At 43.2% G+C, this 136919-nt stretch overlaps 1 protein-coding gene across 2 annotated transcripts; it reads right to left on the reverse strand.

Annotated features, from left to right (window-relative positions):
• Positions 1-15226: 15226 nt before the first annotated feature.
• ZNF830 (zinc finger protein 830) lies at positions 15227-117986 on the reverse strand. 2 transcript variants are annotated; one of them, XM_073630816.1, is made up of 10 exons: positions 117807-117986; positions 109184-109279; positions 102808-102931; positions 90090-90129; positions 71561-71778; positions 53902-53983; positions 31702-31765; positions 29419-29499; positions 21255-21331; positions 15227-16250 (listed from the first exon to the last, which is right to left on the reverse strand). In XM_073630816.1, the coding sequence occupies exons 1-10, from the start codon at positions 117924-117926 to the stop codon at positions 16073-16075; spliced, it is 1080 nt and encodes a 359-aa protein (XP_073486917.1). In that variant the 5' UTR covers positions 117927-117986; the 3' UTR covers positions 15227-16072. The 2 variants fall into 2 exon arrangements, with proteins under 2 accessions (XP_073486917.1, XP_073486918.1); XM_073630817.1 differs by having other exon boundaries at positions 109184-109274; positions 117802-117986.
• Positions 117987-136919: the final 18933 nt, after the last annotated feature.

The raw sequence follows: 136919 nt of genomic DNA on the forward strand, positions 1-136919 counted from the left end.
CTGGCTCACAGTCTCTGCTCTAATTCATCCCAAAAGTGTTCTATCGGGTTGAGGTCAGGATTCTCTGCAGGCCAGTCACGTTCATCCACCCCAAACTCCCTTATCCATGTCTTTTATGGACCTTCCTTTGTACACTGGTCCAAATCATTTGGTGGAGGGGGGATTATGTTGTGGGGTTGTTTTTCAGGGGTTGGGCTTGGTCCCTTAGTTCCAGTGAAGTGAACTCTTAAGGCGTCAGCATACCAAGAAATCTTGGACAATTTCATGATTCCAACTTTGTGGGAACAGTTTGGGGATGGTCCCTTCCTGTTCCGACATGACTACGCACCAGTGCACAAATCAAGGACCATAAAGACAAAAAGTGCTGGGATATATATTCAAAAGTTTAACAATATAATAAGTCCATATATAATTAGTTTGCAAATAAAGTGATATGTGCTCTTTGCAAACCAATTATTTGTGGACTTATACTGGTAAACTTTTGAATAGATATCCCAGCACTTTTTTTCACATTTGTGAATCTATCACACTTTTGCATTTATATTTACTGTAATTTTTATGTATTTATTTAACCACTTGCCGACCAGCCGCCATTGTTATATGGCGGCAGGTCGGCTCTCCTGTGCGAATCGCCGTAGCTGTACAGCGGCTCGCACAGGCGCACAAGCAGATCCCCGTTCTGCCAGATGACAAGACTACAAGATCAGTCTCGGGAACAGTGATCTCTGTCATGTCCCTGGCAGCCCATCCCCCCTACAGTTAGAACACACCTACGGAACACACTTGATCGCCCCCTAGTGTTAACTGCCAGTGTCATTTTTACATTGATCAGTGTATTTTTATAGCACTGTCAGTTGGGGTCAGATTTGTCTGCTGTAATGTCGCAGTCCCGATAAAAATCGCAGATCGCCGCCGTTACATAGTAGGCAAGGTTGAAAAAAGACACAAGTTCATCAAGTCCAACCTATGTGTGTGATCTTCTGTCAGTATTATATTGTTTATCCCTGTATGTTGTGGTTGCTCAGGTGCTTATCTAATCGTTTTTTAAAATTATCGATGCCCCCTGCTGAAACCACTGCCTGTGAAAGGGAATTCCACATCCTAACCGCTCTTACGCTCTTACAGTAAAGAATCCTCTATGCAGTTTAAGGTTAAACTGCTTTTCTTCTAATTTTAGTTCATGTTTTTTTAGTTTAATCTTACTAAATTCCCTTTATCCCTATTGTGGGGTCACCAGCACGGTATTTTTACATTGAAATCATATCCCCTCTCAATCGTTCTGTGCTCGTAACCTTTCCCCATAACTAATGTCCTCCAGTCCATTTATTCGTTTTGTTGCCCTTCTCTGGACTCTCTTTAGTTCCAGCACATCCTTCCTGAGGACTAGTGCCCAGAACTGGACGGCATACTCCAAGTGCAGCCAATTCAGAGTCTTGTAGAGTGGGAGAATTATTGTCTTATCTCTGGAGTTAATCCCCTTTTTAATGCATGCCAATATTGTTTGCTTTGCTTGCAGCAGCTTGACATTGCATGTCATTGCTGAGCCTATCATCTACTAGGACCCCCAGGTCCTTTTTCATACCTAGATTCCCCCAGAGGATCTCTCCCTACTAGTAAAAACAATAAAAAAAAAAAAAAATAAAAGTCCCTAAATCTATCCCATAGTTTGTAGCCGCAATAACTTTTTCACAAACCAATCAATATACACCTATTGCAATTTTTTTTACCAAAAATATGTAGAAGAATATATATGATGAATAAATAAATTTTTTATACATTTTTTTTGGATATGTATTATAGCAAAAAAAAAAAAATTTTTTTGTTTATAGCGCAAAAAATAAAAACCGCAGAGGTGATCAAATACCACCAAAAGAAAGCTCTATTTTTCGGGAAAAAAAGACATCAATTTTGTTTGGGTGCAGCGTCGCACGACCGCGCAATTGTCAGTTAAAGCAACGCAGTGCCAGTCTCAAAAAATGGCCCGGTCATTAAGGGGGCAAATCCTTCCGGGGCTGATGTTGTTGGTTTACAGCACTTGGTTGGTACCTAACTGGCATCTGGTATATGTTTTTACACACACATTTTGTAAGCGCAGTATCAATTAATTTGTTTATAATCTACTTTATAGAGCAGTGCCACACCCACTTTCTATTTTTTAGCGTTTTGAGACTCTACCTTGGTAATTGTTGCAGTGGAGGCAGCAATTCTTTATATTTGCAAATACTAACCTTTGCGTGAAGCCACTTTAGTTTATCTTCACTTATTTTTTACTTATCACATTTAAAGCATCAGGCTTTGTATTTCGGTATGTAACATAGATTTTTTTCACTACCCTAGTAGTAGTGGATTGCATAAGTTCACTTCTGCAAAATACTTTATTTTATCGCTTCATCAATACTTCTACTCTTGTTTTGACATTATTTCATTTTGGTCATCTACCATATAACATTTTTTAGCCTAACCAGTTTTTTAAGTCACTTAAATTTAGCCTTACAGCCTATTAGCCTAGTGTAGTGGTTCTCAACCTTTCTAGTGCCGTGACCCCTTGATAGAATTTCCCAGGTTGTGGGGACCCCTAACAGTAAAATTATTTTTGTTGGTCATTTCATTGCTGTAATTTTGCGACTGTTACGAATCGAAATATAAATATCTGATATGCAGGATGTATTTTCATTCCTACAAATTTAACATCTTAAAGCATAGTGATTAATCACAAAAACAATCTGTAATATACAGTGCAAAATATTTATTTAACATATAAGTCACAAATGAATAAAATGCCCCACCGAGAGACAGGGTAAGTGCCAGGCAGACGGGCGGTGGGGCACAGTGGGAGCATTGATATGGCACGGGGGCAGCATTTGATGGTACAGTGGGAGCATTTGATATGGCACAGTGGCTGCGTTTGATGGGCACAGTGGCTGCGTTTGATGGCATAGTAGCGACAATTGATGGGCACAGTGGCTGCATTTGATGGCACAGTGGCGACAATTGATGGGCGCGGTGGCTGCATTTGATGGCACAGTGGCGGCAATTGATGGGCGCGGTGGCTGCATTTGATGGCACAGTGGCGGCAATTGATGGGCACAGTGGCTGCAATTGATGGACACAGCGGCAGAGCTTGATGGCACAGTGGCAGCATTTAATGGCACAGTGGCGGTGTTTGGCACAGTGGCGGCGTTTGATGGCACAGTGGCGGCGTTTGATGGCACAGTGGCTGCATTTGATGTGTACAGTGGCTGCATTTGATGGGTACAGTGGCGGCGTTTGATGGCACAGTGGCCGCAATTGATGTACAAAAATGCTTTTATTAAATAGTATCTCTGACCTACCAAATCACTGGTGTTCTGTCAGAATCAGCAAGCCATCTGTGTTAACCGGAAAAGACGTTTCCTCGCCGCCATCTTGGTAGACTCGTCCTCAGCAAGTGGACTTCGGTGGGTGTAAAAAGATGTCCGCTTGCCGACTTCTAAGTGTAGCCTCACTGCAGACGAGAGTACCAAGATGGCGCTGACAGAATGTCACTTCTGTGCGGTCTCTCCTCTCCCGGAAGTGACATCTCGCTGGCCGAGACGGACAGACTCCGGCGTAACACAGTATCTTCGGGTCTGTCTCGGCCAGCATTCGAGTCCCCCTGGCAAATCGGCAATCGACCCCCAGGTTGAGAACCGCCGGCCTAGTGGTTTCCCTGTCTAAAGTTAAATATTAAACACAAGTCCATTAATTTCTAAAGCATGTTATATCACTTGTTTACCTTTTTATTTTTCATTTTTGAAATGGTGCATTATTCACATAAAACATTGGTATTTTATAGGGATCTAACACTGCAGGGTTTCAACACTATGGCACAATAGGGTCAATTTACTAAGAGCTCAATAACAGCCAATAAAATGTGGTAAAATAGCGCTTGCGGTTAACCAGTTTTGAAAGTGCAATCCATTAAGAATTTTGCGTTAAATAACGAGTGCGGTATTTGTTCAATTGAGCAGGAATTACCGCATTGAGCTGGTTGCTAAAGAGCAGGCTCGGAAGCCAGCTCACGTCCTTAACGGATGACTCATAACCTGTCAGGGCATCCCATTGACAGCTGAATGTTAAAAAAAAAAGTCAGCAATTAAAAATTATGAAAAAAAACTGTGTGCCCCCCCCCCCAATGCATAGCAGGCCCTTTGGGTCAGGTATGGATTTTAAGGGGACTCCTATGCCAAAATGAACCCTCCCCAAAATCCATACTAGACCCTTATCCGAGCATGCGGCCCGCAGGTCTGAACCATACCAGGCCACATGCCTTCAACATGAGGGGGGTGGTTTGGGACAAGGGCCTCTTCCCCACAATCCTGGGCTGTGGTTGTGGGGGTCTGCTGGCATAGGGTTTATGGTAATCTGGAAGCCCCCTTTAAAGTGGAGTTTCAACGTTCCAATTAATTTTTTTTCCCCCAAAATTTCATATAATGTTCATACAAGTTCATATAATGTTCGCACTCACTTGTTTTTTCAAAAGGACTCCCTGATGTCCGTTTTCGTATGTAAAAAGAGCTTATATTCTGTGCTACTGGCAGTTGTCATCTTGCCTGTGGACATGTTAAGCCCACAAGCAGCCAGTTCCGGGATACGGTGATGCTGAGCTACCAGCATGCACCAACCGTTCCCGTGCATTCGCATTATGTACACGTTGCAGTGCCGTAAGCTTCCAATGTTGCCATCACAACGGGCGTCGTCGTCGGAAGTGCCCGCCCCGTTGTGATGGCAGCGAATATAAAACATTGTGCGATATTTAGCGGCGGCTAGCCACACTGACTCCTGGGAAGATTGATTCATAGCTCCCAGGAGACAATGTGCCACCTGATATGATGGCGATACCCGCGGGTGGCTGACACAGAAAAAATGCCACATTAATACTGCATAAAAAGGTAACCCTTAGGAAAAGAAAAAAAAATCTTGCCATTTGACTATGTCTATTATGCCAGTTTGGTAATAAGCTTAATTTGGGAAATTGTGTAGAACTCTGCTTTAACAAGGGGAATTCAAATCCTGCCCCCCCACGTGAATGCATATGGGGGTACATACCCCTACCCATTCACCAAAAAAGTGTAAAATTGAATAAAGACAGTACAAAAGTTTTTGACAATTCCTTTATTAAAACATTTTAAAAAAACCTCCCCCAATATAGATCTATCGTCAATCACGCCGCTATCGCCACCACATAATTTTTGATTGCCGGCATGTTTTTTTTTTTACATTTAACGCATGATGAGTCATGCGCTGTTAAGGACTCAGCGGCCTGCTTCCCTGCCTGCTTCTTACCAACCAGCTATTGGGGGGGATCCCCAGGCTGTTTCTGACAAATACTGCATGTGATACCGCCAGCAAAACCCTGGTGATAAATATTGCATGTTTTTTTACTCTCTGTTCTGTTTGTGAATTGGACTTAAGAGTTTATCACACGATTTTAACTGGCACATCTTTTATTTTGCGGTAAATGCCGCATAGTCGTTATTTATTTTTGTGAATTGGACTTTGCTTACTGCATACGATAATTTATGCAAATTGGTCATGTGACCATGTTATCGCACGCGGTAAATGTTAGTGAATTGACCCCCAAACTCCTCCTTCAGCAAGACACAAGAACAGAAATAGAGAGTCAGAGAGAACTACCAAGAGCAGAACAGTTTTTTTAATGAAAATTTAAAAAGATGAAAAAATATATAATTTTTCTTCTTTGCCATCCTCTATGACAGCCTTTCTCAACCGGGTGCCGCGGGATCAAGGTAGAAAAAGGCTGTGCCCGATGAGCCAGAGCGCCAGCCGAACTGTACATTGGCACTGGAATGGAGCTTGGTCAGACTCAGCAAAGTGAAAGTAAAGGGACTGGGAGTGTGCTGTGCTCTCTGCTTCCCCCTACAGTGCACTACCCGGCTGTGTGACGGAAGGACTATACTAGAACTTTTTTTTGTGTTTGTGTGTATACATGTGTCTGTATGTGTGTACATGTGTCTGTATGTGTGTACATGTGTCTGTATGTTTGAAGTGTGTGTTTAGTATGTGTGTACATGTGTCTCTCTCTGTACATGTGTCTGTATGTGTGTGTGCCCCATTCACCCTGGGTATACCTCCAGCTGCAGCCACAGCATGTTTACACCCCCAGCTGCTGCAGGAGGAGCAGTTGGGGGTGGTCAAAAGCTCAACCACGGGGTTTTACTGCTCCTCCAACCTCACATGTGATAAAACCCTTGTTCACATCTGTGTGGATGCGAGCTGCATGTAGAGCAGCCCATTCATATATTATGCATATATGTGCAAATGTGTGCAAAACTAAACCCCTGGTTTTAACGTGAATATGTTAGACAGGACAATTCAGTTTGTTGCAGGCTGGTTGGTAGGTTAGCTGGAAAATTTGCGAAAAACATGTGTCGCCCTTCCATGTGCTCCTTAGTGCAAAGGCCAGTTATAGGTTGAGATGGTTGGCATTTGTTTGTACTGTTGGTGAATTGGTTAGGGCAGGGGTCCCCAACCACCCTGCCCGCCCTCACTCTGGGACCCAGCCAATACACATGTGCTGAAAATCTGGGGAGAGAAGCCTCTTTCTCTGTAACTGTTTCCTGCCACCAAATTGCCTTTACATTTAAAAAGTGACAGTCTGCAACAGTGGGAAGCTTCAGCTAGTGGCAGGATAGCGACAATCCGCATCTGGTGGCAGGTAGCGTGGCAAGTGACAATCTTCATCTGGTGGCAGGCAATGTGCAAGTGACAATCCACATCTGGTGACAGGTGACGTGACAAGCAGCATCTGCTGACATGGCAAGTGACAATCTGCATCTGGTGGCAGGTGACATGACAAGCTGCATCTAGTGGCAGGTGAAGTGGCAAGTGACAATCCGCAAGTAGTGGCAGGGGATGTGGCAAGTGACAAGCTGAATCTGAATGCAGGTGACATAGCAAAGGACAAGCTGCATCTGGTGGCAGTCCTAAATTATATTAGGACTGCAGTACACTAGGGTGCCGTGAAGAGGCCCTGCAGCTTACGCATATATTTGCAAATGTGTGCAAACTAAACCTCTGGTTTTAACGTGAACTTTTAGACAGGACGATTTGGTTTGTTGCAGGCGGGTTGGTAATTGAGCTGGGAATTTTTCTTTATCTCTTGAAAAAAAAATACTTTTTAACCTCCCTGGCGGTTTTCCCGAGTGTGGCTCGGGGTTACATTTCAGTACCATTCGCGGTAACCCCGAGCCACACTCGGGATTGCATTGCAGGATCCTGGTGCAGTGTACTTACCTTGTCCCCAGGATCTTGCGATGTCCCCCCCACTGTGTCCGTGGGCTCTATCCTCCCACTAAAGCCTCTGTATGCCAAGCTCCATTCTGTGCGAGCGTCGCGACGCACGGGGGCGGAGCCCGGTGGCAAATTCCAAAAATCATGATACATACAGTACACTGTAATCTTACAGATCACATTACTGTATAAAATTATTTCACATCCTTTTTGTCCCTAGTGCCTTGTCCAGTGCCCTACATGCAGTTTTATATTATACAGTATATACTGTTCTTTCTGCCTGGAAACTGGAGATTGTTCATAGCAACCAAAAAGTGTTCCTTTACGTCATATGTGGTTTTAGACCAGCTAGAAAACAGTGATGGTAAATTAGAAAACCTGCAGAATTGAGTAATAGTGAATCGTGGGGAAATTAATTTTATTATTGTTATATTATTATTTTTTTATAATTATATATATTTATTATAATTTATGATTTTGTGTTTCAAACTTTACCATACCCGGGATATCTACTAGACTCTTGTTTGGACAGATTTAAGTGTGTTATTGCTAAGAATTACAGGCCTACAATATAAAACACCAAATTTCTATGCAAAATAATTGTACCGCTTTGAGACGCAAAAATCTGACATAATCATACCACCAGGGAGGCTACTGCAAGCTAGGGCTCCAGGCACACTGGCTTAAAAATAGTTGCTTCTATGGGAGTTTGTGTTCTGCCTGTAGAAGAAGCTCAGCGTTATCCTGTGTGTCCATGCACATTAGGACATTTAAAGGCATATTTTAAGCTTAACGTTTAGAGGCAGAAAAAAAAACCTTCTGACTTGCGTTTCTGATTGGAGCTTTCTGGCAGAAAAAATGCAAAACTCACCTAAACAATGTTTTGTTCAATGCCCTGCTGAAGAAAAGGGCAACACCTGAGCCACCGAGAAGGGACATGGGTGGACACCCAGAGCCTCAAACCAGGCAAGTTAAAGGGGTTGTAAACCTTCATGTTTTTTCACCTTTATGCATTAAGGTGAAAAAAACACCTGGCAGTCACCAGCCCCCCATTTTACTTACCTGAGCCCCTTCATCTCTCAGCAGGGTCCCAGCTCTTGATTGGAGAGATAGCAGTACAGCAATTGGCTCCCACTGCTGTCAATCAATCAAATCCAATGACATGGGCGCCGGGGGGCAGGGCCGAGTCCAGCATTCTGTGAATGCAAATGCTGGACTCGGGAGCGCGCCTGCAAGGCAAACCCCTCAGGCGAGCGCTCCTCCTAGGGGGTTATCTGATGTGGGGAGGAGCCGCGAGAACCACCGGGGGACCCCAGAAGAGGATGGCCCGGGGCCACTCTGTGCAAAACTAGCTACACAGTGGAGGTAAGTATGGCATGTTTATTTAAAAAAACAAAATAAACGATCCTTTACAATCACTTTAAGTTGTCCAGGAGAGACAATCTATCCTCCGAAGAGGCAGACTCATTAACGTCCTCCAACATCCTGGGGAAAAACCAAACCCAACAACCGCTAGTCCTCAACATCTGGCTTTCTAGAGCCATGCCATTTAATCCAGAGACAGAAAAGGCTGGTTGGCAAACCACACCCTGGGACAGGCAGCCCTCCTTGAGAGGCAACCGCTAGGGGGCTGGCCCACTAAAACATCTGAGATGCCCAGGCCATGGCCACATGCCAGAATGCCGACCATGCAGCGGCCACTGATTTTGCCCTGTGGCCGCAGGACTCTGCTGTAGACAAACACATCAAAGTATGGGAGATCCACAAATGCCTGGAAAAACAATAAGGCTTTTTGGTCATTCCCTGCCTAGTCGGTGTATGTGCATTCAAGGGGATGGCTACAGGATTGGGAGCCCCAGAGGGATCTTCACCCGGTGACATTCCCCACAATGGGGGAAAGGAGTGCGGGCAATACAGAAGTCTCGGTCTCTCACAGAGAAATTTGCAAGCTGCATTACGATACTATAGTAACACAGTAAGCCCAACCCGGGTGCCATTTTAATGCTGAACTGTGAAGCAGTCAGCGCCAGGCAGGATGCAGCAGATGGTAGCCACCTACCACAAAGCAGCTATAACAAGCCAGGCAGCGGGGGGAAAGGGGGGGTGGCAGTCCTCCTGCAATTGGCCAGGCTCAAGCCCCCCACGTCCACGGGGTGATTGAGAACCCAATGCACCTGTTTACGTTTAAAGGCATCCCCAAATGAAGTCTGTAACTGTGTGGGGTTAGCGTATCCTTTCAGGAGGATTAGATCCCCATCAGGGTATAACGTATACCGGAACCACAAAGGTGGTAAATAGGATACAGCCATGGACTGTCACTTGTCTTGGGGAAGAGCCAGCATTCATACTGACAGCAGAACACATTCCCTGCCAGACAGGATGCCCTCAGACTGGATGGGAATCTGGGCCCTCTCCTCAAGTGCTGCCAACAGCTTACAACTGATCACAGGTAGAGCACTGCACACCCCCAGGAATTGCCACGGGAGGAGGGAGAGAGGAAAAAGGCGAATGCCCTAAAGTAAAATGGAGCAGCACAGCTTATAACAGCGACCGCGCAACAGCACTGCTCAGCCGGAGGAAGGCGCAAGCTCACCTGTGGGAACAGGCTGCAGACAGGGTGACTGCCCATAAGCAAATTGGTAGCTGCAGAGCCTGGTCCAGGAGGCCACAAAGCACTGGTCAGGCACTGATGTTGGACAAGAAGACCTGGCTCACAGCCTCCGCTCTAATTCATCCCAAAGGTGTTTTATCGGGTTGAGGTCAGGACTCTTTCAAGTTCCTCTACCCCAAACTCGCTCATCCATGTCTTTATGGACCTTGCTTTGTGCACTGGTGCTCAGTAATCTTGGAACAGGAAGGGGCCATCCCCGAACTGTTCACACAAAGCTGGGAGCATGAAATTGTCCAAAATGTCTTGGTATGCTGATGTCTTAGGAGTTCCCTTCACTGAAACTAAGCCTGAACCCCCGGAAACCAACCCCACACCATAATCCCCCCTCCACCAAATGATTTGGACCAGTGCACAAAGCCCCCTTCCTACCCCCTCCTTCAACATGATGTAGCAACTTTACTTCTAATTGGTGTTGGTACTTGTATGTCTATGATTATATCAACAGCATTCATATATATTTCTGTCACTCGTGAGATTATGTAATTCACATCTTCCTGGTTTCTGATGTCTATACCAATATGACGTACACTTTGTCATCTCATTGTATATTTTTTTCAACATCTTAAGAAATATTGGAACTAAGGCTGTCCAAGAAAATTTATAGACACAGAGAATTCTGCTTTAGTAAAATAGGCCACTTGTTGCACCCCTGAAATAAAGCTAGAATCAGATGCTGAGATTATTGTTAAAACAGGTTTTTGCTCAAGTGAAAGGGATGCATTTTCACTATGAAGTTGAATGTTGTGCGGGTCTTTGGGACAGAGAATGTTCACCTTCAATTTTGCATAGACTTCCATTTGCTTGGTTTTCACCAGAGCTACAAGTGAGGATAATCCCCTGTGGGGTACTCAAGGAATAGGGAACAGAGTATAGGATAAGCGTGTCCATATCAGGTAAGCAGTAACTCAGTTGCAGACTGTCTTGCAATGAATCCTTGTCACAAATGGAAGTGCCAGAGCACCCTATAAGGGCTCTAGGTGAAAGTGGCGGTAAAGTGTGCGACCGATGTTGTGATGTAACACCTGGGCATCCATGTGAGCTCTGAGAGGCTGAATTTTAGAATCAAGTTTCAAGAGTTTACACTGCTTGTGATATTTGGATTACATGACTCCCATGCGATAATGAAATATGAATGCTCTATCCCTATCTATTTACCGCTCCCTGCACAAATTTGGCAATGCCAAAGCTGAGGAAGCTCCTACGCATGCACGGGAAAGAAGTCATCTTGGCCCGGCCAATGACAGTAGCTGGCAATCGAGATCCAGAAGTGAGGGAGCTCTGGGGACAACACTTTGCCTGATTAAAGTGTAGTTCTGCTTTAAGCCGGCCACAGATGGATTGAATCTTGGCTGGTTCAGCGGGGACTGGCCAAGATTCAATCCATCTATGGGCAGGCGGGTTGTACCCAAGTTGATCCATAAATCAACTTGGGTACAACCAGCCTGTTGTATTTTTTTTTTTTTTACATGCAAAACTGACAACGGCAAGCTGCTAGCAGAAATCATTGTGTTCTCCTGGCTGGAAAGGCTCCCGCAAGCAGAACACAATTGTGCTGCAGAAGCAAAACCCCCATCGACTCCAACTGTGTTGATGGGGGGAATCAAGTAATTTTCTTTCCTTCAACCATTGTGGAAGGAAAGAAAATTGCATAATCTCTGGGCTGCTTTACTTGTCTACAACGCTGAATTGTAAATAAAGTCCAGGTCTCTCCCATCCTGGAGGGCAAACCCGAGGGTGCCTTCAGGGACTGGGTTCCATAGTGATAAACCATGGCCCTGGACATGTATAGTACCCTGTGGCTAACAATACATTGAACCAAGTGCAAAGGCGTGTGCCCATGCAGAATCTAGTGCCCAAAGCAACATTACAGACTGTCCCCACAAATACAGCTCACAAGGTTTTACTGGAGGTTGCACTGATCCAGATACACTGCTTCTATACTGGCATTAGAAAACAGTGAGGGCTTGTTTGAAGAATCAGAATATAAAATATTAAAGAAATAATACTAGTGAAGCGCTAAGGTTTTCTCAATGAACAAAAAAAAGATCCATCACCTTTAGACACTAGAACAGAACCAAGGTTTCACAGAGTGGGGTAGGGTTATAGGTGAGGCATCCAGGGGGCTTCCCTCTACAGCTTTGTCAGTATCCAATCACCTGATAGTGCACACCTATAACTATAGTGTATGAATACTCTACCTGTGTCTTGTACTGATTAAGATACAACTTTTGATGAATAACTCATCTTCTATCCAGGGCTGTCACAGCAGTACTACGTTTCCATCACCAGATAATTACAGTGCCTTGAAAAAATATTCATAGCCCTTGACATTTTCCACATTTTGTCATGTTACAAACAAAAAAGTACATTTATTTTATTGGGATTTTGTGTGATAGACCAACACAAAGTGAACGGAAAAAGATAAATGGTTTTCAAAACGTTTTACAAATAAATATGTGAAAAGTGTGGTGAGCATTTGTATTCAGCCCCCCCCCCGAGTCAATACTTTGTAGAACCATCTTTCTCTGCAATTACAGCTGCAAGTCTTTTTGGGTATGTCTTTACCAGCTTTGCACATCTAGAGAGACATTTTTGCCCATTCTTCTTTGCAAAATAGCTCAAGCTCTGTCAAATTGGATGGCGAGCATCTGTAATCAGAAAGTCTTGCCACAGATTCTCAATTGGATTTAGGTCTGGACTTTGATTGGGCCATTCTAACATGAATATGCTTTGATCTAAACTATTTCATTTTTAGCTCTGGCTGTATGTTTAGGGTCGTTGTCCTGCTGGAAGGTGAACCTCCGCCCCAGTCTCAAGTCTTTTGCAGACTCTAATAGGTTTTCTTCAAAGATTGTCCTGTAATTGGCTCCATTCATCGTCCCATCAACGCTGACTAGCTTCCCTGTCCCTGCTGAAGAAAAGCATCCCCACATTATGATGCTGCCACCACCATGTTTTACGGTGGGGATGGTGTGTTCAGGGTGATGTGCAGTGTTAGTTTTCTGCCATACATAGCGTTTTGATTTTAGGCCAAAAAATTCACTTTTGGTCTCATCTGACCAGAGCACCTTCTTCCACATGTTTGCTGTGTCCCCCACATGGCTTCTTGCAAGCGGGACTTCTTATGGCTTTCTTTCAACAATTGTTTACTTCTTGCCACTCTTCCATAAAGGCCAGATTTGTGGAGTGTACAACTAATAGTTGTCCTGTGGACAGATTCTCCCACCTGAGCTGCGGATCTCTGCAGCTCCTCCAGAGTTATCATGGGCCTCTCTTATTAATGCTTTGCTTGCCCAGATTTTCAGTTTAGGTCAGGGGTAGGCAACCTTAAAAAGGTGGAGATCCACCTGAACAACAAGGGAGAAGTAAAAGATCACTGGGCACATTGTCGCCTCCTCTCACCTGATTTAAACCTCTAATTGCCATACTACCATGCTGCAATCGCATGCATTGCACAGTAATCATGGGTTTATATCAGGTGGTGAGGAGGAAACCTATCACCTCCTCACCACCTGTCGAACACACTCCGATCGTTTTTTAGAGAAGCAGCAGTTCCTGCTGCACTGTGAATATGCCCTTAATTGGCAACAGCACCATTAGGGCTTGTGAACACATAAAAATTAGAGAGTAGTAAAACCCTGCGGTTGATTCACAGTTTTGCCACCCCCCAATCCCTGAGGCAGCAGCCAAAGGGTGTACACATGCTGCAGCAGGAAATAAGCTCCTTGTTGCTTTTGGTAGGTGCTACCGCCTGACAATCATGACCAATTCAAGTAAACAGGGCCATTCTGCAAGCGCCCTGCAACGACATGCTTCTGCGGGGTCCAAGGGGTTAAAAGCAGGTGGTGAGAAAGCAACACAATGCTGCTATTATGCCCATTGTATTGCTTTATACTGACCTGAAAATCTCTTCTCTCCTGCTACTGGCACAACTCTGGAGACCGCTAGCTGGGATAAGAGATGCCCCCTACAACAGCTCCAACTTTACAAATAGTCCCTCTGCATTACACTCTGATGCTCAGGGATGACGGGTCAGCAAGCCCAGACTGCGATCTACCAGTCACCTGGCTGCAATTTACTGGTAGATCACGATCTACAGGTTGCTGACCCCTGGTTTAGGTGGACAGCCATGTTTTGGTAGGTTTGCAGTTGTGCCATACTCTTTTCATTTTTGGATGATGGATTGAACAGTGCTCCGTGAGATGTTCAAAGCTTGAGATATTTTTTTTATAACCTAACCCTGCCTTAAACGTCTCCACAACTTTATCCCTGACCTGTCTGGTATTTTCATTGGCCTTCATGATGCCTTTTGTTCGCTAAGGTTCTCTAACAAACCTCTGAGGGTTTCACAGAACAGCTGTATTTATAATGAGATTAAATTACACACAGGTGGGTCTATTTACTAATTAGGTAACTTCTGAAGGCAACTGGTTCCGCTAGATTTTAGTTAGGGGTATCAGAGTAAAGGGGGCTGAATACAAATGTACACCACACTTTTCAGATATTTGTTTGTAATTTTGTAAACCATCATTTTCATTCCACTTCACAACTAGGTGCCACTTTGTGTTGGTCTATAACATAAAAAAGGGGTATGAACACTAAAGTTCTAGTTCAAAGTAGAACTAAGGGCAAAACTTTTTTTTTTTTACATTTTGGATAGAGTAAGGGAGGGTTATAACCAGTCAGTTATAGGGGTGATTTCCCTTAACTTTCTGTCCCACAGCCTAAACTGGAAGTGAGAGAAAATCCCTTAACAGGCACAGACAGCAATAAGACCTTACAGGTGTTCTAACCCCTCTCGACTCTATCCAAAATGCCTTTAGTTACACTTTAAAGAGGAAGTAAACTTCCTCTGCAGACATTTACCTATTGGTAAGCCTATAATAAGGCTTTCCTATTGGTAGTGTAAATCTCTCCTAAATGTGAAGGAACGACCACAGGTGCCGCTCTTTCTGAGCCCTGTGCCATGAATGGCGGCTCCAGCGCGCATGTGACGTCATCGCGGCTCCGGTCACTCACAGCGCCTACGAACCCAAGAGAAATGCCAGGGAAAATGTCAGCCGTCTCAGTGGTGTGCGGGCGCCACTGGAAGGCTTCATTCTAAGGTAAGTATTTTATAATGAGCTAATATGCCATGCATTCTAGCTCATTATGCCTTTGTCTTACAGGTTTTTTTTTTGTTTTTTTAAAGGAGTTTACAACCTTTTTAACACAAAACAGTATCTGTTTTCAGTTGCATACAAACTGTAAATCTATTCTTACAGTTATGGCAACTGAAAAAAATGAATTCAAAAGAAAGTGTTTATATACATCTTCAAAATTTTCACAAACTTTATAAACACCCAAACGGAATCTATCAAATGTTACAGCCCATAATACGTTTTATAGTTTCAAAATCTATAACTGTACAAAATGTTACAAAATACTAATAGCAAAAAACACAGCACAAATTATGACACTTAAAGTGACCCTGATGATATCCTAAAAAGACTCAACAAGACACACCCTGTAAAAAGTTTGGCTAAATACTTACCTGTCCAACAGGGAATGAGGGAAATCTTCTTCTGCTTCAAGAGTTCCTCTGCACACTACCAGGAATGTCAGATAGCGGGTCTCCTGTCTTGCTCTGTGGTTCCTCCTGCTGAACCCCTATGCCCCTACATGACACAGTAGTGATCGCAGGAGAAACCACAGCTCACAGTTGGAGACATGCAATCCAAAACCTATAACAGTAGGATTACAGCAGCATCCAGAGATAATAAAGTAAGCGAAACCTTCTGCTGGACAGATACATATGTAGCCTGTTCTTTTACAGTATGCATTGCATTCAGTTTGTTTGGAATAGCGACAGGATACCTTAAAAGATAACAATCTGAGAAAACTATTAGACAAAAAAAAAAAAAAAAAGATGCCACAGGGAATTTACTAAAAACTTCAATGTACAATAGCACTCAGTTCCATTTCATATACGTTGATGTCATTTATTTGTCCTCCTGATAAAAAGATGATATACTTCAGGGATATTAGATTCTTGCATAGGAATATCTGATCCGACCATGAGGGAAAACAGTAAATCAGTTTGTGAGGGTCTTTTGTCAGAAGAAAACCTTTTTTCAAAATATCTCTAAGCTACAGAAAAGCCCCTTTTTCTCGCCAATTCTGACCAATCATGACTGGTAACAACTCATCATCATCACTTTCAGCATCCTGTTCCCTTTTGCCTGCTTTTGACTTCATAACTTCATTCAATGACTCATTTAAGATATCTCTGCGGTCTCTTAAATGTTCAATTCGCCTGTAGCATTCACTGCAAGAGAGAGCAAAAGAATAAATACATACTAAGATACAATTCTATAAATCTTCCAAGTCGTGGAAACAATCTTACTGAACTACTTCAGCTCTCAAACCTGTATACCCGCCTAAGGATCAAAGCAATTTTACTCTTCTGCTATAGGCTTGTTGATCTGGCAAAAAAATTGTCACAAATATAACAAAATAATACATAGTGGGGGAGATTTACTAAAACTGATGCACAAAGAATCTAGTGCAGCTAAGTATATAGTAACCAATCAGCTTCTAACTTCAGCTTATTCATTTAAAGAGTAACTCCACTTTTGTTGACTAAAAAACATTTCACTCTGGAATGTTTAACAAACTTTGTTGCAGATTCCTACCTTTTGTTATTCTGAAGAAATCCCAGTGTGTTTGTGTGAGTCCATATGTGAAAGTGAGTCTTATGGGAGTGGTTTCATAATTATCAATCAGCTGCAGGGCACTAACGAGGAAAGCTGCTGGGCTTGCATCCCTCTAGATGTGATTTCCTATTGAAGTATCTCACCACAAAAGACATTTTTGTTGCAGGGAATTCCTGAAATGTGACTTGTATCTTAATGCAGACTTCTGGGGAAATCTGTGAGCCAATCACACAAGCAGGAAATTATGTTTCTGGGGCATTCTGTGTACAGAAAACCTCCAGGTTGCCATATTGAATTGAATTTTCAGAAAATTGCAGCGCTGCAGATTGAAATAGAAAGGTCATTTTTAATAACATTCAATTACAACATAACTTGTGTGCCAATTGTATACGCTATATTTTTTCTTTGCTATTTTTTTTATCCCCACAAAAGTGGAGTTACCCTTTAAACTTTGACAATAAAACCTGAAAGCTGATTGGGTACTATGAACAGCTGCACCAGATTCTGTGTTCACCAGTTTTAGTATACCCCCACCAATCATATTGCATAGCCTATGCAATCTATAAAAAGATCTATAAAATCTATAAAAAGAAGATGTAACAAAACATTTTTTTTTAGTTTGACAAGCGTTAATTTTATAACAAGTGTTTTGGGATAATAAGACTGCACATGTTATTCTATAATTTATTCTGTGTATAATGACATCAAAATAGTTCTTCTATTACAAAGCATACAAATTAAATAAAAACCTTTTTTCAATTTTGCACTTTTTTTTTTTTTTTAAAGCTTCACTAAAAAAAAAAAAAATAAAGGACCAAAATGTTCAAACACATTGACAAATAATTGTCAGTTGTGATTGAAACATAATAGCCAGGAAGAGGTGGCGGAGTAAGAAGTTGATTAGGGTTAACCAAAGGGGTTAAATAGAAACTTTTTCCTTCGGGAACATGTTACCTGTTCCACCCGTTTTTAGGGTGGAACAGGTAACATGTTCCCAATCCTGCAGCCACTCCCCAACCCCGCACTCCACGAGACAGTAGGCCAGGGATCTTCTCCCGGTAGCTACTGTCAATATTTGAAAATAATGCGGCCATACCGTTCAGTCAGAGCTCTGTGAATGAATAAGCTACAAGTACCGACAGCCTTTGCGGCTGTCGGCTTGTAGTTCTCAATGAATTACCAGGGCACTGTTGAGAGTTCTGGTAGTTCATGGATTCTTGTGAAACTGCCTGCCTGTACGATGTACGGGTAGACAGCTTACACCGGGTGTCTGTAGAAGTCCTGCATTGCACCAATGATGTGCTTTTTTTTTATTTAAAAGTGAACTTTGAATCCTTTAACCACTTCCTGCCAAAACATGTCACCCCGGTACCGTTTTTCTTTTAACGCAGACAGTCGACTCTCTTGTAATAGCAACTGGAGATGTCCCCTCACAGCTCTCTCGGGCTCCGCATTCGCTGGCTGGCCGGGGACCCATACAAAGCTGGAATTAGCTTTGATCGGGTCCCCACTATGGTAACCTGGAAGCGATGACATTACTTTCAGTTAACCTAGCTGTCATCTGTGTCATTTTTTGAAAATCGAAAGTCTTTAAAAACGCCGATCCTAGCGTTTTTAATGCTTTCAAGTGCAGAGGAGGGATTTGGGGTCTTATTGACCACCAATACCACAATAAAGAGTACCAGTCACATGACTATTGCTTTCACTAGGGTGTTTCCATTCCTTGTGACAGCAATAAAGTTATCAAAAAATAAATAAAATGTAAAGCAACAGTGTAAAAATAAAAAAATAAAATGAAAAAATTTAAAGTGCCCCCATGCTACTGCGCAAAGGCGAACATGTGTGTCGGTCCTGCATGCACGCAAACAGCGATCGTCCCACATACGTGAGGTATCGCTGCGAATGTCAGATCATGGGCAGTAATTCTAGCACTAGACCTCTGTAGATATAAAGTGGAACTCTGTAAAGGCTTTTAAAGTGTCGCCTTTGGATAGTAAAATTAATGTAGTTTGTTGCCGCTGGGCAGGCGTGCGCAATTTTAAAGCATGACAGGTTTGGTATCCATTTATGCGGCGTGACATCAACTTTTATATTTTACAAAAAAAATGGGTTATGTATTGTGTTTTTTTTGCAATAAAATTTAAAAAGGTTTATTTTTTTCCCCAAACATTGCGTTTGGAAAACCACTGCACAAACACTGTCACATAAAAAAATTGCAAAACTAACCAATTTATTCTCTAGGGCCTCTGCTTTAAAAAAAAAATATATGATGTTTGGGGGTTCTAAGTAATGTTCTAGCAAAAAAAAAAAAAAAAAAACCTGATTTTCACATGTATACAAAAAGCGCCAAAAAATGCCTGGTCTTCAAGTGGTTAAGGTATTTAAGGACTTAACATGCAGAAAGATTTGCTCCTGTGGAAACAAAACAGGTGCCTGCTAGATGGTGCTGGAGAGCTTTGGGGGCAAAAAGTTTAGTCTTGTACAGTGGATATAAAAAGTCTACACACCCCTGTTAAAATGTCAGGTTTCTGTGATGTAAAAAAATGAGACAAAGATAAATCATTTCAGAACTTTTTCTACCTTTAATGTGACCTATAAACTGTACAACTCGGTTGAACAACAAACTGAAATCTTTTAGGTTGAGAGAAGAAAAAATGTAAAACTAAAATAATATAGTTGCAGAAGTGTGCACACCCTTAAACTAATACTTTGTTGAAGCACCTTTTGATTTAACTACAGCACTCAGTCTTTTTGGGTATGAGTCTATCAGCATGGCACATCTTGACTTGGCAATATTTGCCCACTCTTCTTTGCAAAAACACTCCAAATCTGTCAGATTGCGAGGGCATCTCCTGTGCACAGCCCTCTTCAGAACACCCCACAGATTTTCAATCGGATTAAGGTCTGGGCCATTCCATAACTTGAATCTTCTTCTGGTGAAGCCATTCCTTTGTTGATTTGGATGTACAGTATGCTTTGGGTCACTGTCATGCTGAAAGATGAAGTTCCTCTTTATGTTCAGCTTTCAAGCAGAAGCCTGAATTTTTTGTGCCAATATTGACTAGTATTTGCCTCTACCTTGACTAAAGCCCCTGTTCTAGCTGAAGAAAAAAAGCCCCAAAGCATGATGCTGCCGCCACCATGCTTCACTGTGGGTATGGTGTTCTTTTGGTGATGTGCAGTGTTGTTTTTGCAGCAAATATATCTTTTGGAATTATGGCCAAAAAAGTTGAATTTCAGAAGACCATAACACATTTTCCCATATATGCTTTTGGGAGACTTCAGATTACTTTTTGCAAAATTTAGCCCAAAGCCCAGACATATGAAGAATACAGGAGAGGTCATGTGTTCCAAACAGCCAGTACTTGCCAGATATTCCTGCAGCTGCACATACGCTTGATCAGTGTCAGGACTCAGCAGCCCTGATATACTGTGGTCAGCCTACAGGGGGGAGGGTAGAAATTGGCAAGCTCAGCCAGGTATTTCAGGTGATACAGGTGGCCAAATTACACAGCACAAGCACTGTATAACATGCTTTAAGGGAACAAGGATCCCATTTTTTTTATGTTAACAAACACTTTAATCAGAGGCACTTGAAATGATGGCAGGTGTGTACTGAATCCTGTTTAACATGAGTTTGAATGTGATTGCTCAATTCTGAACACAGCTACATCTCCAGTTATAAGGGGGTGTGCACACTCATGCAAACCACATTATTTTAGTTTTTTTTTACTTTCCCCCTAAAAGATTTCAGTTTGTTTTTCAATTGACTTGTTCAGTTTATACTGTAGGTCGCATTAAACGTAGAAATAGTTCTGCAATTAATTATCTTTGTCTCATTTTTTTACATCACAGAAACCTAGGTTGTGTAGACTTTTTATATCGCTAAATGCCAAATGCCAGGCACACATTTACATACACGGATGAAACATATTAAAAGCAGCTGTGTTATCTGCCAAATTTGCATTTCTGTCCATCACGTTCTGCGATTTACAGAGGCCATGCTGGGAAAAATTGCACAGACTTGGTCCACCATTGTCAATATGAGGAAGTAGATCCAAAGCAATAATGTGAAGCACATGCCAAAACAATTCCATACTGGATTCTCTGCATCTTCTCTTATAAATCTTCCTCAAAGTATCATTATGTGCATATTAATACACACCATGACTGTAATGCTGCTTAGGATTATATAATCTTTCCACCTACGTATACTGTAAGGATATGTGGAAAGTTAACATTGTAGTTACTTGCAACAAAAAAGCTGCCTAGGACATCCTAAAAAGTTTGCATTTAAGACTGGAGCATCTGAGTATTTGGCTCTGCGAAATAAAAAAAAGTTTTGTGAAAATAAAGTCCATCCTATTGCATTAATTAGGTGATACTTGGCCAGAAGAGGCCTGTGAAAATAACTTGTCTGTATGGTTGTTTGAAAAAGCTCTAACAAGAAACCTGTCAAGTGAGACCTTAGTTAATTGCAACTTTCAATGAACCAAACTGCAGCATGGGTAATTTGAGGTCAAAGAAAAGTTCCACTTCTGCAAATAGCAAAATCACAAAGTTTAAAAATGAAGAAACAAAACTTTATCCCTAAAAAGCCAAACCAGTCTGCGTACATCTGTTCATCAATTTCCTCAATCTGCCGATCCAGTCGACCTTCCTCGTCTTCTTCTGCCACAATTGCTTCAGACACCTTTAACATAAAGTGTTACAATGGGAATGTAGTTCACATAAGCAGACATTACATTAGTTACATTAGAAATTCATTTTATGGCACACCTTTGCATAATTGGAAAAAACACCAAGAACCAACTACCCCATGCTAAACCACTCCCCAAATACACGGCTTACAAAGGTGTTGTCTAACACCCTGGGAAATCACCATCAGTACCTGTGGAGGGATTGTTGATCTTAGGGTAATTTAAGGTGTTGATTTATACAAAAGACACATGGCTGCTAGCAACCCCCAGCAGGTGCGGAGTACATGTTTTTCTGAACCATTAATGCACACTTCCTGCACGTAACGAAGTAGATATTCTTTAACCACTTGCTTACTGGGCACTTAAAGCCCCTTCCTGCCCCAGCCAATTTTCAACGCCGTCACTGAATGAATGACAGTTGCACGGTCATGCTACACTGTACCCATATGACATTTTTATCATTTTTTTCACACAAATAGAGCTTTCTTTTGGTGGTATTTAATCACCACTGGGGCTTTTCTTTTTTGCTAAACAAACATTAAAAGACAGAAAAAAAAAACAAGAAAAAAAAAAAAAAAAAAAACTTTTTCATAGTTTGTTACAAAATTTAGCAACCAGGTAATTTTTCTCCTTCATTGTTGTGCCCTGATGAGGCTGCATTAATGGGCACTAATTGGCGGCTCTGATAGGCAGCTCTGATAGACAGGCGGCACTGATCGTGGCATTTAGCTTTTTTTTTTTTTTTTCACAGTCAAAAATCTCATTTTATTGATAAAAAAATCATCATGGTACAGACAGAAAGAAGTAAGTGGTATGTCATACATGTCATATATGGATGGTAAAATCACGAGAATACAAGCAATAGTATCCCTCAACTCGCAGATCATGTAATTTAGCAGTTTAAACCTTCCATAGACTATAATTTATTTTAGTCAAATAGAAAACAAATAAATAAGGGAAGATTTCCCAGTTTCTAACATCATATACCCGGATGGGGTAAAACTAGGTAGGGGGGGGGGGGGGAAGGGGAGGGTGGGGTAGAGGAAAGGGGGAGGGGAGGAAAGGGGAAGGGGAAAAACGGGGAGGGGGGGAGGAAAGAGCATCTCAGACAGCAGTCATGTACACTATCCATCATATATTTTAGACTAAACCCTTAAGCTCTCCAGGGTGACCAAATACCCTCAAATTTTTTGGGACATTTTCTGTTCAAATATGTCATTTTGTACAGTGGGAGAGCCTTATTAATAGTTTCTTCCCAAAGCGTCATGGTGGGGGGGGTTGCAGATGTCCACCTAAGCAGAATCATTTTTTTGGCATAATAAAGCAGAAATGCAATTAGGAGTTTAGTATATCTTGGTGTTTGATCGTCTTCCTGTATCCCAAGTAGTGCCAACTCCGGCGATGGCGTCAGTGCTAACCCAACATGCTCATTAATGGCTTCAAAAACTGCAGCCCAGAACTTGGTCACTTCAGGACAAGTCCAAAACATATGAAAATATGTCCCCACATCCCTCCTACACCTACCACACAAGGGATCTCTCAAGGGGTACAGTCTGTGCAGTCGCTGCGGGGTGTAATACACCCTATGAAGAAACTTGGCCTGTATTACTTTATCCCGGGATGAGATAACCAACCCAAAGCCTTCCTCAAAACATTCGTTCCATTCCTCTCTTTCCAAGGTGGGAATGTCCGCCCTCCAAGTCTCCCACAGCCTCTCCAGTCTGGGAGAGTCCAAGCTGAGCAGAGACAGGTACAGGAAGGAGAGAGGCTTGGAAAGCGACTCCCGAGCCAAAAGCTCCTCTATGGGATCCATGGATAGGACAATAGGTTCTGGGAACTGCGCTCGCGCTGCATGGCGCAATTGCTGATAGCGGAAGTACATCCACCTGGGTAGCTTAAACTTGTCTGAGAGGTCTTTAAATGTCAATAATTTCCCAGCAGGCATAATGTCTCGAATAGTCTTCACCCCATACTTTGCCCAGAGTTGTGGGTCTGGGATTGTACGGAAGTATGGAAAACTAGTATTACCCCACAGAGGTTGAAAGGGTGACCAGCGGTTTGGTTTGAGAAACCTCCTTCTAGCTACCACCCACACTCTAAGTGTCGTCCTAGTTGGAAGCGGCAGACTAACATAAGCCCCAGGTCCTCTATACACTAGATTCCCAAGGTCTCCCAGGGAGCCCAGAAAAGCCGCCTCCAGGCAGACCGCCGCGTTGGCTCTAGAGCGGAGAAACCACCATCTGACCGATACCAAAATGGCCGCCCAGTAATAAACCCGGAAGTTGGGCAACGCCAGTCCCCCACACCGCACCGGAAGACATAAGGTGAATCGTGCCAATCTAGGGGTGGACCCTCCCCAAATAAAGGACCCAATACAACCATCCAGTTCTCTAAAGAATGTGTTTGGGATCAACGCTGGAGAATTTCTAAATAAGTAATTGAATTTGGGAAGAAAAACCATCTTTATCAAATTAATGCGTCCTAACAAATTAAGCGGGAGGTTTCCCCAGGAGGCACACTTAGCTCTAAATTGCGTCAGAACAGGGCGAAGATTTAGTTCGTAGAACTCCGAGGGGTCCCGACTTATTTGAATGCCTAGATATTTAAAACTCGAAACCCACTGCAACTGGGTGGGGGCCGCCGTGGCCCGCGCCAAGGGGTCGAGAGGAAACACCGACTTGGTCCAATTTATTCGCACTCCCGAGAATCGACCAAACCCAAAGCTCCAGAGCAGCCCGCAAGGAGGAGTCCGCGTCATGCAAGTATAGCAAAGCGTCATCGGCGTATAATGACACCTTCTCCTCCAAGGAGCCGATCCGCAGCCCCTCCACCCCCGGGGACGCCCTGAGCAATATGGCCAGGGGTTCCAGCGCCAGGGCAAACAGGGAAGGGGAAAGAGGGCATCCCTGACGCGTGCCACGTTGTAATAGAAACCCCTCGGAAACTCCCCCGTTAGCCCTAACACAAGCAGAAGGCCTGTCATAGAGCAACCGTAGCCAGCGCAAAAAATGAGGGCCAAACCCAAATCTACCCAGGACCTCCCAGAGGTAGCCCCACTCGACCGAGTCAAATGCCTTCTCGGCGTCGAGTGAGGCAATCACTCTGGATCCAGCATTATCATGGGGGATGGTCAGGTTGAGCTGTAGTCTCCTCAAGTTTATGTCAGTTCCCTTACCGGGCATGAATCCCGTCTGGTCCACATGTACCAGGTCATCCAGGACCCGCGCCAGGCGATTCGCCAGTATTTTGGCCAACAGCTTTGCATCGACATTGATTAAGGAAATCGGTCGATACGACGCACAGTCTTCAGGATCCCTACCCGGCTTGGGCACCAGCACAATTACCGCTTCGGACATAGACTCTGGTAATGACCCGAGTTCAGCAAACTGTGCAAACAACCCCGTGAGCCTAGGAGCCAGAAACACTTGATAAGTGGTATAAAATTTGATCGGAATGCCATCTGCACCAGGAGTTTTCCCAGGTTGCATCTGAGTCATAGCGATCTGAACTTCCTCCAATGTAATGTTCTTTTCTAAATTCTCACTGGCCTCCTGGGACAGGGATGGAAATTCCACCCTATCCAAGTAGGCCCCAAGTTCCGCTGAGTCATAATCCACCCTAGTAGAGTAAAGGGAACCATAATATCTCATGAACCTAGCAAGAATTTCATCCGTGTTCGTGAGAGGAGCACCTCCCTCATCTCTGACGCATCCAATATGGGTACTAGGGTTCTGGCCCCGGGACAACCATGACAGTAATTTGCCATTCTTGTCTCCGTATTCGAAGATCCTCTGGGCAGTGCTAAGCATTGATTTTTTTGTCATGTCTATTCTAAAGAGCTCAACCGACCGTAGAGCAGACTGCCATTCTCCATAATGAAGAGGGGTAGGGGTGGCAACATAGCAAGCTTCTTTTTCTCGAAGCTCATCCTCTAATACCTTCAGCGACTGCACAGACTGCTTCTGACTATGGGCAATGCGGGAAATATATTCACCCCTCAGCCATCCCTTAAATGCATCCCAGCCCATCAAGGCACCCACTGAATTAACATTTTCAAGCCAGTAATGGCACAATGCCTCTGATATTTCTTCCTGTACCTTAGGGTCTGCAATCCAGTGTCCCGACAGCCTCCACAGTCTCCGCCCAGCAGTGGACCCCGATCTCACTGTCAATAGCATAGGGGCATGATCGGAAATTCCTCTAGGTAAGATTTGCACCCTCGAAACCCTCTGCAGCACCGCCCGCGTAACAAACCCCAGGTCAATGCGGGAGAGGGTCCGAAAGGTAGACGAATGGCATGTAAACATTCTAGCAGAAGGGTTATAGTGCCGCCATGTGTCAATAAGTTCAAATGTATCGGCCCACTGCATAAGATCGGGAGTCCTACGATTCGACTGGTGGAGCCTGTCAGCATCCGGAGACAGAACCAAATTATAGTCCCCCAGCAACATAACAAATGGAGTATCATATTTTATGACTATACGCATAATGTCATATAGGAGGGACATATCTGCAGGGGGCGGGAGATAAAGTCCCACAATCACATATGATGTATTATCAATTACCACATGCATAATGACATATCTTCCGCCTGGGTCAGTCTTAATGTCCTGAAGTTGATATGAAAGGGAACGGTGTACCAAAATACTTACTCCCCGAGAATAGTTGGAGTACGTAGCGTGATAATGTGAGCCCACCCAGGCCCTTTTGAGGCCAAGGACTCGGGATCCCACCAGGTGGGTTTCCTGTAATATACAGATGTGTGGGGTATACTTTTTAAGATAATTGAAGACCAGAGAACGCTTAACAGCCGAATTCAGACCTCGGACATTCTAGGAAAGAATTGAAAAACTAGCCATACTGCGTATATAGAGGAGGAATAAAGGAGCATGGACTACCATCCTGCCCCAGATTCGGGGGGAGGGTAAACCACCCAGACGGAAGACATGATACCCCTGTCCCCAGCCACATGAGCTGCATATCTATCTTGTCAGATAACTCTGTACCACAACCAGAGATATGGGTTAATACTACAAAGGGAGCGTGTGAAAAATGCACCGTGAAAAACAAAAAAACTAAACCAAAACCAAAACCAACAAGGGTCAGCAACGGCTGCCCACCCCACCCCCCACCCCGCAGACCCCTGAAACTGGGATCATGCATATTTCCCCAAACCCCCCAAGTCTACTAGAGTATCTCACTCAAGGAGGCGTGTCCCGGTCCAGCTACCAGAAAGTCAGCCACCCCCCCTACCTCAATTACACAGAGGGGGGACCGCAATCCAAGTCAGCCAGGGGCCACCCTACCTCCCAATAGGAGATGCTAGAGAACCATATTTGTCCAAACGTATAGAGGTATATATAGTTCTCCTGGAATAACCAGGGGCACAAAACTTGAGATGTTTAGATCAATTACGTCCTGGAATTATTAAGGATGTCAATCCTATGATGGTCTGCCTTCAAACTGACAGTAGGACTGTTACCAACTTCCGCAACAAATGCAGGGACTCCATAGCCATCTGATCTATATATGCTGGTGTCTTGAAGTGTCTGCTTTTTGATAAAGGCCGCCCCTCAAACCAGGAGGGCATTGGGAGCATGATAACTTCGGGATCAAAACAAGTATGAGTTTCCCTCACCAGCTCTAAACAACTGAGTGTAATGATGTTTCAGGTACTTGAATGTAGTGATGTGCTCACTTCAGGGAAGGCAGTGACTCCAACCACGAGGAAGCTTCTCTGGGGTTGGTGAAAAAACGCACCGTCTCACCATCTACCACTCTCAACTTCGCTGGGAAAAGGATGCTGTACTTAATCCCCTTCGCCCTCATGGCAGCTTTAACCGCATCAAAAGATCTGCGTTGTTTCTGGGTTTCAATGGTGTAATCAGGGAACAATAGCAACTTATTATTCAGATATGTGATTTCTTTTGACGCTCTTGCAGCTCTCAACAGTTCATCCCTGTCTCTGAAATTTAACAGGCGCAGAATCAGTGTGCGGGGTGGGGAACCAGCCAGTCCCCGCTGCGGCGGGACTCTGTGCGCCCTCTCCACAGTAAATTAAGGGGAAAGCTGGGCGCCAGGAAACAGGGATCTCAGGAGGTCTTCCACAAACACAGTTGAATTCTGCCCCTGCGTTCCTTCTGCAAGTCCCACTATCCTCAAATTGTTGCGCCTACTTCTGTTCTCGGCATCTTCGGCGCGATATTCAAGGACCTTTACTTTATTTTGTAAGGTCCGGATCGCCACTGAGTGCTCCTCTGTAATATCCTCCACTTGCCCTACTCTCTGCTCAGCCACCCCCAGCCGGCCACGGAACTTCTCCAAGTCCTGCCTAATCAGCCCAATATCAGTCTGCACTGCCTCCATTTTCCCTGACAGGGTGGCTTGACAAGCTGATATAGCTGCCATAACCTCGGGTATACCAGGGAGGGACAGAGAGGGAGTCTCTTCAGCCGCCGTCTGAGTGGCCATATTGGAATGGCTGCGCGGGCTTTTTACTCCGGACACTGCGGGCTCGGCAGGCTCAGTTGTATTAGGGGGAAATCGGAGCTTCTTCCGCTCTTCTGTCTGGCGGATGATCTGGACGGCATAAGGGGGTCCAGTGCTCAATTCAGAGGCAGACAAACCAGGCAGGATAGGGTCACAGGATCAGTCTCTAGCAGAGCTCCGGGAAGCACGTCTGCTCAAGCCGACATCTTGGACACACCCCCCGGCATTTAGCTTTATGTGCGGGACCAGTGTCCCGTTTATTCCAAATGGAGCCGATTACCAGCTCTGTTTACATCACGTGATCAGCTGTCATTGGCTGACAGCTGATCACATGGTAAGGGTCCGGGATCGGCCCCTTACTTCGATCTGTGATCAGCCAAGTCTCATTTACTCACTGATCACAAAGCAAACAGCGCGTGCCCTGCAGGGGGTGCGCAGGCAGCTCATGTACAGGAGAACGTACATGGACAACCGCCCGGCAATTTAGGCCCACACTGTAGCCATCTTTCAGCTATATCGCAGGTGGGAAGAGGTTAACAGAGATTAGCCCATAAAATATTTTAATGGATAAACCAAGAAAATTTGGATGGGTTTTTTAAAAAGGCTATGAAAAGTTTCTTAAATTTACCCATTAAAATATATGTACCCAACATTTTAGCCGTTACAAACACTGTAAATACACAAAAATACCTACGGCTTCGCTAAACTAAAATCTCAAGCAACACTGTCAACCTACTGGACTTCAGAACTCTGCACCTGACACATCTTTGTTCCTCTTTACATGCTTATTTCTTTCCCAACAAATCAATGTTGCTACTTTGGATACTAATAGTCCGTCCACAAAATGTGTGTAGGGAAATGGCTCTCGGAGATATAGGTCAAGGGGTATGCCTACATCAAGAGGAACTGAACTCCCAGCAGCTGCCCCTGCAAGAATTTTACAAGCCTAGTGATGATGTCACAATTAATAAAAACGGTTTCTCACAACAGTAACATAAGGAAAGCTTTAAAAATAATACAGTACCATAATCTAGAGGAGGAAGAGGGAGTCTGGGGGAAAAATTTGGGTGATGCCTGATTATACACGTTAAGTTTTTTTTAGTAGTTTTAATCTGTGAAATAAAATTAAAATAACCATTCGCAAGAGAACTATATGCATTGAGCTGATCTAGTTACAAGTTGTTGGACTAGCGGAAGGTGTGGTTTCATGCAGCGGGTTTTTCATGCAGAAAATAGGAGCTGTTAAACTTCTTTTATGTAAATAAACCTGCAACAAATCAGGGCGATTCAAACAGTGCATACAATGAAACATTAGAGAAACAGAGGTATGTCACATCTTAGTGATCAGTAGATCCAGAGGGGCTTTTCCTGCAAAAAGCTGGGCCTGACCCTGCCCACTCAAAGCATCTAAGCCTGCTAATTTGTCAATGAGGTAATTGTTTAACCTTTTTTGCAAACATTTGTGACAGTTTTTATTAAGGTTTTATGAAAACAAACATTTTAGTAGCTATCCCTCTCTCACCAAACATACAGGTATGTCTGTGTATTTTCTAAATACAAAGTAGCAATAAAAAGGTAGTACAATACTCACAGTATTAACTTGACGCATTTCCTTCTGAAATTCTTCCCACTCTTTAGCCATGTGATCTTTGGGAGCATCTACTTTTCTCACCTTTACAAGAAACACAATCAGTCAGTAGAAAGCTGCCTTGAATAGACCACAGCTGTAATAAAATATTATATAAAGGCAATAAAAATACATATATAAAAATTCTGTATAAATAATGGCTTAAAAACTAGGCATTACCAATGTATTCGATCTGTGCACATTCAAGAAGCCATAGTTCCATATTTGCTCTCAAATAAACATTTTCCACTTACAATGAAAACTGGATTGTAGCTTTAAACCGCTTAAGACTTGTATATCGTGTATAGTCTTTAAGGAGTGTCACACATGAACAAACTACCCTGTCCACTTGAACTAGTGTACAGAACAATGGTGCCTAACTTAGCAGGACTCAAGGATCACATTTGTTGCCACATAAAGAGTAAAGAGCTGCATCTAAATAAGGGAGTAAAACATATAACATGTTTTGGGAATTTTCTTTGCAATCTATAGACACAAAGATGCAATAAAACAGAAAAAAAAAATATTCCACATTTTGAGCATTAAAATTTTGACACTGGTACAAAGCATGGCGAAGTTATTTGCAATTTAAATAAAGTTTTTATGTTAACATTTTACTGTGGTGCTAAAAAATAAAAAAGGTATTACAATTTAAAAGTTAATATTTTTACAGGTAGAGTTGCTTTAACACCTAATTTATATCTCATGTGACTGTTGTGATTGGCTCTCAGAACAGTCACATGACTGCGAGTCTGTCTCAATGGTTCCAAATCAGAAGCCATGGCCGACAGCTGTTGGTAACCTTGGCTCAGTTATTATTAAATAGTTAAAAAATTTGAAAAATTCTAAATATTCGGCCAATTAGGGTTAATAAAGGAGTTAAATAGGAGCAAATATTATTTATTTCATTTTATTTTTTTTACTGGTAGGGTTGCTTTAACCCCCAACTTACATCTCATGTGACTGTTGTGATTGGCTCTGAGAACATTTACATGATTTAAAGTCTGTTTCAATGGCTCCAGATTAGAAGTCATGGCCGATAGCTGTTGGTAACAGCACACAACCTTAGGCCATCATAGATGCACACGTGTGAAGGCTGGGTGTTAACGTTTTTAGGGGGGGTTCCCCTTTAAATCCATACTAGACTGAAGGGCCTAGTATGGATTTTGGGGGGGTCCTCTTGAAAATCCATACCAGGTGCCTGCTCCTAACAATCAGCATGAATCACACACAAAAACATATTAAAAAATGCATGTAGATGTGATTTAGATGTGCTTCCATTAAAGCCTTTGGACCACAAAATCACATTGCATGCACTAAAGTAGCACAGGACTCTTCCTCCCCAAAGTCCCATCACAGCTGCACTGCATTGATCTGAACAGGCACCATTGGAATGGTTATTTCCATTGTCATGTGATTCAGTGCGACCCAGGTCACATCTGAAATCGCATCAGCGTGAACCAGGCTTGAAGAAACTAAGTACAGTATGAAATATTAATGTTAAATGGTACCTCTCTATAAACAATGTTCCAAACTCCTCTTGCTTCTGCTGTGTAAACAGAGCAAGTCCCAGTTGTCATTTTGATAGTTGGGATTTGCTGGCAAAAACAGTGATCAGTGTGGTGCTCACAGGCCATAAGTGAATGTCCTGCAGGATTGAACAAGCTGTTTAAATAACAGTTTCCCTCTGGAAAGTGTGGCAAATTCCCTACAGATTTAATATAACAAAGGCAAGAGGTTCCTTTGCATGCGGACATTCAGTTTCATTCTATAAGCTCTAATGAAAGAGGTACTGTGAATAATGGTGGCTTGTAATGGAATGAGTACATGTTAATATTAATGAGTTATCTAGCAGCAAATTAGGTCAGTTTTATAGGCAAAATGGCAAAAGACTAAACACTGCATTTTAGTATTTCAATTCAACTTTACGAATTCTACTGATCCATCAGACAAATCATTAGCAGTTTACAGCTATTTGGTTGCAAGTATGTAGTGATTATACCTTGTTCAAAGTATACTTCACATTTACTATTCTAAAAGACATTGGGCTTAAAATATACTTTACTGCAGCCTCTTTCATCAGAAAAGATATGGCTCGTGATAGGCTCCATATGTTGTGTATGTGAGGAACACTGCCAGGGGAGCTACTAACGATTAAAATGAAATGGACCATTTTTGTTCTAAATGTGTTAATGATCCCATTATGGCATTTAAAGTAGCACTGCATAGAAAAGAAGAAACACTTGCCTTTGCATCAACTTCTGGGTCATCAAAGAATCCCTCAGGTAAGGCTTCTGCTGTATTCTCTTTCCTGAATTGAAAAAAAAAAACACATAGTAAAATAAACACTACATGTGAAAGTAGGACTGTGGACCTGTTATTGCATATAATGCAGTTATAAAACACACAGCTTAGTTTTCATTGCCCAAACAATAACACACACATTCTTATATAAACTATATATTAAGGCTCAATAGTATGATTAGCCACCCTAATTTCCAGGCAGAATCCTGGGTATGTTACCACATTCTACTGTCGGTAACAATTTTGAATGCAATGTGTCCTTGTCAAACATACCACGATAGGGAATACTGAAATCCTGAAGCCTTAGTCTTCCATCTTGGCTTCGTACACCACAAGCCAAATGCGTTCTAACAAAAATACTTTTTACAGATGGTACCTGGAAAGATTTCTAGTCTTAAAGTGGCCAAGGGCTACCTTACATCAGAGTTTTTGGACTACCCACATGACAGCACTGATCATCAGGGATCATGCCCAGGGTTTAGGCCTTCAGTAATAATGAGGTCATCTTTCTTCTTCTGGGGAGATCTGGAACAACACCAAGCATCCAAATCTCACAAGTAGATGCTCTTGCACTGCATTGGAGTGCTCTTTCTTGAGATTTTTGGGAAAGGTGGGTATATTTAATCATTTTTTTTCCCTAAAAGTTTTTCATGCTGCTATCTAGTATGAGGGAGCAGGTCCAGATATATTAACCACTTCAGCTCCAGAAGGTTTTACCCCCTTAATGACCAGAGCATTTTTTTGCGATTTGGCATTGCGTCATTTTAACTGACAATTGCTCGGTCATGCAACGCTGTAGAGCTTTCTTTTGGTGGTATTTGATCACTTCTGCAGTTTTTATTTTTTGCGCTATAAACAAAAGAAGAGCAACAATTTCGAAAAAAAACACAATATCTTTTACTTTTTCCTATAATAAATATCCAATTTTTTAAAAAAAAAACCAAAAACTAAATTTTTCCTCAGTTTAGGCCGATATGTATTCTTCTACATATTTTTTGAAAGAAAAAAAAAAAATCGCAATAAGCGTATCTTGATTGGTTTGCACAAAAGTTATAGCGTCTACAAAATAGGGGCTAGATGTATGGCATTTTTATTATTTTTTTATACTAGTAATGGAGGTGATCAGCGATTTTTTGCAGGACTGCGATATTGCGGCAGACAGATCGGACATTTTTGACACATATTTGGGACCAGTGACAATTATACAGCAATTAGTGCTATACAAATGCACCGATTACTGTATAAATGTCACTGGTAGGGAAGGGGTTAACACTAGGGGGCGATCAAGGGGTTAACTGTGTTCCCTAGGTGTGTTCTAACTGTGAGGGGGGTGGGATTGAGGTGGGGGTGGGTCACGAGCGATCGCGGGTGCCCGGCGGTCATCGTGCCTCCGGCTGCGCGCGCCCCCTAGTGGTCAAAAGCAGAACCAACATAAGGCAACGTTGATTCCCCCGTGCTATTCTGTCGCAGTAAAACCGCAGTGGCTGGTTGGAAACCGGTTAAGCAAACCTTGCCTCTACTTCAATAATGAAGGTTAGAGATAGCTACTGACTAGATCTACTATATGTCCCAAACACCGGACAATTTTTGTGCTGCTCCTAGGAGGTGTTTGGCTTTTTTCCTGCCTCTAAACAATCCTGCATGTTATCATAGGTGTTTATGTACACATAGGCATTTAGAAAAAAAATCCACAGCCAGTGTTCAGGAGTAGCAAAGTTTTGGCAGAAAAACATGTCGTAACTAAGTGCTAGGCTTGTTTAGTGCTTGAGCGTTATTCATTTTATTGCCGAGAATAATATATTATTTTGGCCAATTAAAATTAATTACACGAGTTTACAAGCGTTTTTTTCTGCCAAAATGCTGCTGCCAGGAGGAAATGAGTCTAGGAGAGTTAGTAAAATGTCCAATGTGCTTTAGGGCTTAAAGTGAACCTTCCCATACTCCAAAAATCATCCAACTGAAGCTTTGCGGGAGGTCCATCAACAACATTTAAAATTTTTGCCATTTTTGTAGGTTTTTTATTTTTACATTATCATTTTGATTCACATTTAAGACTATCATGCAAATGTAGAAAGAAAAGGCTGACACTCATGGCCAACATCTTTGGTGTATAAATTGAACAAAAAGAAAAAAAGAGGGGAGAATCGGACTATATAGGCAATATAAGGAGTACACACTCATATAAAATCAAAAAATGTTATTATACAAAAGAACTAAAATATCATACATGCATGCTTTTAGTTAAAAACAAAATTGCATCGTTTTTGCTAATAGGTTGAATCAACCGCATATAGTTTACACTACAATATATATGATCCCATAGTCTTTTCCATATAGGTACATTAGTCTCTGGGACCGCCTCTTTAGTCTCTCCCTATGCTCCAGTGCTCGCCCAGGGAGTCTTTTGCATGCTGGTGCTCTGGTGTTGAGGTACGTCTCACATAATATATGTACATGTATGCAAAATAATTACTTACACAGTTACCTTTAAGAGTGTTATTTTTCCCTTTCAGACAATTGTTATATTAATTTAATGCATCCTGAGGAAGCTATTGCTAGCAAAACACGTTGACACATGAAGATATCTATTCAGAATTGTAATCTGTTGTGCCTGTAAACATCTATTGCTGTATCACTATATGCTATTGATTCAACCTTGTCAGAGCTGAGCTCCTGCTAATTTATAAGCAGCTCTTTTCTTTCAATGCTCAGAAGCTGCTCAGCTTTTGGTTAATTACCAGCCACTTGTTGTTTTCACAGCGACTTATCTGGGTTACCATTAACCCGCCTCAATAACCCAGCCTACAGCCAGCCCCTTTTGGCTATTTAACCAGCTTAGCTCATATCCTCTTCGCCCTTGTGTGGTCAATGATCTCTCGTGTGTTCCTGTGTATGACCTGGCCTGGCTGACTTCTCTTACGATACCGGATCCTGTATTGGCTCCTTACTACGCTGATATCTGGCTTTCTGACCCCGGCTCGTCTGATTACCCGCTCTGTTTTGGAATACGTTTCTAAACTGTTATTTTTTGCGATTTCATTAAAAGTGTGATTTTTAACTACATTTTCTGTCTCCGCCTGGTTTATGGTTCCTGACAAACCTATAAACAAAAACAATACAATTGTGTTTTTTTAACTATAAATAAGCATACATGTTGTATGATATTTTAGATCTTTTGTATAATAAAATATAATCATTTTATATAATTGTGTACTCCTTATCTGACCTATATAGTTTGATTCTCCCACCCTTTTTTCTTTTTGCTCATATAATTGTAGTGCTCTGCTTATATGAGTGCATGTTATTGGTTTTTACTTCACTATTGTTAGTCCTTTTTCTCTATGCATATTGGATTTCTATCTTGATGTATCCATCTGTGATCCAAATTTATATATGTGAGGACGACAGTCCGGAGTGGATTTAAAAGCACTTCTAGTCCTTCCAATAACTTGAAGGTCTATTGTGACAGTGAGCTGCTCTGGGTGTGTGACCTTCGTTTTACCAGCGCAATTATAGTACTACCCCCGTAGGAGTTGCAATTATCAGGGTTCCCCTCTGCTGCACAGCAATTCACACAGCATTTCCTTCTGGCATCCGGACACAGAAAACAGTGTTTTTAGCTTGTTTTTTGTTGTTTTATTAGGGGATGATAACTTGGGTGGGGTAGGGATTATGGTATGCCCAACTTGACAAACAATAGATCCAGGGAACTCTCAGTCCCTTGGAAAAGTAGCACATGTGGAGTGAACTGCATCCTGCAATTCATTCTGCTTCCCAATAGACACTGATCCCAGCTCCACTTCTGCAGAAAATGCTAGCCCACCTGGCTGTCACTTCACCAGCTAACCTGGCTGCTTCTTCTTCCCAGTCTACCAGACTGACACACACTGGAGACCTCCCAGGGCAAGGTTAGATGAAGACTTAAGTACACTGCTGTCTTCAAGAGAGACCTGCTACAGCTATAACTCTCTCCCCTTGTCAGTCCCTGCAACATGATGATCTACTCACTGTCTTGCTTTGCTCCTGCTGCCTCTCCGGAAAGCTTTCCTGTGGAAGGATCCTTCCAGGCAAGCCACCTGAGCTCCAGCCTGAGGTAAAACCCCTCCCCAGCAGGGGATCCTAAAGGGCCACTGACAGACTCCCTCAGCTCTCCATCTTCCACCCGACTCCCTTGCTGGCATGGCTCATGTCTATTTAAGGGCTCCTTAGTTCCCTGCCACTTCCTGGGGATTAACTAAGGGTCCCTAAATATAGAAGACAACCCTCTTAGCTTCTGCCCACTAGTTTCTAGAACATTCTCCAACATTTTAGAACCAGGGGGAGGCACCAGAGAGCCATGGAGTCATCCAGCCTTGAACTCCAGTAACCCCTGGGTCAGAATAGAGTTTGCCTGCATTACCGCTAGTAGCACACTAGAGGGTGCTACACGATAATAGCAGGAAGACTTTAACTTGCATCTTAGGTGTTTTGTAGACTTTACCTTTATTTATGATTAATTTTTTGTATATTATTTGGCAGGTTATTCACATGATTATATTTGCACATGATTAGATAAGCGCTCCTTTGTTATTGGTTTAATATTGAATGTATATTATTTAATGAGGTAGTTGTCTATTTAATATTATTTTTTGTTATTTATGCTATACATTTATTAGTTGGATGTAGAACATTATTTCTGTATTTAATATCGCTTTATTGATATGTAAATGTATACTTTTTTCTTAAATGTCAGTATCCATCTCCCTAAACCAATATACAGTGATTAGCATAAATGAGTATACCCTAACAGATTTGTCAGAAAACCTTTACTTTGCTTTAAGAGTCAATATTTTCTATGGAATATACTACAAAATACTCCCACAAATGCAGGCCATTGATTGCAACCAAGATTTGTTAATTTGCACACACAAAAAAAGTATTTTTCCTAACAAATTCAGTCAAGACCATGTTGTAAAATTAATACACCCCAATGAAAGTCTTAGGAGCGAAGCTAAATTTTAGACAACAAAATCCTTATTAACAAGAATTCAACTACAGGTGAGAGTCCAATTATTCATCAAACAGGTGTCCAGCAGACAGTTGATTATAAAAGAGCGTTACTTAAAGAAAACCCCTTCCCATTTCAAGCTGTCAGCAATGGCACCACATGAAAGAGAAATGTCACAAGGCCTGAGAAATAACTTCTTTACACAAAAAAGGTAAAGGCTACAAGAAGATCAGCAAAGCTTTACTTATCAGTCAGAATACTGTAGCAAAAGTGATACAAAAATGTACCAAAAGTGTCTTCTGATGAAAAGGGTTGAAGAAAATCGCCATGCAAGTTCACTGCAGTTAGCCAAATTAGTAGAAAGCCAAACTGGGGGTGATTGTTTCTCGTGACACATTACGGCATAGTCTGCAGAGCAATGGAATGTGTGGGTGTGGTCCACAAAGGAAGCCTCTCCTAAAGCCCATGCACAAAAAAGCCCGCCTAGAATTTGCCAGGGCCCATGCTGAAAAAGAAGACTATTGGGACTCTGTACTCTGAAGTGATCAGACCAAGATAAATATTTTTGGAACTGATGGCTTCAAAACTGTATGGCGTCGCAAAGGTGAGGAGTACAAGGAAAAATGCATGGTGCCTACAGTAAAACATGGTGGTGGCAGTGTCCTTCTGTGGGGCTCCATGAGCGCTGCTGGTGTCGGTGAGCTGCATTTCATTGATGGTATCATAAATGCACGAATGTTTTGCTTTAGATTGAAAAAGAAGATGCTACCATCACTCTGTGCCCTTAGTCGTCATGCACTTTTCCAAAATGACAATGATCCAAAACACACATCTAAGTCCACTGCTGCATTTCTAAAGAAGAATATTCCCCCAATCAGCTTTACCTATAAATATTAGTATCCAGTTATATTATGTACATTTAGTAGAGAATCCAGGCCTTTTTTAAAGCAATCTGCTGAGCTGTCCAGAACCAGTGTGCTCTACATAAAGTTATATAGCACCTGTGACCAATTAACCACTCCCCTTAATTAGCAGACTGAATGAAGGAAAGAGATAAAATGCTACTATGGAAGCTCCTAAAAAGTAGTTAGGACTGCAGATAATACTGGGGTGTAGTTGCATATGTGTACAAACAAAACCCTTGTATTAACGCAAACTGTAAGACAGGATAATTTGGTTGGTTGCAGGCTGACTGGTAAGTTGAGTTGGGAATTCTCTTTGGTTTTGTTTGACACTTTAGGCAGGAGTTCTAAATGCTCCATGACCAAAAGATCAACTGGTATAGTGATTGGACTTCTTCTAAAAGCCAGAAGCAGTGGGCAAATCATGATAGCCAGCTTGAGGTTTTTGAGATTAGAGCCAAAATATATCAATGCTATATGGCACATGACATTTTCCTTGGACAGAGAAGAGGAGGCAGCTACACCTGACAAGAACTCCAAAGATGGCATGGAATGTACCAAAAGGCAAAATTCCAGGACGCAGGGGTGAGTCACGTCAGTCGGCACAATGCAGGCATCAGAACCTTTTACTGAGTGTGAGGCACCTGATACAGCAGGACTGGTCCTCCATGTGTAGAATCAGACATGTTGCACCACAGGGCAGTACTCTAATTGCTTGGAAGCAGGTGTAGGGTCAAGCGGTCAAATGCAAGCAGGTCACAGAGGGCAGGCAGTAGGAACAGGACCCATGTGACTCTTGCAAGCATGAGCATCAGGAAAGAGAAAGTAAAGTGCACGCATGTGACACTCCACCCAATGGATGATGTCAGAACATATAGCCCCTGTCACAGTAAACCCAAAGGAAAAAGGAAATTTTGATGAGGTAGCTCTTGGTGCTCATGAATTAATGAATAAATGAATGAATGAATGAATGAGTGACTTGTATAGCGCTACCTATGCAAACTGAATCGCCTCAGGACACTTTTGCCGCCGGTGTCCATCTGCGGTATAGCACGGTCCTTTGCCCCATGGGATCCCGACACGCTTACAAACACATACACATATTTGGCCAATTTTTTCAACAGGATCTAATTAACCTACCAGCATGTCTTTGGAGTGTGGGAGGAAACCGGAGTACCCGGAGGAAACCCACGTAGGCACAGGGGGAACATGCAAACTCGAGGCAGATGGTGTCGTGGTCAGGATTTGAACCAGCGACCCTATTGCTGCTAGGTGAAGTGCTATCCACTACACCACTGTGCTGCCAGCTCAAACTGCCTTCTCACAAAGTAGGTCTTTAGAGACAGAGCAAGTACTGAGGCAACGTCATGGCTCTGGACCTTCCTGCATCCTTCAAATAGAATGGACGCAAAAATAAATAAATAAAAAAAATACAGCTTGGCTTCTGCTTGGGCTCTTAGGTGAGGGCGGCATTAAAGATCCTACAGCAAGGTCCTAGGAACTCTGAGGACCTGGAATGACACTCCAACACTCTGCAGGTGTTCAATGTTACAAGGATCCCACCAAAAGGCCCATTAAATCATCTTTGTCTAGGCACTGTGGGGGGAAGAAGGAGTGTAAAACAAGTATCATAATTCATCATTTTCCTTTTAACTCTTTTTTAATGCAGTAGTTTTTTAAGATATCATAAAAACTATTTTTAAAAAGAAATGAACTCTTCAAAAACCTAGATAAACATGCAAAAGAGAGTAATAAGGTTTCATTTTCCATTCTCTAAACAAAAACAAGGAATGCAACAGTCACTAAAGACCAGTTCGTTTCTTTTGTGTTGTTTCTTTCCTTTGAATTTTATGACAAAAACCAAATGATATACAGTGCCTAGCAAAAGTATTCACACCCCTTGGCATTTTTCGTGTTTTGTTCCCTCACAACCTGGAATTAACATGGATTGTTTGAGGATTTGCATCATTTAATTTAGAGAACATGCCCACAACTGTGAAGATTTTTTTTTTTTATTGTGACGCAAACAACAAATAGGACAAAATAACAGAAAAAGTCAATGTGCATAACTATTCACCCCCCTAAAGTCAATAATTTGTAGAGCCACCTTTTGTGGCTATCACAGCTCCAAGTCGCTTTGGATAAGTTTCTATGAGCTTGCCACATCTTACCACTGGGATTTTTGTCCATTCCTCCTTGCAAAACTGCTTCAGCTCCCTCAAGTTGCATGGTTTGCGCTTGTGAACAGCAATCTTGAAGTCTGACCACAGATTTTCTATTGGATTGAGGTCTGGGCTTTGACTAGGCCATTCCAACACATTTACATGTTTCCCCTTAAACCACTCAAGTGTTGCTTTAGCAGTGTGTTTGGGGTTATTGTCCTGCTGGATAATCGGGTTGCTGATCATACCCTATTTTGTGTGGTATAAAAGCGTTTTAGCCTCACACGCAAGTGCAGGCATTTGGAGTCGGTAAGTGCGTTTCTTAAGGGAGTGGGTTCACTGAACACACTGGTGTGGTGGAAGAAATTAAGAAGACACTTGCAATTAACCATTGATTATATGGACATTTTTCATCTTATTTTATGGACATTTTGTTTGATTCAATCACTTTAAAAAGTCACTTGGTGTTTTGAGTGTTTCATTACATTTTTTTGCACCTAGTATTCTACAGTGGGCATTTTTTTTATTACACATTTTTTTTATTACATATTTTTCATTGCATTATGTTGTAATAGCGCCACTATTTTCCTCTTTATATGTATTTTGTTCACCATTTAGATATTTTGAAGGATTATTCATCATTTAGAACCTCCATCCTAGCCTCAAATCACACACAGCATGGTACGGGTTTTGCTCAAGAATATCCCTGTTATTAGCACCATCCATCTTTCCCTCAACTGACCAGTTTACCAGTCCTGATTGCTAAAAAACATCCCCACAGCATGATGCTGCCACCACCATGCTTTACTGTGAGGATGGTGTTCTTTGTGTGATGCAATGTGTTGGGTTTGCGCCAGACATAACGTTTTCTTTGATGGCCAAAAAGTTCAATTTTAGTCTCATCAGACCAGAGCACTTTCCTCTATACATTTTGGGAGTCTCCCACATGCCTTTTCGCGAACTCAAAACGTGCCATTTTGTGTTTTGCTGAAAGTAATGGCTTTCTTCTGGTCACTCTGCCATAAAGCCCAACTCTATGGAGCGTACGGCTTATTGTCGTCCTGTGTACCGATACTCCAGTCTCTGCTGTGAAACTTTGCAGCTCCTCCAGGGTTACCTTAGGTCTCTGTGCTGCCTCTGATTAATGCCCTCCTTGCCCGGTCTGTGAGTTTCGGTGTGCGGCTGTCTCTTGGCAGGTTTGCTGTTGTGCCATGTTCTTTCCATTTGGTTATGATAGATTTGATATGATAGATTCCTAGGGATCATCAAAGATTTGGATTTTTTTTATAACCTAACCCTTACTTGTACTTCTCAACAACATTGTCCCTTACTTGTTTGGAGAGTTCCTTGGTCTTCATGGCGGTGTTTAGTTAGCGGTGCCTCTTGCTTAGGTGTTGCAGCCTCTGGGGCCTTTCAAAAAGGTGTGTATATGTAATGACAGATCATGTGACACTTAGATTAGGGTGCACATCATTTGACTAATTATGTGACTTCTGAAGGTAATTAGTTGCATCAGAGCTTTTTATGGGCTTCATAACGAAGGGGGTGAATACATACGCACATGCCAATTATCAGTTTTTTATTTCTGAAAAATAGTTTTATGTATATATTTTTCTAATTTTACTTCACCAACTTAGACTATTGTGTTCTGATCCATCACATATAATTCAGATAAAAAAAACATTGAACTAAAGGCTGTAATCTAACAAAATAGGTAAAAAGCCAAGGGGGTGAATACTTTTGCAAGGCACTGTAAGTATCAGAAAATGCTGCCCTTGTTTTTCTCCCCTGTAACATTTTACAGTAAAACTCAACAGACATATGGAGACGCTGTAGGAGTTCTTGGAAGTAGATCTGTAACATGCGGTTAGCTCATACCCTTTTTTTCTCATAGCCTTATTGCTTCTAAGATAATGTTACAAGCAGTGTATACTGCAGCTGGGCATTATAGAACATTGCTGCAGCCAATGAAAAACATCACAATCTTCCTGGAAGACAATTCAAAATAATAAACCCTCCTATTAAAAATACATATAGTGCTTCTGACCTCCTAACATCCTCCCTTCATGGTTTCCTTTTTATAGGGTGGATCCATGGAGCCACCCTTGCATCCAACACTAAAGAAAAAAATATTTTTTTTATTGTGCCAACAAAGCAGCATACATGTGGCCCAAAGAACCAGTGCAAAACTATAAAGGCTTAATGCCCACACAGCAGCCCATTTCCTTTTTTGTCCCCACAGAACTCACAATTAGTGTGAAAAGGAAAACCCTTCACCTCTACCTCTGATGGTTGTCCATGCAGGTCAGCCTCTTCTTGTAGCACTGTCCCTGACCTTAAATGATCGTGTAATAAGGCAGAGAACCCTTTTTGTGGATCTTTTGGGGTGGAAAACTGGGGCCAAAATAATCCCACATACATCAGAGCAACCAGGGCTATCTTTCCTGGAAGTGCTCTCCTCGTCTCCAGTTTTTCAAAGCCTGCCTCCCAATTTAGTGGATCCATGGAGCTATAGCACTGCAATTCCAGAACAAGCATGTTTTCTTGTTGTTCTGAGTGTGTCTGTCAAAGTCCTCAGAAGCTCAGTACTATGTTTTTTCTCTAATGGGCCACATCCAAGCCATGATCCAGTGTGCATTTGAGCTGAAAATTGTGGAAGAAAAAGCAAAAGTGGTTAGGGAGTGATGCATCATTCTGAGCATGTGAAATGGATGGAGCTCACACGGCCATCCTGGACATGGGCAAAGTGAGCAGATTGGCCAGGAAATGGAAGCAGGCAGAAGAGTGGAGAAAATGTTTTTCAAAAGCTGGCGGCTTTACAGATACAGTGTTCATAGGCTAAGATTTGCATGACATGCCGTCTGTAGATATAGACATTTACTGTTACCATGGGTAAACAAACACACAGTTACTCATGCCTTCAAGCTGCATTATTATTCTTAGTATTGCAGCAGCCCTGCACTATAAATTAATTGCATAATAAAGATCCACACAGTTCCTACAAGCAAGGGTCATCAGACCAGGTAGGTATTTTGCTACTACAGGACTATCAGCCAAGTACCCAGCATGTCCTACTGACAGAAATTTACAAAATCCAGTATAAGGTATAGAAGATCCCCTTCCAGAAAAGAGAAGCTGGCAGGTTGCAGCTTTGCCAATGCTAGGCCATTTTTCTACGAAGTTAAGCTTATCATGCAAGGAGAAGAACCAGAGTAGCCATGGGCCTCTCAGCAGAAATCTGCTGCAGAATTTCCTCAAACAGAGGTTCTGAGTTTATGTTTGTGGGAAAGGGTGCAGTAAAGCTAAAATGTGTGAACACTAGGATATTATCCCGATATAGTAGCAAAAGGACAGAGTATTTTGGGACTTTGAATATACCCCAGTGTGCACACTTACCACCTAAAAAGAAAAATTTTCCTATATCGTACAGTTTGTATAAAAATCATTTTTTATTTCATACAATATAAAAACACATATTGTTGTCTGTGAACTACATTACAAAGATAAGCGCATTAAATATTCTGAGAAGGCCAAACCTTCTCAGAAGATTTAATGCACCTATGTTTGTAATGTACACGTGATAATTGAAAAATTAGAATATCGTACAAAAGTTAATTTATTTCACTAATGCAACTTAAAAGGTGAAACTAATATATGAGATACTCATTACATGCAAAGCAAGATAGTTTAAGCCGTGATTTGTCATAATTATGATGATTATAACTTACAGCTTATGAAAACCCCGAATCCACAATCTTAGAAAGTTTGAATATTACATGCAATCAATAAAACAAGGATTGTACATAGAACAATATCAGACCTCTGAAAAGTATAAGCATAAATATGTACTCAGTACTTGGTTTGGGCCCCTTTTGCAGCAATTACTGCCTCAATGCAGCATGGCATGTAAGCTATCAGCCTGTGGCACTGCTGAGGTGTTATGGAAGACCAGGATGCTTCAATAGCAGCCTTCAGCTCTTCTGCATTGTTTGGTCTCATGTCTCTCATCTTTCTCTTGGCAATGCCCCATAGATTTTCTATGGGGTTCAGGTCAGGCAAGTTTGATGGTCAATCAAGCACAGTAATCCCATGGTCATTGAACCAGGTTTTGGTGCTTTTGGCAGTGTGGGCAGGTGCCAAGTCCTGCTGGAAAATTAAGTCAGCATCCCCAAAGAGCTCGTCTGCGGAAGGAAGCATGAAGTGCTCCAAAATCTCCTGGTAGAAGGCTGCGTTGACCCTGGACTTAATGAAGCACAGAGGACCAACACCAGCAGATGACATGGCTCCCCAAATCAACACAGACTGTGGAAACTCCACACTGGACTTCGAGCATCTTGCAGTGTGTGCCTCTCCATTCTTCCTCCATACTCTGGGTCCTTGGTTTCCAAATGAGATGCAAAATTTGCTCTCTTCAGAAAAGAGGACTTTAGACCACTGAGCAACAGACCAGGTCTTTTTTTCTTTAGCCCAGGTAAGACGCTTCTGACGTTGTTTGTTGTTCAGGAGTGGCTTGACAAGAGGAATACGACATTTGAAGCCCATGTCCAGGATCCGTCTGTGTATGGTGGCTCTTGATGCACTGACTCCAGCCTCAGTCTCCTCCTTGTGAAAGTTCCCAACACTTTTGAATGGCCTTTTCCTGACAATTCTCTCCCGGCTGCGGTCATCCCTATTAAGCGTTATGGCTTAATTAGCCGATTAGAGTGGGACACTTTGAGCCTAGAATATTGCACCTTTTTACAATATTCTAATTTTCTGGGATTGTGGATTTGGGGTTTTCATAAGCTGTAAGCCATAATCATCACAATTATGACAAATCACGGCTTGAACTATCCTTTTTTGCACGTAATGAGTCTCTTTCGTATATTAGTTTCACCTTTTAAGTTGCATTAGTGAAATAAACTTTTGCACGATATTCTTATTTTTCGACTATCACCTGTATTTCACAGACAATGTGTGTTGTTTTTATGTTTTATGAAAAAAAAAAAGATTTTTATACAAACTGTATGTCATGGTTATACAGTAATGTTTGTCTGTCAGCTTACCTCTCCATGTGTTCAGTTTAAGAGGCCAGCCACTCTCACCTGGCTGCTTAAGTAATCTCTCCTCAAAGCATGGCTCCAACCCAGCCCCTATCAGGGAACTCTATATAAACCTGTGCATTGCAAGCCAGCCCTGCTGATCAATATTGTGTATCTGGCTTCCGTGTGATACTTGCTGTGTGTTCTACGTCTGATTCCAGTTACCGATCTTGGCTTGTACTTGACTATCCCTGCCTGCTTGTTACCCCGACCTTTGGCTATCCTGACCATCCTTACCTGCTTGTTGCCCCGACCTTTTTGCTATCTTCTGACTATCCTTTGTTGTCGCAGTCTGCTGCTTCCTCTCTACCTCCCTGTAGTTTACCGTGAGCGTGAGCTGTGAGGCCCTAGGGGTCACAACCTGGAGCCAGACTGCAGCTAAATCCATCCCCACCACTAGGGGCCTCTGGTGAACACCCGCTGGCTCTTAGATTCCATGCCCTGGGAAATCTCATGCTCTAGCTCCCAGTGTCATCCATGTTGGTACTACAGAGTACCTGCTCTCTTGTATCACCTAGAGCTCCATCCGCAGCAGTCAGCCGTAGGGTCCACTACCTTGGTGCACTCCAGACCCCAACTGGGTGCATGTTATCTTGACTCAGGTGACCTGACAGTTTGATCAGCCATGGACCTGGATGACATGCCGCTACCTGCAGATGATCCATTTCAGGGCATAGTCTACAGACTTTAGATCCAGGAATCGAATCAGACTCAGGTGATGCAAACGGCGGCTGCACCTATTCCGGTCGCAGCCGCAGCCACACATTCACTACAACTGCCAGCTCTGTCACGTTTCTTTAGGGACTCCAAGGCCTGCAGGGGGTTCCTCAGCCAACGCACCATTCATTTTGAACTCCAGCCTCAAAACTTCCTGTCTGATCAGGCAAAAGTAGCCTATATTATTTCCCTCCTCTCCGGTGAAGCTTTAGCCTGGACTGCCCCACTGTGGGAGAAGAATAATGCTGTAGTTTCCAGCCTGTCCCACTTCTTGAAGCTCTTTCGAAACATCTTCGAGGAGCCAGCTCAGGTTTCTTCAGCGGCCAGTATCCTTTTACGTCTTCTTCAGTGGGACAATATGCTCTTCAGTTTCGTATCCTCACAGCTGAGTTGAGCTGGAACAATGAGGCCCTGGTTGCAACCTTTTTACATGGCCTCTCTGACCGAGTGAAAGACGAATTAGCGTGAAGAGCCATCCCTGCCGGTCTGGACGATGTCATTTCCTTGTATAACCAGATCGACATTTGTTTTCAGGAGAGGTCCCTAGAAAAAAAAAAAAAAAAACAGCACTCCCTGGGCCCTAGCCAGTCCAAGCTCCCCTCCCTTCGTTCCGTGGAGCATCTTCTGCCTGCTGAGGAACCTATGCAGCTGGGCCAGACCAGGATAACCCCCGAAGATCTGCTAGGCGCAGAACTCTGGGCTTGTCTCTATTGTCATTTTCGTGACTCCTGCTCACTTTGGAAACGCTCGGTTTTAATACGTCTGGAAGGTGGAGTATTGGACCCAGAAACATCACCTTCTCATCTTCTTCTTCCAGTGTTCCTTCATGTAGACGCTCCTCCTCAATCGATCTTTGCATATCTGGATTCCGGGGCTGCTGGCAACTTTATGGATTGGAGAACTGCTTCTTCCATGAAGTTTACCCTTTCGCCCCTCACTACGCCACTGGTAGTCTTGGCAATTGATGGCACTGTTCTCCCCGGGGGCCCTATCTGCTTCCAGACTCTACCTATTAAGATGTCTGTAGGGATACTCCACCAGGAGTGGATATCTTTCTTCATTCTACCCAAAGCCTCTACCCCCATTGTATTGGGCCTTCCTTGGCTACAGCTCAACTCTCCACATGTGGACTGGGTCTCTGGGCAGATCCTGGCTTGGGGTCCCTCACGTTTCTCGTCCTGCCTTCTCAAGGTGGCCCCCAAGGAGAGACTTCCGGTTGCTACCACATCTGTATCTTCTGATCTTCCCGCTGCATACAGCGATTACCGGGATGTGTTCTGTAAGAAATCAGCTGAGGTGCTTCCTCCCAACAGGTCTTTTGACTGTGCTATTGACCTTGTTCCTGGAGCAACTCTGCCCAGGAGTCGTACCTACCCTCTGTCCATCCCAGAGACCCAGGCCATGTCAGAGCATGTTGCCGAGAATCTAGAGAGAGGTTTCATCAGGAAATCCTCATCGCCTGCAGGTGCAGGTTTCTTTCTTGCTGCCAAAAAGGAAGGTACCTTGACACACTGCATTGACTACAGTAATGTTTGTCTGTCAGCTTACCTCTCCATGTGTTCAGCTTAAGAGGCCAGCCACTCTCACCTGACTGCTTAAGTAATCTCTCCTCAAAGCATGGCACCACCCCAGCCCCTATGAGGGAACTCTATATAAACCTGTGCATTGCAAACCAGCCCTGCTGATCAATATTGTGTATCTGGCTTCCGTGTGATACTTGCTGTGTGTTCTACCTCTGATTCCAGTTACTGATCTTGGCTTGTTCTTGACTATCCCTGCCTGCTTGGCTATCTCCTGACTATCCTTTGTTGTCGCAGTCTGCCGCTTCCTCTCTACCTCCCGGTAGTCTACCGTGAGCTGGGAGGCCCTAGGGGTCGCGACCTGGAGCCAGAAAGCAGCTAAATCCATGCCCACCACTAGGGGCCTCTGGTGAACACCTGCTGGCTCTTAAATTCTGTGCCCTGGGAAATCTCATGCTCTAGCTCCCAGTGTCATCCGTGCTGGTACTACAGAGTACCTGCTCTCTTGTACCACCTAGAGCTCCATCGGCAGCAGTCAGTCATAGGGTCCACTACCTTGCGGTGCACTCCAAACCCCAACGGGGTCCATCTGTCACCTGGACTCAGGTGACCTGACACTGTATGATATAGGAAAATAATTTTTCTTTTTGCGTGGCAAGGGTGCACACTGGGGTATATTCAAAGTCCCAAAATACTCTGTCAATTGTTCCTCAAACAGAGGTAGTGGACTGCATTGTTGTCGGGGGACAGGGTCTCTTAGGAACAACCCAGAAACCTGGTTGAGAATATAAAGTCTTTTCTCACGCAGCTTCTTAAGAGACATCCTTTTTTCAATATTCCACTCCTGATCTCTGTATATCCTCTCAAGATTCCGGGTCAGTGTTTTTTTCACCCCAGTTCTTGTGGCAGAATGGTTCACTGATCCAAAGTCCATACATGCATTAATCCATTCTGCATTTAGACACGGTAAGAGACTGGATTCAGGTGCAAATTTATGTTGAAGTAAACCAAATCTGCAACGGCCTCCCTTTACCTAGGAGATTTCTGACTTAATATGCATCAAACATAATTATCAAATGTCCTATTCTTATCAGCACAACTGCAATAATGCTTTATTTCTTGATCTCAAAAAACTTGCCACCACCCTCATTTATAGCTGGCTATCGCAGTAAGCGGCATTGGAGGGCTACAAACAGATACAAACAAAGCCTGGGGAATGCCCAGGAAAAAATTCCAAGCCTACTTACCACCAGCTCGCAGACAACCAAATGAACCTGTCTAACAGTATGCGTTAAAAACAGGCGTTTAGTCCGCACGCATTTGCTAACGCATGCGTAAGCCACAGAGCCTCGTCACGGCACCCTGATATCTGTGGTCCTAACACTAAAATATGACTGTCCCCACAGTGGAGGCACATGCATTCTGATGGATAAATACGGGCAGGTGGACTGAAGGGCAGCCCACCCCTTCTTAAAGGTACAGGAGCACACCAAACACCCAGCAGATAGCACTATGGCTGCAAAGGTGCTGGTGCGTTGCTGGACCAATACACACACCAATGTGATCTCAAAAAACTTGCCACCACCCTCATTTATAGCTGGCTATCACAGTAAGCGGCATTGGAGGGCTACAGATACAAAGCCTGGGGAATGCCCAGGAAAAAATTCCAAGTCTACTTACCACCAGCTCGCAGACAACCAAATTGACCTGTCTAACAGTATGCGTTAAAAACAGGGGTTTAGTCTGCACGCATTTGCAAATGCATGCGTAAGCCGTAAGCACCTTTGCAGCCATAGTGCTATCTGCTGGGTGTTTGGTGTGCTCCTGTACCTTTAAGAAGGGTTGGGCTGCCCTTCAGTCCACCTGCCTGCATTTATTCATCAGAATGCATGTGCCTCCACTGTGGGGACACTCATGTTTTAGTAAAAGCTGCACTGTATGCTAATTATAAACAAAAATAGAGTGACTTGTAAGTGATTAACCTGATATAATAATATAATTAGATCTCTTGTTTAGGGAGATCACAAGTGCATCTACTGTAGCTATTCAAGCACAGAGACCCGGGGCTGGGGATAGAGCCACAGGCACTTGTGATGTCCCTAAACGAGATCTAACAAGCCGGTAAGCGACAGTATTATTACTGGTGGAGGATCTTTCCTGTCATACCATACCACATCTTCTTGGGTGTCATAATTATATGTCACTACAGAATAGAGGGTTGAGGAACCATCACTTGAACGGTCATTATGAACCATACGTCTTTTTAACAATCCATTGGAGTAGATTGGACACTTGGAGAACTCTTGTAGCCTTCACTGTGTCATTTTTATATATTTTTTGTATACTTCACTTGTGTTACATTTATAATTTATGCAATACCGGGTTACACAGAGATCTTACATTTATTATGACACCCAAGAAGAGATGTAGATTAATCAGATTAATCACTTACAGGTCACTCTATTTTTGTTTATAATTAGCATACAGCGCAGCTTTTTCTTGTTGGCTTTGTTTATTGTGTGTGTCTCACATTAGAGTTGCAGCTTTTTTTAACATTTTTGATGTCATTCTTATAGTGACATTAGGATAGCGCAGTAGAATACTTTTTCCATTTTACTCATATTTTAGTGTTAGGACCACAGATATCAGGGTGCCGTGATGAGGCTCTGTGGCTTACGCATGCATTTGCAAATGTGTGCGGACTAAATCCCTGTTTTTAACGCATACTGTTAGACAGGCCAATTTGGTTGTCTGCGAGCTGGTGGTAAACCAGGTATTTCTTACCTGGTTTAATAAATCCCCACAATGGGTGCCAGTCAGTCTGGAGAAGAGCCCTGGACACCCTTGATTATAGTAGACTTGGTCCTAAAAGTAGTCTAATTCCTCAAGTAACATTTAGAAGCTTCAGATGTTTTTTTTTTTTTTTTTTTACTGTCCCTAAATTAGACCTTCTTCATGGAAGATTATACAATCTGAATTACAACATAAAAGACCATTAGGGTAGCATACATCAACTGCCAGAAGAATCCAGAAATTTTCAGTAGCAAAGAGATAGATTGGATCATATCATTGACAAAACTTCACGCTCCAGTCTTGACAGCAATGTGTATTCCAGGGATACACAGTGGCAGGCAGACTTCCGTGTATGAACCCAGGGGAGTGGTTGCTACTCCCGGAGCAATTCCAGTAGGTACAGTGTGTCAGAAGTAGGCAACTCCAAAGGTTGACTTACTGGCATTCAGGTCAAACCAAAGGCTAGGCAGTTTCATCTTAGGTGCAGTAGTTCTTTGGTAGAAGCAGTGGATGTTCTGGTGACTTTGTGGGATCAGTACCTCCTGTTCTAAGCATTACCTGGTTTGTCTCACAGGTTCATGATGGAGAGCATTCCGGTATTTCTCTTTGTTCCTGGATGGTCCATCCACCTGAAAGGATGCTGGACCGTTGCTTTGAGGGCACTACCGGATCAGAATCATTTGTTTCCAAAGACCAATTTGCCATCCTGCTTTATGGATGCCGCCTTTAGCAGCATGGCAGCTAAATCTCAAGTTATGAGAGACAGGGCACTGCTGTGGATTCTAGGCATTCCCTGATGCAAAGCTGGGAGATCTGCTTCTTGTAAAATCTATCTCTGGACATGCAATGCATGATTACTTTGGTTAAGCCTCAGGTTTTCCTCCCCAGAAATGACTCCATGGGACAAATCGTCTCCTGCAGCCAGATTTGGGCCAGCGTTCAGTTTTCAGTGCTATTAGTTAGGTACCTACCCTTTCTATTTTGTTTGAGGCCATTGGATTCCTACTCATTGATTAAAACACTTGTACCAGGGGGTTTCCAATATAGCTTCCCCTTGTGATTCTGTGGAATTTGAAGTAGTAAGCCTTTGCTTTGATGAAGCGGGTGTCTGAACTGGCAACCTTATCTGATAAGGAATCCTTCATAGTTCTGCACAGGACAAGGTGGTATTGAGGCCCAGTTCTTAGGGTAGATTCCATCTAACTCCCCAACCAGGACATTCTTATCAGGTTCCTCAGTCTGCCTCCAGTTCACCCTAGGAAGTTTCCTTCTACTGTATGGATGTGGTTCGGGTTTGAGAGTCCATCTCAGCCTCTACTTCTTTCAGACAGGCTATTTCTTTTTTGTTTTACAAGATGGACCCTGCTCTGGTTTCTGGTTCCACCATCTCAAGATGACACAAGCAGGCCATCATCCACCCACATGGTCTAAGGTTCAAGTTCCACTCTTTCCTGACAAGGTGTACTCAATTAAATCTATGAGTATTTCCAGAGCTTTTTAACTTAAGACAACTGTTTCTCAAATCTGCAAGGCTACCACTTAGGCTTTGTAGTCTCCCTTTAATCTAAGTTCTACCAGGTGGATATTTGGCCTCATCTTAAGCCCCCTCGAGCATCCTCTCTAAGCTGCACGCAGTTCACAGCTTTGCTCTTCTCGTTATGTTTGGGCCTGTTGCCATTTGTCTGTTGTCTGCCTAACCTGCAGTTGGATTGCTTCTGGACATCCTTAAGTTTACTCTATCTAGATCAAGGAGAGTACACTTGCAAATGACAGAGTCAGTTAGGTACCGTATATACTAGAGTATAGGTTGAAATTTTCAGCCCCTTTTTGGTGCCCCCCTCGACTTATACTCGAGTCACAGCCGTCTGCCTACATGATCAGCGTGTCATGCAGGCAGATGGCAGCCAGCATGTGCTACATACCACTCGGCAGCCTCTCACTGTTCCAAAGGCGTGCCTCCTCCTCGTCTGTGATAGGCAGTCAGTGTACAGCCTATCACAGAGATTTTCTCATCCTCGTCCTTGGTATGAGGATGATAGAATGTCCGTGATAGGCTGACCGCCGACTGCTGGGAAATGGAGTTTTCTGCCTATCATGGACGAGAAGGAGGCACGGCTTTTGAACAGTGAATGGCCGCCGAATAGTAATAGCACACACTGATTGGTGCAGAGCGGCACACGGAGGCATGCACAGGACACAGGTAGGATGCACACATACACAGGACACAGGTACATATACACGACACATGCACATATACACAGGACACAGGTACAGGACACAGGACACAGGTACAGGACACATGCACATAGGTACATGACACGACAGATTCACATATACACAGGACACATGACATATACACATGCACAGGACACATGACATATACACATGCACAGGACACATGACATATACACATGCACAGGACACATGACATATACACATGACACATGACACATCCACATATGCACAGGACACATGCACAGGACACAGGGAGGTATACAGCTGCAGATGGGCATTGTTGACCCTCTTTTTCCACTTACAGTAGTTGCTGCATTTCTCACCCTCGTCCTATACTCGGGGCAATACGTTTTTCCCATTTTTTTGTGGTAAATTAGGGCCTCGACTTATACTCGGATCGACTTATACTCGAGTATATACGGTAATCAAAACAGCTATACCTAGTTCCTTAAAAGTAACAAAGGTAGCAGGCATCAGAGCACAATCACTTTGCGGAGCCACCTCAAGTAAATGCCGCACAATCGATAAGGAAGTATCTCAAGATCATGGACTTCTTTGCAGATTGAATTGTGCATATCCGCTAAGGGACACCTAAATGTATGAAAAGTAGAAGCCAATTCTTCCTTAACAGAATTAAACCACTTGTTACATTCTGGAGCAGATTTATCTTTCAAAAGACAACCAATACAGCTACAACACAGAGGCTTGGTCCAAGATTAACCTAATTTTACAGAACATACAGCATACTTCTTGGGCGCAGTACTTCTGCTCTATTCAGCAGCTTTGTGCTGTAGCAAAAAGAAACAAATAAAGCAGACTTTCCTAGATACAAATATCTCACCTTGCCTAGTCAGCAAGTGTCCACCACCAAAGAAGCCCAGGTGGCATGTCAGAAAGAGCATATACATGATTTAGGGCATAGCAAGACTCTCAAAGCCCTGACCTGTGTATAGCTGTTCGAGACAAACCACATTATAGCAGCCATTGCTGCACTTTTCCACCACTAAAAAAGGCACCAGGTCAGGGTCTTTCCCTTTACCCTGCACTGGCCAAGGCCAGAACCTAAATGTCCAGCACCCAGTGATGATGGGGTTCCCCCCAGAAGTGGCACCCTACATCTTTCTGATTCTTAGAAGCCTATCCACTGCAGGAATGCCTACCGAGTTCCAGAGGGGAGAGCAGGTGTCAAATGCTCCGGAACACTCTCTCTTCCTTCATTAGTGTACCCAAAAAGCATGTTTTTAGAACTGTTGCACCAGTTGTCACTAATCCATAAATAAAACAGCATAAGGACCACATTTTGTTGCTTACTTTAACTACCCACATTTTCATTTAAAAACTACATTTTGTCAGCCTGTTACACTTTTTCAAGTGGTTCTAAAGGCTCAAAAGTTGTGTTACCTTCATGCATTCTATGCGCTGCACCACACCACACAAACATTACCTACCCGGTTCCCTGCCATTGCAGACAAGATCTTGCAAAATCCATCTTTCACTTGTTTACACACATTTTTTTCAACTTCTACCCACAATGTCTTTTAATTTACAGGTTTGCCCATGTTTTAGATTGATAGTACATTGATGAATTTGGCAATAATATTTTGTGAGTTATTTACTTTCAGAACTTATCGGTTTAGCCATTTGGTGCAATCCAGGTTTGGCCTTGATATTATGGCAAAAGTTTGTTTTGTTGTATTCAAGTGTTTGCATGATAGCATTATCACTGCTAGCATATACAACTCTTACCTCTCTACCAGTTTTTCTTGAATGTCAGCCTTCAAAATAGACCCAGAATGGGAAACCATGGGTGTCTTACTATCAAAGAAATCTACAGGTGGGAAAGGAGATAGTAAAAGTCAAACTCTAGGCAGATATAAAAGACACACATTAATACAGCTTTGCAATTATTAATACATCATTAAATGTATTTTAAAAACACAAGCAGTGTAAGTAGCTGAATTTGGCCCGTATCAGTTACTATAGTCCCTGTACCTGAGTCCTGGGTCCATGATGATCAGAGGAGGTGGGTTGAATGGTTCTGATGACTGGACTGAGGACATCTAGCAGCAGAATAAAAGTACTACTGGATTGAAGTTGAATACTGCATCAAAAGCTTTGAAGTGGACCTAAACTCCCCAAATACTCAAACCCCACCTTCCCAATGATCTAAAGTCTGCAAGTTCTTCTGGGTGTCGGGTTTTTGGTTGTCTTGATTGGCCGCCATAGTATGATGTAACAATCAGGAGTTAATTTATCTCAGAACAAAAGCACTGTGTTGAGAATGTGTCCAACTCTGGCAACAACAAACAAAACATATGTAGTGTCCCCTCCAACTGCAAAGGATAAATGATTGGTATGTCTACGGGTGCCTGAAGAAAGAAAATGCTTACCAAAAGGGTACCTAAAGCAGTGCAACAAGTCCCCCCCCCCCCCCCCCGACACACACTATAACCCTCCTGTCTAAGCTTCTCACAGCTGCAGTCACACACTCAACCCTACCATGTACAATGCAGGGTTAATAGCCCTGCATTGTACGTGATGACTTTAAGAGGCCCTCCAGCCCAAAGCTTCAGAAGAGGGAAGCCTGAGATTAGAGCAGGGAACAGGGTATCTTACCCCTAGACATAACAAGCAATTAACCTTTATAGTGCAACGGGGCACACTGCAAGGGTAGATTTTTTCAAATTCCTGGAGTTGGGCAAAAAAAAAAAAAAAAAAAACCATGCAACATACTTTCACTTGCTGTATAAATGTTTTTTTTTTTTAACTAAGTCATTTTTTATTTGTATAAAAAGATAAGAAACAAATACACATTTATACATCCTTCACTTTCTCTTTTAACCCACCACCCCAACATTTAACATATATACCTTTGTTCATATAATGCACTACAATTCATTTTTCCCCTATTTATCAAAATAGTATACGTAACCGTATCCTTGACTGTTTTTTTTTTTCCACATCAACTCTCTAAATATGGATGTCAATCTTCTGAAACCATTGCCTATTTATCCAAATTGGGGAATTATGCAGTGCATTCAGCAATTGAGGCACCCAAGTCATCTTGATTAGACTGCACCTTCCTGCCACTGATAAGGGTAGTTGTCTCCATGCCTTCCCCTTACACCCAAGTTTATCCAAAAGTAGGACAATATTTTTTATTATATATGCTTTGGGATTTAAGGATATATTTATACCGTATTTATCGGCGTATAACACGCACCCCAAGTTTAGGAGGGAATTTTAAGGAAAAAAAAAACTTACATTTAAATGCCCATCAATGCAGCCTTATCAGTGTCATTGAAGCCTTCTCAGTGCAGCCTTGTCAGTGTAGCCTTGTTAGTGCAGTCTTCCCCAGTGTCCATTGCAGCCTTGTCCCAGTGCAGCCATGTCAGTGCAGCCTTGTTAGTGCAGCCTTCCTCAGTGTCCATTGCAGCCTTGTCCCAGTGCAGCCATGTCAGTGCAGCCTTGTTAGTGCAGCCTTCCCCAGTGTCCATTGCAGCCTTGTCCCAGTGCAGCCTTGCAGCCATCTCAGTGCAGCCTTGTTAGTGCAGCCTTCCCCAGTGTCCATTGCAGCCTTGCCCCAGTGCAGCCTTGCAATCCCCGCTGATCTCCGCTGTTTTTTTGCGATCGCGCCGACATACACAGTGTACAGATTCAAATATGGCGCCGGAGGACTCGGCAGAGCAGAGCGAGCGCCGCAGAGATCGGAGGGACTAGGCGGAGCCGAGATACACATACCCGAGTGTTCTCGGCTCTTTTCGGCTCCGCTCACAGTCACGCCCTGGGCGGCACTGGGAGTGACTGTGAGCGGAGCCGAAAAGAGCCGAGTACATTCGGCTATGTGTATCTCGGCTCCGCCCAGTCCCTCCGATCTCTGCGGCGCTCGCTCTGCTCCGCCGAGTCAGCCGGCGCCATATTTGAATCTGTACACTCGGATGTGTATGTCGGCGCGATCGAAAAAAAATCAGCGGAGATCGGCGTATAACACGCACCCACGATTTTCCCCTGATTTTAAGGGGAAAAAAGTGCGTGTTATACGCCGATAAATACGGTATATAGATATATCTATATATCTATATAGATATATCTATATAGATATATATTTATATATCTATATAGATATAGATATATATATATCTATATCTATATAGATATATATATATATATATATATATATCTATATATTCCAGCTTAACTATATCCATTCGTGGAAGCTCAGGCGGCAGGTACATCTTCAGTGGGTCAACCGAAAGCAGCACTGATTTATCCCAATTTATACTTAGGCCAGATATCCGCCAAAATCTGCAATTACATCCATTGTTGCCACCAGGGACCCCCGCATATACCCCAGAAACAGCAACACATCATCAGCATACAATGCTATTTTGTCCACTCCTGATGCCCTCTGAAATCCCTGTATCTGAACAGATGACCTAATGGTTATAGCTAGTGGCTCCATTGCCAAGGCAAATAGCAGGGATGACAAAAGGACACCCCTGCCTTGTCCCGCGGGTCAAAGAAAACGTCTCAGAGCATATATTGTTTATCCTCTCTTTCGTTTTGGGCCTTTCTTATAAGAGCCTTACCCAACTAACGTATTTTGGGACAAACTGGAAGGCAGCCAAGGTCTGCCACAAATAATGCCATTCCAGGCTATCGAATGCCTTGGCTGCGTCCTGAGACAATATTGCCCTTGACCCCTCATTAATCGTTGGAACTTGCAGGTTTACCACACCCTCCTTATATTAATACTGGTTGACCTGTTTGGTATAAACCCTGTCTGGTCCATATGGGCCAGATTCTGATCTATTTTTTTTAACCTATCAGACAATATTTTTACCAAAATTTTTACATCAGTACCCAACAATGCTATTGGCCTATATGAAGCAGGATTAAGTAGATCCTTACCCTCTTTTGGAAGGACAATGATGGTGGATCCCCTCATAAATAAGGGCAATACACCATCTGCTAATGCTCCATTGCTCAGTTTTCAACAACTCTGGCAGCAATATCTCTTTGTAGCTTTTATATACAGTGGGGACAGAAAGTATTCAGGCCTTCTTAAATTTTTCACTCTGTTATATCGCAGCCATTTGCTAAAATCATTTAAGTTCATTTTTTTCCTCATTAATGTAAACACAGCACCCCATATTAACAGAAACACACAGAATTGTTGACATTTTTGCAGATTTATTAAAAAAGAAAAACTGAAATATCACATGGTCCTAAGTATTCAGACCCTTTGCTCAGTATTTAGTAGAAGCACCCTTTTGATCTAATACAGCCATAAGTCTTTTTGGGAAAGATGCAACAAGTTTTTCACACCTAGGATTTGGGGATCCTCTGCCATTCCTCCTTGCAGATCCTCTCCAGTTCTGTCAGGCTGGATGGTAAACGTCGGTGGACAGCCATTTTTAGGTCTCTCCAGAGACGCTCAGCTCAATTGGGTTTAAGTCAGGGCTCTGGCTGGGCCATTCAAGAACAGTCACGGAGTTGTTGTGAAGCCACTCCTTCGTTATTCTAGCTGTGTGCTTAGGGTCATTGTCTTGTTGGAAGGTAAACCTTCGGCCCAGTCTGAGGTCCTGAGCACTCTGGAGAAGATTTTCGTCCAGGATATCCCTGTACTTGGCCGCATTCATCTTTCCCTCGATTGCAACCAGTCGTCCTGTCCCTGCAGCTGAAAAACACCCCCACAGCATGATGCTGCCACCATCATGCTTCACTGTTGGGACTGTATTGGACAGGTGATGAGCAGTGCCTGGTTTTCTCTACACATACCGCTTAGAATTAAGGCCAAAAAGTTCTATCTTGGTCTCATCAGACCAGAGAATCTTATTTCTCACCATCTTGGAATCCTTCAGGTGTTTTTTTTAGCAAACTCCATATGGGCTTTCATGTGTCTTGCACTGAGGAGAGGCTTCCGTCGAGCCACTCTGCCATAAAGCCCCGACTGGTGGAGGGCTGCAGTTATGGTTGACTTTCTACAACTTTCTCCCATCTCCCGACTGCATCTCTGGAGCTCAGCCACAGTGATCTTTGGGTTCTTCTTTACCTCTCTCACCAAGGCTCTTCTCCCCCGATAGCTCAGTTTGGCCGGACAGCCAGCTTTGGAAGGGTTCTGGTCGTCCCAAACTTCTTGCATTTAAGGATTATGGAGGCCACTGTGCTCTTAGGAACCTTAGGTGCAGCAGAAATTTTATTGTAACCTTGGCCAGATCTGTGCCTTGCCACAATTCTGTCTCTGAGCTCTTCAGGCAGTTCCTTTGACCACATGATTCTCATTTGCTCTGACATGCACTGTGAGCTGTAAGGTCTTATATAGACAGGTGTGTGGCTTTCCTAAAAAAGTCGAAATCAGTATAATCAAACACAGCTGGACTCAAATGAAGGTGTAGAACCATCTCAAGGATGATCAGAAGAAATGGACAGCAAATATATGAGTGTCACAGCAAAGGGTCTGAATACTTAGGACCATGTGATATTTCAGTTTTTCTTTTTTAATAAATCTGCAAAGATATCAACAATTCTGTGTTTTTCTGTCAATATGGGGTGCTGTGTGTACATTAATGAGGAAAAAAATGAACTTAAATGATTTTAGCAAATGGCTGCAATATAACAAAGAGTGAAAATTTTAAGGGGGTCTGAATACTTTCTGTCCCCACTGTATCTCTGCTGGCAGGCCACCTGGTCCTGGAGATTTCTGAATTGCCAATGCTGACACCGCCTGTCTCACTTCTTCCAAGCCTATAGGGGCATCTAGTGCCTCTCTGTCTTCCTCAGTGAGGCAAGGGGTCTTCAGATCCCTAAAAAAGTCCCACATCTCCCCCTCCCCACCTTGGGCACTATACAATTTCTCATAATATTTTTTAAAGGTATCTGCTATCTTGGGACCATATGATGTTATTCTTCTCCCGTCTACTCTAATGGTGGATAAAACAGTGGTAGTTGTATTTGCCTTTGCCAATCGAGCCAGTAAATGTCCTGCGCTCTCTCCCTTCACAAAATAATGCTTTCTCTGAAACATCAACTTATTCTCTGCTTTTATAAGAAGTAAATTCTTATATTCTTGTTGTACTTTTAACCCAATCCTGAAACACCACAGGGGTTGGTCTCTCTACATACTGCTGTTCTGCTTCTATGACCTTATTCCCAATCAATTTTTCCCGCTCTCCAGTCTGTCTTTTTACTCTTGCTACCTGTTGTATTAATACCCCTCTAAGAAATGCCTTGAGGGTGTCCCAGACCACCCCAGGGGATGCTGTCCTGGCATTAATCCTTATGTATTCCACCAGTGATGATGTCACTCCCTCTTATCCCCCTATTATCTCTAGCCAATATGGACTAATTTTCCATTCTTCTTTACAGAACTCCTCCCCTTGACTCAATGATACAACCAATGGAGAGTGGTCTGAGAGACCCCTAGGCATATCATTTATATTCCTAACAAAATGTAACATATCTTCACTGCCCAAGGCTAAGTCAATCCTAGAGAGCGTGGAGTGAGTTTTTGAAAAACAAGAGTATTGCTGTTTAGTTGGATTCCTCATCCTCCATATATCCCCCAGTCCCAATTCTCCTATTATTTGTAAGAGCGTGATAACCCCTTTTCCAACCTGAGTTCCTGGTGGACATTTATCTGCCCTCCCATCCAATACCATGTTGAAATCCCCCACTGCCATTTTTGGGACATCAGGTTGATCAGATGTCAATTTCATCAATTGATATAGAACCTCCGCTTTAAATGGGGGAGGGATATATTAGCCAAGATGCAAGTCATACTCCCAATAGTACAGTACAAGAAAATATACCGGCCTCTCTCGTCTATACTAACCTGCCTGCAGGAGAACTCTACCCCCCCGTCCAAATCAGAACACTCACTTCCCTGGAGTATGAGGTATATACCGAGTGATACTGAGTCTGGAAGTTTCTTCTTTTTAAGTATGATATCGACTCTTTTGGTGCGTCTCCTGCAGGGAGACCACAGAAGCCCGGAGGGCTATTACTGCAGCAAAGACCACAGATCTCCCAATCCTCGAATAATCCAAGAACATACATTTACCACTTTAGACTGCATATAAAAAAAAAAAAAAGATTCAGTTATCAATAGCTTAGTGTCCCCACTCCTAACTATATTTTGTATCCTCACTGTTCTACTCTTTCCACTTTCTAACCTGTTTAATACTTGTGTTTTCCTATATATGCCATAATAAGTGAATACTGTTTTTTAGACATGTTTTTTTAAACGTTTCCACACAATTCTCAACTCGCTTAGTAGTGTTTTTAGTGCAAAAAATAAAAAATGAACCAGTTATATATCTGTCCTCTTACAACACCCTTTCACCACCCACCCTTGAACCTCACTGAACCTGTACAACCAGTGTTTGGTTTGAGTTTTTCCCATACAACTTCATATTTTGTGCTGGTCTACGATTGCAAACACTTTTGCATGATTTATGACATATACATATTGGTGCCTTATGAGTCTATGTGAAATCTCCATTAATAGCTGTAAAATATTGTAATTATGAATATAGTTCATTTAGCTTGTATCTATATAGGGCGTAGCATTATCTTCACATATATCTGTGGTAGACCAGACAAGTCGGTGCCTAGGCTTGGGTATACAAACAATGGGATCCAAACTTCATTGTTTTACACATACTCACTTCAAAGGATCCCATGCTGGGATATGCAATGAATGGAGGTCAACCCGGAATCAATACTTAACTTCCCGGGAACATTCAAGTTAATCAACTGCTCAGAATAGCTCACCAATCAGAGCCACGCTATGCTAACCAATGAGGCATCAGCCTGTATCGATATACACAGATGAGATGGGAGGAAAACACTTCTTTTTGGGAGAGCAGCCATCAGAATGGAACCTTGGTGAAAACGGTAATTATGGGAAAGGTCTGCCCTTTACTTGTAACTATGTTTGTAGATTAATGTTTTAAAGAATATACTCTGTATTCCTTCATGTAATTCTCTTATTTTAACCTAATATTTTCTTCCTTGGTGTAGACTAGAGATAGATGGTTGTGTATTAGATAAACTTTCAACTAATTACCAATAAATGTTATTGTGTTAAAGCTTTCACTCTTGGTCAAAGAACTCTCATTTAACCCAAATCATATCTGAGAGATATTAAATCTTAAACATAGTACATGGGTAACAATATTGAAAGTTAATATTCCCAAAATAAACAGTGACATTTTACAGTTATATTGGGTGAGATGAGGTAATAGGACAGTCAAACTACACATTCTAAATAAGATCTAAAGCAAATGATATTAAGTAGCTCTAAACCCCAACTGGATGACATTTAGGCCTTTGTGTTGATCTGCATTGATCAACAAAGGCACAGAGAACAATAGCACCACGTTCACACCACAGTGCTTCAGTGAGGTGTAGTGTGGTGCGATGGCTGCAAAAAATGTAAACACACTGCAGGGCATAGAATTGAAATGTCCTTTAAAAATGTAGATATCAGCTAGCAGTATTTTAGTGTACAGGCGGGTGTGAATCCTTAAAGGGGTTGTAAAGTCAGAAGGTGATTTATCTTATTGCATTCTATGCATTAGGATAAAAAGCTGTGTGCAGCAGTGACCCTTAGCCTTCCTAATACTTACCTGAGCCCTATCTCTGTCCACGACTCTCCCTCTTGAATGGCGGAGACACAGCAGCGGCGCCATTGGCTGCTGCTGCTGTCAATGTCAGCTAGCCAATCAAGATAGAGGGGGGGCGGGCCATGGCTCTATGTCTGAATGGCCACAGGGAGCTGTGACTCGGCTCGGGTGCTCCCATAGCAAGCTGCTTGCTGTGGGGGCACTCAACAGGAGAGAGGGGCCAGGAGCACAGAAGACGGACCCAGGAAAAGGGAGGATCCAGGCTGCTCTGTGCAAATCCACTGCAACAAAGCAGGTAAGTATAACATGTTTGTTATTTTTACAGAAAAAAAAAATAAACTTTACAATCACTTTAACTTTCCTAAGCACTGTGTGTCATAACAAAATGTTTTTTATTTTCCTTTTTTTGCTTCCCAGTGCTGATCTGTAGTTCGCTTCAGTCACTTCATGTCTATGTACACTTGTGGCAGCAGCAGGTCATTGCTCATGGTGGGCTTTTTGGCTACCATGGCAGACCATTAGTGCAGCCGCTTAGAGCTTCCACCACAAAAGCATGTTTTAAGGTAACAACACAGGGGAGCAATTGGAAGACAGGGACAGAGCACTGACACCCTATAACAGGAAGTACCTGAACATTTATGGCAGGATTACCAGGTGTTTTTAAAGGATTCTGTACATTGAAAAAGACTGAAAGTTACTTTACCATGTTGAAATATGAAAAAAAGGGGGGAAATAATTGGGACTTTAAATGAAACTCAAGGGGAGGTTTGCACCTCCATCCCTATCTATATGCAAAAAAAGGGGGGAAGGTTGGGACTTTGAATGAGGTGTGTGCGATGGAGCCAAACAAATCCATATACGTATAAACATCTGACATATTTATTAGTAATCCTAATATGGCATAAATAGAAGAATATAACATGCATAAAGGCATATGGCGTACAAATACACAAAGTATGAATTGTAACCAACATGACACATACACAGTAAAAATTGTACATCATGATCCTCCAGGGAAATGAACATGGTCATTTAATCAGGTATAATAAAAATTAAAACCATCTAGAATATTTGCTATCAAGTAAATGCATCAAAGTGGGCTTGATGCAATTTGTGGACTTCAATCCACTCATCAGGAGCAAATGCATCAATGTTCTGAAGGGAGATAAAAATCACCAAATACATCTCTTCTGGTTTAATGCTTTTGCATTTCGACTACTGTATGTGAATCTCTGTCATTATTGTTGTTATATGTACCGATGAACCGGTTTCCTGTTACAAATAAATAATAAAAAAAAAAAATCACCAAATACCACATGCCGGGGGTCGGCCAGAAAGATATATGTCTGGCACGGGAGCTGAGGAAGGGGTCAAAGCGGAAACTAGGAGCACAGATGTAGTCCCCCATGGGATATATTGTGTGAAAACTCTTTGTGTGATTGTTGATGGGATTTCTATGTTATATAAAATCTTTCTGGCTGACCACCGGCATGTGGTATCGTACGGTCTCAATATCAGGTTCTATGTGACTATTCTCAGTTATGGCTAGCCATTTTTGTCAGTAATTCTATCTTCCCAGTTGGTAGTTATATTAGATCACTTTGGTGAGTTCTATCTCCCTTCAGAACATCGAGGCACTTGCTCCTGATGAGTGGATTGGAGTCCATGAAACGCATCAAGCCCATTTTGATGCATCTACTTGATATCAACTATTCTAGATGGTTTTAATTCGTTTTTATTATACCTGATCAAATGACCATGTTCATTTCCCTGGGGGATCATGATGTACAATTTTTATTGTGTATGTGTCATGTTGGTTACAATTCATACTATGTATATTTGATACGCCATATGCCTTTATGTATGTTATATTGTTCTATTTATGCCATATTTGGTTTACGAATAAACATAAGGATGTTTATATGTATGTGGATTTGTTTGGCTCCACCGCACACACCTCATTCAAAGTCCCAACCTTCCCCCCTTTTTTTGCTTACCATGTTAAAAGGTTAAATGAAATTTTAGTGATTGGGTTTACAAAAACAACCAAACACTAAGGGTCTATGGTGCAATAATGTGAGCTATATAAAAGCAAAATGAATGGGCTTCCAACGCACCCCATCATGCTTAAAAAAGCACATGACCCTGTTTTCATAACGTAGCAAGCTACAGTGTATTGCCATGCTCTTGCAGCAGATTACAATGCTGCACTGTAATGTAAGTGATAATATTTAATACATACAAAGAATAATCATAACATTATGATCACCAACCATAACCTGTTGAGGCATGGACTCCACTAGACCTCTGAAGATATGCCGTGATATCTGGCACCAAGCTGTCAGTAGCAGATCATTTAAGCCCTGTTTGTTGCAAGGTGGGGCTTCCATAGATCTGAATTGTTTTTCCAGCACATCCAATAGATGTTCGATTGGATTAAGATCTGGAGAATTATGGGGCCAAGTCAACACCTCAAACTCATTGTTGTGTTCCTCAAATAATTATTGAATTCATCAAACCAGACCACCTCCCATTGCTCCGTGGTCCAGTTTTGATGCTCCCATGCCCACTGTAGACACTTTTGGCTGTGGACATGGGTCAGCATGGGCGCCCTGACTGGTGTGTGGCTAGACAGCCCCATACACAACAAACTGTGATGCCCTGTGTGTTCTGTCACCTACTGGACCCCGTGCCAGAGGGGCCCCCCAGACTTTCTTTATGAGAAAAATGTAATAATTATAAAAGTAGTTTGATTATTTAACCACTTCAGTCCCAGAAGATTTTACCCCTTCCTGACCAGAGCACTTTTTACAATTTGGCACTGCGTTGATTTAACTGACAATTGCGCAGTCATGCAATGCTGTACCCACAAATAGAGCTTTCTTTTGGTGGTATTTGATCACGTCTGTGGTTTTTATTTTTTGCGCTAGAAACAAAAAAAGAGCGTCAATTTTGAAAAAAAATATACATTTTTTACTTTTTGCTATAATAAATATCCCCAAAAATGTTTTGTTTTTTTTAAAAGAAAAACACATTTCTTCATCAGTTTAGGCCAATATATTTTCTTCTACATATTTTTGTTAAAAAAAAAGAAAAATAAAAAAAAATAAAAACACACAATAAGCGTATATTGATTGGTTTGTGCAAAAGTTATAGCGTCTACAAACTATGGGAAAGATTTATGGCATTTTTTTTATTTATTTCTTATTACTAGCAATGGAGGTGATCTGCAATTTTTAGCGGTACTGCAACATTGCGACGGACAGATCGGACACTTTTGACACATTTTTGGGACCACTGACATTTATACAGTGATCAGTGCAATAAATATGCACTGATTACTGTGTAAATGTCACTGGCAGGGTAGGGATTAACACTAGGGGGCGATCAAGGGGTTAAACGTGTGTTCCCTCAGTGTGTTCTAACTGTATAGGGATAGGACTGACTGGAGGAGGAGATATATCATTGTTCCTACACACACACAAATCCCACACACAAATCCCAGTGCTGGCTCTCGTGCACGCGCATTGGGTCCCCCGCCATGAGCAGGGGCATGCCTCCGGCAGCGCGCGCCCTCTGGCGGCTCTTAAAGTGAACCCTGTATATGTAGGGGATTTTGCACAGAAGTGCCATTGTGCCACAGTAAATGTGCGTGAGCCGGTCGGGAACCGATTAAAAAATGTAAAGTGTGTGTGGGTGTCAGGATACAGAACAGTTATGCCTGACTTCATTGGCAAAGAAAGGGATGAGGGCTTCTGGGAGATGTTTTGCATTTCAACTTCTCATATAATTTTACCATTTGAGTTTTAACATGACTGTCAAATTCGGGACAGGTGTGGCCCTGGATTTTCCAATTGACTGTGTATTGTGAATTTTCTTACAGTCAATAAAACGAGGGGAAAAAAAAAAAAAAAAATCAGACAAGTGTCTTCTTCAGAACTCAACATTTATCATTCTCTAAGTTTATTATTCATTTCAGTTCACTTTTTTGTTTGCCATATAATTACATTTCTATGTTGAGGGGCCCCAAACTTTAAGTGCCCTGAGTCCCCCGAGGGTCTAAATCTGGCAGAGTGTGTGTGTGTGTGTGTGTGTGTGTGTGTATACAGTTGCAATAAAAAGTATGCAAATCCTTTTGGAATGATATGGATTTCTGCACAAATTGGTCATAAAATGTGATCCGATCTTCATCTAAGTCACAACAATAGACAATCACAGTCTGCTTAAACTAATAACACACAAAGAATTAAATGTTACCATGTTTTTATTGAACACACCATGTAAACATTCACAGTGCAGGTGGAAAAACTATGTGAACCCTTGGATTTAATAACTGATTGAACCTCCTTTGGCAGCAATAACTTCAACCAAATGTTTCCTGTAGTTGCAGATCAGACATGCACAACAGTCAGGAGTAATTCTTGACCATTCCTCTTTACAGAACTGTTTCAGTTCAGCAATCAGCTTCAGCTGGTGGACAGATGGCCTTAAGTTCTCCTGCAAAATGTCTTGATCAACTTGGGAATTCATTTTTCCTTCGATGATAGCAATCCATTGAGGCCCTGACGCAGCAAAGCAGCCCCAAACCATGATGCTCCCACCGTCATACTTCACAGTTGGGATGAGGTCTCGATGTTGGTGTGCTATGCCTCTTTTTCTCCACATATAGTGTTGTGTGTTTCTTCCAAACAACTCAACTTTGGTTTCATCTGTCCACAGAATATTTTGCCAGTACTGCTGTGGAACATCCAGGTGCTCTTGTGCAAACTGTAAACGTGCAGCAATGTTTTTTTGGGATAGCAGTGGCTTCCCCTGTGGTATCCTCCCATGAAATCCATTCTTGTTTAGTGTTTTACGTATCGTAGATTCGCTAACAGGGATGTTAGCATATGCCAGAGACTTTTGTAAGTCTTTAGCTGACACTCAAGAATTCTTATTCACCTCATTGAGCAGTCTGCGCTGTGCTCTTGCAGTCATCTTTACAGGACGCCCACTCCTAGGGAGAGTAGCAGCAGTGCTGAACTTTCTCCATTCATAGACAATTTGTCTTACCATGGACTGATGAACAGCAAGGCTTTTGGGAGATACTTTTATAACCCTTTCCAGCTTTATGCAAGTCAACAATTCTTAATCGTAGGTCTTCTGAGAGCTCTTTTGTGCGAGGCATCATTCACATCAGGCAATGCTTCTTGTGAAAAGCAAACCCAGAACTGGTGTGTGTTTTTTATAGGGCAGGGCAGCTGTAACCAACACCTCCAATCTCATCTCATTGATTGGACTCCAGTTGGCTGACACCTCACTCCAATTAGCTCTTGGAGATCTCATTAGTCTAGGGGTTCACATACTTTTTTCCACCTGCACTGTGAATGTTTACATGGTGTGTTAAATAAAAACATGGTAACATTTAATTCTTTGTGTGTAATTAGTTTAAGCAGACTGTGATTGTCTATTGTTGTGACTTAGATGAAGATCAGATCACATTTTATGACGAATTTGTGCAGAAATCCATATCATTCCAAAAGGGTTCACATGCTTTTTATTGCAACTGTGTATATATATATATATATATATATATATATATATATATATATATATATATATATGTTATACATACATATATGCACACACAAGAATACTATGGCAATGGGGGTGGCGGGAACATGTCATGTCCTTTATGCTGATTTTCATGTTTTATATTTTGGCTGCACTTTAACCGCTACCCGTCCATCATATGTACTGTATACATATATCCAGGAACAGTGATTTCTCAGTCATCACTGCAGCGAAGATCGAGGTATCATTCTTTAGTGCTGGTGATTCTCTACAAAGAGAAAGTGATCCAATCAACTATAGAGCCCCTCAATCACTTTTACAGGCAACAGAAGGGGGTGCCCCCCTCCTATCGGGGAGCCCGAGACCAATCTGACTGGTGGCATCAGCTGCACTGAACAGACTGAGTGGAACCGACGAGGATTTTGTCACTTCTAGTTTGTTTACAAACTGTTACTGGCTTGTAAAGCATCTGATCAAATGTCAGACTAAGGGCAATAACTTTAGCACCAGACCTCCTATGTAACTCTGAACTGGTAACCTGTAAAGGCTTTTAAAGCTTCGCCTATAGAGATTTTTAGGTATCGCAGCTTGTCACCGCTTCATGGACGCACACATTTTTAAAGCGTGACAGGTTATTTATTCACTCAATGTAACATCATCTTTTATATTTAACCAAAATATTGGGTATTATATTGTGTTTGTGTGCACTAAAAAAAGTGTATTTTTTTCTGAAAATCTGCATTTGATAAAGTGCTGCACAAATATTGTGCAACATAAAAAATTGCAACAACCACCATTTTATTCTCCAGGGCCTCTGTTTAAAAATATATAATGTTTGGGGGTTCTAAATAATTTTCTAGCAAAAAAAAAAAAATGCTGATTTTTACATGTATGAGAAATGTCCAAACTGGCCTGGACTGGAGGTGGTTAAAGAGTTTGTTGTATCATTTGGCCCCCTGTATCACCTGAAATATCTGGCTGATCCTGCCAGTTTCCTACCCTCCCCTCTGTACGCTGACCATGATATATCAGGGCTGCTGAGCCCTAACACCATGGTCAGAGTACGTGCCTCCGTCATCCGCAGCTATCTGCAGCTCTCCTCTGTTTCCCTCTGTCTTCCTGCCCCCTCCCTGTGTGTCAACTCTCTCTAGGGTTGCTCTGCTTTTTCTCTTGCTGCTTCAAAACTATCTGACCTTTATATCATGCCCTTTGTCAGATAAAAAGTTGTATTCTAGTGCCTGTGCTTTATAAAAAAAAAAAAAAAAAAAAAAAAAAAAAGGCAGATTTCTACCGGTTTTAACAGTATCGCCCAGCGATCATGTGACTCCAGGCTCTCTCCTCCCTGCCCAACGTTAGCAGGGGAATCTCTGCCCCGCCCACTGGAGCTATCAGACAGGGAGAGCAGAGAGCCTGGAGTCTTGTGATTGCCAGGAGATGCTGTTAAAACCGGTAGAAATTGGCTTTTTTTTTTTTTTCTTTATAAGCACAGGCACTAAGATACAGCTTTTTATCTGACAGATGGGATGATATAAAGATGAGATAGTGGCTAAGCAAACAACTTTAAACCAAGTCCTAATACAACCCTTTAGAGGCAGTTCCTTATTCCATCATATATAATTGATGTGAATAGGGAAAAATTTATTAGAAATCATGCAGATGGATGAATATCACGTGTATGGCAATTATTCCAGTGTCCATCAGCTGGACTCCTATCAAACAGCACAAACAACCATGTGTTGATCTGTCAATACCTATAGTTCTCACCTTTGTCTATGTGTTGACTTCCTTGCTGCATACAAAGTACTCATATTCTTTCCGAGGATTGATGTTGTTTGAAGTATGACAACATATTACAGTAGTAAGTCCCCTACTTATGAACCAGTTCCGTTCCAGGAGCTCATTCGTAATTCCAACTTGTCTGTAAGTCCAACAAAGAACAGCGTTTGCAGACAAAGGCTGCGAGTGCTGATCAGTGTGTTCTGGCGGGGGGAGTCCCCCTGTCAGCACTAGAGGTGCGCATCTTCACTGGTCTCACGATTTGATTACGATTATCTGGCCAATGATTTGATTTGATTCCGCGATGCATCAAGATTACAGACGAGCTCCCACTTCCGCTTGGGCCGCCTAGGTGGCCCTTCCTCCCTGCAATCTTCTGGGACACATCACAGGTCCCAAAAGATTGCCCGGCTATGCAGGACAGCGCAGTGAGAAATGCGCACCCCGCTGTGAAGCTGCAGCCGGATGCCCACAGCAGTATTGCCAGCGCAGTTGACAGGCGGGGGAGAGGGTTTGGGTGGCCACGTTGCTGGATTGTGGGACAGGTGAGTGTGTTTATTAAAAGTTAGAAGATACACTTTTTTTGTAGCTGCTGACTTTTAACAAACAAAAAATTGACTGGAACTCCGCTTTGAATTAAAAATAATCTCACTCCCTTAAAAAGTGCACTAATCCAGTACACTACAGGGTACAGGCATTCACACACACACATAATACAATCCACAGCTCACAAACAGCCCTGTGAAGTTCCCTGTACTGTCTCTGTGCTGACCAGTGGCAGCTGGTGCTCAAAATTTTTGGGGGGGGCACAAACAAGCTGAAAAATACTGAACCTCCCGTCAAATGCAGCCACTGTGCCTGTCAAATGCAGCCACTTGTCCCCAGTAAATGCAGCCACTTGTGCCAATCAAATGCAGCCATCACTTCACTAACCCCCCCCCCCCACACACACACACACACACACACACAATGCACAGACTGCCACTGGTGCTGACAGACAGTTCCCTGGCATTCCTGTTTGCACCTTGCAGCACACTAGGAGTTAACAAAATGGAATGTGCAAAGGGGAAGTCAGGGAACTGTCAGCACGGAGCGTGTACTAGGTGTAAGAGTACAAACACATTTGTACTTCACTTACTGTTAAAATTACTGTGTTTTAATAAATGCTGTGTTACAATCAATGAAGTGCCCCTGCTGTATGTGCTTATTAAAAAAATATGGACCTTCATACCGAATTTCACAGTACAATACATCCCGCTCATGTGACTGCCCTGCCCGGCCCGCCTCTCTCCTCTCACGTCTCTTGTCTCTCCTGACGTCAGCAGGGAATTCTCAGCCCCGCCTGCCCCTACAGTCAGCGGATGGGGCTGAGAATTCCTCGCGGACATCAGGAGAGACGTGAAACGTGAGAGGTGAAAGGAGAGAGGCGGGCCGGGCAGTCACATGAGCGGGATGTATTGTACTGTGAAATTCGGTATGAAGTTCCATATTTTTTTTAAAAAGCACATACAGCAGGGGCACTTCATTGATTGTAACACGGGATTTATTAAAACACAGTAATTTTACTAATACGCTCATGTCGCTCTCCCGGGAGGGGCGGGGCAAGTCGTGATATTGTCACCCAACAATCGATTTTCTGGTCATATGCATCGATGCTGCATCGGGGACACCCGAATTGCGATGCATCGATTAATTTCAGCACCCCTAGTCAGCACACAAAGGCACAGTAGGGAATATTGCTACACCAACATTGCTTGTGTTAGTACGGTGACCTGTCAGTTTTTTTCGTGCAGCCCACTGAGTGTGTGTACCTAGCTTTACAGGACTGGACATCCGAACACATGTTCGCATCTTTGAAAGTTCGCAAGTTGAATGTTCGTATAGGAGCTTAATGTATATGCAAAAAAAAAAAAAAAAATGTATAAAATATTTACAATTAAAGAATGTGTTTTATGGTACAATTTGCATGAGCCAACTATTTATCAATGGGAGCCACGAAGGAGGGACAAAGTAAGGGTAAGGGTTTTTTACATATATTTAAGCCTGACAGGGACATCCAGTAGTTCCACTGCCGACCACCTTCAATCTTGCTCCAGTCCACCTAAATGTATGCCACTTTAAAATGCAAAACTGAGATCCTGGTCCTGCTGTCTGCAGATGGTGAGCAGTCAGCAAAAGGTTAAAAATAAAGACTGTCCAGCATATAGCCAATTTGTTGGAAATGTGTGAATATGAAGAAGGCTTAGAAAATACTGTGCCCAACAGTGCAATGTTCCTTTGAATAGGTTTGTTAAACGTGACTTGTGTGAGAGAGGATAATTCTGTAAATAACTGCAAATAAAATAAATAACTGACTTACATTGTCAAAAAATCGTTGCTTACGACAAATAATCAAATATAAAATATTAAGGCTAGAATTGTATTTCAGTAATATAAATGGGAAACACCTGGTGGGAGGCCATCATGTGCTGTTGGTGGAGGCAATGGGATTTCTGTAGATTTCTGCACGGGAGACGATAGTGCTGCTGATTTTATTTCCACTTCCTTCTCATCTTCCTCCTCTTCATCATCATAATCGCCTGCCAACAACCGAAGACTTGCAACATTAACTGTAGCCTGTTTACCAGATGGTTGATCGGCCTTCTCGAAAAAGCCCGCTGGAAGCCTAGAATGAAAAGACAGAGCTCAAGGTTTTCCTACAAACAGGTGCTCTCAGCAGGCAGATCCTGACAAAACTCCGGGTCAGAGCTTTGGTATGCCTGTCGAGCAAGCCACGTGTCTTGCTGGATTTGACAGTTTACCCCAGTCATAGAGGCCACATTTCTTCCAACAACACTTCTGCCCAAGTCAGTCAGAATGCATCTCCTAAGACTGCATTTATCAAGTGCCATTAAACATTGTCAGCAGACCAGGTCATGCTCAGCAGACGTATGCAGTGCAGGTGCACTCTCTTAATGGGCCCCTTCAAGCATTTCCAAACATTCTGCAGGTGGTAAAACAATGGGAAATGCTTGGACCTGAGCAAATAAGTTCTGCTCAATGTAAACTGTTCACACCAAGGCACTGTACCTAGGGATTTGTAAAATGCTCATAACACTCATTGTAATTTTCTATAAACATTCTTAATATTAGAGATATACTCAAGACACCTACAAAATGTGTGTAAAACTCTGGCAAAAAGGCACATTGATTCAACAAATACAGCATTTTACAAAAGTGAGTACACCCCTCACATTCTTGTAAATATTTCATTATACCTTTTCATCTGAAAACACTGAAGAAATGACACTTTGCTACAATGTAAAGTCGTGAGTGTACAGCTTATATAACAGTGTTAATTTGCTGTCCCCTCAAAATAACCCAACACACAGCCATTAATGTCTAAACCATTAGCAACACAAGTGGGTAGACCCCTAAGTGAAAATCTCCAAATTGGGCCAAAAGTGTCATTTCTTCAGTGTTGTCACATGAAAAGATATAATAAAATATTTACAAAAATGTGAGGGGTGTACTCACTTTTGTGAGATACTGTAAATGCTAGTGTTGTGCGGCTTTTTCATTTGCTGTTGGTGTGAATGGTTCCTAAAAAGAAACTGCAATAAACTGTGATATGAAATATGTCTTAAACAGATTGTGTCTAGAATACCATTAGAAAGGTTCCTAAATGATTTTATTGGTCACCCAAAGATGGCACTTAACCTTTTGAGTATATGCACTATAATGCCCCGTACACGCGGTCGGATTTTCCGATGGAAAATGTCCGATCGGAGCGTGTTGTCGGAAATTCCGACCGTGTGTGGGCTCCATCGGAACATTTTCCATCGGATTTTCCGACACACAAAGTTGGAGAGCAGGAGATAAAATTTTCCGACAACAAAATCCGTTGTCGGAAATTCCGATCGTGTGTACACAAATCCGATGGACAAAGTGCCACGCATGCTCAGAATAAATAAAGAGATGAAAGCTATTGGCCACTGCCCCGTTTATAGTCCCGACGTACGTGTTTTACGTCACCACGTTCAGAACGATCGGATTTTCCGACAACTTTGTGTGACCGTGTGTATGCAAGACAAGTTTGAGCCAACAACCGTCGGAAAAAATCCTGGGATTTTGTTGTCGGAATGTCCGAACAAAGTCCGACCGTGTGTACGGGGCATAACTCTCCAACTGAATATGTTTATTGCATTTAATCATTAGTAAAAAAAAAAAAAAAAAAAAAAACTTTTAAGCTCCAAACCTCACAATGTGTTAAACAGTAGAACGTCACACATTTTTTTTTCTAGATTGCTCTAGACCACTCTTGGATAAAGTAGATAACAGTTACATCTTCTGTCAAGTTTTTTTACTGCTGTGTCCTCGTTGGAGAAACCCATCCCCTTTATTTGCCTTTGGAACTACTGTCTTTGGAGATAGAGGGGATAAGAGGAATGTGTACTTGTAAATGCCATATCTTAGAGTAAAGTACAGGACACAGGAATCAATTCATAGAACATAGGTTATATGCCACAGCATTCAGGTAAATGGACACTGGCAAAAACTTTGCTGGGTCCACCCCCTAGTGTTCCCATTTAACCAGTGGCGGCTGGTGCTCAAAATTTTTGGGGGGGCGCAAACAAACTGAAAAATTCTGAAACAAAAAACCCCATCAATTGCAGCCTCACTGTACCATCAAACGCAGCCACTGTGCCATCAGATGCAGCCACTTTGCCCATCATAAGTAAAGCGCTAACCCGCTTGACTGATTTCGCCGGGGGGCAATTGATTGGGGGGGGGGGGGGGAGGAGATCTGAACGTCCCCTTAATCCCATCTGAGGACACCTCTTTAGGTATGTCCTCCGTCTCCCCTGGCTATCGTAAACGCATTGCCCATTCTTAACATAAGAGCCAACTAATCTATGTGTGGTGCCTTTTGCATCCCACAGAAAGATTTCACTTTCTACTCCATGCCCCACAAGGTATACTTGCGCATTGACTACTTTCTATTACCTCACGCTCAATTACATGCAGTACGTGCCTCCACCGTTGGCTCCATTACATGGTCTGACCATTCTCCGGTGTTCCTGTCCTATGCTCTCACTGACTCAATGACATCCAGGTCCAAAAGCTGGAGGCTGACTGAAAGCCTCCTGCAGGACAACGAAGTGCTGGCGGATGTCACTAGGGAACTAGATTTTTACTTCAGAACCAACTATACCACTGACTGTGACCCCGGTATTGTCTGGGAAGCGCACAAAGCGGCCATTTGCGGTGTGCTTATCAAGCATGGAGCAAGGCAAAAACGTACCAAACAGTTAACAACGTTGTTGGAGGATTTGAAGGCCCTAGAAGCCCATCATAAACATGCACCATCTCCCTCCCTAGAGAAAGAACTCCTTACCAGACGTACACAAATTACAGACCTCCTGCAATTTAAAGCCAAAGCGGTGCTGTAGATCTGCCGGAAAGTATCGTACTGGTCCCGTAATAAATGTGGCAGGATGTTAGCTACATCCCCGAGAGAACAGAAGCCGGCGACCTCTTGTGCCTTCTCTGGTACCGCCACGCAGACCCAAGGTTACAATGTCTCATGATGTAGCAAGGGAGTTTCAGGAATTTTATAACTCACTATACAAATTTGACAACTAGGCCCCCACCTCAGGAACACAGATTCCTACCTGTCCTCCTTCCATATGCCCGAACTATTGACTGCAGATAAGTAAATCTTAGAAGACCCCATCACCACAGAGGAACTCCAGGGAGCCACTAAACTGAGGAAGGCGGCTCAGACGGCCTTACTATCCAATATTATAAGGTCTTACTACCCCTCACTTGCCCCATTCATGGTCAAACTGTTTAACGCACTAGGCTCTACTGCAACATTTGTGGCAGACACATTACAGGCCCATATATCAGTGATTCCTAAGGAAGGCAAAGACCCAACGTCTTGTGGAAGCAATCGGCCAATTTCGCTGCTCAATCTATACTTCAAATTCTTCACAAAAATTTTGGCAAATAGGATTCAACACCTTCTTCCGAGCCTAGTCCATTTAGATCAAGTAGGCTTCGTTCCCACCAGAGACGCTGGAGACAACACCACCAAGGTCCTAAATTTATTACATGTAGCCAACAAATCCCGCACCCAATGTATGTTCCTTAGTACTGATGCGGAGAAGGCCTTTGACAGGGTGAACTGGCGATTCATGCTTTCAGTTTTAAAGTATGCTGACTTCGGCACCAATATGCTTTAACGGATTTCCACAATTTACTCTCACCCCTCAGCTCGAGTTCGAGCCAATGGAGTTCTGTCGGAACCCTTTAACTGCTTCAGCCCCGGAAGATTTTACCCCCTTCCTGACAAGAGCGTTTTTTGCAATTCGGCACTGAGTCGCTTTAACTGACAATTGCGCGGTCGTGCGACGTGGCTCCCAAACAAAATTGACGTCCTTTTTTTCCCACAAATAGAGCTTTCTTTTGGTGGTATTTGAGCGCTTCTGCGATTTTTATTGTTTGCGCTATAAACAAAATAATTTTTGAAAAAAACGCATTATTTTTTACATTTTGCTATAATAAATATCCCCCAAAAATATATAAAAAAACATTTTTTTTCCTCAGTTTAGGCCGATCATATTCTTCTACATATTTTTGGTTAAAAAAAAAAAATTGCAATAAGCGTTGATTGATTGGTTTGCGCAAAAGTTATAGCGTTTACTAAATAGGGGATAGTTTTATAGCATTTTTATTAAAAAATTTTTTTTTACTAGAAATGGCGGCGATCAGCGATTTTTATTGTGACTGCGACGTTATGGCGGACATTTTTGGGACCATTGTCATTTATACAGCGATCAGTGCGATTAAAAATGCATTGATTACTGTGTAAATGACACTGGCAGTGAAGGGGTTAACCACTAGGGGGCGGGGAGGGGTTAAGTGTGTCCTAGGGGAGTGATTTGTAACTGTCCGGGGGATGGGCTGGTGTGTGACGTCACTGATCTCTGCTCCCAATGACAGGGAGCAGAGATCGAGTGACACTTGCCACTAGGCAGAACGGGGAGATGCTGTTTACATCAGCATCTCCCCGTTCGTCCTCTCCGTGAGGCGATCGCGGGTATCCCTGCGGCGATCGAGTCCGCGGGACCCAACTCACGGAGCTCCTGGCCGGCGCGCACGCAATGGCACGGCGGGGAATGCAAATGGACGTACAGGTACGCCCATTTGCATTCCCCGCCGTGCCATTCTGCCGGCGTACATCGGCATGCGGCGGTCGGGAACCGGTTAAGATTACCAATAGGACGTGATTAGGATGCCCACTGTCGTCCCTCCTCTTCACCCTGTCACTGGTACCGTGCGTTTAAACCCAGATGTAACTGGCATAATGGTTGAAGATACCAAATACAAAATCACAACCTACTCTGACATGTTATTCTCCCTCACAAACCCCTTGATCTCACTCCCGAACTTGATGAAAGAATTTGAGAGATATGGAGCCCTTTCTAATCTCCAAGTCCAAAGCAATGGGAATCAACCTTCCGCAGCCGTCTCTCTCACAACTCCAGAGCAACTTTGAATTAAAACGGAACAGCAGGGCACTGACATATTTGGGCACGCTTATCCCTTCCAACATAACCAAAATATTCAAACTAAAAAACTTTCCTCCACTACTGAAAAAAGTCAGCTCTTCTGGACAAATGGAACACCGGACTCCACTCGTGGTTTGGCCGCTGCAATATTCTCAAAATGAGTATCCTTCTTAAGTTCCTATATCTCCTACAGGCTCTTCCAATCCATATCCCATCTAACTATTTCAAACAGATCCAAGAGGTATTTTTTGCATTCATATTGGCCCATAAACGCCCACGATTGAAACACAGCCAGCTCACACTACCTAAACAATATGGGGGACTGGCAGTGCCAGACTTACGCAAATACTACCAGGCTATACACCTAAGTAGACGCCTTGATTGGAATAGACACAGCGACTTCAAATTATGAGTTCGAATTGAGCAAGCCCAAAGTGTCATACCCCTCTGTAAAGCACCTTGGTGCTATGTCTTTCTACTGAGGGAGGTGAAAAACCACCCTCTGATAGGTCAAACAGCGAAACTCTGTTTGACCTTGCTTACACACACCCCTCTCTCATCCCTGACCTCGCCATTATTCCCAATATTGGGGAACCCACTTTTCTCCCCGGGACTTCGAGATCCAACCTTTGGGAACTTAACAAGATCAGGCCGTTTGCAGGCCTCTCACTTCTTGATTGAGGGGAATTGGCCGTTAATCTCAGCTCTTGCCAATCTGACTGGAGCCTTCGGTTTGGGATTTTGGAAGGCTCTTCAATTCACTAATTTTCCCCGAGCAGCTTTAATAGACCCCTCAATTTTTGAGGAGTACTGCTCGGATTCAGGAGCGATGCCTCACACACACGCTCAGCCAACTACAACTTATTGATCACGCCTTCGGAACCCCATTCCCTAAGCTGCATTCGTGAATGTGAACAGGATTTTGGTAACTCTTTCAGTACGCAACAATGACAACATATCCTTCGATTTACGTACAAATTCTCCATTTGCATGAAAGTGCAAAAAACTAACTTTAAAATTTTAACTATGTGGTATAGAACACCGGGGAGATTACACAAAATTTTTCCTGCAACTTCTGATTATTGCTGGAGATGCCAGAAAGAACGGGGCTGGATTCTCCATATTTTTTGGACTTGCTCCAAACTAGAACACTTTTGGAAAGGAGGTCAAACGCATCGCCCAAAAATTCACAGAACGCAAAGTTGGGAGGTAGGAGGGAGGAGGAGCTGACGCCCAAGATGGCCGCTTAGGGAGATCGAGGGGCAGACACGCTGCAGATGCTGTAGACGCTGTTGTGAAGGAGGGCCTTGTCAGCTGAAACACATGCCTAATGCCTTGGCTGAGTGCTAGAGGATAAGAGACTGTGCCATTTGATAAGAAGCCGCCACAACTGGAGCGGTGCTGTGAAGAGGCGCAATTAGATCCGGGAGATCGAGGAAGGAACGGTACCTGTCGGGTGCTGGGAGTGGCGACCGAGGACGGAACCAGGAGACAGTGCAAAGCCGTACGGGAGTCTCTGCCTGTCTGCATACACAGGCAGCAGGGGCGGCTCGTTGGGAGGACGCACACTCCGGTGGAGGTTCTCGGGACACAAACAGCAAGGATCAGAAAGATCACATGATCTCCCGGCTTGCAGTCCTCATAGTCCACATAGTGGAAACTTCAGCTGCTTGGACGCCACGGCATACCAAATGAGGAAGGAGGAAGGAAATCAATAACCTCTGTACCAGGTATGACTATGGAAGACGTAGAGTAACAGCGTAAACTGCATAAAGACTGTATAAGACTGTATAAGAAATTACATAAGAAATTACAAAGTGCTATAGTCTTTAAACCTTCTTGAAAGAGTGTTACTGAGAAGATAAAAGGGCTTTGTGTAAGCACAAACATTTATGGGGCATATAGAGTTTATTAGAAGCGGATAACTCAATATATGTGGAAAAGACACTATACCATAGTATCCATCTGCCTCTCCAGCATTAAACAAGGGCCTGATTATAAGGTGTAAAAGGAAGGGGAAAAAAAAAGGTTTATTGCAATACCTTGATAAATATTGTGCTTACTTAAAAAGGAAGGGAAAGGGGGAAAGTGGAAGGAAAGGGAGAGAAGGGAAGGAAAGAGGCAGAAGAAGAAAGGAAAGAAAAAGGTGGAGACAGAAGCCCTAATAAAAATATGGCACCCAAGAAAGGAAGTAAAACACCTCAGCCTCAAAAGAACAAGCAAGATAAAATGGAAAGTAAAAATAAAAACCCTACAGGGGCTCAATCTACACAAACAGCGGATATAAAGGAGATCTTTCAGCAATTACAACTGCAATCGCCCCGGAAAAATTAAAGCTCTACATACATCACAGGAAATTTCAAACATCGCGGAAATATCGGTAACATCTAGATCGTCAGGGGAAGAGCAAATGGTCCATCCCAGAAATAGCTCACCAATAGATACAACAGGCTCTTTAAGTGAGCAAAAGGAAGAGGACAAGGAAAAATGGGATATGAGAACATATATTCATTCTCTCCCAACTAGAGCAGATATGGACCAATACGTACACAGATTGGAAAAAACATATAAAATAGAGATTCAAGAGCTCAAGATATCCACAAAAGAGGCACAAGAAAAAACGGCTAAATTAGACAACAGAGTTTCAAAAACAGAACAAGAACTAACGGAGATAAAAGAAAAAAGAAAAAAACAAGGGAATCAAATAAATCAACTAATAAATAGCCTAGACGAACAAGAAAATAGAAGCAGAAGATCCAACATAAGTATCAGAGGTTTAAAGGAAGAAGTGAATACCAAGGATCTTATAACAATATTACAGAAAATCTTTCAGGAAATAATTCAGGATGTGGATGTAAAAGATCTGATAATAGACCGGGCACATAGAGTAGCAGGGATAAGGAGATTAGATCCGATGTCATCTGTAAGATGCACTATGCTCACATAAAAGACAGAATCATGCTAGCAGCACGTCAAAATAAAAATATCCAACATGAGGGAAATCCATTACTATTCTTCCAAGACCTATCGAAATATACACTGGATCGGAGGAGAGCACTAAAACCCCTGGTGGAACAACTTAGAAGGAACAATCTGCAGTATAGATGGAAATTTCCATTTCAGCTACAGGCTCAAAGAGATGAATTGACTGCAACATTCAGCGATATGGAAGATCTACCACAGTTTTTGACAAATCTTAAATTATCAGAAATAGAACTACTGCCGGACTGGCCCATTTCTTATATGAAATCGCCTAGAAAGTTTTGAAGAGCAATGGGTGGGGGAGGGGGGGTGGGGGAGGATGGGTTATAAGTAACTATTAGCTCATTAATTAAATAAGAAGTAGGTACAGTAGAAGTTTATGATGGGGGGGGGGGGGGGAGGGAGGGAGAGAATATGTAGTATGGGGGTGCTTTTTTTTTTTTTTTCCCACAATATAGACTATAGATGTAATTGGGTAATACATTAGCATATTCTGGTCGACATAAATCACAGTTATATTGAGGGAACTGACCAAGTTGGTTAGACACGGGTTGTGTATGAGGGATTAAAGAGGTTGGTTTAGGATTATAGGCACAAATATAGAAGTTTAGAATGAAAATATAATGGGATTTTTAATAACAATATGATTGGGTTTGGGGCTAAAGGTCTTTTTTGTTTTTCCCTGCTGGGGGTTTAAACATATTCCTTTTTTTTTTTTTTTATATAGCACATATATGGAAGATATTTTGGTAGGATGCTGGCACTATTTTGGGGAGGATGTTAGCACCATGCAACACGTTATTATGCAACATAACGGTAGAGAGTGATAGATATGACACCAAGAGGGCTGGGGGAAATTGTGGGGAGGGTAGGGGGGGTATGTTTTGTTTTTTTTTGTTTTTTTGGTATAGCACATATATGGAAGACATTTTGGTAGGATGTTAGCACTATTTTTGGGAGGATGTTAGCACTATGTAACACGTTATTATGCTACAATAATAGAGATTGATAGATTTGACACTAAGAGGGCTGGGTGCAATGGGGAATTGAGGGGGAGGGTGGGGGGAGGAAGAAAAGGGAAATTCCCCCCCCCCCCCCCTTCTTCTCTCTCCCCTCTCCCTTTTTGCTGCGTCTCTGTATCCCCCCCGCGCGGTGATGGAAAGGAATTTCCCTCGTGGCGGGGTGGGATGGAGAGGGGAATATAGATAAATATGTGATATGTATAAGTTTTGAGATCTATATGTGTGGAGAGACCTCTCTCATGCCCCCCCCCCCAACCACGTTCTCCTTTCTTCCCTCTCTGTTAGCTCAGGATGAGGATATAGTGAATAGAAAGCAGAGAGAGAGGAAGGAGAAGGTGAAATAAAAGAATAAGAAATTAAACTTTAAATATGCAGCGTGTGCCACCGATATGGACGTCGGTGCCCGCTTATCCCTTCATAGGGAACTTACTTTAGTTAGTAAGACAGACTTTATAGAAGTCAAATAGTTTTAGGGTAGTTCGGGTGTTAGGTGTGAGTGCGTGTGGGTTTTTTTTTTTTTTTCCCCTTTGGACTTTGAAATATGAAAATATGCTCTTACAATATAAGAGGTCTTAACTCAGCAACAAAAAGGTCTCAGGTTCTATATGCTCTCCATAAACAAAAAGTTGGTGTGATATTTTTCCAGGAGACGCATTTCCGCACGGACCATGTCCCTAACCTACAAAACAGATTTTACACTACGTGGTATCACGACTCCTTTATGTATTCAAAATCAAAAGGCGTCTCTATTGCAATACATAAGACAATACCACACCAAGTGCTGGAAGAATGGCGCAATAGGCATGGAAGAGCAATATTACTCAAACTTATTATATTTGGTAAAAAATATACATTTATCAATATATACTTACCTAATCTAGGTCAGCATAATGTAGGAACACAATTGCTGAAGGAGCTTATGGAAAAGGCAGAGGGAGTAACAATAATCGGGGGAGACTTTAACTTTGTATTGGACAAAGAGAAGGACACTACAGCACCTTCAGTAGTACAGTTAGGTAGGGAGAAAAATTTTTTTTTAGAAACAATGGCAAAATATCAGTTGATTGATATTTGGAGGGTACTACATCCAACGGAAAAAGATTTTACGTTCCACTCAAAAGTTCATGGGACATACCATAGACTGGATTTCTTTCTGATAAACCAGTTGGGGATGGACGTAACCATATCTACCGAGATAGGTAGCTCGTTATGGTCAGATCATGCGCCAGTATTTTTGGTACTGGATCCACTTAAGAGTAAAAGTAGTAGGGGTAATTGGAAGCTTAATGACAATCTGCTGTATGATGAGAATTGTGTAACAGAAATTAGAAAGGCAATAACAGACTTTTTACACGACCACATAAAAGACACCACATCTTTGCCGAACCAATGGAAAGCATTAAAATGTGTAATTCGAGGGTTTTTTATTAAACATGGGGCCAGACTGAAAAAAATAAAAAGTATTAGAATGACTCAGTTATTAAAAGAAATACCCAAAATAGAAACCCAACATAAACAAAATCCAACAAGTGAAATATTAATGGAACTAACGGAAAGAAAAACAGAATTAAAAACATTGATAAATGAGCAAACACTACGTATAAGAGATAGTAACCGTTCATTATATTATCAACAGGGTAATAAACCAGGTAAACTTCTTGCAAGGGCTTTGCGCCACCGGGACAATGTATTGCCTATTGTCAAGATCAAGACAGAAAAAGGAGACATGAGGTACGACCCAAAAGAGATACTAAAGGAGTTTCAGACTTTTTACACGAAATTATATAACATACCTAATTATGGCACAAAAAGTGACCCGGAGGGACTCCAACAAAGTATTTATCAATATGTAAGAGAAACTGCACTCCCTGTGCTAGCACCGATAGAGACAGTACAATTAGATCGGGATTTCTCGGAGACTGAGATAAAGTGGACACTAATGAGAGGTACTTATATGAAGGAGTGAGGTGCTTTAATGCATCTTTTAGAGTGTGCCCCCCAAATATCTTGTTTGTATATTGCACCTCACTCCTTCATATAAGTACCTCTCATTAGTGTCCACTTGTGTCATGGGTGGAGACCTTATGATTCTCCCATTTAGAAGAGTGTAATGCTCTCATGGTTCAGAGATGCAGGATCTCCCACTCCATGGATAGTGTAGGACCCACTGATTATGGGGTACTTTGTCGCAGTAAGTGGGCTTAGCACCATATAGCAATATGGTGTGACCAAATCCCCATATTTTTTGATAATGTTTTTTGAAAATGCTTAGGTGTTTTAAACTAGCCTTGCTTGAGGTAAATGTCTTTTTTGCATGTGTGCGCTGTAATATTTTCTTGTACTCTAAAATAATCGCCAATAGACTCGCCCCTTTAATACCTGCACATATACATTTAGATCAGGTGGGTTTTATAAAGGGAAGAGAGGCAAGAGATAACACTCTAAAAACACTCACATTGGTAGAATACGCACAGAGAGGTTCCATCCCATCCTGCCTATTAGCAACTGATGCTGAGAAAGCTTTCGACAGGGTGGGATGGAACTTCCTTAGAGACCTTAGTACAATGGGGGCTGGGCCCTGTACTTATGGATAAAATAATGGCCTTATATCAGAACCCAACAGCTAGGATTCGGGCAAATGTGATCTATCGGAGGTAGTCCCTTTAACAAACGGAACCCGACAGGGTTGCCCGTTATCCCCAATACTATATATATTAGTGATGGAGCACTTATTAATAGCGGTTCGAGAAAATTAGGATATACAAGGAATTGAAGTGGGAGACATAGAGTACAAGATGTCAGTATATGCAGATGATATTTTGTTATATATTACAAATCCCTTGATATCACTACCAAACCTGATATCCGAATTTAAACGATTTGGTGCACTAAGTAATTTTAAGGTAAACTATAGTAAATCTGAAGCTCTAAACATTAATCTGCCAATCACTACAGTGGAACTTCTTAAAAATGATTTTTCTTTTAAATGGCAGGTGAATGCAATTAAATATTTAGGTACCTATATCTCCACCAATCTAAACAATTACATGAGTATAATTATGTCCCCATGGTGCAGAAAACTATGAGAATGTTACAACAATATGAAAAAGGTATGTTTTCCTGGATGGGTAGAATAAGTATAGTAAAAATGGACATATTACCTAAAATACTTTATATTCTACAAGCGATACCTAATTTTCCCTCAACTAATACCCTGAAAAAATTGCATAGGCTAATAGGAAAATTTATCTGGGGAGGCAAGACCCCAGAATAAATAGAGCGGTGTTGAATAAAAATAAAAGAGATGGGGGCCTCGCTCTTCCAGACATTGACATGTACCTTAGAGCAATGCTGATAACTAGAATAGTGGATTGGTTCCACAATAGGGACAACAAACAATGGGTCAAGCTCGAAGAAGAGATCACGGCCCTAAAATTAAAATCATTACCTTGGATAAAAAGAGAGCAAAGACCGCCGGATGGCGAAATGCCCTCTTTAGTGGTATCAACATTAAAAGTATGGGATATTATGATAAAAAGAGGGATTGGATCTACTGGTAGAGGTCCTATGACCCCACTATTTAGTAACCCAGAATTTCCACTGGCACTCGAATCTAAAACATTTCTTAAATGGAAGAGGTGTGAAGATACTAGGATAGTGGAAACGATGGCAGAGAATAGACTCCTCCCACTGGAAATGTTGGGTGTAGAACATAAAACAAAATGGATGCAGTATGGGATGCTCCAACGGTATATTACATCTCTAATAAAGGAGTCGGTAATAGATAGGCCCTTGACAATTTTGGAAAACATATTCTTGCAAGAACATAGACCCACCCATGTCCTTTCTAAGATTTATAAATACTTGAATTCAGAAAATAAAGGACAGGAGTTACCCTATATTAAGAAATGGGAATCAGAGATAGGGACAGAAATTCCCAGGGAAATGTGGGAAAAGGCAATCATAGTAACCCATAAACTTTCAATATCCGCCAAACATCAAGAAAGAAATTACAAAATCTTAGCCAGATGGTATAGGTGTCCTGTAGACTTACATAAAATAAACCCTGATAATGAGGATACCTGTTGGAGATGTCATGAAGCTCAGGGTATAATGTCACACATTTGGTACTATTGCTCAGAAATCCAACCATTCTGGCAGAAAATATTTGAGATATATAGAGCTATGACCGGGATCGATCTATATCCAGAAATACAGGTGGCGGTACTATCTATGATCCCAGGATCGGTGAAAAAAATAAAAAAAGGGAATATTGAAATATTTATTGACAGCGGCACGAACTATTATAGCAAGAAAATGGAAAAGCATGTGTGCCCTCTGTAGTGGAGTGGGAGTGTGAGATGGCGGAGATGCGTGCCCTGGAGGAAAGAATGGTGATAGAAGAGGGGCTGAAGAAACAAATATTTAACATATGGGCTGAATGGGAAGAGTTCAGAGCCTCTTCGGGGCTTCTGAGGACGATATAGAATCCTAATGGAACATAATAGGAGGGGACTCCAACTTTTTTTTTTTTTTTTTTTTTGTCAGTATGAATGGGGGTGATTGAGAAGAGAGAGAGGACAGAGGGTGGGGGGTAGGCTTAAAATAGGGGTTTCACATCCTTGAATCAACTTTGTAATTAATTAAAAGGAAAAAGAAACCTGAACTAGTTTTCTGATAAAGAAGTATAGAATTATTTCATGTCTTGGATGTGTACATGTTTCCTTTTTAATTTGTTGTTAAAAATGTTTTGATAAATAAAGATTGTATAAAAAAAAAAAAATCACAGAACACCTGATACCAGACGACCCAGCCTTTTTCCTCCTCCATGCCTCTAATGCCCCTAGGAAAGTCTACAAAAAATCAATCATGCGCCATCTCCTTGGTGCCGCCAAGGCATGCATTCCTCTTAAACGGAAATCCCCACAGCCCCCGTTCCGTAGGGATGTGGTTTAAAAAAGTAGACCTCATTCTCTCAGCACGCCATCAACAGGAACACTACTCCAAGACTTGGTCGCTTTGGAACATGTTCATCTTCTCTGATGAAGGTAGAACCCTCCTGGACAGTGACCCTGCCGACTAAACCTTTCTCAATTGGACCTCGACCGCACTTGGTATTCTATGGATACAAACCGGCTTCCCGCCTGCCGTCTATGTGGTCTGCGACCTCACATTTAGTATCTCTCCATTCCTTCCCCAATCCCCTCCCCATCTCACCCCTTGTTTCTCTCCCTCACCAATCTCTTACTCTTCCTTCTTCTCTTACACTCTCTTCTTCTTCTCTTATATTATGCTGTTTTTTCTTTATGGACCAGTGTTTTCATGGCTCCATGTTATTCTTTCTCTAAAGAATAGATTTCTCTAAAATCTGAAAACTGATTTGGGCTGGTTCCGAGGCCTCAACCTATCAGAACATATTGGAGTTTTGGTTATGACTTACCTTAAAAAGGCCCAGCTCTGAGGTACTATCTTGTTCACCTCTAGCCTGGCATATAAAAGACACCTCAGGTAGCCAATGGACATAATGTCATACTTAGTCTGCAATGTTTCATTTTATGTAATGCATATTTGTACTGATGTATAATGTACCAAAACTGTTCATACTGCAATGTATGTCCTTGAACCATGTCCTTTAACTAAATAAAACATTTGAAAAAAAAAAAAAAAAAAGTTGATGTGAAAATACTGGTGCAGTGTTATTCACTGTGGACTTATTTACTATCATATTAATTTGTTTTTTTTTTTTTTTCTCCATAAAGACTTTATTGAACAGAAAAATAATTTTTGACATATAACATAGGCAGCAGTGGCTCCATTAGATACAAGGCAGATACATAGCATGCCGAAACATCTCTACACAGTTAGTTGAGTCACATATGGGGTAATGGTGTTTTAATCCTAGGAGAGACAAAACAAGACAAAAAAAAAAAAAAAAAGGGGAGGAAAAGGGGGTATAGCTAGAAAAAAAGGGGGGGGGGGGGCGAAAAGAGTAGGGGTGAGGTGGATTGGGTGGGATAAAATTAAAAAAAAAAAAAAAAGGGGGGGAGGGGGAGTGGGGGGAGGAAGATCGGGTGAGGAAGAGAGCAGGGCGGAGAGGGGGTGCATAAGTCACCAACTACCCACTCCAGCATCCAACGGTTAAATCACTAAGGTATTTCACGCCATCCATAGCGTGAGCCTGAATCTGTATTTAGGATCTGGATATTCATTTGTTTTTTGATTGTTTTTGTTGTTTTACAACACCCGTTGTGGAGATGCGACCCCATGTCACAGGTGCATATGAGCAGTGCATACCTGATTTTGGTAGGCTTGCTAATTGTGCACCTGTGCGCTGGGTTCAAACATCCCAGGAATAGAGGTCAGTACTCAGACTTGGAGACCGCTCCGCCCGGCAGACAGGAAGTCGAGGAGAAGTAGACCGGCTGTAAATGTAGGGCATAAAGCTCAGATGACAACCCAAATATATCTAAAGTGGGCAGATAGTAATAGGCAATAGAATTTGAATGTGGGCAAAAAGGAATAGTTAAAATGGCGGCGAGAAACTTCCGGGATGGGATCATATGCGATTGGCCCATAGTAATGAGACTAGGATATATAAACAGTGACACCCAATTACTGAGCAGCTTCCTGATGACGGAATCAATATTGCGAAACGCGTAGAGGCTGCTGGGATATTACACATGACGCCACAACGTCATCTCCCGTCAGGCAAAAGCGAGGCTTGGACCACAAGCCGGAACACGAGCGGGAACGAGAAGTGCAGCGCACGCCGGCGAACGAGATAGACAATGACCTTTACCATCCATACAAACCGCTGGATAAGCTTGGTGCCGTCATATGGGCACCGGCAACATGTGAGTTGTATAGCCTTTTGTTTTTTAATCTTCAATAAATGGTTTTAGCATATTGCACTATGTATGCCATTTGTTTCCCATGAGGACAGATTGATGTGCTAAACGGCATCGGTGACAGCTCAAAGTGGATTGGTTATCCCTTAATGAACCGAGGGCTTGTATGTATTTGTATCTGGTGAGTGGCCATTTTTATGCGGTGGTGGTGTTGGCACTGAAAAGCACTTTAAACACTAAGGAGAAAACAGAGCACCTTAAACAGCACAAAGGCAGTGGATTACCCCCATAGGGACCCACGTTTATATAGGCACAAGTGTATTCTAGCTGGACTGTATACGATTTTATTTTATTTATATATGGTGTATAGAATGATAAATCTGAGCAGGCAGACGTGGCCTGGGACCAAAACAGCACGAAGCTGACAGTGAGTAAGCCAGGAGGCTATAGTTTATGTTTATACAATGATGGTGGAACCCCCTGTAAGGGAAGATTACTGTTTGAACTTTTTTGTTTCTTTTAAATAAAAGTGGGCTGCCATTCCCTAAAAACACAGTCTGGAGTGGCACGTTTCTGGAAAACTGCATGCACCATTAGAGCTTAATCACCACGGATCGTCACACCCTGTATTGGGATCACATACTAGATTTATATTACATTATGAACACCAAGTGCGTTTGTTAACACTGGTGTGGCGACATTGTTTTAATTTGTTAATTACTCACATGTATCTATATTGTGCCTTACACTCATAGCTTTATTACTCCTCACTATAGTGATATTGCACTTTGTATTGATATAATATTGGCATTTTAATGTTGGTATTTTATTTTTTACTTTTCACAAGATTTTTGTTGGCTTCATACTATACTTTTGAGGTGGTTGGAGTAGCAATATTTGTGTAGAGATAGAGCAGGGCAACAACTATTTGTTATAATTTGACTTGTTGTTGGATGTGGGTTTGTAGCAGCTTAGAATTACACTGTAGGTGATTTTGTTAATAGTAAAGTGGTAGCACAGGAGTTATATTGCTCTTAGAGTTCAGCCAATTATTGTGTAAGGTCCAACTTGCTTGATCCAGAGTGGGAAAGGGCTACCTACAGGAGACCCTTTTTTGAACATATGGGGATTGCGCAGCGCTAGGTGCACCTATCAAAAGACTATATCAATGAATTCACAGTAGCCAATATAAAGCAAGATGGTAAAAATTGAACTTTCATAAATTGAAGTGGAAATTTTTTTTTGAGGCACCTCTGCTATAATGTCTGCATCCCACTTGGTTTCTGTCAAAGTGAGTGTGTCAGGCAATTCTGGTTTTAGATTAGAATTATAGTCGGGGGAGGAGAGGCAGAAGAGTGCTTAAAGCTGATAGCTCCCTCCGATTTCAGAAGCAGCGATAGCCGCTATAATTGGTCAGACATAGTAGCTGTAAATTCTGCCCTAATCAAACAAGTCGCATGTTGTGCGTCTGTAAGGGAACTTCAACGACAGGACTGGAGCGGTGTTGGTGTTAGACCTCGCTCCTGAACAATTGAACGACTAACAACTTGAGAAGAACTTGGAATTTCTCAAGGCCTGCAGTGGACTCACTGCTGCCTATCCCATGTGTTTTTGCTCCCAAGGACATATAATCCTCCAATGCCGAGTGAGGATCCTACTCACAGAATGCATGTGGATTAAGTGAGTTCAGTGTGTCCAGTATGAGGAAATCATGGCTGTGTCATGGATAAATCTGGCAGAAAATTGTCCCACGATGTAAATTTACCTTTAATTATTGTATGTCGTCCAGCAATGCAGATCCACTTCAATCATGATGTCCAACAGCCAGAAACCCCGTGATGTCAATGACCAAATAAACTCATGTCCATGTATGGTCAATGACGTCACACGGAGACCCCGCCTCTCTGCTTATATTGTGGCAGCAATTACAAGAAGATGACAAAGTTCAGACTATTTCCAGGCAGTGCGTTTTTTTTTTTCGTTTAGCAGATCAGCGGCTGTCAGGCATCACTACTGACAAGGATCTCCATTGCTGGACAATGGGATTTACGGTGAATTTTACATTGCAGGGGAGGTAGTATCAGGGGGCCCCCTTATTTTTAAAGGGGGCTTCCAGATTCGCATAAGGCCCCCTACCCGCAGATACACCACAACCACCAACCCAGGGCATATGGTTTTACATTCACAGTTCAAGGAGAGGGGGGGCACACACCAGTCACACATTAAGCAGTGTTAGTTCTACAAAACTGTTAAAACAATTTTGTTAGAAGAGGTCAAATGATAGTGCTGCTCTCCTACTGTAGGATAGAACTTGCATTTGGTTAGAGTAATTTATTTTTCTGGCGATTTTGTTTTTCACTTCCAAGTCTCTATGGTAATTATTTTTATCTGGGTACATGTCTGTCAATTAAAAATTTGTTGATGTTCTTAATTGATTTGTTTATTTTGTGGTATTGATTTTTCCAACACTAGTGATTTGAGTAGGTTTATCATCAATGTGCTAGGGAACTGCCTATCACCATCAAACTAATTCATTTTTACAATGGCTACAGTGTGGCTAACACTTACGCAGAAGTAGTTGCTGAAGCTGAAGACTGTTCTTCTGAATCTAGAGAAAGGCCAAAAAAACAAGTGAATATGCAAGTATTTTGAGTTTAAGTGTTCTGAGTTTGTTTTTCACATGCAGTGTAAGAAACTTTACCATAAATAAAACAATACATTAGAATTGTGTCAAACAGAAATAATTTAAATACATTTTATAGGTAATAATAAAACAAACCTCAAAGGGTCCATAGCCTGATCTAACAATGTTTTATAAAACGGTTTGAAAATCACAGGGGAATTAGGATATATATTGCACTTCCTTTATAAATGTACCTTCCTTTAAGGTGTATAAAAACATGTAGGGGCCTACTTTTAAAGCAGCGGTACGGCCATACTGCTGTGAAATAAAAAAGAAAAATATGCTCCACTTAGTATAAATAAATGCAGTGAAATGAAAAAAAAAAAAAAACACATTGTGAAAACATGAACAAAGATGAGTAATCCTTACCATATAATCTCACAAAATAGCACAGAATATGCTAAATCCAAACTATATTAAAACCTGCATGTAGGAGCCCATTAAGCAATATCAAAATTCTGCAGTTCCCATACTGCTGGACTTGGCCAAGAGGCAGATCGCGAAGAACTGGTTAGAGCCAGATAGTCCAAATATCCGAGAATGGCTCTTCTGTATAAATGAAATATACAACATGGAGGGTGTGGATGGAGAGGGAATCTATCTGGATGAGGAGGAGAACCGGGTGGACAAATGGGCAGGATGGCGGAAGTATAAAAGTTCATGGAGTTACCTGGAGGAGGTGACAAGGTGGAACTGACTGAGGAGGGATCCCGGATAGCCCAGGCACAACAGGATTCCCCTAATCTGCAGAGGGGGGGTGGAATGGAAGTGGGTTTGTAATAGAATGTTGTTATTAAAAGGTGTGGATGTAGTCTCTCTGTTGGAGGAGAGCTATTTACCGCTTTATTCTTGTATTGAAAAAATAGGATTTTTTAAAACAGCTTACCTGTAAAATCCTTTTCTTTCGAAGGACATCACGGGACACAGAGCCTCAGTAATTACTGATGGGTTATATAGGTATCACTGGTGATTGGACACTGGCACACCCTATCAGGAAGTTCAACCCCCTATATAATCCCTCCCCCTTGCAGGGATACCTCAGTTTTGTAGCCAAGCAATATAGTGTATAAAAAGAGGGGCGGGACCTCTGTGTCCCGTGATGTCCTTCGAAAGAAAAGGATTTTACAGGTAAGCTGTTTTAAAAAATCCTATTTTCTTTCTCGAACATCACGGGACACAGAGCCTCAGTAATTACTGATGGGATGTCCCAGAGCAATGCTACCTGAGGGGGGGGGGGGAACCACGACCAAGTAGGGTGCAATCAGACCTGAGGACCCTGTACCGCTGCCTGCAGCACACTACGCCCAAAGGCGATATCCTCCTGCCTTCTCACATCCACCTGATAGAATCTGGTGAATGTATGAACTGAAGACCAGGTTGCGGCCTTGCAGATTTGAGCCATAGAGGCCTGGTGATACACTGTCCAAGAAGCACCAATAGCCCTTGTGGAATGTGCCCTGATCTGAAATGGAGGAATCTTCCGTTTCAAACCGTAAGCTTGAATGATCAACTGTCGAATCCATTTAGAAATGGTAGCTTTTGACGCTGCCTGTCCTCTATTGGGACCCTCTGGCAGCACAAACAAAACATCCGTCTTGCGGATCTGAGCAGTTGCCCCTAGATAGGCCTTAACTGCTCTTACTACATCCAACGAATGTAGAGATCTCTCTTCCGGAGAACAGGGATCTGGAAAAAAGGAAGGTAGAACAATGTCTTGGTTTAAATGAAAATCAGAAACCACCTTCGGTAAAAAACTAGGATAAGGGCGTAGTACCACTCTATCCTTGTGTATAATCAAATAAGGCTCCTTACAGGAAAGAGCTGCTAATTCTGATACTCTTCTAGCAGAAGAGATGGCCACCAGAAAAATTAATTTCCTTGTCAACAAGACCAAAGGAATTTGACTTATTGGTTCAAAAGGCTGTTTCTGTAACACAGCCAGGACCAAGTTCAAGTCCCAGGGGTTTAGGGGCGCTTTAACCGGAGGATTAAGACGCATCACCCCCTGCATAAAGTTTCAGACCAAAGAATGCGAAGCAAGTGGCCGCTGAAATAATACTGATAAAGCAGAGACCTGGCCCTTGATGGTACTCAAGGCCAGCTTCATCTCTAATCCTAATTGTAGAAAATCAAGAATTCTACCTATGACATATTTCCTGGGATGCCAACCTCTGGATTCACACCAGGTTATATAAGCATTCCAGACTCTATGATAAATCATCCTGGAAGCTGGCTTCCTTGCATTAATCAAGGTAGATATGACAGGACCTGACAGCCCACGACTCTTCAGAACGTGGGTCTCAATAGCCAAACCGTCAAATTTAGCGTTTGTAAGGCAGGATGGAACACTGGATCTTGAGATAACAGGTCTGGGCCTACCGGTAGGGTCCACGGGGAACCTACTGTCATCCTTACTATTTCTGCATACCAAGTCCTTCTGGGCCAAGCAGGGGCCACCAGAAGTACCGACTTCCTTTCCTGCCTGATCCTGCGAAGGAGTCGTGGTAGTAGCAGAATAGGCGGGAATGCGTAAATCAGTGAGAACCGATGCCACGGAATCACCAATGCATCCGTCCCGCATGCAAGAGGATCTTTTGTCCTTGCCACAAATCTGTCTATCTTTTTGTTGAATCGGGATGCAAAGAGATCTACATCTGGAACCCCCCATCTTTGGCATATGGCCCAAAAGACGTCGGGATGCAGAGACCATTCCCCTGGAAGTAACTGCTGGCGACTTAGATAGTCCGCCTGCCAATTCTCTATTCCCGGGATGAAAACTGCCGATATGCATGGCACATGCATCTCTGCCCAGACTAAGATCTGATTCACCTCTTTTTGAGCAGCTCGGCTCCGGGTGCCTCCCTGATGATTGACATAAGCCACTGCTGTGGCATTGTCGGACTGGATCCTGACCGGACAACCCTGTAGCCTGATAGTCCAGGCCTTTAGAGCTAGATGTATCGCCCGGATCTCCAGAATGTTGATGGGTAAGGTCCTCTCTGTCTTGGACCATACCCCTTGGACCGCAGCCTGTTCTAGAACTGCTCCCCAACCTGACAGACTGGCATCTGTTGTTACCACCGTCCAGGTAACCGGTAGAAAGGATTTCCCCTTCTGCAGGTTTTCGGGTATGAGCCACCAATTGAGGCTCTGACGCACCGCATGCGACAGGTTCATCGGAAAGTCTAATGCCTGAACTTTCTTGTTCCAGGTCGACAGAATACTGTGTTGCAGCATTCTTGAGTGAAACTGAGCATAGGGAACTGCTTCGAATGAAGACACCATCTTCCCTAGTAGCCTCATACAAAGGCGGACTGAGGGACCCTTCTTGGTCCTTACTGTCAGAATCAGCTCTCTCAAAGCAGTGATCTTTGCCTGGGGTAGAAATATTTTCTCCTGGCTTGTATCTATAATCAGACCTAAATACTCCAGTCTTCTTACTGGTTTTAGGAAAGACTTTTCTAAGTTGAGGATCCAACCCAGGTGTTCTAGATACCTGACTGTGGTCCTCAAGTTTCCATTCAAAGAGGCTACCGACCGGTCTATCAAGAGCAGGTCGTCTAGGTATGCTATGACAGCTATACCCTGAGCCCTTAATCTGGCCAGAGGAGGAGCCAAGATCTTTGTGAACACTCGAGGTGCAGTGGCTATCCCGAAAGGCAGAGCCACAAACTGGAAATGGCGCCCTCCTACCTCGAAGCGCAGAAACTTCTGATGAGCAGGAAAAATGGGCACATGCAGATATGCATCTCTGATGTCTATTGATGCCAGAAATTCTCCTCCCTGCAGGGTGGGAACTACTGTTCGAATTGATTCCATGCGGAAGGATTGAATCCTTAGGAATCGGTTCAGATCCCTTAAGTCCAGAATGGGTCTGACATCCCCATTTGGCTTTTGGACCGTAAAAAGGTTGGAATAGAAGCCCAATCCCTGGTCCTTTGCGGGAACTATCTTAATGACCTCCTGCGACAAAAGTTGCTCTAACGCTAGAAGGAGCGACTGCTTTTTCTCTGGGTCTCCGGGAACACTTGATCTGAGGAACCGAGGAGAGGGGAATTCCTGAAACTCCAGCTTGTACCCTAAGGTTACCGTGGAGATTACCCATCTGTCCTGGAAGTCCTCCTGCCAGAGCTCTGAGAACTGTCGCAGTCTTCCCCCCACTCCAGTGAGCGGGGGCACCCCCTCATGCAGAGGTCTTAGTGTTTTGCCTAGTAGGCTTCTTTCCCCAGGACTTCTTTTGTCCCTGGGGTTGACTCTTGTCTCTGGACCCCGATGGAGGCGGCCGTCGAGACTGCCTGGAGGCTGAAGCCCCCGGCGCTGGGGAAAGAGTCCGTTTGAAAGAGGGACGCTTACTCTTCTTCTTGACAGGTAAGAGAGTGCTTTTCCCACAAGAGATTCTCTTGATATAGTTATCCAAGTCCTCTCCAAACAACCTTGCACCACGAAATGGAAACCCAGCCAGTAGCTTCTTACATGGTGCTTCGGCTGTCCAATTTTTCAACCATAGGATTCTACGTATATGCACCAACCCCAGTGAAAGACGGGAGGTTTGCACGATAGAATCTCTAATGGCGTCAAACACAAAGCATAAGGCCGTTGGAAGGTTAGCAAACCCCTGGGCCTGCTGTTCAGGTAATACTTTGATGACCTGCTTAACATGGTCTCTTAATTATTGACAGACTCCAATCGCTGCTACTGCAGGTTGGGCCACTGATCCTGCTAAGGAGAAAACATCCTTCAATAGGGATTCCATCCTTTTATCTACAGGATCCCTGAGCATCTGAGCATTGTCTACAGGACAAGTCAGGCTATTATTTACGGAGGAAATGGCGGCATCAATAGCCGGTATTCCCCACATTTTAATAAACTTTTCTTCCATCGGATAAAGTGTTGAAAACTTTCTCGGCGGAAAAAAACGTTTGTCTGGGTGATCCCACTCAGAATAAATGAGCTTTTCAAGTAAAGTATGAACAGGAAAAGCATGTGCTGCTTGGAAAGGTTTCAGTGACCCCAAAGCAGAAGAGGATTCTTTAGCAGTTTCAAGTATGGGCAACTTAAATGTGGAGCGGACCAATCCAGTGAGGATCTGCACTAAGACTTTCTCCTCTTGGGAAGTCGCAGAGGGTCCCTCTCCACCTGAATCCTCCTAAGAGGAATCATCCGTCCCATCCCGATCCTCTGAAAGGGATTCATCTCCTTTATCCCAGAGCTCCTCTGTCTGAGGGTCTTGGGGAACAGAGGAAAGCCTAGTGCGTTTTCTTCCACTGAGTGAAGACGTAATCACGGCCATTAATCTTTCCTCCAGACCATTAATGGTTGAGGAAAAAAACCTCTTGTGTAATATATACAGGGGCTGAAGTGCCAGAAGCAGGTGTAGCCCCTGACCCCGATGGCTCTCCCTGGCTAGCCGTCCCTGGCCCATCTTTAGGGGGGGGAGGATGCTGCTGACAGGGGCCCTCAGAACCTGAACGAGATCCCCTAGTGTCTCTGGTTCCTGGGGTGCTTGAACCTCTTCTACCCATAGTGCAAAGCAACAAGGTGTGAGGTATACAAATGAACACTGCCCGCTGAGCGATGTAGTCTGGCTAAAAGCCTTGCTACCCAATGCTCAGTCTGGTGTTACTTCAGTAAATGCTGCCTAGGAGAATGCCTGTGTCCCACCTTACATGCGACCGTCAGCTCTGTGTCTCTCAGAAGGCTGTGTGCACCTGTACAGAGTGCCTTTAATAGCCTGCAGCTGGCCTGAGTGGGAGTCTAAGCACCTGTGCTGACGTCCCGCCCCCTCCTCTCCCGCCCCCCCCCCTCGAGTTTTGAAAAAAACGAGTGCTTCCCGCGCTGGCCGACTCTCCTGTCATGCTTCTGGAGAAAGGCTGGGGGAGGGGGAGGGGAGAGAGAGAGGCTGGTAGCAAGATCTGCCTAAACGGCTATCTTCAGAGATGGTGGCCATTAGGCCGCAGAGCCCGGGTGGTATAACCACTTTCTAGACCCCTGTGGCCCCTCTCTAGCCTGGGGGGGAACATTCAAACATGAGAAATCCCCCCTTCCATCTTACCTTGCAGCCGGCTTGAGACATAAACAGCGATGAAAAAACACTGAGACAGACAGTCAGCATGTGCAGGTTTGTGCTCTTGGCAGCCCCCGGTGGTCACAATAGGCATAGCATGCATTTACCTTAAAGGAGAAAAGCCACTAGAACTCAAAATTTCTGTGGAATCTCCTCTTACCTTATCCAGCTGCAGGGTGCTGTTTACACAGACCCAATCTTCACCTCTCACGGTGGGCTCCGTTTGAAAAAACCGTCAGAGACTGGGGCCCCCTACGAATAGGGGGATCCAACAGTTCTGAGACCGTAAAGCACCTCGCCAGAAATTAGGAAGTTTAAAGCCATTTTCTGATCTGCGGGGTCCAGCTCTCTAAAAAGAGAAGCATTTCGGGTAAAACCTTGTTTCTTCGGACACGAGGCCCGGGTACCATTCAATTTGGCCATGAAAAGACACTTTGAATGGATCCGGTTCGCCTGGCTTGCCCCAGTATAGGATCTTAGGATATTCCCTTTGGAGCTCAGCACAGGACATCTTTACACGTCCATCACCTAAGACACTGGCGTAAAAACTGAGGTATCCCTGCAAGGGGGAGGGATTATATAGGGGGTTGAACTTCCTGATAGGGTGTGCCAGTGTCCAATCACCAGTGATACCTATATAACCCATCAGTAATTACTGAGGCTCTGTGTCCCGTGATGTTCGAGAAAGAAAACAGAGTTAGGTACCTGGTAACTCTTTTTCTAAGAAGTCTTCCAGGGCAGCATCCGAGAGATAGGCTCCTCCTCCCTAAAACAGGAAACACATTAGTCCACCATTATAAATTTCACACTCTTACCTGTGTGCCTCAGTTATGTTAAAGCACCGAAGGAATTCCCTGTAAGCTGCAAGCTCCCCCTCTGTACCTGGTTTTTGTTGTTTCAAGGGTGGGAACTAGTGCTGCCCTGGAAGACTTCTTAGAAAAAGAGTTACCAGGTACCTAACTCTGTTTTCTCGAATCGTCTTCCAGGGCAGCATCCGAGAGGATATATCAAGCAATACTTACTAGGGTGGGGTTAGAGACTGGAGCACTTTACGACCAAATGCTTGGTCTTGGTCAGACAGCTGGTCTATGCAGTAGTGCTTAGCGAAAGTACTGAAGCTCGACCATGTCGCTGCCCTGCAGATCTGCTCCGGAGTTGCCCCTGCTTTCTCTGCGGCCGAGGTTGCCCAGGCTCTAGTTGAGTGCGCTCTGATTTCACTAGGTGGAGTGAGATTCTGTGCCTAATCTGTATGGCCATCCTTATCCATCTGCTGATGGTGCTTTTTGAAGCTTGTTTCCCTCTGTTGATTCCTGCATAGAGGATGAAGAGGGAGGTCGTTCTACGCCATTCTTTTGTTCTTTCGAGATACGCTATGAGCGTGTTCCTTACATCAAGTTTGCTGTAAATGTTTCTTTTCCTACTATCCATGGTTGTTGGAAGTGAGGGTATGACGATGTTTTGGGTTCTGTGAAATGTAGAAGAGACCTTGGGTAGAAAGGCCGGATCTGGAGAGAGAATTATCTTGTCCAGATGTATTAGACAGTATGGTTCTATTGAAGATAGAGCTTGGATCTCACTCACTCTTCTGGCGGATACTAAGGCCAGAAGGAGCGCAGTTTTTAACGTGAGGTTTTTGTCTGAGCTGTCCTCGATAGGTTCAAACGGAGGGGAAAGAAAGCCCTTAAGTACTGTGCCCATGTCCCAGGTGGGAGTTTTGTACAATTTGGCTGGTTTGGATCTTTTAAGAGCTATGAGGAATCGTCTTATCAGCGGGTCTTCCGCTAGTCTAGTATCCATGACCGAGGAAAGTGCTGCAACTTGTACTTTCAGGGTACTTGGTGATATGTTTTTGTCTGCACCATTTTGTAGGAAGTCCAAAACTATTGGAATTATCCCACCGTTGGAGATTGGTCTGTCTTCGTACCAAGAAACAAATTTTTTCCTTATTTTCTCATAGATGGCTCTCGTTACCGGCTTTCTGCTGTTTAAGATGGTGTTGATTACTCTGTCTGACAGGCCTTTGTTCTGGAGTTTTACCCTCTCAGTAACCAAGCCGAGAGCTTCAAGATTTTGTGGTTCGGATGGTTGACTGGGCCTTGTGACAGTAGATCCGGGCGGTCCGTCAGTGTCAGCTGAGGTTGTATGCTGAGATTTTTTAAATGACTGAACCATGCTCTCTGGGGCCAGTGTGGTGCTATTAGTATTACTGTTGTTTTCTCTGCCTTGATTTTTTGGATTACTTTTGGGATTATGGCAGTTGGAGGGAATGCATAGCACAGATGCCATTTCCAGTTTTGGTTGAAAGCATCCACCCCGCTGTTGCCATCTGTAGGGTCCAGGGAGAAAAATATCGGAGATTTTGCGTTCGCCCTGGAAGCAAATAGGTCTACTTCGGGTATTCCCCACTTCTGGGTGATTTGAGTGAAGGTTGTTTGGTTTAGCGACCATTCCGTGTGTTTTATCGTTTTCCGGCTCAGGAAATCTGCCACTGTATTGTCTGTTCCTTTTAGATGAATACCGGATATCGATATTATGTTCACTTCTGTCCACAGTAGGATAGATTGTGTCAGTCTCATCAGTTTTTGGGATTTTGTGCCCCCTTGTCTGTTTAGGTATGCGACTGTCGTTGCGTTGTCTGATTGTATCTTTACATCCTTCCCCTGTAATGCTGGCTTGAAGGTTTTTAGCGCTTCCCCCACAGCTTTCAGCTCTCTCAAGTTTGAGGAGGCTTGTGCCCATTTGGGTGTCCATTTCCCTTGCGAGAACCGCCCTTCCATGTGGGCTCCCCATCCTAGGGCGCTTGCATCGGTGGTGATGCTGACTGGATTGACTTGAGCCCATCTGCGCCCCTCGATGACCCGAAGTGGGTTGAGCCACCAGTAGAGTGTTTGTTTGACTGTGGCGGGGACGGGAATGGATTTTTCTAGGGATGCTTGCCTGCCATCCCATTGGGACAGAATGTAGTTCTGTAAGGGTCGCATGTGAATTTGTGCCCAGGTGATGGCTGGAATGGAAGACGTCATCAGTCCTAGTACGGACATTCCGTGCCTGATCGTTGTGGAATGGTTCCTTAGCAGGGACGTAATTGCTTGTGTCATTTTTACGTCTTTTTCCTTTGTTAGGAAAATTTTTGACAGTCTGGAGTCCAGCACATATCCCAGGTACACTACTCTCTGGCTTGGGATCATTTGCGATTTCTCTGCGTTTATTAACCATCCCAGGTTTTGCAGATAGATCATACTCTTGCGCAGGTTGTTTTCTAGGATTGCTGCTGAGTCCGCAAAGAACAGGAGGTCGTCTAAGTATGGTATTATTCCAATACCCTCCTGTCTTAGACCTTTTAGCGCTTCCGCCATTATTTTTGAGAATATTCTTGGAGCTGAGGAGATTCCGAAGGGGAGAGCTGTGTACTGTAGGTGCAGCGTAGCTGCTGGCCCCTGGATTGCGAACCTTAGAAACTTTTGGTGATCCTTCCTTATGGGGACATGTAGGTAGGCATCCTGTAAGTCTAGTGTTGCCATGAATGTCTCCTGCGGTAGGATGTTCCTGATTGAATAGATAGATTCCATTCTGAATCTCTTGTATCTTATTCCTCGGTTGAGTGGTTTGAGGTTTAGTATCAGCCTTAGTTTGCCTGATGGTTTTCTTTTTGCGAAGATGTGTGAGTAGAAGCCCTTTTGTTCCTCCTCTTGGGGAACGTGACAAATCACCTTCTGATCTAATAGTTTCTGTAGGGATTCTAGAAACACCTTTGCTTGATTGCTGTCCTTGGGTAGCATGGTCGCTAAGTATTTGGTTGGGGGGCGGTTGGAGAATTCTATTGCGTAACCGTCTGCTATGGTGCGCAGTATGAATTTGTTTTCTGTTATCTCCTCCCATTGGTGGGAGAAAGCCGCCAATCTGCCCCCCACCTGAAGGCAGTCATTGTTTTTTGTTCTTTTGGGTATTAGGCTTGAGGATGAATTCACCTTTGCCTTTCTTGTTTTGTTGACCCCAGTGCTTTTTTGCCCCTGGCTTATTGAAATTCTTGAAATGCCGAAAGGGCGCCTTCCCTTGTCTCTTCTTGGTTTGAGGGAACCCCTTATTTTTTGCTGCAGTCCTATCCAGGACTGTTTCTAGTTCGGGACCAAACAGTAGGTCTCCAGTGAATGGTATGCCACATAAACGGTTCTTGGAAGGTGCATCCCCCCCCCAGGATTTTAACCACAGGGCTCTGCGGGCCGAGTTTAGTAGTGCCGTGGTCCTAGAGGATATTCTGACAGTTTCTGCTGAAGCATCTGCCAAGAAAGCTGCCGCTCTAGTTAGTGTGGGGATGGTTTTAATTAGTTCCTCCCTGGGTGTGTCGTTCTCCAATAGATCTTGCAGCTGGGTTAGCCAGATTAGCAAGGTTCGGGCTGTGCAGGTGGAAGCAATAGCCGGATTTAGGTTTGCCGCCCCTGCTTCCCATGCCCTTTTCAGGAGAGCTTCTATTTTCTTGTCCATGGGGTCGCTGAGGGTACCTGCGTCATCAAAAGCCAAGTCCGATTTGTTCGTGATTTTTGCCAGAGAGGCATCCACCTTGGGGCATTTAGCCCAGGTTTTGGTGTCTGCTTCCGCAAACGGGTATCTGCGTTTGATTGTGGCGGGGATGAAAAGCTTTTTCTCTGGGTCTTCCCATTCCTTTTTGACTATGTCTTTAAGTGTTTGGTGTACCGGGAACGTTCTTGGCTTCTTGGGCTGGAGCCCTTTGTACATTCTGTCATGCATAGTGAGTTCTGCGGTTTTCTGTTCTTTAATGCCTAGAGTGTCAGTGATGGCTTTGAGAAGACTGTCTGTGTCCTCAGAAGGAAACAGGTTGCAGTCTGTCGTGTCATCTTCCTCCTCTGAGTCTAAACAGATACCGTCTTCTGATTCAGATTGTTCAGATTCATCTGAATCCACCTCTTGTTCTGCCTGTACCTTGTTCTCCCTTGGAATGTGTGTTCCGCTGGTAGATGGGATACTGGCCTGAGCGACACTTGCTGGCGTTTCTAATTTCTCTATAGCTGAGCGTAGTGGTGCCATGGTGCTCTGAATTTCTTTCTTAAAAGAATTGAGCAGGTCTTTCAAAAATCCCTGTGATTCTTTTGCCACCATTTTGTCTAAGCATTTCTGACACAGGGGCTTTTTCCAATCTGGAATGGCTGCATGAGGCACATGTTTTGCCTTTAGCCTTCCTTTCCTCAGGGGTCTTTGCCTGCAAGCGAGCATAGAGAACAAAAAAAACCCCGTGAGTTTAGGTGGTCAAAGGAACTGCCTGTAGATAGGCAGTAAAGAGGTTAAGACAGAGATAATTCAAGAATATTCTGGCTTACCTTGGAGCTGTCCTGATTTGCAGGATCTGCAGGGCAGGGTGGGGAAGCGTCAGACATGATCAGCCACCAGGATCCTCTGCTTAGAGGCCTTTTTATCTGCTTCCTGCATAAGCTCCGGCCCCGCCCCCGGCTGACCCCGTGCAGGTTGGTGGACACACCTGCACATGCCGCTGTATTGTAGAGTAACTGTGCTGGTAGTGAAGGGTAGCATTGAACAAATTTGCTATTTGTATTCTGTTTTCTTTCTCTTTTTTTTTTTTTTTTTTTTTTAAACTTCCCGCCCCTAGGTGTCCCTGCTCTATCTCCGCAGTAGATAGACTACGGGAAAATGGCCGCCAACCCGGAAGCGGAACTTCCTCGGCGCCATCTTGGTACACCCCCGACTTCCTGTAGCGGCCTGTGGCGGTGAGGACGCTGCTGCGCCGCCCGGAGAGCGGTGGATTCGTTTGGGGGGACAGCCGCAGCCACCAGGGACCTAATTTAGAAGGTGCAAAACCCTCCCTGCTAGACCCTCTGCTGCTGAGGTTTTCGGCAGCGGTCGGCGGCGGCGGGGGGCGCCCATCTATGCATGTATCCATCCCCCCTGGCGGGCTCCAGATTCTGCGGAAAGCCAGAGGGGGGTGCTTGCGGAAGCATACACAGGCCTAACAGCGGCATGGGGTGGGGATGACAGAGTCCTCCTGCAGCCTGGGGGGATGATTGCAGACCCCTCAGTAGGGGCGAAATCTCAGGCTTTGAGCAATGTTGCCCAGTGCTGCGCCTGCTCGCCCTCCCAAAGCCCCTTGGGCTGTATGGGATGCTGGCAGGGGGTCTCCTGCAACAAGCACAGAGACAGGTGAAAATAAAATAACAAACGTTCTTGCAGCTCCTGTGGGTCCGGAGGAAACACAAACAACTGAGGCACACAGGTAAGAGTGTGAAATTTATAATGGTGGACTAATGTGTTTCCTGTTTTAGGGAGGAGGAGCCTATCTCTCGGATGCTGCCCTGGAAGACGATTCGAGAAATTTATATAAATAAATATTTAAAAAAAAAAAAAACCTGCATATAACCTGCTACCATACTGTACAAAGGGTCAGTTATAATCGTTTATCAAATCTAACAAAGGTAGCAGGCTGTCCAAAGACATTAGAAGGTACAATCAGGCTTCTCCAGTCTAATTGGAAGTTGTATGATAAAGTGTACTTTCTGGGTTTTAAACCTTACCTCTTACTTTCTTTATATCCTGACTCTCTACACTTGGCCCTTTCCTTTTAGTCGCTTGTGAGCTCGGTGCAGGCACAGAATGACTACCGGCGTTTACATTTGTGCTTTTCAGTTCTGCAACTTTCTGAAAATGAACATTGAGAAAATTTATTTTCCATTAAATGTAAAATTAGAATATATTGAAAACATGTTTAGTACATTAAAAGCTGAACTCTATGCAGATAAATACATCAATAATGCAGCTATGGATCCATGAATACACCATTAATTGTATTTAATGTTTAATTGGAAGCAGTGTACCTAAACGTGGCCTGACATCAGCCGTTTTCAATCCCCTGCTCAGGACAGCTCAGACCAGAAAAAAAAAAAAAAAAGCAAAACAAAGAGCCAATTTTTTTTATATCAAAAGGTTTTTTATTGCAAAGTATGAAGCATATCCATAAAAGTATGACATTACACGTCAGTTTGTCGTCGTATATATCAAGTACATATACCAAGATAACCTTAACATTAAGAGAACATGTATAGGTGAGTAATTATAACACGGCTTGAGTAGTATTCATTTGTAAATGGCTGTACACTACAGCCTCTATGCGGCACCCCTTCAACCATGTTTTGCTAGTCTTTTCCCTCATATTATGCAATATCTCTCGCCCGTTCAATTCCCTAGGTAACCATTTGGTCTATAGACATCTAAGCACTCTCAATTAGACAAGCTCTTTGGGACCAATTCCTGGTGTGTCCAGCCACAGGGGCTCATAATTTTTTTTAATTTCCTAAGACTCCCCCTGTGATGATATATGTATCTTTCCTGTATGAGGGTATTCCCCATGTGTTGAATCCACGACCTAACTGATGGGAGTGGCAGACTTCCAACCCATAAGTATCGTTTTCCTAGCTTGAAACAAGGCTCTATCTGAATGCTGTCCTCGTCAGTTTCTCTGGAATTTCCCACTCCAGTATACCTAGAAAGCAATAGATTTTTTCCAGGAGGAACATTGGCTTGGAATACCTGGTTAAGTGTGGCCAGGACCTCCCTCCAATATCTATGGTGCTTGGGGCAACACTAGAGGAGATGTATCAAATCACCTGGTACTATTCTGCATTTGCCACATAATGCGTCAGGTAGCTTACCCATTTTATATAGTTTTACTGGTGTATAGTGTGCTCTCAGCAAAATATATAGTTGGGACACCTTCTGTGATACGTTCAGTGAGCATGTGTTAACAGATTGAAGCGCCTCCTCCCACTGATCCCCCGAAATAGGGCCTAAGTCCTCTTCCCACTGGGCTGCCGCTTTCATGGAGTATCCCTCTAGGAATGCGGAAAGGGGCATATGATAACATTGGGAGATTATGCCCTTTGATTCAGTGGCGTTTTGGAGTATGTGGAAAATAGGGGACGGTGATTGTACCCATTCTACTGCGGTGCCTTGAGCGTTAACTGCATGTTGTAGCTGTAGGTAGCAGAATAACACGTTAGATGGTAGTGCAAACTTAGTTTGCAGATCTGGAAAAGAGAGCAGTCTCCTATTATGAAAAACATGCATGAGGTTCGTTATGCCTAGGGCACGCCACCTGGGTCCCTGTTGGAGTTTGGCCAGTTCGCCATAAGATTTATTCTCCCACAATGAACTGTAAATCGTGTATCCCTTAACTTCCTGCAATTGCTTGACCTTGTTCCAGACCTTTTGGAGAAGTGTGTATGGGGTCATTTGTTTGTTGGGCCGTTGGAACAACTGTGCTTCCAGGCCCTCTGGTATGCATGCTGCCCCTGTGCCTATCAGCATGAGTTTAGCAGACGAACCAGCTGGGTTGGGAGACATGGCTCATATCAAGTGCTGCAGCTGTGCAGCCAAATAATATAACCAAGGGTTGGGAGGTGCTAAGCCAGCCCCTTCCTTTGGATACTGCAGCTGCTCCAATTTGATCCTGGGGGGACTGGTATGCCAGAGCAGTAGTCTGAATAGAGAATTTACCACACAGAATATCTTATGTGGGATAACCACAGAGGTGTTGTGGAGTAGGTACAAGAATTGTGGCATAAGAATCATCTTGATAAAGTTTGTTTTCCCTGCTAAAGACATTTTAAGTCTGTTCCATATGTTTATTTTATCCCTAAAACGGGTTAGTAAAGGATATATATTAAGGCTATAGTAGTCAGTAAGTTTGGGGGATATTTGAATGCCCAAGTATTTAAAAGGTAGTCACTATGGGGATAGGACAGGGATGTACTGTTCGCAGCCCAGGTGCCTCATCCAGAAACATCAATGCGGATTTGGACCAGTTGTTGGTAAGGCCAGAATAGTGGCCAAAATCAGCAACTATGGACATTGTCTTAGAGAGTGAGTTGTCCACGTCCTCCAAAAAGAGCATGACGTCTGCGTAAAGCATGATTTTTTCATGCATTTCACCAAGTTGAAATCGCTTGATTTGTGGCCAGTCACGCACCTGGGCCGGAAGATTTTCAATAGCGAGTGCAAAGAGCAGGGGGGACAGGGGGCATCCCTGCCTGGTCTGCCTGCCCAGTGCAAAGACCGGGGACATCCTGTCAGACATGCGTAAGGTGGCCTGAGGAGAACTATACAGCAGCCGTGTCCAAGCTATAAACCTAGGGCCAAATCCAAATTTGGACAATACAGCCCATAGATAGCGCCAGCTGACACTGTTGAATGCCTTATTGGCGTCAAGAGACAACAGTGCCCTGTGGCCGGCGCTATCTGCTGGGGTTTGCATATTCAGAAAAAGTCTTCTGAGGTTGGTCGCAGTGGATTTGCATGGCATGAAGCCTGATCCGGGTGAATAAGACAGGACAACCCTGTTAAGTTTTATTGCTAGGACTTTGGCCAGTATTTTTACGTCACTTTGCAGCAGGGGGGTGGGCCAATAGGAGCTTGGATCTGTCAGTTCCTTTCCTGGTTTAAGCAGTAGTATGACATTTGCCCTTGACATGGTTATGGGTAGCTGTCCCGTTTTCAACGAGTTGAGCACTGCCAGTAATTTAGGTAGGATTACTTCCCCATACTGGGTGTAGACTTCCATGGGGATCCCGTCCTCCCCTGGTGCCTTACAGGTAGGGAAAGAGGCAGCCGCCTCTTTCAACTCGTCCAACGAGAGTGGTGCTTCCAGCTGCTGTCGAGCCTGATGGGTCAGAGCCGGTAGGAAGATATTTTCCAAATAACTCTGTAGTGCCTCCTCAGAGTAACCATCACATAGACTGTACACGTTTTGTCAAAAGATGCTAATTCAGTGATGAGCTCGGGGTCATTCACCAGCCACCCACTGGAGCATTGAATAGCCCCTATAGCTGGGGAGGACTCTTGAGACCTAGCGATTCTAGCTAACAACGACCTGTTTTCTCCCCTTCCTCATTGAACGCCTGCTTAGTAAAAAATAATTTCCACTGTGCAGTGGAGGATCTCAACCGGCCCAGGGAATCCTGGCCAGATATCCATGCCTCCCTCGCAGAGTCAGAAGGGTCAGTGACATAGGAGAGCTCCAACTGTCGTGCTTGATCTTCCACCCGCTCCAGGAGGGCAGAGTAATTATATTTTATGGCTGCAATTTCCGCTATAAAAGTGCCTCTAAGGCAAGCTTTAAAGGAATCCCACTTCAATTAAGCATCCAGATAAGTTTGATTGTCATGGAAAAATCCCTCTATTTGTTTCACCACCCTCTCCAGGGAAGAAAAAAGTTTTAGCCAAAAGGCGTTTAGATTCCATGGAGCTTTAGGCAGGGACAAAGAGCTAATTAGTTGCATTGCAGTGCTCACATTGCTATCAAGGTAAAGTCGAAGAGAGTTAAAGTGGAACTGAATTTCGACTGTAACAAACAGCAAGCAGGCAGGAATTTTTTTTTTTTTTTTAATCTTCCTCAAAAATAACTTCCTTTGCCTATCAGACACTTCCATTCACTATGCCTCAAAGCTGTTTTTTTGTAATGCAAGATCATCCAAGTCAGTGTAAGTTTTTGACTGCTTATCTCATGGGGCAAGATTAAGTGATGTGACAATTGTGCCAAAAGAGGACTTGCAGAGAAGGATCTCTCTGCTTCATTCATTCATTTGTGGTGATCCTCTTTGGTTGCTGCCTGTTTATTTATCGATAAATTATCAGATTGGCAGCTTTTATATGATGAAGTACAGCCCTGCAACACTAACAAGATTGCACTGTCTTTGCGTGGAAGTGGCTAAGTCAATGTGGAAAATATCAGCTAGGTACTAGTCACCACTTGTTTGGTTTTTTTTTTTTCGTTTTTTTCTTTTTTACTATATAAATAAAAAAATTACCAAAAATTTTAAGAAAAAGGAAAATGGTTTTCCTTAGTTTCTGTTAAAAAAATTTAAATAAATCATCTTTCTGCATAAGTTTAGGCCAAAATGTATTCAGCTACATTTTTTAGGTAAAAAAAAAAAAAAAAAAAGAAGACAAAATCAGTGTATATTATTTAGTCTGTGTGAAAGTTAGAGAGTCTACAAACCATCATCCATGTCTTTGTGGACCTTGCTTTGTGCACTGGTCAAAATCATTTGGTGGGGGGGGGGTTATGGTGTGGTGTTGTTTTTTAGGGGTTGGGCTTGGCCCTTTAGTTCCAGTGAAGGGAACACTTAAGGCATCAGCATACCAAGACGTTTTGGATCATTTCATTCTCCCAACACTGTGGGAACAGTTTGGGGATGGCCCCACCCTGTTCCAAAATGATTGTACACCAGCACACAAAGCAAGGTCCATAAAGACATGGATAAGTGAATTTGGGGTGGAGGAACTTGACTGGCCTGCACAAAGTCCTGAACTCAAACTGATATTACACCTTTGGGATCAATTAGAGTGGAGACTGCGAGCCAGGCCTTCTCATCTAACATCAGTGCCTAACCTCACAAATGCGGTTCTGGAAGAATGGTCAAACATTCCCATAGACACACTCCTCACATGAAAGACAAAAACAGAACATTCCATAGCTCAACTTACCAACCAGTCTGCCAACTGTCCAAATTAACCTGTCCAACAGTCTGCATTAAAAACAGGGGTTTAGTTAGCACACATCTGCAAATGCCTGCATAAGCTGCAAGGCCTCTTCACGGCACCCTGTGGACTTGTGGACAGCCTTCCCAGAAGAGCTGTTGTAGCTGCAAAGGGTGGGCCAACTCAATATTGAACCCTGCGGACTAAGACTAGGATGCCATTAAAGTTCATGTGCGTATAAAGGCAGGTGTCCCAATACTTTGGCCAATATAGTGTATGTTGGGAACTATTCAGTGGACATCACTGCGGTATACATAAAGGAGGCAGTACAACTAAAGGCTCCTATATGACATGACTATATGATATGAAATAAACATAAAACTTCCTTTACCTTTACAGACTGAGCCAAACCCTACTTTATATGTCTCTCACATGTCCCACTCCCAGACAGTGCAGCTCCCAGTGGAAGGGTTTCAGCAACAGAGGCAGTGCTGTCGATCCAGAACAATACTAGGTGTGGCCAGTGCTGACTGACATAATACAGAGTTGTGAATCAGCAATGACAATGCTGATAAACACAACTCCTGCTAAATTTTTCCGTCCAACTGTAATGCAAGCAGGCACACTTACATAAAAATGGCAAATCTGCTCCCAGTTCAGTTGTAGCGCAGTATTATAAGAAAACGGAAGATGCACTTATAGCTAAGCGTTGCAGCATATACTTCTACTTTGAGGGGTCGTATTCAGTTGAAAGGTTTGCTTTCTTTTAATATTATTAAAAAAACGATTACTGGTGTTTTCCACATCGGCATATCGTTTTATAAAAAAAAAAAAAAAAAACCTGAGAACATACCTGAGTTAAAAGCAAACAAAACGAAGCCAATATACACCAACGGGTGGATTTATAAAAAAATAACTAAATAAATTGCAAAGCTGTTTGCGCATTGAAGTGGCATGGAAATTCTTTGTGTGTGAATGGGGCAAAATCGAATGTTGCCAGGCTACATTCTCTGCAATTTGAATGCATGAAATACCACATTATGGTCACAAAAAGTTGCTGACTGACATAAGAAATAAGCATGCTCCTCAGTGCCATCTAGAACCATAATGCTTTATTTTTCACATACACACGTTCAAATTGTAGAGAATAAAGCCTGAGAACATTCAATTTTGCCCATTTGCATTACTATCCATTTTGAGGGACAAACAGCTGTGAAACTTTTTAAAAACAGACCCCCAAGAGTTATAGAACTTCAAAATCTCTCCATTAGCAACAGCGATTGCTTTAACTTCAACCCAGTGACTAGGCACTGTAACTGCGGTCTTCTTCGTCTAGTCAATAGAGTGTACATTGTTACACTTTCAAACAATGTTTACAGCATTCAAAATTTTGTTGAGAAAACATACTAGCCTCACCTCTTTATGTTGTTTTCCAAGAATGTGTGTTTGCCATAGTATTTCGCTTTTAATTGGTACATTGCATACAACACAGGACAAATGACCAAGACTGTTATATGTAGAAAACACATTGTTAAGGAATTTATATATAAGGATGTATCGTCAGAAAAGGCTGAGACTTTGAAAAAGATATACAGGCCAAAGCAGTACATAACTGTTTTATAATATACTGGGATATTGAACATGACACCTCACTACTTCAGTAGAGAAGTTTCTGCTCTTCATCCTTCATTCGGACAAAAAAAGTACATATAAAAAAAAAAAAAAGGAAAGTTAGACTCTCGTCATTACATGGTATCTGACTTTGGAAATGTTGACCTTGAAGTTCTAAGTGTAAGCCCTCATATTCACACTACTGAAGCATGTTGTCCATATGCACATTTTTTACTCATTTTTCACGCATTGTTGTGTTTAAACACAAAGGGCAGCTCATTCATTTCACTGGGCTGCCCTACACGCAACAAATGCAGCAAAGAAGCTCATGTATCACTTGTTCATTTTATTGTCAGTAAAACCACAGTTTTTGCTTGCCGAATTTGGAGTTTCATTAAAAGAATCATACAGTGAGGGAAAAAAGTATTTGATCCCCTGCTGATTTTGTACGTTTGCCCACTGACAAAGAAATGATCAGTCTATAATTTTAATGGTAGGTTTATTTTAACCACTTAAGGACCGAGCCCCTTTCTGAGATTTGTTGTTTAAAACAGGTTTTTTTTGCTAGAAAGTTACTTAGAACCACCAAACATTATACATTTTTTTTCTAACACCCTAGAGAATAAAATGGCGGTCGTTGCAATACTTTGTCACACCGTATTTGCACAGCGGTCTTACAAGCGCACTTTTTTTGGAAAAAATACACTTTTTTTAATTAAAAAAATAAGACAACAGTAAAGTTAGCTCAATTTTTTTTTTTATATTGTGAAAGATAATGTTACGCCGAGTAAATTGATACCCAACCTGTCACGCTTCAAAATTGCGCCCGCTCGTGGAATGGCAACAAACTTTTACCCTTAAAAATCTCCATAGGCGACGTTTAAAAAATTCTACAGGTTGCATGTTTTGAGTTACAGAGGAGGTCTAGGGCTAGAAGTATTGCTCTCACTCTACCAATCACAGCTATACCACACATGTGTAGTTTGAACACTGTTTTCATATGCGGGCGCTACTCACATATTCGTTCGCTTCTGCACGCGAGCTCGTCGGGACGGGGCGCGTTTAAAATTTTTTTTTCTTATTTTACCTTTTATTTTTACACAAAAAAAAAAAAAATGTCACTTTTATTCCTATTACAAGGAATGTAAACGTCCCTTGTAATAGAAAAAATCATGACAGGACCTCTTAAATATGAGATCTGGGGTCAAAAAGACCTCAGATCTCAAATTTACACTAAAATGCAATAAAAAAAAATTGTCATTTAAAACAAAACATTTTAAAAAAATGCCCCTTTAAGAGCTGTGGGCGGAAGTGTCCTCGTCTCCATACCAAGCAGGAGACAAGAAGCGATCGCTTACCAGAGCCGTCAGCAGCAGCGGAGGGCACCGGATCTCGACAGGAGAGGGGCCCTCTCCCGCCGCCGATAAAAGTGATCTTGCGCCGAATCTGCCACAGAGGCCACTTTAATCTTGTAGTGGACCGCCTGCTGAAGAAGAGGATACCGGAGTTATGGCAGCTACCTGCTGCCATAACAACAATATCCTCCTTCAAACAGCTGACGTAAAACTGTGGCGGGCGGTCCGTAAGTCGTTAACTCTGAGAGACAGAATAAAAACAAAAATATCCAGAAAAACGCATTTCAAAAAAGTTACATTGATTTGCATTTTATGAGTGAAATAAGTATTTGATCCCCTGTCAATCAGCAAGATTTCTGGCTCCCAGGTGTCTTCTATACAGGTAACGAGCTGAGATTAGGAGCACTATGCTCCTAATCTCAGCTTGTTACCTGTATAAAAGACGCCTGTCTACAAAAGCAATCAATCAATCATATTTCAATCTCTCCACCATGGCCAAGACGAAAGAGCTGTCCAAGGATGTCAGGGACAAGATTGTAGACCTACACAAGGCTGGAATGGGCTACAAGACCATCGCCAAGCATCTTGGTGAGAGGGTGACAACAGCTGGTGCGAATTTTAGCTGTACTTTTCCTTTAAAAATGAATGGCACCAAAGGCATCACACGTTTTTCATGAATGTGCGCTACACAAGTGTGAATGCACGCTAAAAGTAAAATAGCTCAACTAACCCACGTTTTTACTTTCAATTTTATTATTAATATCAAAATGTAGATACAAAACAGTAACCTAAACAATAGCCAAGGCACTGGCGAGTCATGGATAAAGAGCAAAAACAGAAGAGTCATAACAATGGGATACAGTCCACAATCAAATTGCTATCACAAATATCATCAGCCCAATGTGAGGCGCAATACGATTTTAACATCAAAATCATCGCAAAAGGTTCACCACACATAACTAAAGCAGTTAGGGAAAATGTTCCACTAGTCACACAGAGTGTAAAATAAAAAAAACAAAAAAGGAAGAGGTAAAGAGAAGTAAGTGAATTGAAGAACAAAGGAAAAAAAGTGAGGGGAGGGAACAAAAGGAGAGGAGGAAACCCAGAGGAAAAGGAGCAAGATGTGTTGGTCACACTAAACTGCACAGGAGGTGGCCATGGTCACTACAGCGCAATATGTACATAGCTGGCCCACTGATTCCAAACCCTTTCAAATTATTTAGTAGTATCATTAACCGCTTCAGCCTCAGAAGATTTTACCCCCTTCATGACCAGAGCACTTTTTGCGATTCCGCACTGCGTCGCTTTAACTGACAATTGCACGGTCGTGTGACGTTGCACCCAAACAAAATTTACATCTTTTTTTCCCACAAATAGAGCTTTCTTTTGGTGGTATTTGATCACCTCTGCGGTTTTTATTTTTTGCGCTATAAACAAAAAAAGAACGACAATTAAAAAAAAAAAAAAAAAAACGCAATATTTCTTACTTTTTGCTATAATAAATAGCCCCAAAAAATATATAACAAAACTATTTTTTCCTCAGTTTAGGCCAATACGTATCCATCTACATATTTCTGGAAAAAAAAAAAAAAAAAAAAAAAAAAAAATCGCAATAAGCCTATATTAATTGGTTTGCGCAAAAGTTATAGCGTCTACAAAATAGGGGATAGTTTTATGGCATTTTTATTATTAATTTTTTTTTTTCCTAGTAATGGCGGCGATCTGTGATTTTTATCGGGACTGCGACATTATGGCGGACACGTCGGACAATTTTGACACATTTTGGGACCATTGGCATTTTTTCAGCGATCAGTGCTATAAAAATGCATTGATTACTGTAAAAATTTCACTGGCAGGGAAGGGGTTAACCACTAGGGGGCGATCAAGAAGTTATTTATGTTCCCTATTGTGTGTTCTAACTGAAGGGGGGAGGGGACTATATAGGGGAGATGACAGATCGCTGTTCATACTCTGTATGAACAGACTCGCATCGGCTCCGTGGGAAAACAGGGGGCGCACGCCCCTAGTGGCCAAAACTAGAAGCAACGTAACATGACGGTGAATTGCGCAGCCGAGCCATGTTGCTGCAGTACAGCAAGCGATTAATGATACTGGCGAGCTTTTCATTAAGTATGACCGATCTACCATTTTAAACAGTACAGTATACAAGTGGTTAAAGCAAGCCCATAGCTGCTACTTCAGCCGTAAGCTTGCTAATGTTTTATATCTTCTGTTTTATTTACAGAAACAAAAGCTTTCAGATAGAAGGGATTTGGGCGGCACTACTTTTAAGGGCTCTGATGTTGTGTCTCCCCCAACAGCACCTGTGGTGGTTCTCAGACATTCCTGCTCCTCTGTGGAGACCAGGAATATGCTAAATGCTCCCACAGTTAGAGCAGGAGGTGATGGGGGAACATCCATTTGCAAAATCCCATACAACTATCCCCAGAATAGAAGTGTATTACATCATTCCTGGGTTCACAGCTTTAACTGTAGCCAAAGGATGCAGCTAATCAAGTACAATCTGTGCTTGATTATCCACAGTGATAGGCAGCAAAGACATGGGGGTTTATTAGACCCTTGATGTCTCCATAAAGAAATAAGGTAAAAAGTATAAAAAAACATATATAACTTTAAATCACCCCCATGCAAACCTCAATTCAAACACACAGCGCAGGACAAGCACGTGTAGGTAAACATAAATTGCACCAAGTATGTGAGGTATTGCCACAAAATTTACAGTGAGAGTAATAATACTAGGGCCATAATTCACAGTTAACTCTTAACTTTTAACCTGGAAAAGCTTTTAAAGCATCGCCTATATGGCATTTTGGATACTGTCGTTTTTAACAATTTCATGAGCATGGCAGTTTAACGCTTGACATCTTTGGTAGAGATGCACCGATACCTGTTTAAGAGCGAGTACGAGTACTGATACTAGTGCTCAAGTACTCGCTGATACCAATTAACGACACTGTGCGGTGTGATTTGAGCCCATAGAAAATGAATAGGCTCAAATCGCACTGCAAAGAATCGCATGTGATTTGTACAGGAATGCGGTGCGAATCACAAATGGTTTCCCGCACTGCTCCTATATGAACCTAGGCTGAAGTCACTAGGACAACCTTGGGTTCACACAGGAGCGGTGCGGGAAAGCGCATGTGATTTAGACAGGAATCGCACCACATTCCTCTTCAAATCGGATGTGATTCTTTACAGTGCAATTTAAGCCTATAGTTGTATGGGCTCAAATTGCACTGCAAAAGTATCGGTTTTAGGTTTCGGAGCATTTGTACAAGCACTTGTACTCCTGCAAATGCTTGTTATCGGCACCAATACCAATGCAACCCTAATCTTTAGGTATTCATTTATTTGATGCATCTTTTATATTTTACCCAAACAACTGGGTATTATATTGTGTTTGTTTACACAGTAATTTATTCTATTGTATTATTATCCTGAAAATATAGATTGATAAACAGCTGCGCAAATATAATTTGGCATAAAAATTTTATTCTTACTGGGCCTCTGATTTCAGAAAATATATAAACGTTTGAGGGTTTAAAATGATTTCTAGCAAAAAATAAATAAATAAAAAATAAATATTTTTAAAACATGTGACTTGTTTAAAAACTTGCCCCGGTAGACAAGTGGTTAAAGAGGAAAGGAAATCAACACCCCCCACCGGCTGCCTCTTCCAGATTTTTGAGCTAGCCCCAGATGATGTACTAACATATCCACCCTCTAGCCACTGTGTGTCCCTAATAAGACTTCCAAGGAGGGTGAAGGAACATTCTCCCCTAGGCAAAAATGGAGGCAGAGGGTGGGGCTGGGTTAAAAAATTTATTTAAAAATTATGTTTTACCTTTTCCCTTATCGTATAAACTACCCAATTTTCTAGTAAAATATAAAAGCAGAGGTTGCAACGAGTAAATAGATACCCAACATGTCAGACCTTAAATTTGCGTGCGCCCGTGAAATGGCGACAAAGTTCAGTACCCTATATTTTCCATAGGCGATGCTTTCAAAACCCCTATAGGTCATCAGTTTAGCGTTACGAAGGAGATCTGGTAATAAAATTGTTGCTCTCATTCCGGTGTGCGGCGATATGTACATGTGTATCGCAATCAACGTTTTCAGGTGTAGGTACTCCAACATGTGTGTTTAGGGGGGTGGAGTTTATGTGCTGGATGTAACTTTAATTTTTTATAATTAATTTTAAGTCCACTATGTGGTAATTTTAATTCACTGCACTGCATTACATTCTTTCCTAGCCTTAATGGCCGGTGAAACAGTGAACGGGGACCCGAAAGTGATGTCATACACGTCACTTCTGGGTCGGCAGCAAGACGGGGAGGAGAGTGCATGTGTGTCTGCTCTTCTGTCTCCCCTCTACCCGGCAGCACCCACTATGCTGGTCCTGGGCCCACAGATGGGCAAGCAGAGCCCAGGATACATTGGGGAGTACACACAAAGAAGAGGGAATCATTTGGGACAGCAACCCAGGCACCAGGACGCAACTTCTTGTCACCATGGCAACCTGGGATTTGTCAAGCCCGAGGGGGGTTGGAATTGGGTACCTAGTTTCCACCATCCCAGCATCATTCTGGGACACATCACAGATCCCAGACTCCTGTAGGACCATTCACAAAGTGCAGCGCAGCTCATGCAGTGGGAAACCGGCTGTGAAGCCGCAAGGAGTCAAAGCTGGCTTGCCACACAAGACATGGTGGTGCCAGAGATCCGAAGAACCGGCCCGGGTGGGAACAGAGATGGACCTTGGACAGGTAAGTGTTTCTTTTATTAAAAGCAAGCAGCTACAGTATTTGTAGATGACTACATTTTTTGGTGGGGGGGTGGTTTGCTTTATACCCTCCTCCTCTTCTATTTTTGGCACTTATTTTGGAGGAAGGAGTAGGTACCTGGTTTTGACAGGTACCCGCTCCCACTTTCGGCTAGAGGTCGACCGATATATCGGCCGGCCAATATATCGGCCGATATTTGGCGTTTTTTACTTAATCGGCATTGGCCGATTGTGCTGATAAAAAAGGCCGATTGTAACTTCAGCCATGACTTGCAAATGACTTCTGTAATAGAGTCAATGCAAGTTTCCTGAAAGTTATCTTCTCTCCTCCTCTGGGCAGCCTGCCAAGTCTGATAAGAAGATACATTGTATCTCTTCAAGTTCTTTTTTATCAATAGACTGAACTCGTGTAGGAATTCTCAGTTTAACCATTTAAAGACTAAATCTTTTCTAACACTTGTTGCTTACAGGTAAAAATCCAGTATTTTCTGCTAGAAAATCACTTAGAACCCCCAAACATTATATATATTTTTTTTAGCAGAGACCCTAGGGAATAAAATAGCGGTTGTTGCAATATTTTATGTCACGCGGTATTTGCGAAGCGGTCTTTCAAACGCAATTTTTAAAAAAAAAAATACAGTAATGAATTAAAAAAAAACTAAGCAGTAAAGTTAGCCCATTTTTTTTCGTCCAAAAGTTTTGATTACCTGTTTTTGTGTATTTAATATTTAAGATAGTTTTTTTTTTTTTTTTTTCTAAATTATACATACAAGTGAACTGATTGGAGGTTTGTTTTGTTTAATGTTTAAATGTAAAAAATTTTCTGTATCACTTATCACTTAAGGTTGCTTTCACACTGGAACGGGCATGCGTTGATGGTAAAATGCTGCTAGTTTTAGCGGCGCTTTACTGTCATTTTAGAGGCACTATTCGGCTGCTAGCGGGGCGCTTATAACCCAGCTAGCGGCCGAGGAAGGGGTTAAATGCGCCCCTGCCAAAACGCTTTGCAGGCGCTACGGCAGCATTGCGCATTCATTTCAATGGGCAGGAGTGGTGGAGGAGGGGTATACACCGCTCCAAAGATGCTGCTTGCAGGACTTTTTTTTTTACATCCTGCCAGCGCATCGCCTCAGTGTGACAGCACTCGGGATATCACACAGACTGCAGGGGAGCCGTTTTACAGGCACTTTACAGGCGCTCTTTTTAGCCCAAAAGCGCCTGAAAAACGCCCCAGTATGAAAGGGGTCTAACTGTTAGATTTTATGAGATGAAGGGAAAAAAAAAAAAAAAAATCGGCATCACATATCGGAATCGGCCACCGCGATTTCTAAATATCGGCATCGGCATCGGCCAGAGAAAAACCCATATCGGTCGACCTCTACTTTCGGCTGGGTCACCAAGAAGGATCCATCGGAGGTTCCCCACCCTCAATCTTCTGGGACACACTGCAGATTCCAGATGGCTGTGGGACCATTCACAAAGCACAGCGTGGCTCGTGCATGTGCAGTGGGCTACCAGCTGTGAAGCTGCAAGGACTCGCAGCGGGGTGACCACAGTACACATGCCAGTGCTCGGCGCCTCAAGACACATTAAGAACCAGCTTGGGTGAGGACCATGCTGGACCCCTAGACAGGTAAGTGTTCCTTTGTTAAATGTCAGTAGCTACAGTATTTGTAGCTGCTGACTTTTAACGCTTTCAGTCTAAGGATGAGCTTCGGTGTGTTTGCACAGCCCACATGCAGAACCCGCCAGGAAGTTGGCGCTGCGCTAATCACAGGCAGCGAGACATTTCCCGATCTCTGCAGCCACACATCGGGACAATGTCTCACTGCCTGTGATTAGCGCAGTGCCGACTTCCTGGCGGGTTCTGCACGTGAGCAGTGCGAACACGCCAGAGCTCATGCTTATTTCAGGCAAGGCTTAGAACTGCTTTAAGGCCGGGGGGCAGAGCAGCTTCCCGATTGTGTTAGCCCTGTGGTTGGCTCTCACATCAGTCACATGATCAGGATCGTGTGCCACTTGCTCCCCATCATAAGCCATGAATGACAGCTGTCAGAGCTTGGTCAGTGTGCTGGGAGCATGCTCTCAACTTCATATGCGAGCGGTTGGACATATTAGGGCCCACGTTTCCTCCATTATATTACTGGGAAGAGGTTAAACATACACGTGGATGTGAAGGGTTAGTTGTGAAAGCAGAGTATAATGGAAGTATAGTGTAAACAGGATGAGGACTGAGCAGTGCACAGTGCAGCTACCCAGGACACAAAGGATATTTAGCCAATGGTGACTCGATCCTCTTCTTGCTCGATGTCTCCCTCTGCTTTGCTTTCATCAGCCGCCGCAGCTCCTCTTGCTGAACCAATTTCTTCTTCTTCCCGGGCGCCGCCATCTTTCCTGAAACCCGTCGCCTGGTAAAGGCGTCACTTCCTGTCCGTCAGATGTGCCTCTCGGAGTTTACCCACGCTGAAAGAACAGTTCCGGATAAAAGCGAGGGACGCCATGAGACCGTGTGCTGGATAAAACGTCCTATGGATAGCAGTGTTGATTGACAATTCCCAATTGTCAGGGGATGCTGCTCAGTTGTTAGCAGAATTTCCCTTTTAGCATTCATGAACCGTTTTGGGGTTATTAAAAAGAGTAACTGTAACGTTCGAGGTTATACACTGGGGGGCGGCTTGTGGGAACTCGCAGTGGCACATGTGATATTTCACATGGTCACTAGGTGGCTCCGCACATCTAGTTTTGAATACACTACTAGGTTGGATCTATACAGAGATGGCGCTGTCCTACTTCATATTATCCAGTAGATGGCGTGTCGTCACACTGGCAGCAAATTTACAACATGGATATGGATCATTGTTTTCAGACATTCATAGCTTCCAACTGTCCCTCTTTAAGAACCAAATCATCTTTCCACTTTCTTCCTTAGTTGTCCCTCTTTTTGCTCTGATATTAAAACATGACTACCTACTTACCCATAGTTGCCTCTAGTTGAAAATGATTAGGAAGGGCACTGTGAAAGGAATGAGGAAAAATAGGACATACTGTATAAAGCACCAACTACTAGTAGCCCTGGCAAAAAGTGGGTGTCCTCACTTTCCCGCTTTCCTATATAATTTAGACATTGGTGATCAGTGTCAATAACAATTACCCCCCCATTGGTGATCAGTGTCAATAACAATTACCCCCCCATTGGTGATCAGTGTCAATAACAATTACCCCCCCATTGGTGATCAGTGTCAATAACAATTATCCCCCCCCCCCCATGGTGGTCAGTGTCAATAACAATTATCCCCCCCCCCCCCATTGGTGGCCAGTGTCAATAACAATTACCCCCCATTGGTGGCCAGTGTCAATAACAATTACCCCCCCATTGGTGATCAGTGTCAATAACAATTATCCCCCCCCCCCATGGTGGTCAGTGTTAATAACAATTATCCCCCCCCCCCCCCATGGTGGTCAGTGTCAATAACAATTATCCCCCCCCCCCCATTGGTGGCCAGTGTCAATAACAATTACCCCCCATTGGTGGCCAGTGTCAATAACAATTACCCCCCATTGGTGGCCAGTGTCAATAACAATTACCCCCCCCCCCATTGATGGCCAGTGTCAATAACAATCACCCCCCCATTGGTAATCAGTGTCAATAAAAATTACACAGCCCCCCCTCATTGGTGATCAGTGTCAATAACAATTAACCCCCCCTCATTGGTGGTCAGTGTCAATAACAATTAACTCCCCCCCCATTGGTGGTCAGTGTCAATAACAATTAACCTCCCCCCATTGGTGATCAGCGTCAATAACAATTAACCTCCCCCCATTGGTGATCAGCGTCAATAACAATTAACTCCCCCCCATTGGTGATCAGTGTCAATAAAAATTACACAGCCCCCCTCATTGGTGATCAGTGTCAATAAAAATTACACAGCCATCCCTCACTGGTGATCAGCATCAATAAAAATTACACAGCCCTCCCTCACTGGTGATCAGTGTCAATAAAAATTACACAGCCCCCCTCATTGGTGATCAGTGTCAATAACAATTAACTCCCCCCCATTGGTGATCAGTGTCAATAAAAATTACACAGTCCCCCTCATTGGTGATCATTGTCAATAAAAATTACACAGCCCACCCTCATTGGTGATCATTGTCAATAAAAATTACACAGCCCACCCTCACTGGTGATCAGTGTCAATAAAAATTACACAGCCCTCCCTCACTGGTGATCAGTGTCAATAAAAATTACACAGCCCTCCCTCACTGGTGATCAGTGTCAATAAAAATTACAAAGCCCCCCTCATTGTTGATCAGTGTCAATAACAATTAACCCCCCCTCATTGGTGATCAGTGTCAATAACAATTAACCCCCCCTCATTGGTGATCAGTGTCAATAACAATTAACCCCCCCTCATTGGTGATCAGTGTCAATAAAAATGAGACAGTCCCCCTCATTGGTGATCAGTGTCAATAAAAATTACACAGCCCCCCTCATTGGTGATCAGTGTCAATAACAATTACCCCCCCCCCATTGGTGATCAGTGTCAATAACAATTACCCCCCCCATTGGTGATCAGTGTCAATAACAATTAACTCCCCCCCCTCATTACCCCCCATTGGTGATCAGTGTCAATAACAATTAACCTCCCCCCCATTTGTGGTCAGTGTCAATAGCAATTAACTCCCCCACTCATTGGTGGTCAGTGTCAATAACAATTAACTCCCCCCCCATTGGTGGTTAGTGGCAATAACAAATAACCCCCCCCCCATTGGTGGTCAGTGGCAACAACAATTAACCCCCCATTGGTGGTCAGTGGCAATAACAACTCCCCCCCATTGGTGGTCAATGGCAATAACAATTAACTCCCCCCAGTGGTGGTCAATGGCAATAACAATTAACTCCCCTCCTCATTGGCGGTCAGTGGAAATAACAATTAACTCCCCTCCCCCATTGGTGGTCAGGGGCAATAACAATTAACTCCCCTCCCCCCATTGGTGGTCAGTATCAATAACAATTAACTCCCCCCCTCATTGGTGGTCAGTGGCAGTAACAATTAACTCCCCCTCCCCCGTTGGTGGTCAGTGGCAATAACAATTAACTCCCCCCATTGGTGGTCAGTGGCAATAACAATTAACTCCCACCCCATTGGTGGTCAGTGGCAATAACAGATAACTCCCCTTCCATTGGTGGTCAATGGCAATAACAATTAGCTCCCCCCATTGGTGGTCAGGGGCAATAACAATTAACTCCCCTCCCCCCCATTGGTGGTCAGTGTCAATAACAATTAACTTCCCCCTCATTGGCGGGGTCAGTGGCAATAACATTTAACTCCCCCCCATTTGTGGTCAGTGGCAATAACAGATAACACCCCTCCCATTGGTGGTCAGTTGCAATAACAATTAACTCCCTCCATTGGTGGTCAGTGGCAATAACAATTAATTCCCCCCTCATTGGTGGTCAGTGGCAATAACAGATAACTCCCCTCCCATTGGTGGTCAATGGCAATAACAATTAGCTCCCCCCCATTGGTGGTCAGAGGCAATAGCAATTAACTCCCCTCCCCCCATTGGTGGTCAGTGTCAATAACAATTAACTTCCCCCTCATTGGCGGGGTCAGTGGCAATAACATTTACCTCCCCCCATTGGTGGTCAGTGGCAGTAACAATTAACTCCCCCCCATTGGTGGTCAGTGGCAACAATAATTAATTCCCCCCATTGGTGGTAAGTGGCAGTAACAATTAACTCCCCTCCCCCCATTGGTGGTGAGTGTCAATAACAATTAACTTCCCCCTCATTGGCGGTCAGTGGCAATAACAATTACCCCCCCTCATTGGTGATCAGTGTCAATAACAATTACCCCCCTCATTGGTGGTCAGTGTCAATAACAATTACCCCCCCCCATTGGTGATCAGTGTCAATAACAATTACCCCCCCATTGGTGATCAGTGTCAATAACAATTATCCCCCCCCATGGTGGTCAGTGTCAATAACAATTACCCCCCCATTGGTGGCCAGTGTCAATAACAATTACCCCCCCATTGGTGGCCAGTGTCAATAACAATCACCCCCCCCCATTGGTAATCAGTGTCAATAAAAATTACACAGCCCCCCCTCATTGGTGATCAGTGTCAATAACAATTAACCCCCCTCATTGGTGGTCAGTGTCAATAACAATTAACTCCCCCCCCCATTGGTGGTCAGTGTCAATAACAATTAACCTCCCCCCATTGGTGATCAGCGTCAATAACAATTAACGCCCCCTCATTGGTGATCAGTGTCAATAACAATTAACACCCCCCCATTGGTGATCAGTGTCAATAAAAATTACACAGCCCCCCTCATTGGTGATCAGTGTCAATAACAATTAACTCCCCCCCCATTGGTGATCAGTGTCAATAAAAATTACACAGCCCCCCTCATTGGTGATCATTGTCAATAAAAATTACACAGCCCTCCCTCACTGGTGATCAGTGTCAATAAAAATTACACAGCCCTCCCTCACTGGTGATCAGTGTCAATAAAAATTACACAGCCCCCCTCATTGGTGATCAGTGTCAATAAAAATTACACAGCCCCCCTCATTGGTGATCAGTGTCAATAACAATTAACCCCCCTCATTGGTGATCAGTGTCAATAACAATTACCCCCCCCATTGGTGATCAGTGTCAATAACAATTACCCCCTCCCATTGGTGATCAGTGTCAATAACAATTAACGCCCCCCCTCATTGGTGATCAGTGTCAATAACAATTACCCCCCCATTGGTGATCAGTGTCAATAACAATTAACCCCCCCCCCCCCGATTTGTGGTCAGTGTCAATAGCAATTAACTCCCCCACTCATTGGTGGTCAGTGTCAATAACAATTAGCTCCCCCCCATTGGTGGTTAGTGGCAATAACAATTAACCCCCCCATTGGTGGTCAGTGGCAACAACAATTAACCCCCCCATTGGTGGTCAGTGGCAATAACAATTAACTGCCCCCCATTGGTGGTCAATGGCAATAACAATTAACTCCCCCCAGTGGTGGTCAATGGCAATAACAATTAACTCCCCTCCTCATTGGCGGTCAGTGGAAATAACAATTAACTCCCCTCCCCCATTGGTGGTCAGGGGCAATAACCATTAACTCCCCTCCCCCCATTGGTGGCCAGTGTCAATAACAATCACCCCCCCCCCCCATTGGTAATCAGTGTCAATAAAAATTACACAGCCCCCCCTCATTGGTGATCAGTGTCAATAACAATTAACCCCCTCATTGGTGGTCAGTGTCAATAACAATTAACTCCCCCCCCCATTGGTGGTCAGTGTCAATAACAATTAACCTCCCCCCATTGGTGATCAGCGTCAATAACAATTAACGCCCCCTCATTGGTGATCAGTGTCAATAACAATTAACACCCCCCCATTGGTGATCAGTGTCAATAAAAATTACACAGCCCCCCTCATTGGTGATCAGTGTCAATAACAATTAACTCCCCCCCCATTGGTGATCAGTGTCAATAAAAATTACACAGCCCCCCTCATTGGTGATCATTGTCAATAAAAATTACACAGCCCTCCCTCACTGGTGATCAGTGTCAATAAAAATTACACAGCCCTCCCTCACTGGTGATCAGTGTCAATAAAAATTACACAGCCCCCCTCATTGGTGATCAGTGTCAATAAAAATTACACAGCCCCCCTCATTGGTGATCAGTGTCAATAACAATTAACCCCCCTCATTGGTGATCAGTGTCAATAACAATTACCCCCCCCATTGGTGATCAGTGTCAATAACAATTACCCCCTCCCATTGGTGATCAGTGTCAATAACAATTAACGCCCCCCCTCATTGGTGATCAGTGTCAATAACAATTACCCCCCCATTGGTGATCAGTGTCAATAACAATTAACCCCCCCCCCCCGATTTGTGGTCAGTGTCAATAGCAATTAACTCCCCCACTCATTGGTGGTCAGTGTCAATAACAATTAGCTCCCCCCCATTGGTGGTTAGTGGCAATAACAATTAACCCCCCCATTGGTGGTCAGTGGCAACAACAATTAACCCCCCCATTGGTGGTCAGTGGCAATAACAATTAACTGCCCCCCATTGGTGGTCAATGGCAATAACAATTAACTCCCCCCAGTGGTGGTCAATGGCAATAACAATTAACTCCCCTCCTCATTGGCGGTCAGTGGAAATAACAATTAACTCCCCTCCCCCATTGGTGGTCAGGGGCAATAACCATTAACTCCCCTCCCCCCATTGGTGGTCAGTATCAATAACAATTAACTCCCCCCCTCATTGGTGGTCCGTGGCAGTAACAATTAACTCCCCCTCCCCCGTTGGTGGTCAGTGGCAATAACAATTAACTCCCCCCATTGGTGGTCAGTGGCAATAACAATTAACCCCCCCATTGGTGGTCAGTGGCAATAACAGATAACTCCCCTTCCATTGGTGGTCAATGGCAATAACAATTAGCTCCCCCCATTGGTGGTCAGGGGCAATAACAATTAACTTCCCTCCCCCCCATTGGTGGTCAGTGTCAATAACAATTAACTTCCCCCTCATTGGCGGGGTCAGTGGCAATAACATTTACCCCCCCCCACTGGTGGTCAGTGGCAGTAACAATTAACTCCCCCCCATTTGTGGTCAGTGGCAATAACAGATAACACCCCTTCCATTGGTGGTCAGTTGCAATAACAATTAACTCCCTCCATTGGTGGTCAGTGGCAATAACAATTAACTCCCCCCCTCATTGGTGGTCAGTGGCAATAACATATAACTCCCCTCCCATTGGTGGTCAATGGCAATAACAATTAGCTCCCCCCCATTGGTGGTCAGGGGCAATAACAATTAACTCCCCTCCCCCCATTGGTGATCAGTGTCAATAACAATTAACTCCCCCCCATTGGTGATCAGTGTCAATAAAAATTACACAGCCCCCCTCATTGGTGATCATTGTCAATAAAAATTACACAGCCCACCCTCACTGGTGATCAGTGTCAATAAAAATTACACAGCCCTCCCTCACTGGTGATCAGTGTCAATAAAAATTACACAGCCCCCCTCATTGGTGATCAGTGTCAATAAAAATTACACAGCCCCCCTCATTGGTGATCAGTGTCAATAACAATTAACCCCCCCTCATTGGTGATCAGTGTCAATAACAATTACCCCCCCCCATTGGTGATCAGTGTCAATAACAATTACCCCCCCCCCCATTGGTGATCAGTGTCAATAACAATTAACTCCCCCCCCCCTCATTGGTGATCAGTGTCAATAACAATTACCCCCCCATTGGTGATCAGTGTCAATAACAATTAACCCCCCCCCCATTTGTGGTCAGTGTCAATAGCAATTAACTCCCCCACTCATTGGTGGTCAGTGTCAATAACAATTAACTCCCCCCCCATTGGTGGTTAGTGGCAATAACAATTAACCCCCCCATTGGTGGTCAGTGGCAACAACAATTAACCCCCCCATTGGTGGTCAGTGGCAATAACAATTAACTGCCCCCCATTGGTGGTCAATGGCAATAACAATTAACTCCCCCCAGTGGTGGTCAATGGCAATAACAATTAACTCCCCTCCTCATTGGCGGTCAGTGGAAATAACAATTAACTCCCCTCCCCCATTGGTGGTCAGGGGCAATAACCATTAACTCCCCTCCCCCCATTGGTGGTCAGTATCAATAACAATTAACTCCCCCCCTCATTGGTGGTCCGTGGCAGTAACAATTAACTCCCCCTCCCCCGTTGGTGGTCAGTGGCAATAACAATTAACTCCCCCCATTGGTGGTCAGTGGCAATAACAATTAACCCCCCCATTGGTGGTCAGTGGCAATAACAGATAACTCCCCTTCCATTGGTGGTCAATGGCAATAACAATTAGCTCCCCCCATTGGTGGTCAGGGGCAATAACAATTAACTTCCCTCCCCCCCATTGGTGGTCAGTGTCAATAACAATTAACTTCCCCCTCATTGGCGGGGTCAGTGGCAATAACATTTACCCCCCCCCACTGGTGGTCAGTGGCAGTAACAATTAACTCCCCCCCATTTGTGGTCAGTGGCAATAACAGATAACACCCCTTCCATTGGTGGTCAGTTGCAATAACAATTAACTCCCTCCATTGGTGGTCAGTGGCAATAACAATTAACTCCCCCCCTCATTGGTGGTCAGTGGCAATAACATATAACTCCCCTCCCATTGGTGGTCAATGGCAATAACAATTAGCTCCCCCCCATTGGTGGTCAGGGGCAATAACAATTAACTCCCCTCCCCCCATTGGTGATCAGTGTCAATAACAATTAACTCCCCCCCATTGGTGATCAGTGTCAATAAAAATTACACAGCCCCCCTCATTGGTGATCATTGTCAATAAAAATTACACAGCCCACCCTCACTGGTGATCAGTGTCAATAAAAATTACACAGCCCTCCCTCACTGGTGATCAGTGTCAATAAAAATTACACAGCCCCCCTCATTGGTGATCAGTGTCAATAAAAATTACACAGCCCCCCTCATTGGTGATCAGTGTCAATAACAATTAACCCCCCCTCATTGGTGATCAGTGTCAATAACAATTACCCCCCCCCATTGGTGATCAGTGTCAATAACAATTACCCCCCCCCCATTGGTGATCAGTGTCAATAACAATTAACTCCCCCCCCCCTCATTGGTGATCAGTGTCAATAACAATTACCCCCCCATTGGTGATCAGTGTCAATAACAATTAACCCCCCCCCCATTTGTGGTCAGTGTCAATAGCAATTAACTCCCCCACTCATTGGTGGTCAGTGTCAATAACAATTAACTCCCCCCCATTGGTGGTTAGTGGCAATAACAATTAACCCCCCCATTGGTGGTCAGTGGCAACAACAATTAACCCCCCCATTGGTGGTCAGTGGCAATAACAATTAACTCCCCCCCATTGGTGGTCAGTGGCAATAACAATTAACTCCCCCCCATTGGTGGTCAATGGCAATAACAATTAACTCCCCCCAGTGGTGGTCAATGGCAATAACAATTAACTCCCCTCCTCATTGGCGGTCAGTGAAAATAACAATTAACTCCCCTCCTTCATTGGTGGTCAGGGGCAATAACAATTAACTCCCCTCCCCCCATTGGTGGTCAGTATCAATAACAATTAACTCCCCCCCTCATTGGTGGTCAGTGGCAGTAACAATTAACTCCCCCTCCCCCGTTGGTGGTCAGTGGCAATAACAATTAACCCCCCCCATTGGTGGTCAGTGGCAATAACAATTAACCCCCCCCCATTGGTGGTCAGTGGCAATAACAGATAACTCCCCTTCCATTGGTGGTCAATGGCAATAACAATTAGCTCCCCCCATTGGTGGTCAGGGGCAATAACAATTAACTCCCCTCCCCCCCCATTGGTGGTCAGTGTCAATAACAATTAACTTCCCCCTCATTGGCGGGGTCAGTGGCAATAACATTTAACTCCCCCCCACTGGTGGTCAGTGGCAGTAACAATTAACTCCCCCCCATTTGTGGTCAGTGGCAATAACAGATAACACCCCTTCCATTGGTGGTCAGTTGCAATAACAATTAACTCCCTCCATTGGTGGTCAGTGGCAATAACAATTAACTCCCCCCCTCATTGGTGGTCAGTGGCAATAACATATAACTCCCCTCCCATTGGTGGTTAATGGCAATAACAATTAGCTCCCCCCATTGGTGGTCAGGGGCAATAACAATTAACTCCCCTTCCCCCATTGGTGGTAAGTGTCAATAACAATTAACTTCCCCCCTCATTGGCGGTCAGTGGCAATAACAATTAACTCCCCCATTGGTGATCAGTGGCAACAACAATTAACCCCCCTCATTGGTGGTCAGTGGCAACAACAATTACCCCCCCATTGGTGGTCAGTGGCAGTAACAATTAACTTTCACCCTTCATTGGTGGTCAGTGGCAATAATAATTAACCCCCCATTGGTAGTTAGTGGCAATAATAATTAACCCCCCTCATTGGTGGTCGGTGGCAGTAACAATTACCCCCCCCATTGGTGGTCGTTGGTAGTAACAATTACCTCCCATCCCCCCCTTTTTTGTTGATCAGTGGCAATAACAATTAACTCTCCCCCTTCATTGTTGATCAGTGGTAATAACAATTAACTACCCCCCCATTACCAATTAACCCCCCCTCATTGGTGGTCAGTGGCAATAACAATTACCCCCCCCATTGGTGGTCAGTGGCAGTAAATTAAATTTCCCCCTTTGTGAAGGGAGGGCCCATGGAACCAAGAATCCCTTGGAAAGGTTGGGAAACCCATGTTTCAGCTCCCCATGCACCTCTTATGTCTAAGTCACCCTTTCCTAGGAAACTAAAATTAGATTTCTGGTTACAGGTGTATTATTAGAGTAATATGAGCAGGAGGGGGGACCTCCTCTTCTACTGTATATAAGACTTGTATTTTGGTTCTAATAAACAGTCCATGTTCAGTAACTAAACAAGTATTGTCTTGTTTTGTGCTTGTGAGCGGTTGGAATATCTGATATCTATATTTCGACTAGGAGAAAGTGGTATATGATGAAAACACTCAAGCGTTTCGTTACACCCTAGATTGATGGTCAGTGGTAATAACAATTAACTCTCTCACCCCCATCTCATTGGTGGTTGATGGCAGTAACAATTAACTTTCCACCTTCATTGGTGGTCAGTGGCAGTAACCCCCTTTTTTGGTGGACAGTGGCAGTAACAAATAACTCTCCCCCTTCATTGGTGGTCAGTGGCAGTAACAATTAGCTGAGCTCCCCCTCCCCCTTCATTGGTGGTCGGTGGCAGTAACAACTCTCCCCCTTTATTGGTGGTCAGTGGCAGTAACAAGTAACTCCCCCCCTTCATTGGTGGTCAGAGGCAGTAACATTAACCCCCCTTCTTTGGTGGACAGTGGAAGTAACAAAAATATCTCCCTATTAGTGGTCAGTGGAAGTAACAATTAGCTCCCCCCTTCATTGGTGGTCAGTGGCAGTAACAATTAGCCCCCCCACCCTCCCCTTCATTGGTGGTCCGTGGCAGTAACAATTAGCCCCCCCATTGGTGATCAGTGGCAGTAACAATCAACTCTCTCCCTGCATAGGTGATCGATGGCCGTAACAACCCCCCCATTGGTGATTAATGGCAGTAACAATTAAATTTCCCCCTTCATTGGTGGTCAGCGGCAGTAACAATTAACGCTCACCCTTTGTTGGAGGTCAGTGGCAGTAACAATTAACTCTCTCCCTTCATTGGTAGTCAGTGGCAGTAACATTTAACTCTCCCCCTTCGTTGGTGGTCAGTGGCAGCAACATTTAACTTTCCCCCTTCATTGGTGGAGAGTGGCAGTAACAATTAGCCCCCCTTCATTGGTGGTCTGTGGCAGTAACAATATAGCCTCCCTCCCCCTTCATGGGTGGTCAGAGGCAGTAACAATAAACTCCCCCCTGCCCCCCTTATTGGTGATCAGTGGCAGTAACAATTAACCCCTCATTGGTGATCAGTGGCAGTAACAATTAACTCTCCCCTTCATTTGTGGTCAGTGGCAGTAACAATTAACTCTCACCCTTCGTTGGTGGTTAGTGGCAGTAACAATTAACTCTCACCCTTCATTGGTGGCCATCTATCACCTATGCAGGGAGAGAGTTGATTGTTACTGCCACGTACCACCAATGAAGGGGAGGGTGGGGGCGGCTAATTGTTACTGCCACTGACCACCAATGAAGGGGGGAGCTAATTGTTACTTCCACTGACCACAAATAGGGAGATATTTTTGTTACTTCCACTGTCCACCAAAGAAGGGGGGTTAATGTTACTGCCTCTGACCACCAATGAAGGGGGGAGTTGTTACTGCCACCGACCACCAATCATTGGTGGTAAGTGGTAGTAAAAATTAACTCTCCCCCTTCGTTGGTGGTCAGTGGCAGCAATATTTAAATTTCCCCCCCATTGGTGGTCAGTGGCAATAATAATTAATTCCCCCCATTGGTGGTCAGTGGCAGTAACAATTAACTCCCCCCCATTGGTGGTCAGGGGCAATAACAATTAACTCCCCTCCCCCGATTGGTGGTAAGTGTTAATAACAATTAACTCTCCCCCTTCATTGGTGGTCAGTGGCAGCAATATTTAAATTTCCCCCCCATTGGTGGTCAGTGGAAATAACAATTAACTCCCCAATTGGTGATCAGTGGCAACAACAATTAACCCCCCCTCATTGGTGGTCAGTGGCAACAACAATTACCCCCCCATTGGTGGTCAGTGGCAGTAACAATTAACTTTCACCCTTCATTGGTGGTCAGTGGCAATAATAATTAACCCCCCATTGGTAGTTAGTGGCAATAACAATTAACCCCCCTCATTGGTGGTCGGTGGCAGTAACAATTACCCCCCCCCATTGGTGGTCGGTGGCAGTAACAATTACCTCCCTTCCCCTCCCCTTTTTTGTTGATCAGTGGCAACAATTAACTCTCTCCCTTCATTGTTGATCAGTGGTAATAACAATTAACTGCCCCCCATTACCAATTAACCCCCCCATTGGTGGTCAGTGGCAATAACAATTACCCCCCCCATTGGTGGTCAGTTGCAGTAAATTAACTTTCCCCCTTTGTGAAGGGAGGGCCCGTGGAACCAAGAATCCCTTGGAAAAGTTGGGAAAACCCATGTTTCAGCTCCCCATGCACCTCTTATGTCTAAGTCACCCTGTGCCAGGAAACTAAAATTAGATTTCTGGTTACAGGTGTATTATTAGAGTAATATGAGCAGGAGGGGGGACCTCCTCTTCTACTGTATATAAGACTTGTATTTTGGTTCTAATAAACAGTCCATGTTCACTAACTAAACAAGTATTGTCTTGTTTTGTGCTTGTGAGCGGTTGCAATATTTGATATCTATATTCCGACTGGCAGAAAGTGGTATATGATGAAAACACTCAAGCGTTTTGTTACACCCTAGATTGATGGTCAGTGGCAATAACAATTAACTCTCTCCCCCCCATCTCATTGGTGGTTGGTGGCAGTAACAATTAACTTTCCACCTTCATTGGTGGTCAGTGGCAGTAACCCCCCTTTTTTTGGTGGACAGTGGCAGTAACAAATAACTCTCCCCCTTCATTGGTGGTCAGTGGCAGTAACAGTTAGCTGAGCTCCCCCTCCCCCTTCATTGGTGGTCGGTGGCAGTAACAACTCTCCCCCTTTATTGGTGGTCAGTGGCAGTAACAAGTAACTCCCCCCTTCATTGGTGGTCAGAGGCAGTAACATTAACCCCCCTTCTTTGGTGGACAGTGGAAGTAACAAAAAACTCTCCCTATTAGTGGTCAGTGGAAGTAACAATTAGCTCCCCCCTTCATTGGTGGTCAGTGGCAGTAACAATTAGCCCCCCCACCCTCCCCCTTCATTGGTGGTCCGTAGCAGTAACAATTAGCCCCCCCATTGGTGATCAGTGGCAGTAACAATTAACTCTCTCCCTGCATAGGTGATCGATGGCCGTAACAATTAACCCCCCCATTGGTGATCAATGGCAGTAACAATTAACTCTCTCCCTTCATTGGTGGTCAGTGGCAGTAACAATTAACGCTCACCCTTTGTTGGAGGTCAGTGGCAGTAACAATTAACTCTCTCCCTTCATTGGTAGTCAGTGGCAGTAACATTTAACTCTCCCCCTTCGTTGGTGGTCAGTGGCATTAACAATTAACCCCCCAAGTGGCAGTAACAATTAACTCTCCCCTTCATTTGTGGTCAGTGGCAGTAACAATTAACTCTCCCCTTCATTTGTGGTCAGTGGCAGTAACAATTAACTCTCACCCTTCGTTGGTGGTTAGTGGCAGTAACATTTACCTCTCCCCTTCATTGGTGGTCAGTGGTAGTAACAGTTAACTCTCCCCCTTCGTTGGTGGTCAGTGGCAGCAATATTTAAATTTCCCCCTTCATTAGTGGACAGTGGCAGTAACACATAACTCTCCCCCTTCATTAGTGGTCAGTGGCAGTAACAATTAGCTCTCCCTCTTCATTGGTGGTTGGTGGCAGTAACATTTAGCTCACCTCCCCCTGTATTAGTGGTCAGTGGCAGTAACAATTAACTCCCCCCACCCTTATTGGTGATCAGTGGCAGTTACAATTAACTCTCCCCCTGTATTGGTGGTCAGTAGCAGTAACAATTAACTCCCCCCCATTGGTGGTCAGTGGCAGTAACATTTAACTCTCCCCTTCGTTGGTGGTCAGTGGCAGTAACAATGAACTCCCCCCCTTCATTGGTGGTCATTGGCAGCAACAATTAACTTCCCCTCCTTCATTGGCGTTCAGTAGAAATAATAACCCCCCCTTTCATTGGTGGTGAGTGGTTTAACTTACCTGATCACGTGCTCCTCAGTTATCACTCTCCTTGTTATTGGTGTTTAGTGACCCTGGCCCCACACACATTTGTATTCAATAGTTTTCCTTACCTGATTACACTCTCCTCAGCATCCCAGGACATAGTTCCAATGTCAGGTGGTCTCTCTGTCTGACAGTGCCACGGCTTTTTCAATGCTGGGTCCTGGAAGACAGAGAGTTTCGGCAGCCAAATGCCATTCTGCACTGATACGTGTCCTCAGTCCTGTGGGACAGACCGCAGATACAGACAATGTGAGAGTGCCGCAAATTCGGGGACTGTCCTGCAAGATCCAGGACACTTGGCAACTATGCTACCAAAAGTGTTATACTTCACTAAACCTTTCATCTAATCTCTACATAATTGTATTGGTTATAATTTAACCCCCATATAAAGAAAAAGTAGTGGTGGTTAAATGTAGTGCACCACACATTTTCCGTTATGCTGTCCCCAAGGGGATAAATAACAACATGTTGTACTTCGTAATATACAGGAAAAACACCCCAGGTGCCACACACCAAAAAACCCAACAGTCACGATGGTAAGAGCAGCCTCAGCCAGGCTCCATCCAGGCCATGCAGCCAACGCATTTTACCCTGCCCACAGGGCTTAGTCATGGAGTCATGTTGTACTTTGTCTCGTTAGCATTTGTGCAGATCTAGAGCACACTGTGTTCAAAGTGGTTGCCACCCCACCCCCCCCCATCGATCCTCAACCATGCTGCTTACCTTTTCCTATGTACAGTACATTACAGGTATTTAGGTATTCAGGCCATGTAAAGTTTGCAGTTTGTGGATCTTCAGGTTTATATGAAGCTGTTGCAAGTCTCATCAGTGGATCCAGCATGTCTTATGCCGCGTACACATGGTCGGAACAGGAAATGTTCGATGGCAGCTTGTTGTCGGAAATTTCGATTGTGTGTACACAATTCTGACGCACAAAATTCCAAACATGCTCGGAATCAAGCAGAAGATCCGCACTGGCTATTGAACTTCATTTTTCTCGGCTCGTCGTACGTGTTGTACGTCACCGCGTTCTTGGCGTTCGTGTCCGTCGGAAAAAAACATGGATTTTGTCATCGGAATGTGCGATCGCGTGTATTACAGTTTCCGCAAAGTGTTTAACATGTGATTATTATTTAAACACTAATCCAATGCTTCCCAAGGTTATTGAAGTATGCACTTCTTTATTAAACCAAGCATTTTCATTTCAGTATATTTTATTGATTTTAAAAAAAGGTAGGAGAATATAGAATACATGTATACATAGATTGGGATCCACAGGTTGCAATATATCAACATTGTAAAAGTACAATACAGATATTTGACATTTTGGGCTCTATCAAATGACACAAGGTTCATTGCATTTTAACAAGTAGTAGCCATTCAATGTAGATACATTCACTTCACTGGGACTATCATCATTGTGTTTTTGGAATATCCAAACTACCATTGTTGAGTTTGTTACCTGATAGGGTTTATTGTATATAGGGTATGCCACAGGAACCCATGCTGAATTTTAGGAAAAGAGGTTGGAAAGGAAAAAAAGAGGTAGAGGTTGAAAAAGGAAAATCCTAAAAGCGCTCTAAACATAGTTCTGAACGTAGAGACTTTATAGGCAATGGTTGTAGCCTGGGGGTAAAAAAGTGTTTCAGCCACAGTTCCCACATTTTATTAAATTTGTCAGCAGTCATTTTCTCTTTTAGCATGGCCCATGACAATCTAGTTTTGACTTTCTGGATGCCTAATGTCCAGGCTTTCCATCTTAGTCTGTTAAAAAGAAAGTAATTTGAATTGATTGAATCCAATGGTTTCTTATTTAGGAGAGCTTCATCGGGGTCCTGTCTGAGGGGGTTGTGTAAGATTTTATGAACTATTTGGTATATTTGAGTTTACAGCTGGTGTGAGATTTGGGCACATAATGGGGTTTATTTACTAAAGCTGGAGAGTGCAAAATCAGGATCACTTCTGCACACAGCTCCCAGGTTTTATTGCCAAAGGCTAATTAAACAAGCTGAGGTTAGAAGCTGATTGGTTTCTATGCAGAAGTGAGCCTGAATTTGCACTCTGCAGCTTTAGTAAATAAACCCAAATGTGTAGAAAAGTGTCTGGTTCACTGCAGCCTCTTGTACAGAGGTGAGAAAGTTGAGTGGAGTTTATATATCTGTGATAGCAAAAAATACTACTGTGATATTTTGTAATTTATTTTCCAGAACACAAATATTGCAAGAAGATTTAGCAGCTTGTCCATTCAGACTTCAGTCCTCTGCACTGATCAAGGTCTCCAGCATATTCTTCCACTTGCCAGTATAGGACAGGTGAGGAAAAGTAACTTACCCCAAAAATGAAAATGTGGAGGAGCAAAACCATGTCTGGTAAATGGGGTCTGTGCCTTCATTTAGAATCAAAAGCAGTCAGGGATCAGGCATTGGGTAACTTTATTGTTTTTAGGTTATAGTTTTTAACTTGTAGGTACCAAAAAATGCCAGTATTTAGTAGATGGAATTTTTCCTGAAGATAGGGAAAAGTTTCACAGCCTGGATAAGCTGGCCTATTTCCATACTTAGTCTAGTTGCCAAAATTGTAACGTCTAGGTCAATTAAGGAAATTGCTATGTGATTAGACCAATGTAAAGTATATAAATTTGGTTTAGGTATCCTGCAGATGGTGGCTCTTACCTACCAATAGCATGACAACACACATACAATTTGCACTTTACTGCATGTTACCCTAACACGTAAGTTTGAATGAGCCCTAGGGGGTAAGGGCTCACTTTAGCAGTTAGACAGAATGAGGATTAGGAATTAGTATCTGGGTTTAATGTTGGACATGGTGAGATTTAATGTAAGGGGTTAAAGGGTTTAGGCTAGAAAATTAAGTTTTAGGGGGTGATTTAGCATCAGTGACAATTTGCAAGATAGGAACAGTTGGGGGAGCTACACTGTTTATTTGGCCAAGAGTTGCACTACAAAAGTTCCCAGCTTTAAGAACTAATAAAGATAACCTTGTGTGTACTTTATTACCAGTACTTGCCAACTCCATATCAGTATTTACTTAAAAACCCTTTATGTCTTCAAATACATAGCTTTGTTTTATCTTTTTTGTTTTTTTTTAGGTACCCTCCGACATTTTAAAGGGGTGGTTCAGGGACTGAATCTTTGCCATGGTCGGAAACACCACAGTATTATCTTCATGATCTGAATTGCTGTAAATGCATATATCCATTTTCTATCCAATTGACATAATTGATACACTAACTACCCTTGCATACAGAACTTGTTTTGCCTTACGCTTGTGCACAGAGGAGTTGATTCCAGGAAGGATGTGTGTTTGAATCAACCTAGAAGCGGGCTTACAATCAGACATCAATTACAGCATCAACCTCTCCTGACAGAGGATTGTGTTAAGCTATTAACACTAATTCTCAAAAATACGCTGTGGAAAGAACCCAAATACCACAAGCGTCTATCAAGAAATGATTGTATGTTGGATGGATTTAATGGTCGCTCTGACAACATTTGTATACCAGTCACGTGATAACCTGCAGGGTTTTCCCGAGTGCTGAGTATTCAGGTAGAAGGAGATTTCAACTACAGCCTGTGTGCTCATGCTGTTATGGGAGGCGGATCATCCATCGATCAAGATGTGACATCCCACCCACTGCATTATTTTTTTAGTTACTGGGCATGGAGGAGGGAGGGACTGGGCTGTCATTTAGGATCTGTATATACGCCAACATGTGTGATGTCAATATCATGTGACCTGAAAAGCTCAGCTTAACAAGGAAACATTCTCTCCAGCAATAGAGACCAAACAGAGCATGTGCAGAGGGGCCACTCAGACTCTGTCTTATCTGGCCTTGCCCAGAGAGCCCCTGCAAGACAGGGAGGATCTGTGCATACAGGATCAAAGAGCCTTTCTACACAATACAGAGGATTAACCCCTTAAGTTCCACAGTGAGTATAACAAGCATGCTATTCTACATATACAGATTTTACTGTTGTGGGTTTAGTAACACTTTAATAGAACTAAAGGGCTGTCACAGGCTGTCATCAAGAGTGTCCATCTATGGACACTTAGCTGTCCATTCACAGAAGCCATGCTACAGCTTCCATGAATGAAACAGAATAATAAATAGAAAATAGGCGGATGATTGAAATGTCTGCCCCTTCCATTCATAGATTGTGTTTCATTCAAAGAAGCTGCAGTACAGTTTCTATGTAAGAAGCACCTGGGCGGAAGGGTGGGCACAGTCAGATTCTCTTTATAAAAGCCTTTGACAGCCCTTTAGTTCTATTAATGCCCATCAGACTGGAACATGGTAGGGGTGGGGTGCATGTACGGAGGTGGATTTCAACTAAAAGAAGAGGCATCAGCATAAGGGACACATTCCACTGTAAGTTTTGTCTCTTGTGCTTAAGTTTGTTTTTTTATGTTGGCTGCACTTAGGATTTAAATCCTGCAGGAGGTCAACAATAGATCATAATATTTGTGTCATGTTAGGGGCTAAATCCTAAAACTAGCAAGACTAGGATCTATGGAGGATGGAGGGATGTTTGACAAATGATATGACCTTATGATGGACCCCCTTGGGTGGCTTTAATACTGTGCTTTACATGATTACTTTAACATTTTAATTGATCTTTAAATAAAATGTATTGAGTTTTATTCAAATATCTTGTTACATGATTCAAGACTTATGAGTAACCAGAAAGTCCTATTTTTTTACTTCTGTACATAACATTACTGATTGTGATGCTGGTACATTAAGACACTTTAGCACCATAGCTATATATATATATATATATATATACATACATACACACACACACACACACACACACACACACACACACGGTTTCTCATTTTAATTACTGGCGTTTCAAGAATTCACTGTGATGTGGTGACGATGTAAGGACTGCCCAAACATGATTCATGAGGGTGCCTAGTACTGCTGTTCCTCCTCTCAGAGCTTTTCATCTGCAGTGTGAGATTAAAGGCAATGCCGTACCTTCTAGTCTTACGTGATTTGAAGTGAA

This window comes from Aquarana catesbeiana, linkage group LG05 (genome assembly GCF_042186555.1).
Source record: "Aquarana catesbeiana isolate 2022-GZ linkage group LG05, ASM4218655v1, whole genome shotgun sequence".
NCBI lineage: Eukaryota > Metazoa > Chordata > Amphibia > Anura > Ranidae > Aquarana > Aquarana catesbeiana.

Coding starts and splice junctions, on each gene's coding strand:
- ZNF830 (XM_073630816.1), bottom strand. CDS start 117,926: ATGGCGGCGCCCGGGAAGAAGAAGAAATTGGTTCAGCAAGAGGAGCTG. Junction 90,130..102,807: donor GGATATAAAGAAAGTAAGAG/GTAAGGTTTAAA, acceptor GCCTTTCTCTAG/ATTCAGAAGAACAGTCTTCA. Junction 71,779..90,089: donor GCTTCAGCAACTACTTCTGC/GTAAGTGTTAGC, acceptor TTTTCATTCTAG/GCTTCCAGCGGGCTTTTTCG.